General features: G+C 41.0%; 10 protein-coding genes, 3 long non-coding RNA genes, 2 other non-coding genes and 2 pseudogenes across 17 annotated transcripts; 9 read left to right on the plus strand and 8 right to left on the minus strand.

The window, feature by feature from the left end:
* Positions 1-3559: 3559 nt before the first annotated feature.
* LOC123471329 lies at positions 3560-4400 on the plus strand (annotated as a pseudogene).
* LOC116920669 lies at positions 4378-5430 on the plus strand. The gene is made up of 3 exons (XM_045172032.1): positions 4378-4447; positions 4541-4744; positions 4916-5430. Exons 1-3 carry the CDS (start codon positions 4378-4380, stop codon positions 5428-5430), a joined length of 789 nt encoding a protein of 262 aa, XP_045027967.1.
* Positions 5431-31790: 26360 nt separating this feature from the next.
* LOC116926749 lies at positions 31791-32606 on the plus strand. The gene is made up of 4 exons (XM_032933682.2): positions 31791-31820; positions 31887-32039; positions 32118-32215; positions 32278-32606. Exons 2-4 carry the CDS (start codon positions 31892-31894, stop codon positions 32596-32598), a joined length of 567 nt encoding a protein of 188 aa, XP_032789573.2. The 5' UTR covers positions 31791-31820; positions 31887-31891; the 3' UTR covers positions 32599-32606.
* A 1314-nt stretch (positions 32607-33920) lies between these two features.
* On the plus strand, positions 33921-37915 carry LOC123471119. The gene is made up of 6 exons (XM_045172034.1): positions 33921-33996; positions 34166-34362; positions 34464-35289; positions 35608-35719; positions 36179-36327; positions 36510-37915. Exons 1-6 carry the CDS (start codon positions 33921-33923, stop codon positions 37913-37915), a joined length of 2766 nt encoding a protein of 921 aa, XP_045027969.1.
* Positions 37916-38801: 886 nt separating this feature from the next.
* LOC123471026 (acyl-coenzyme A diphosphatase FITM2-like) lies at positions 38802-40484 on the minus strand. The gene is given in 5 exon segments (XM_045171845.1): positions 38802-39456; positions 39526-39886; positions 39955-40009; positions 40012-40110; positions 40185-40484. Coding segments are annotated over 5 exon segments (1128 nt in total). The 5' UTR covers positions 40477-40484; the 3' UTR covers positions 38802-39135.
* Positions 40467-44949, minus strand: LOC123471025 (DNA polymerase subunit gamma-1-like). The gene is made up of 8 exons (XM_045171844.1): positions 44241-44949; positions 43594-44169; positions 43091-43509; positions 42644-43010; positions 42285-42588; positions 41999-42207; positions 41136-41911; positions 40467-41059 (listed from the first exon to the last, which is right to left on the minus strand). The coding sequence occupies exons 1-8, from the start codon at positions 44709-44711 to the stop codon at positions 40723-40725; spliced, it is 3459 nt and encodes a 1152-aa protein (XP_045027779.1). The 5' UTR covers positions 44712-44949; the 3' UTR covers positions 40467-40722.
* Positions 44950-49570: 4621 nt separating this feature from the next.
* LOC116920584 (ras-like GTP-binding protein YPT1) lies at positions 49571-50504 on the plus strand. The gene is made up of 3 exons (XM_032926729.2): positions 49571-49853; positions 49927-50168; positions 50236-50504. The coding sequence occupies exons 1-3, from the start codon at positions 49674-49676 to the stop codon at positions 50438-50440; spliced, it is 627 nt and encodes a 208-aa protein (XP_032782620.1). The 5' UTR covers positions 49571-49673; the 3' UTR covers positions 50441-50504.
* Positions 50505-50579: 75 nt separating this feature from the next.
* On the minus strand, positions 50580-51595 carry LOC123471134. The gene is made up of 5 exons (XM_045172053.1): positions 51434-51595; positions 51283-51367; positions 51057-51230; positions 50866-50984; positions 50580-50794 (listed from the first exon to the last, which is right to left on the minus strand). The coding sequence occupies exons 1-5, from the start codon at positions 51524-51526 to the stop codon at positions 50717-50719; spliced, it is 549 nt and encodes a 182-aa protein (XP_045027988.1). The 5' UTR covers positions 51527-51595; the 3' UTR covers positions 50580-50716.
* Positions 51596-52436: 841 nt separating this feature from the next.
* Positions 52437-53550, plus strand: LOC123471085. The gene is made up of 2 exons (XR_006645034.1): positions 52437-53189; positions 53267-53550. It is a non-coding gene; the product is annotated as an uncharacterized LOC123471085 (long non-coding RNA).
* Positions 53551-67973: 14423 nt separating this feature from the next.
* On the minus strand, positions 67974-68426 carry LOC123471248. Its single transcript, XR_006645527.1, has 3 exons — positions 68364-68426; positions 68134-68295; positions 67974-68066 (listed from the first exon to the last, which is right to left on the minus strand). It is a non-coding gene; the product is annotated as an uncharacterized LOC123471248 (long non-coding RNA).
* Positions 68427-78229: 9803 nt separating this feature from the next.
* LOC123471120 (zinc finger BED domain-containing protein 4-like) lies at positions 78230-79334 on the minus strand. Its single transcript, XM_045172035.1, has 3 exons — positions 78986-79334; positions 78760-78873; positions 78230-78696 (listed from the first exon to the last, which is right to left on the minus strand). The coding sequence occupies exons 1-3, from the start codon at positions 79332-79334 to the stop codon at positions 78230-78232; spliced, it is 930 nt and encodes a 309-aa protein (XP_045027970.1).
* Positions 79335-95899: 16565 nt separating this feature from the next.
* Positions 95900-97369, plus strand: LOC116920672 (annotated as a pseudogene).
* A 3198-nt stretch (positions 97370-100567) lies between these two features.
* Positions 100568-103353, plus strand: LOC116920575 (equilibrative nucleoside transporter 1). Of its 2 annotated transcripts, XM_032926719.2 has the most exons (13): positions 100568-100764; positions 100823-101006; positions 101083-101164; positions 101227-101381; positions 101467-101561; positions 101649-101699; positions 101768-101860; positions 101948-102087; positions 102154-102297; positions 102366-102480; positions 102563-102648; positions 102724-102923; positions 102992-103353. In XM_032926719.2, exons 2-13 carry the CDS (start codon positions 100828-100830, stop codon positions 103101-103103), a joined length of 1452 nt encoding a protein of 483 aa, XP_032782610.2. In that variant the 5' UTR covers positions 100568-100764; positions 100823-100827; the 3' UTR covers positions 103104-103353. The 2 variants fall into 2 exon arrangements, with proteins under 2 accessions (XP_032782610.2, XP_032782609.2); XM_032926718.2 differs by having other exon boundaries at positions 100569-101006.
* A 1066-nt stretch (positions 103354-104419) lies between these two features.
* Positions 104420-110072, plus strand: LOC123471128. 2 transcript variants are annotated; one of them, XM_045172048.1, is made up of 5 exons: positions 104420-104684; positions 107830-107894; positions 107965-108230; positions 108304-108406; positions 108495-110072. In XM_045172048.1, exons 2-5 carry the CDS (start codon positions 107875-107877, stop codon positions 109351-109353), a joined length of 1248 nt encoding a protein of 415 aa, XP_045027983.1. In that variant the 5' UTR covers positions 104420-104684; positions 107830-107874; the 3' UTR covers positions 109354-110072. The 2 variants fall into 2 exon arrangements, with proteins under 2 accessions (XP_045027983.1, XP_045027984.1); XM_045172049.1 differs by lacking the exon at positions 107830-107894 and having other exon boundaries at positions 104427-104684.
* A 15288-nt stretch (positions 110073-125360) lies between these two features.
* On the minus strand, positions 125361-126225 carry LOC123471284. Its single transcript, XR_006645681.1, has 3 exons — positions 126025-126225; positions 125892-125960; positions 125361-125828 (listed from the first exon to the last, which is right to left on the minus strand). It is a non-coding gene; the product is annotated as an uncharacterized LOC123471284 (long non-coding RNA).
* A 14144-nt stretch (positions 126226-140369) lies between these two features.
* On the minus strand, positions 140370-140442 carry Trnar-ucg. The gene has a single exon. It is a non-coding gene; the product is annotated as a tRNA-Arg (tRNA).
* Positions 140443-140543: 101 nt separating this feature from the next.
* Positions 140544-140625, minus strand: Trnal-aag. The gene has a single exon. It is a non-coding gene; the product is annotated as a tRNA-Leu (tRNA).
* Positions 140626-142111: the final 1486 nt, after the last annotated feature.

Raw genomic sequence — 142111 nt, forward strand, 5'->3', positions numbered from 1 at the left:
ACCTCAATTCAGCCCCAAATGCCATTTTTTGATGCAGGACGGTTAACCAAATTAGAGCTAATCGGGTCCGATCGCTAAGTTTCATTATTCATTGTTAAAATTTATTTTGTTCCAAAAGGAGGGGGGAGGGGGCTTAATCGTGTTAAAATTTTACTACGGAAAATATTAAAAAATAAAGGGGTAGTAGGTAGTTATCTATTGGCAGAGATGGTTTATTTTCAAATTTCTTACAAAATAATGAATAAAATATATGTTAGTCGTGAGTTTGTTTGCGCAGGCTTGTCGTTTAGCTTACGGAACCAAGCTATTGGAAATAAACTTAACCTATTAAATAATGAAGCAAAGAAAATATATATTATTTTGAAATTAATAACATTCGAAGCAAGCATACTTATGAAAGGATTTTAATTCCAAATAATGAAAAACTACTTCAAACTTAATAAATCAGGCTGAAGTTTAAAATTTAAAAAATATTTAGCATAACTTGTTCAATTGCTATTTATACACTTCTGGTTAACCTGAATAAGTTCGACATTATCTTGACTTTTAAAAAATCCTGTTCGTGATATGATTTGAAGTGATTTACAACTATTCAATTGGATTTTTCGAAAATGATTGATCTGATATATATATGTTGGCGCATTTGAATAAGATTCGACTGTGGTACGGTAGACCCGAGTTTGAATCTAGACACAGCCTCATATTTTTTTTCAAGATTAGAAATCCAGCACATGTTATATTTATAGCCTAATGAAAGCCCATTTGGATATCCTTAGAATGTCCGACGGCATTATTTAGGGCGGTGAGAACCACTAACAACTACATCCGTCGAACATCCAAATCGGATGTCAGCAATCGATGTTGCAATATTTTCGATGTTCAGGCCACCCGTTCCGAACCAATGACAGCACTGCCTGCAGGGTCGAATCCGTTGAGATCGCTGCAACGAATTTTTCTTGAGAAGTCGGAGCTAAGACCACTGACAAGGCCAACATGTTAACCCTTTCATCACTAAATTGTGAGCTGTCTTCCAAAAACTGACGACTTTCCGGGGCTCTACTAAGACCATCAGCGATGTGTAACTCCTTTCTGGGTTTGTAGACCAGCTGAAACTCATATGTTTGTAATAATAACCACATCCGCTGGATTCGTGGAATGCAAAAGGCAATTGGCTTATTAAGTATGCATGGCAGAGGCTTGTGATCCGTTTCGACTACTGCTTTTTGTCCATACACATAATGATGGAAACGCTGTAGACCGAATAGCACTGCTGAAAGGTCTTTCTCAATTTGAGCATACCGACGTTGAGTATCAGTTAGTGTTTGCGATGCAAACTCAAGAGGTTGTCCACTTTGTAAAAGAACTTCTCCAACACCAGGGCTTCCACTTTTGGCTATATATAGCCAAATTGGCTATTTTTTCTATGTCGGGCTATGGCTATGGCTATGGCTATTTCAAGGATTTTAAGGGAAATTTCAAATTTAATTTACAAAAAAATTAGAGCAGCAGACACCGCTATGAATTTGTTTTCTTTTCTTAAACTGTCCAATTTAATTTAATAAATAAAAGTGTACATTTGGCAATGCCTCCAAGTGACGACTGGCTACTGCTACTCGCTAGTCGCTACTGCTACAGGCTCTGGCTGAGCTGAAGTGCTGAACGCCTGAAGTCTGAACTACTTTTACTGCTGGTGAAGCCTGAAATTTAAATTTTCGAAGTGCATCGTCGTGTCTTTTTGGAATGAAAAATGGCCAAGCAACGGGAAACAAAAAGGGTATTCATTTTGGGGATTTAATTCTGCATTTAAATATCTTGTGTATATGTAGAATGGCTCTATCACAGATTTGATGTAACACTAACAGGGTTTTGTTGTTAACAGAGTATCCATGTTAAAGATAACATTTGATACAATTAACTAGGCAATTAGTCCGTTCACGTATAAAAGGAATCAAAAGCACTGGGAAATTTCTTTTGAAGCTTTAAAAGTGATGATTATCTATTTATTTTTGTTACAGAAAACCAGCTCTAGTCGAAGTTTTCAAGTAGAATGGCTGAAAGAAAAAGATTTTAAAGGATGACTTATCAAGAAGATGATTAATCCTGCCGACAAATCTTATCATCCATATTGCAGTGCCTGTTCTGTATTCCTTCAAAATAAAAAACATAATATCACAGTGCATATGGAATCTTCTAGTCATCAGAAGGCAATGGATGTGTTTCTATCCAAACAAAGGCAACAAAACAGTCTCGCAACATTCATAGAAAATCCATAAAAATGTAACTTCACTGGAATTGAGATTATGTTGGTTTGTTGCCGAACACAACTTGGCCCTCTCTTCGGCTGAACATATCCTTCAAATTTTTAAAACTGAATTGCCCGACAATCCTATTCTTGCTCGTGCAACCATCGGAAAAACGAAGACTTCAAACTATGTGCGAGAAGGTACGATATCATAGTCCGTATTCATTTACTTTGTATTAATAAATTTCCATTTCCCAATTTTTAATTATAGCTATTGGGAAATTTGTGACGGATCACTTGGCTGATAGAGCAAGACGTACAGTATCCTGCACAAAAATCCGAACACCGATTTAATTTTTTAAAGCCACCTATTGGCGGGGTAGCGGGTTTTTTGTTTTTTTTTGTAAAGGGGGAGGGTAGACGGGGTGATGGACACAACAGGGCAGGGTTGGGTAAGTCTAGACCTAAAAAAATGCCTTAAGGTATTACGCTTTAAGGCAAGTCACAGGTCAGGACATTTTTGCAACCCCCAGGGTGGTGTGTTTTTTTTTACGACAGTTGGAAATTTCGGGCTTGGGCTTGGTAATGTTGCTTACCGAAACAATTTACATTATGTTCCAGCTGCCTTTGAATATTTATGTCGTTGTCTATGGCGTAGGTGAAGCGTTTCTGAATGTGATGCTGTAGAACGATGTTCGATTCCAGATGAGGTGATGAATTCTTGTGGTTTGCTTACGAGAAATTCTCGTTCATATATAAAACAAGTTTTCATTGAGCAATATGTGCATTTTTTGTTTATTAAATAACTTAAAAAATAATAATTCACTTCGTTCTAAAAAAATTAATATTCCCAGCATATTCGAATGAAAATATTATAAAGATACGAAATGTTTCGCAATTCCTTATCGGGAATCGAACGCTGATCTAAGGCATCGCAATCAGATGCTCTACGCATATGCCATCGGTATCGATATGATTGTGCACAGACAGCTCTCTAATTTATTTTGGGTAAGGAATATTACACAGCCAAAATTCAACATTTCCAACTGTCGTTTTTAAAAAACACATCACCCTGGGGGTTGCATAAATGTCCCGACCTGTTACTTGCCTTAAAGCGTAATACCTTAAGGCATAAAAACAAAATTTCTATACTTACCCAACCCTGCCCTATGTGTCCATCACCCCGTCTACCCTCCCTCTTAAAGAAAAACAAACCAAAACCCTTTACCCCGCCAATAGGTGGCTTTAAAAAATTTAATCGGTGTTTGGATTTTTGTGCAGGATACTGTACTTTATTTTCCGTCATCATAGATGAAAGCACAGGTTTTTTTTAAATTACTGACACGTATGTTTCAATTATTAACTGAGATATTCCTTATAACTGATATCTCCGTGAAGAATAAGATGGCGTTAGTCATCTCATTCTGTGACGGTAAAATGAACTCACAACTGCTACAATTGGCACGATGCAAAGATGCAACAGCCGAAGGTCTTACTACTGCCTTGCTCGATATACTGAAGGAATCAAATATTCCCAAGACTCAAATGGTTGGATTCTCTACAGATACCTGCAACACGATGTTTGGAGAAAACAATTCGGTCTCTCAACGATTAAAACAAGAAATTCCTCATCTCATGACCGTGAAATGTACATGTCACAGCAGTCATTTAAGTTGTTCCATGGCATTTGCGATGCTTCCATAAATTTTTGAAGAATTTGTTCGAGAGGTTCCAAGCCATTTCAGTGCCTACAAGAAGAAGGAGACTTTGATTGAATTTCAACAGTTTTGTCAAGTGGAAATCCATTCTATACTTAAACCCGGATCGACTCACTGGTTAACTTTACAGCCATGTGCAGCACGAATTCTAGAACAATTAAATCCTCTTATTCTATTCTTTGCTGACGCTGTCGCTTCGAAGCCGAATGAAAATAACGGAAAGATACTGAAGCTTTTGAAAGACCCATTCACGAAATGCTATCTCGAGTTTCTTGTTATGGTTTTGGACAAATTCAATAAGTTCAATGCTTCTTATAAGGCAACAAGCCTTTATTGTTCGAGTAAGAAGACTACGTCAACAAACTCGTTCTTGATCTCGCACGCTGTTACCTCGAAGGGTCCTACGTAAATAGTCAGATGTCACGCGCTCTTCTTCTCAATCCAAGTAATGACGAGGTTTTTCTTCCTCTCAGAAGCATTTATATTGGTAATTTCTATATATATTTTCCAATAATTTCTTTGAAGCGTTAAGTACTATTTGAAAAAAATCAATAGTAAAATGTGTTTTGTCTCATATCAGGAGGCGAAAAGGCAGACGAGGCTCTTGACTACGCTCGGCAACCTAGAAGCGCAAGTGATCCGGCCAAAAAACAGTTTTTTACTATGTTTTTCCCCAAAGAAAGAGCCACTGCCGAGGAGAAAGCTAGGAAGTATGCACTTGCGTACCTCAGTAAACATCAAATTCAGCTTCCTGCTAAAAATGCTCCTTCAAGTGATCCGATTCGTATGAATTACGATCGAACCTTTCAACTCGCGTTCCGTGAGGAATTTGAACGTTCTTTCACCCCGATTAATTATTTTTTTTCGTCCGTCCAGAAATTCTTTATAACTTCCATTTCTGAAATTCAGAAACGCTTTAGTTTTAAGGACCATGTGTTCCAAATTCTTCCGCTAGTGAAACCGAAAAATGTTCGTAATCTTTGTCCTGCATCCTTGTCTTCACTATTCAAACGTTTTCCTTTGCTTAGTGACCATTGCAATGTTGTTGAGGCAGAAAAAGAATGGAGATCTCATGTCAATATGCCCATTGATTACTTTGAAATTGATTCTAGTCAATCTACTTTTGAATTTTACAATATGGATGTCGAATTTTATTGGAATCGTGTATTTGCTGCAAAACCTCCCAGTACGGAGCCACAATTCCCCAACTTGAAAGTCTGTATTTCTCTCCTACTTTCTTTGCCGTTTAGCAATGCCTCTGCGGAGAGATTTTTTAGTTCCATGAAACTCACAAAAACTCCCGTACGCAACGCCTTACATGACAAATCTGTAAGTGCGTTGTTGAAGGCTAATAATTGGTTGAAAAATGAAGGAACAACTGCTGGGAAAGTGGAAATACCGGATAATCTAATAAATTTAGCCAAAAAGGTTATAACCAATGCAGCAATCCAAGATTCACAATCGGATTGAGTGATAATGTGATATGTTTAAAATGTTTGTTATAATTCGTTTGAAACTAAGAAACAAAGAAAGCCAAACAAGTTGATTAAAATAAGAAATCTGTGATCAGTCAATGTTTTTGTGTATTTTCTTGGCTATCGTTTTGGCTATTTTCTTGGCTATTTGGAATAGCAGGTTTGGCTATGACAGGCTATATCTGGCATCGTTGGAGGCTACAAGACAATTTTCTTAGTGGAAGCCCTGTCCAACACCCATATACTGACAAGAGTACTGGAAGTGCTGGATCGAATAAAAGCAACAGTGGAAGGTTAGCCATAACGTTTTTCACTTTTAAAAAATTTGATCTGAATTCGCGTCCCACTGACACTCAACCTTGGACTTTAATAGCAATCGTAAGTGAGCCACTATTTTGGACAAGCTGCTACAGAACTTAGCCAGATATTTTACCATGATGAGAAAGCGTTGAATGTCATGTTAACACTCAAGACGTTTAAACGACATAATCGCTGAAATCTTTTCCGGATCCGATTTAAGAGTTTAATTCCATAATGATAATTAATGATGATTAATAATAATGATTTGTCCAATATATCTTAGTTCCGGCTGAAAGACCTTGCACTTGTTCTTGTTGAGTCTTAAATTCACTTTAATACAGTGCTTAAAAAAGCTTCCCATCGTGAGTTATATTCTTCAATGGTTTCACCCCACTCAAAGAAATCGTCGAAATAAACTTCCACGCCGAGAAAATCACCAAACAAAACGACCATAGTTTGTTGATAGGCTTCGGGACTTGACGGCAATCAAAACGGCAGCCGTAGAAACTTTTACCATTAAAACGGTTTAGCCATTGAAGTCAGTGATGTTGATTCGGTAGCTAAGGGAACTTGAAGAAATCCTGCCGTTGGATCCAAGATCAAAAAGTATTTTACCTTTACAATTTGGGCGAAAATTTCTTGTGCAGATGGACCCTGATAATTTTGTCGCTTGATTGCAACATTGAGATCCGCTGGATCTAGAGAAATTCTGATGTCACCGTTAGACTTCCTTGCCACGACCATAGGACTGACCCAGTCGGTAGGGTCGCTTACTTTCACAATTAAACCAAGTTGTTCCATTTCACTTAACTCGTTTAAAACTGGTCCTATAAGTTTGAATGGTACCCAACGAGCTGGGCGCACTACCGGAACAGCGGATTGTTTAATTTGAATGCGATGTTCAACCGGAAGTCTGCGAATTCCTTTGAAACTACGTACAAAACTACGTATTTGTTAACTAAATTAGTCACTGATGTTCCTTGGTGAGTAAAAGGTTCACTTTTCACCTTAATTCCTTTTAACTTAATTCCTTTGAAACTGACTCGTATTTGTTAACTAAATTAGTCACTGATGTTCCTTGATGAGTAAAAGGTTCACTTTTCGCTTTCGTGGTTTCTAATGAATCCATTAACTTGACTACATAGAGGACCTTACACGAAGGAAGTCTCAATACCAGAACATCAACGTCATCAGTAACGACACAACTGATATTATAGGAAATATTGTTAAACCCTACATCAAGTTGTTGTCCCACCACGTTTACTGGCTGCCTATTGTATGCGGTAACTCTTGGACCTGGTTTCAACTGATTAATCCTTACTATTTTGCCAAAAACTTGCTTTGGTAATACGTTACACTTTGCTCCTGTGTTCACTTAAACTTCACTGAGGTGCCGTCTATGTAAACAATCACAAACCACGAATCGTCCGAATTCGCGTCACTAATTGAGGATATAGTGAATTCTTGAACGTCTACCTCTGAATCGGTTAGTAGCGAAGCACAGTTTTTTTTATTGAGATGTCTGCTGCTGCTGAGTGTTCTTAGCCTGCTTATCAAAACGTTTTGACATTCCTTGATGAGTCTGCTGCTGTGTCGGCTGCTCACAATCTTTAGCAAAATGATTAACCCTACCGCACTTAGCAGACGATTTCCCATATGCAAGACCCTTTCCACGGGGATTCTGGCCACCACAATAACGACAAGGACCTATCTGTCCCCTATCTCTGTTGGTTTGCGACTTCAGTGAACTTGAAGAATTCTTGTTTGCATTTAACAAATTGACCAGCACTTGTGTTGTGTGTCCCAGACTGCATCTGAACAGCATGTTTCCGGGCCGACTAACGAGCGTGACAAATTTCCGCCGCCTTCTTCAAGTCTAGCGTTGACTGAGAGAGCAATTGTTCACGGGTGTCATTATCAACAATGCCTACAACTATCTGATCCCTCAACAACGAATAACGTTGAATATCATACTTACACGAAGAAATTAATCCTTTAAGAGCCAATAAATATTCATCAAAAGTCTCATCAACAGCCTGTCTACGTGACACAAATTTGAATCCATCAAAAGTTTCACTTTTTTGGTCTAAAATGACAATCAAATTCACGTATCAACGGCTGAATTTTTAACTTGTCAGCTTGATCTGCAAACACAAACGAGTCGTAGATTCTCGCGCCTTCAATCCCCAAACATGTGATGAGCACCCTGACTTGCACCACTTCATCCTCCTTGCCCTTTTTGGTTGCCTTAAAAACCAATAAAACTGGTTCTTCCAAGCATCCAACTGTGATACTGGATCACCATCTTCAAATTGAAATGCTGTCTTAGGTCTGCTGCCAAATGTTGCCATGATTACACAGATTTTTAAAATTTACTTCTGACACCATGTTGTAAAGGAGTCTATCAAGTATGGACGCCGGGTTGAGACTGCTGTATTTATCTTGATCTCGTCTGTCTTTCACCAGCCACTTAGTGCCACCTAGTGAGGATTACATTACAACACCTCCGAAAGCCGGGCCCACCGCACAAGTATCTTTCCTCCCAGACAGGGGCTGAATGCCACCCGACGAACGACTTTGTTCAAAAGGTTGGCGGGATGGTGGCCCTCCCCCCTCCCGCATCTCCAGAGACGGTTGTATAGGTCTCTGAACCTCAACGATGGGACTTTCCTTGCTACGCTAGACGGGCATGCTTACGATCACAAAGTACGGACAGTAGAGGTAACGATTCACGTATTACGATACGAGATTTGAAGCAGGTCGTACTCTGGAAAGCCAATAAGCATGTTGCCTAGTGGTTACTCGCATGCCCGGCTAAATAACGTAGTCACCCAGGCCAGAAAGCCTATGTTTCTTTCCAAATCTTATAGCCCGGGTGCTGCCCGTCACTAAAACAGTCGCTGCATTAAGCCCGAACCCGTCAAGGGAACAAAGTGCGAAGGACCTGAATCAACTTATAGGTGAATTCCCGGTCATATTTTTTGGCCGATGCCGACCCATGGATGGACCCCTATGTCATTTCGAGTTAAAAATTCGGTGCCACACTAGTCACAAGCCATAGTCGGTGCCACACACACGTCAGAGGATCGTGTCTTGTGGCAGTACCGTTGATGCCTAATAAGCTACGTAAAGAACTCGAATGAATGTATTTCCGAAAGTGATATTTCATAACATTCCATTGTTTTAAAATTAAATAGCTTAAACCTATAAATATCACACTAACCGTTGTTTCTTGTCTGTTTGCAGGATTTAAATCATAAACCTTCCAATCCGTAGGTATCTATCTTACCACTGGGCCACTTCAGTTATATCCTGTTATCACACAATCATAGCCGTAATCTACGTCCCATGATGTCTGATAGAATATTTTCGAGGACAATTTTTAAATTTTTGAAATATTTCGTTTAATGTTTAAAAATGTAGTTCTTATTATGGCGCGAGAACGGTTCCTTCTATTGTTGCAGGTGAAACGGGAGATTGGGTATCTCCGCGCAGAGATGAGTCACACGCTCTTTGGACAACGCTGCGATCGTGGCCAAGAAATTATCAGGAGAAGTCCGCTCTAAGGAAAATACGCAGATATGCAGTCCAAAAAGGGAGTAATTCGTGCGACGGTATAAAACGCTGCCCCGAATCTGCGTTAGATGAGTCTCCATCGGGGTGAGCTCCCGTGGAGCTGGGCTCCGTTAGGAAAGTTCCTTTGTTTTTCCTAGAGGTCTTCGGAAGCTTCACCAACTTTTGGTAAATGGTTATCCCCATTTCGTTTAAGTAAAACCATCGTTTAGATTTAAGTCATCAGTTGTTGTATTCATTTGTGCTTGTTTAAATATAACTCGTTTGACAATATTTATTCCAACCATCATAATTATAAATATAGCCATCTCAAACGAATTAGTTATAATAATATTCGCCAATTCTTAACGTTAAGTTACATATTTTTATTAAGTGGGGAAAACAAAAATTTAAAATAATAGGTCTTTAAATTAGGTTTTGATGCAAAACTATTCATTTACAGATTTCAGACCATTTTTTATCTATTAATCCAAAAACTTTAAAGTCTAAATAAATTTTGATTTATTACTTTAACGCAATAATTTGCTAAACCAAAGACCTAATTGCAGTGGCCTTGAAGTTCTTGGGATAGAAGTTAGAAAATGGAAGGGTGATTTCTTTTAGTATTGAGCAGTCGCATGATGGTGGCTCTTGTCTGCGAAACGTGAGACAAGATAAAGCGTTTTTTTTTTTATTTTCCTCTGAGCGCAATTGAATTTACCTTCAGAGGGATTGCATGTAAATCGCTCGACCTTAACTGAATGTATTGACACTTTGATATTGTAGCCGTTTCAACGCAAAAAAAAAATAACGAGTCCGCCTCAGGACTCCAACGCCCCTATATCCTCAGACACTTTTAGGCTCTTACGAAGCGCAGTCATGCCGTCGAGCAGTCCTAATTCAAGTTTGACAGGTAATTCTTCAGGGAGCGAGACTTTGGTCTCTCGTTTTTCCCGTCGCTCTAATCGTGATCGTCACCCAGCCCGGGATCCTAGTGATCGTTCTCACACCCCACTTCGGTGCGATCGTTCTCGAAGTCCTCTTCGGTACGATCGTCGCAGCAGATCTCGAGTTACGGACGGGTCAGAACACGAGAGGGTAGAACGAGAACGAAGAGAGCAGTCAAGGGAGAGGTTGGAGCAAATCGTGCAACAGGATCGCGAAAGGATTGAGCAACTAGTAGATAGATTGCCACCGGGAGGTCTAGAAGAACCAACAAAGAAGCAGTTAAAATTCACGGTAGCCAGGAGGAGGATGAAGGTCTTTAGGGAGTGGATGAAGTCATCTTTAAGCGCCCTTGAAGCAAGAATCCTTCGAGATAGCTTCATACCAAGTTTCTCTAACACCCGATTTGATTTAGTTTGTCCCCAGGTAGATTCTTTGTTTTGTCGTCGATTCAAAGACATAAAAACTCCGGAGATGTCTAAAGCAGAGGCCACGGAAAGGGCCCTGAAAGCCGAGCAGTACAAGATCTTAGATGTAGCTCGTCCTCTGTTGTTTTTTAGAGAGAAAATTGCGGCATCGGCGGATTTGAAAGACTCTTCGTTAGCAGAGGCAGCGGAGACGGCACTACGTCTTTGGGGTCACATGTTTCACAACGTGACCGTTAGCCGACGAGAAAACTTCCTGAAAGTTTTGGACTTAAAATTTATATTTTTTTTAAGGAGCCCAAACGTTTTAAGCCTCGAGTGCGCTTCGCTCTTTGGTCGCCACTTCACCAAGAGTATGTTGAAAGAGGCTTAAGCCGACCAAACCTCGAGAAGAATTAGCCGTAGTGGTGGCAGCCATGACTCTTTTTCAAGATCAAGAGCAGGTGGCAGCAGTTATCGTGGTACCTCAAGCTCCCGTCGCGGAGGAGAATTTGGGCACGGAAGTTATAACGGTGGTGGTTATGGAGGATCAACTAGCACCTTCAACATGAGTAGGGGTATTGTCACTATAATATACAGAGTCCCCATGTTTTCTACTTTAACATTTGATAAAACAAATTCGGGTTAAACTACGACATTTACACAACCGCATTCGGGCTGGGCTGGTCTTGATCCTCTTCTATTGGCTCTCGCACCTCCACAAGACGAGCTAACAGTAGGGTGTCCACGTGACTACTCAGCCTCCGATACTCGATCTACAGGTACACCAACAGTGGCACGGGGAACAGGCATCCGATCACCCATTCAAAAGGATAATGCTTGGCGTTCACCTCTTCTTTCCATTGGTGTCGCGTTCAACCGCTTTCAGATGTTGAGCTCAACCCCTCTAGGACTATACGCGTAGGCTTTCGAAGGGCGGCCGGTGCTTCCTCCATGATGGGGTTTTTTATCACCGGTTGCAATTGCTCCACTTCCGGTGCTAATAGGACGCTCAGCATCCCTGCAGCTTCCTCGTCGACGACACTCGTTCACTGGCAGCATCTGTCAGAAGCTAGCTTGCAGAACCCATTCTTCCGAGGTTGCCGAACACAAACTTGGGATTTTTTTACCCCCGCTGCTGGTAGCACTTGCTGTAGGCCAATTCCGCCGATCCTTTTTCCTTTTTCCGTTGGATTACTATGGCTAGATTGTCTTTGCCAGCGTAGAAAAGTTCAATGCCGGTCCACTTCTTACTGTCCATGCAACAGTTCCTCTGGATTCTTTCCTGCTCCTGCAGAAAGACCGCTGCCGTGCAGATTTTCATCCTTCCTTTTCGGTCAATCGGCTTTCAGAATGGGCACACACTGCCCATGTAGGGGGCGCATTTCCGGGCTTCGTCCACGTTGAACTCGACGAACAGTTTCCGATCTGGCGATACCCCCAGGTATGGAGGCAAATTCCACGTACGAATGGGATATCGACTCCTCTTTGCTGGCGGCTACCGGCATAGGAAACACGCTGTAAGTCTGCAAGACATAATTAAACTCAAATACCCGCAGATAAATGAACAATCAAACGTTGCAATTCGCCAGCGAGGCCTCCACCCAGGCCTTCTGATACGCTCTCCAGCCATTTCCTCCTTGCAATGCTGGTGTCATTCTCCAGCTTGGGGGCAAGGCTCCACGAACCGAATCCAGCGCTTTAGCCAGTACATTTGGAGGGCAAAGGAGGGGTGACAGTCTCCCTATAGCTACATCTGCTAAGCCGGTTTGCAAGCCGTGCAAGACGTCAGCCGTCCAATCCAGTGCTCTATTTGCCTTCTCCACAGACCTCGTTACCTTCTTTAGGAAGAGTAATTCTCTGGCAAGGTGGGTCCAGCTGTCATTGAAGAATTTCGTCAGCTATGCCTGCTCTCGCCGCGTCTGACCTGCCACCGACATGAGTGCGCTGATTTCGGACTCATGCTCCACCAGGTGCCCCATGATCACATTTAACAGGGTCGCCTGCTCCTGGAGAAGGTGTACCACCTCCAGACCTTTCTTGTCAAATGACTCGAGCCTCGATTGCACTGATTCCAGGTCCTTTGTCATAGTGGTCCCAAAGAGCCAGTTAAGCAGCTGCCCAACTCCGTCGAACAGCCAGTGCTTCCGCCTGGTTCCGTCGTATTTCAGATCTCGTTTCTACTCCCGACCTGCCTCCGGCGCTCCGCTCTTGCCTTGATTGAGCCAAGTCACGCAACGGACCTTCCAAAAATGGGGTGACTTCCATGGGGAAATTCCCCGTGCTTGCTTTGTCAAACGCACGCGCCATATCGTCTACCCAAGTGGCGACAAGTTTAATTACTTGTTCATCTCGCTTAGTGGGCACGTCATAGATGACTACCCATTCTGAGTCACCCAGGGCCAAAGTACCTTCGGGGTGAAACACCGCTCCTTCGGTCGCGACGTACTTCCCTCTTATTTCATTTGCTTGAACCATTTGGCCTACGACACAGACCACTAAGAAGAACAGAATATTCTTCACCCAAACGGGTACTCGTTTCTTCCTGATCGGACGAGCCGCCGGTGATTCCACTACTGCTGGGATCGCGGAATCCTTTCCGTCTTGTAGACCTTCGTCCATTTCGGCTATCAGCTCCAATGGCCGGCACCTCATTCTCCCCTTTTCTCTCCTTGCTGGCGGCTCCACACCTGCTGCAGCAGTGTTGGTGTCGGGTGTCACCCCAGTGTCGGCTTCAGGCGTCTCACCCGTTTCGGTTTCGGCACACGCCATACACGCTTCAGTTTTGACACGTGCTTCTTCTGAGCCGGTGTCGGCACGCTCGACATCCAAGTCGGTGTCAGTACGTTCGACATCCAAGTCAGTGTCGGCACGCTCTAGTTTCTCATCTCCTTCTTCGCTATCAGATTTCTCGTCCAATTCCACAACAAACTTCTTCATTTGTGACACATGCACCACAAGAGTTTTTTTCCCACCTGATTTCCGAAGTTCGAAGTTCAACTCAGTGACCTGCCTGATCACTTTCTTGGCCCCACGTATTGATGCAGTAACTTCTCCGCAAGCCCATTCTTCCGCTGCGGGCGAAAGATTAACACTAGGTCTCCTGGTTCGTACACTGGTGCCGCACTGACTCTGGCATCGTACTGCGTCTTCTGACGTTGCTGTACCATGGTCAGCCGGTCCCTTACGTCTTCTCTAAGCTCCATCATTGCTTTTATTAGGTCTTCTGCACCGACGAGCTTCGGCTGGCTTGGCCCCGTCGCCGCCACCACATCCATTGGAATCACTGCTTTCCTTCCATACACCATCATGAAAGATGTGTGGTTGGTACTTTCTTGCCACGAGGTGTTGTAGGCAGTCCTCGTTGCTCTCATCCACGTACATCGCTAACATTGTTGCTAGCTTCTTGTTCTGTCTTTTAACAACGCCGTTCGCTTGTTGATGGTAAGGCACCTTCATGCGATGTGACAGTCGGCCAAGAGCAGGGCCAACACTTCATGGGTGACTTCAGCCGTAAAACACTTCCCCTGGTCCGAGGTCAACTCCCGTGGAAATCCATGTCGTACCACTACGTCCTCGACGAAGAATTTTGCGAATTGTCGGGCCGTGGCATCCGGCAAGGCCCTGTCTTCTACTCATTTCGTAAGGTAGTCCACCGCCACAACGATGTTTGTGTTCCCGTTGCGTGATCGCGGGAACGGGCCAAGGACATCAATGCCGATACACTCGAAGGGTCCCCCGCCTGCATTATCTCCATCAGCCTCTTCTTCTTCCCTGGATCCGGCTTCCGGGTCTGGCAACTCTTGCAGCTTTTAACGTAACAGGTAACCACCCTGTCCATTTTAGGCCAATAAAATCTCTGTCTAGCTCTCTCCAGAGTCTTTGCTTGTCCCAGGTGCCCAGCCGTGGGTTCATCATGAACCCATGACAATGCCTCCTTCCGACGTTCCGGTGGCACACAAAGCCGATCAAACTCCTGCCCGAACCTGATTGTTCTCAGGTACAGCAAGCCCTCCTTCAGCATGAAGTTTCCGTACTGCGTGGAGCCATTTTTGATCATTACTTGCTTGATCTATCACCACTGTTTCACCCGGTCTTGATCATCCGCCGAAGACCACGTATCCAAGCCTTTGGCCGCGACTGGGATGGCCACCGCCTGCTCTTCCTCTCCCCTTTCTTGTATAGGGTAACGCGATAGGGCATCTGCGTCCTCGTCCAAGCTTCCTTTCTTGTAGCGGATGGAAATGTTGTACTCTTGCAAAGACAGACTCCATCTCTCAAGCCGGCCGCTTACCTCCTGCTTGGTCATCAGCCAACATAAGGCATGATAATCGGTTTTTACCACAATTTTTGTACCCCCAAATGTATGGCCAAAACATCTTTACAGCACATACAATGGCCAGGTACTCTTTTTCTGTTATCGTGTAATTCCTCTTTGACTTGTTGAACACTCTGCTGATGAAAAAAATTGGCATGGGGTGTCCGTTTCTTTCTTGCATCAGCGCCGCCCCTATGCCTTTATCACAGGCATCAGGATGCACTTCGAAATTCTTGGAATAATCCCGATGAGCAAGCTGCTTTCAGCAGTGCAACCTTCAGCTCGGCGAAACCATTCCGTTCCGGTTCTCCCCAACGTAAAAAAACCTTTAACTTCCATTACCGTAAGAGGATGCGCCACCTGAGGGAAGTTCAGAACAAGCTTGCGGTAAAATGAGCAAAGGCCTACAAAGCTCTTCACCCACTTCCTCTTTGCCTTTTCATTGGCATTAAGGTTTGGCCCCGGGAACATTTCTATAGCCTTACAATGCTCCGGATCAGGTTCGATTCCGGCTTTGCTTACCACATGACCCAGCATCCGCACACGCTCGTTCCCGAAGGCATATTTTTCCATCTTCAGCTTTAAATTAGCCTTTCGGAAGCACAGCAAGACTTTTCCTAGTCCGTTCAAATGCTCCTTGGCATCTTTTCCAAAGATGACCACGTTTTCCATTTAGACCAAGCAATCGGTCCCCTTCAATCCTGCCAACACCATATCCATTAGCCTATACGGCATTACCCGGAACTGGTTCAGGCCATTTGGTGTAACAAATGCTGTCTTCGGCTTATCAGCTCCGCGACTGGCACCCGCCAATACCCGAAGGTTTACAACACTAAACAGGGCCGCTCCTTCCAATTCGGACAGTGCATCGTCTATGCGCGGGAGTGGGTAAACATCTTTCGTTGTCACTTCATTCAGCCCGCCTATAGTCAATGCAGAATCACCAATTCCCGTCCTTTTTCTTCACCATGACGATGGACGATGAACACGGGCTTTGAGCAGGCCCTATAAACCCCTGCTTAAGCATCTTGTTGACCTCATCCTTAATCAATTTCCGCTCCCTCCATGAACGTCTCCTTGGAAGTTGTTTAATCGGTGCTGGCCCTCCCGTTGGGATAGAATGTCCCAAGCAATCACCGCTGTCAGCAAATACATCATGGAACTCTATAAGCAGCTCAATTAGATCGTTTCGATCTTGCGCCGCTAAGGTCGACGCCACACATTGATCGAATGCCGCTGGCTCCCGCGGTTTTCCCGACCGGCCCTTCAGCTCCCCAGCTGCATCCCTCCCAGGGTTGGGTCCGGGACTTTAAAAAACTACCGCTACCGCGGTAGCGGTAGTCCATTATTTTCAGAAATCTACCGCGGTAGCGGTAGTACCGCACAGTTTTTTTTCGGGTAACGCGGTAGCGGTACTTCCTGCGGTACTATACTTCTATCCCCAATAAAAACCTTCGCATACTACTCACACCAACATTTCCACATCCTTTTCAACGAGAAGAGCAAAATGATAAGCCACACTCACATTGAATCTTTCGATGAGTTCTGTTTACTTTCAAAAAAAGCATTTTTTCAAAAGTTTCGTCTGACATTAGACTTCTACAAGGCTGAAAAATTTTCCCAGCTACGCTAAATAAACGCTCCACTGATGCTGACGAGGGCAAAGCAGTGTTATACTTGCGGAACATTTTTTTAAGGATTGGGTATTTCAAGAGAGACAACACATCGGTGCTGTCATCAGCCAGAAAAAGATCCAATTCATTTGTGTCGCTTTTGTTTTGGGATGTAGATAGTGCTCGAAAAAAAATCTTTTTTTGGTTTTCTTCTTGGACTAAAATGAAAGTCACTGTCCGTGCTGTTATCTTCTCCTAAATTCATGTTTGCAGACCCGGTCTCGTTACTAATTTGAATAATAAAAACACATTAACAAAATGCAGTTGGGTAAGATGGCTTTTTAAGGAAAGAAAAATATTGAACCATACCTAGCAGTTTTTTCAGTCGCTTCCCGTTCTTTGAAATCATTATAAACGGTCAGTAACTTGATCTTCTTTCAACTCGATTGTAAAAGTCAGTAACTCGATATTTTCACATTTTTCGTTCTCCGACTACCAAGAAGTTTTAAATTTGGGATGGATTAAAGCAGCAATAATAAGTTCTTCGTCTTTAAAACAAAGCTCAAATCTCTTGTTAATCGAATCCATGATTGTAGTTATCATTGACTTGCAGTATTTGATATCGGGTTTGGTTTTTAAACTCTCAAGCTTTTTCATAGGAATAGATAATGTCGGAAGCAGGTATCCAACAGACATCTTCTTGTCCGCCTGAAGAATATCAAGAGCCTCTGTTACTGGCAACATGATCTTAACGTATTCTTTAATGAAGTCTTCTTCGGGTGGTCGCCAATAGATCTGCTTAAAATGCTCGAAAACTGTCTTGAGATCGTCCCTTCTTTTCACAATGAAATACTTCACCCTTTCCAGGGCATCGAAATACGAATTCCATCTTGTTTTGTTGTGAATAACAAAAAGCATTTTTAGACTGTCGAAGATAGCATCGGACGCTTTCGAGCTTTTCCTTTGTTTTTTCCAGATGGCCCCAATCTTTTGGTCGGTTTTTGTCATCAAGTTCTTCAGACCTGGCTGCATTTGTTTCACAACATCTTCTTTAGCAACCAAGTTCAGGGTGTGACATGCACACCTTCTGTGTGTTGGTAAACTAAAATACTCTGCAGACGTATTTTTGTTATTCAGAACTTTAGTCAGTGGAATGAACGAAACCCCTTGCGGTTGTTCTTCAGATATAGTATCTGGTGCTTCATTAGTGGAAGCTTCTTCTTGTTCATCGTCTTCGCTAAAGTCGCTGCTCTCGTAGTCCGATTCAAGTTCTTCAAGCATGGCTGCTATTGCTCCATCAGATCCGTCGTATCTTGTTGGTTTCGAATCATTCCCTCTGCATTCGATTCTTGAGATGTCGAAGGAGGAGTAAAACTATAACAATCTTCATCCATTCCATTATCAGCAACATTCGGTCGATTCGGATTTGTCGTAGTCACAGGAGGTATCTTGGTGTTTTTCTCTCGCAATTCCCGAACTTCAACTTGGTGAGGTTGTAGTTCAAAAACCTTGAAAGCTTTTACAAAATTGCTCCCGTTATCCGTTATTGTTGCTGTTAGTTTTCTTGTAATATCGAACTCATCATGGATATCTTCAAAGATTTTGGCAATCACGTCATACGTCACCATCCCACGAATTCGTTTGCCAGCCAAACAAGCTGTTCTTCTGGTCAAATCATCAGCAAACCAATGAGCTGTAACGTCCAAGTAACTCTTTCTTCTCGTGGACCAGGCGTCAGCCGTTGTACAAACCCAATCCACAGTTTTCAGCTCATTCTTAAGCATAACTTTCTGCCTTAAAAAGGCTGAATTTATCTTTTTTCGGTAAAACTTTCTGTGTCTCATGTGCAGTTTTGGACACAATCTCTTCATGAAGTTTCGAAATTCAATTCTGTCAGTGTGGTATAATGGAAGAACTGCGTCGCAAATATATTCCTATGGAGAATGAATGATAAGTTGCAAGATCAGGATTCAGGAAAGTTCAAATTGGTTTCTCAGACTTACCACAACATAATTGTCGAAGCTATCTTGTGTCAAAACTCTAGGATAGCCGTCGAACGATATTTTTTGTTGGGAGGTTTTCTTGCCTGAGTAAGACTCGGTTTCACCTTTAAGTGGTAACACGTTAAAACTTAGTCCTGATTCCATCTTCTTCTTGTGATCCAGTTCTTTGCATAAATCCATGATACTTGGGGATAATATCTTTGTGTCTGCTCTATAAAAAGTTAAAGTAAAAGTGAACTAAATTAATATTGAAACGAATTGAAAACGTACTTTAAGGTGCTTCATGATGTTGCCTCCGCTGTTCCAATACACTCCTAAGGTATTGTTATGCCTTTTGCAATCACCAATTTGGCACTTAATGACGAATGATCCGTTGCCAATGAATTTTAACATTTCCGGTGGAAACGAAATGCAAACCAATTTTAACTCTGTAAATTAAAACACAATGAAGTAATTTAGTAAACATTTGAATTTCAAAAGGCTAAGAAGCGATACCATCTTGGGTTGTGGGTGTGGCTTTAGTTATGTCTTTACAGCCCTTAGGTTCCTTGTCCTTAGTTTTGTTGGTTTTTTTGTTTTCCTTGATCGTTGGATCAGAAACTTGACTAAGTAGGCTAACATCAGTTCTTAGCTCGGTTACTGATTTGTCACTGTCTTCATGGCTAGATACATCAACATCACTGCTGGAACCATGATCAGCGTAATCTCCTTCACCTAGAGCAAGAAAATAGATAGTTAAGTTTGGAATAGTCTAAGAACAGTCCATCTATAAGGTACATCTTAGCTGAGCAGCGGTTTGAGCGTGGTTCACTGAAACTGGTCTTCGTACAGTTGGAGTTTCCTCCGGTGAATTTAAAGTACTGCAAGTAGTCTGTCTAAGAGACTTCGCTTGTTGTTGTTCCACCTCAGTTGTTGGAGGTGGTTGCAATTCGTGTTGGGCTGCAACTGTTGATTGTTGATGTTCAAGACTCTCAATCGTAACTGTAGTTGAAGATTATTGAATGGCAACCAGAATTTTTTATTTCTTAGCACACTTACTGGCTTTTCCAGGGGGCCTTCCTCTCCTAGAAACATTACAAATTTACACTTCAGTTTTAACCTTTTCAAAATCATAATGTTTCCACTTACTTGTTTGTCATTGTTCTCTAATCAAGGTTCACTGAAATGCTTTGAATTTGAAGCACACGATACTGTTTACTGTCACACAGCAAAAGGACTCAAATGTCAAGCCACGTGAGAAATTGCCAAAACCCAGTATGAAGTTTAAAAAACTACCAAGAGATGGCGTCGAGTCCGAGTGAAAATACCGCTACCGTGAGCTACGAAATTTTGTACCGTGGTAGCGGTAGCGGTAGTGTAAAACAAAACTAACGCGATACGGTACCGCGGTACTACCGGTACTACCGCGATACCACGTTACATACCGCGTTACAATTTGGAACGCGGTAGGCCAACCCTGATCCCTCCCTTCACCAACTTCCATAGAGAGATTGCTGGTCTGGTCCATGGGCACCAGGTGACCGATGGATGTTCCCTCTACGATCACATGATCAGGTGAACCACGGTATCCGTCTTCGAGCAGTCGATCAGCACGTGACCCGCCGACAGTCCACTATTCTGCAGCAGTTTCTTCGACGGTCTGAGCAACATAATCGTGTCATTTCCTCCCGACTCAGGAATTGACACTTTCACTGGAATCGCACTTCTTATCGGCACCGTCACCTGTACCATTGCTTTTGCTCACTGTTTCGTTCCCACTGCTCGCTTCCATATGGATGGCACCGAGTTCTACTATTGGCGGATCGCTAAAACAAATTTTTAGCTCTCAAAACAGCTTTTTTCTCCCTATGATAAATTCTGGTCCAAACGTCTTTAGGACCAAGGCTTCACCCTCCACGGACGCGTTTTTATTCGTGACCGTTAGGGAAACCTTTCCTCTCGGATTCATCGGTTGTCCATCAACCATCACGACCATCGGTCCTTCCTACGGGACTATTTTCAACTTCAATTTACTCGCCAATGCTGGCGAAATAACTGAAATTATTGCTCCCGTGTCAACCGACCCATCCACCGGTTGTCCACCAATCCAAATTTCTTCGGTCGGCTGACGATCGCCATTGCTCATTCCCGTAGTATGATCCCCGCCCAATCACAGCGCAGGCCGCCTTAGGATCCTTCTTTCTGGCAGCTTCTCGCAATGTGTCCTTGTTCATTGCATTAAAACAGTGAATCAGATTTTTCTTTTTCTGCGTATTGTTCTATTCGCTTTTTTCCCCTTCTTTCTCCTTCCTCTTTCAAGGATCTCCTGCCCGGGCTAGCTCATCCCTCACTTCTTAAATCTGACGCTTTAGGTCTTGCACCTTGTCAAGGTCTACTGCCCCGACTGCAGGCTTCTCGCACTCTCTACGTGCATCCTCGTACCCCCTCTCATAGGCTGTTTTTACGGCATCTACGTGAAGACTCGCCTCCTCCAGGAATTCCTCACACGATCTGATGTCTAACATGTAAAGCCTCTCGTAGAGGGTTGGGCTCAGCCCCCTGAAAAGATGATCTATGCGCACCTCTTCATCCATGTCTGGCTGAACAATGCGCCGCATATTCATAACATCATGGAGTATTCCGTGATATCTTCCTCCTTCCCTTGGACCCGCATGCGCAGCTTCCTTTTCGTCTGCCCCTTCAGGTTTACCGCCACGAACTGCATCAGGAAGAGCGTCTTGAGCCCACGCACCTCTCTGTAGTGCGCTGGCTCGTCGTCGGTCTCGGCTACTTGAACCATCTGGTCCTCCCAGTGCTCCGGGTGGGCGTTTCTCGCCTCAAGGCCTATAAACCATTTGTGGGCAGCACCCTCGAGCGACACATCAATAGCCCTTGCAAGATCGTTATTGGACCAACGATTATGGCGACCAATCCTTTCGAATCGGTCTATCCACTCAATCGCGTTTTCCTCTGGCGTGCCCCGGAAGTTTTCCGGCTCCTTGTAGTGGAACATCGGGCGTTCCGCCATATCTTCCTCTTCTTCCAAAAACGGGTCCTACTCGAGTTCAGGGTCCTCCAGAGACTGTCGGCTTGGCGATCCTTCGACGTTGAATCCGCCGCGTCCCTGTCTCACCGTTGCCGCTTCCTGAAAAGTACTAAACACTCTAGGCCTTAGGCCTTCACGTGGGTTTCTTCTTTCCAAGCCCACCCCTCACTCCTCGTCGTCCCTCGCTTCCGACGGCCGTCTGCTGTCGGTACCCGACGATCGGTTAATGACCCCAGTGGTATCGGATTCCACGCTAGCCGTGCGTCTTCCGTCGAAAGCGAATACCGCCCGCGACGACCCCTGCCGCACCTCCCGGGTTCCGGTCATCGACCCCTGCCTTCCGAGTGAATTTGGATCGTACGACTTCCTCCGCTGCAACTGCGATACCCGATCGCCTCCGACCGTCTTCGCTTCCACTGAGACGTCCTGTGCGTCGATCCTTTCCTGGACACTGGAGACTGGCACCTGTGGAATAAGCGACTCGCGGTCGTCGAACTCTGCCTGACGCGGGTGCCATCCCTGATCGCGATCGACGACCCGTACAACCTGCCACTTCCCGTCACCCTCTCCGGTACGTGCGTTCACCCCTCCTTCGTTCCCTACCTCACGAGCCCCCTCGTACTATTTTTGTGCAGTTACCGGCTCGTATGCCCCTTCCGTCACAGCACTCCCTGCCTTCGGATTCGGAGAATTCTGGTAGCTCTGTGCGTCCTCGAATTCCTCGCCCTGTGGCTCGGAATCAGAAAGGAATTGTGATGGATCTGGAACCTTCCGTGGTAGGGACACTTCACTGGCCAGCCACGTACCTTTCTGTACCAAAGTGAGGTCGCTCACTTCTCCAGGAGGGCCTCTTGAACGGCCCTTTGACCGATCTGAAACTGCGTTTGCTGCCTGCAATCCTGTTGAAGGTCATGCCAGTGGTGTAACCACGCTCAAACCCGAGTAATAGGTCTGAGTCTCCTTGGTGGCCTTCTCTGCTGCTCGTCTACGGCTCGTTTCTCCAGCGTCTATTATCACACCTCTCCCGTGTAACATTCACACGAGGATCTGCTGCGATCCCACTGTAAAATACACGCTCTCACAGACCGTTGCTGTGGCCTTGTGCCCGGCACTAAATTGCCGAGTTCGTTTTCCAGAAACCCCTCACAGCCAACGCCTACCCGAGTTAAAACGTGAAACTGATCAGTGAAAAACGCAGGAGCATCTCTACCATGTAACAGATTCACTGGGTTAAGGGATGTATTTAGTCATAAACAGCTTACACAACACACACACACAGCATTACACAGTAACAGCACTAACAACTAGTCTGAATAACTAAATTGGACTGCCCCTCTGGCCGAACATGACAAAGTATACAGGGTTTTGGGACACGGGGACGGTTTTGACTTATATGGAGTCTCAGGGCCCCGACGGTAATCTCAGCCTAGCTATTTATCAAAGAAATAAGTAATCCTATAAGCTCTCACTTCTTTGATTAGAGTTTCTGAAATCGCATCTATATATGTTTCGTCAATGGTCTTCTTGGAGTCGGCAGCTAAGTTCTCCTTGTCAAAACTGGGATAAACCACAGAGGCCTAGCTCAGCAGGAGCGGTTTTCTCTTTAAAGAAACGAGTGGTCTTGTCAAACGTCTGCCTGGTCTATTGTCTAGAGTATTATTGTAAATAAACTCTCAAGTTTAGAGTTAATATTTGCTCAAAACTTATTTTAAGAATGAAATGCCCCCCCCCCCCGCTCCGATAGGCGCATCATCTGTGGCCAGATAAATAAAAGATTTTCTAGGCAACACAGGAGTCAATAGGTTGAGGTACTCGGCACATTCTACTCGCAGCGCGGCAGCGTCTAAGACGGTGGCGGCGGGTTTATATATTGAATCTATTTTACGCTCGAGCAACTGGTCTTCCGAAAGTCTATTCGCCAAGCACTACAATTGGCTAGAGAGCGTGGCTAGTCTAGTGTTAGGGGACTGCCAATGACTTTTCGGGTTACGGGGCTTTAAAATCTCATTAAGTTAAGCTCGAGCGATTTATATGCAATTGGTAAATTGCTCGAGGTCACGAAGCGTCCGTAGAGCAGTTGAGATTGCGTGTAATAATTTAAGACATTAACTTAGGTTAAGGTATCCCCCACAACCCACTTCTACCCATTTACCCATATTTTTCAGAATAATATGTAAAGAAAACGCGCTAGACAAATTTTGTCTAACGTTTTCTAGACATCCCTGTTTAGAGAGTCTGGAAGAGCAGGGTATTATAAAAAAGGGACTTGCTCAGCCATCTGGTTCCACCCTTTCATTTCAGTAGCAACGAAAGACGGCGGAAAAAGGATCTGCGTGAATTTTAAAAACATCAAATAATGCACTATTCGTCGTCGTTTTGATGCGGCAACGCTTTTTAAGGCAGTAGAGAGCATAGTAAAGGGTATGCGGTTCTTCACCGTGGCACGAGACAATACGTATTCCGTGTTACTGCTGATATCACGTCTTTACATTTTTGACAACATCCCATCCTTTTGGTTTAAAAAACCAAATTTCCTCCCTCCTAATCCAGCATCAGGTTGTTGAGCTCTTTTCAACGCTTCTGTAAATTCCTCCTATCTGAAATGTCTTTCTTTCTTTATCCAATTGCTGCTTAGTTTTCTATTTCTCCCCCGATCCTTGGCTGCAACTACTCGCCGCACGCAATTACTCGCCGCACTCCTTATCTGTTCTCGCAATCACCCATTATTACTCAATGCTTCCCTATCCTATCATGCCATTCACACTGGCTACTAAACCTCCCCTACGCTACTATTCTTTCTTGTGGGGTACCCCTCTTGCCTCTCGGCACAGTCACTGTTTTTATGTCTTACAGCTTTCTGTATCAATGACCACACAGGTTTCTGTGTAGTCGCTATTCACGCTTCCGGTATAGTTAAGTTCACTAGCACATCAGCCCACCTCACAACGCTTCGTCAACTCCGGTTCTATCTGTAAATCTTTGGACATTATCTCAACACTTAGCGCCCACTACAAATCGTTCTCGATTCTCGCTCTAGCTAAGTCGTTTTTTATTTTCGATTTTCCCAATGTGTGCTTGTTCAAGCTGGAAATTGAAAATCTTATCTCTCTGGCATCCATAGGTTCGATTACCAAGGGTTGTTAACGATACTTTGAAAAGTTATCGCTGATTTCGTTACCGTTACCCAGAAATTTTTTTATCGGCGATTCCCATTACGATACATTCTTTGGCCAGTATCGGCATCGCCGATACCGATACTTTTACTGATCCAAAAAAAATTAAATTTCATAGCAATTCAACGGCAGCACTTGATGGCAACCCGTGTGAAGCTGAACAAACAGCCTTCGTAGATAGGGAAACGAATCTAAAGATCGCAAATCCTTACACGACTTGTTTTTAAAGATTCTGCCGATCTCATCCTCACCCGGGAAAAATTTGTTTTGCGGGTTTGAAACAGGTTTTAGGGATGAAAAAAAAAATCTTCAGGGCTAATCGGTGTATAATATGATATCTATAGGGCTTACTTCATCCCCTACATCAGCTTGGACCATTACTTATTTTTTTTTTTTAGTTCAGCCATCATTACTGTTTTTACGCCATAAATTTCTTCGAAAAAACCATCTTACAACCAATTGAATTTAAATCTATGGTGCATTGCGGAAGCAAAACGCAGTTAATCACAGAGAAAAAAGTTACTAAACGTCTTTTCAACGCCATCGAGTAAAGCCGCAGCCAAAGGTTCACAGACTATAAGGTTCCCAGAATTTGTAAGGTCATCAATTTTTCTCTTGATCACGACAATGGAAAGTAACATATGCCCAACTGTAACTTGATTACCTGTTTCCCCTTGGAAACTTTTTAAAGCAATGGCAATGGGTTTCATAAGCATAACGTATTGTTTCATAAACGATATTTCCTGTGACTTAAAATCTGCAATGCCATTATGGTCACACAGAGAAACAATACAGACTTCGTTAACAGACGAAGTATCGCTATCGATTATCGATCGGTACCGGATCGATACCGTACCGATACCTATTTTTTTAAGTAGCGCTGATACTGTCCTGATACTGGGTATCGCTATCGCCGATACTATCGGTATCGAAGCAGATATCGATAGCCCAATCCCGCGGCTATACTCTGTCCTTGATCTGATCCAAAACTCCTGTTTTCCTCACTGTATGGGCTGATGCGACCCCGAAAAGCCACACCATTTTCCTTGTGAAGTCTTATCTTCACTCAATCATCATCATTCCCCAATTCATTGTTTCCCAAACGCCCACACAAAAACGTTTTGGCTTTACTCCATCGGTTGCCTGCCAATGTGATTCACTTCTTGAACTCATTCAACACTTTCTTCTTTTTTGCCCTATTCACGACCACCTTTTCACCCGTTTTATAGCAGTAGCCCTCAACAAGAGATTGACGTGGTCACCAACCTTGATTTTTCTTCCTTTTAACCTCCCATTATGGAAAGCCTTGATCTAGTTTTTCAAAAAGACGAAAAGGCTATCTTTACCTCAATCCTAACGGTTACAAGTTTCTTCCAGAGACAGGGAACCGTTCCTGTCCCATTCAAGATTCGTCCTCCAAAGGCCTCTACTTCCTCCCAGAGATAGTTTTTGCGCTACCCCTAGGACAAGATATTGCCTCTCCTGCGTCCTTACGCTCTACGCCATGTGCACTTTATTTCAGATGATTTTTCACATCTCGTTGTCCTATATTTTCTCGCTTACCCTTTCCCCTTCTTATTCCCACCTCAACTTGTAAGTAGACTTCCATGATCGAGGCTGGGAAATTGCACTGACGACACGCGCGCTTGACCGTTGTTTGTTTGTTTTGAGATGTTTAAGGTGCCACCAGATCAGGGTTGCCCTGACAGTTACGGGTCTTCTGTTGAACACCACAAAAAGGACCGGCGAAAGAAAAAAAGGGGAAAGAACCGTAGTTCTAGTTTTCCGGGTGTGTTTTTCCTTTGCTTGTTTTTTTTTTAAATATTCACTTGTGGATTCCGGACTTCCACAGGAACTCGAGAACAGCGTCTCGTGTGGCGAAGTTAGTACTGTAGTCGTCCGCTGAAGGGTTTAGTAGAGAATGAAGATTGAAAGTGATGTTGTATTTAGAGCAGTGTTGCCTAATGGTCACACGATGAACTTGGTAGTGGTGGCAGGCAACGAGGACATGTTCAACTGTTTTGATCGCGGTGCACCCATGTGTAAAACGTGGTGATATAGAAGGGTCAAATTTGGCTAGGCGCGAGTTTAAAAGGGTGCGATTTCCGCGCAATCTGTGGAGGATGCTGTTTTTCCGGTGATGAGAGTGAGTAAGCCATGCATCTGGTTTGAGAGAAGTTCGCGGCTGATTTTCAAAAAAATTATGCTGACTTGAGAGGTAAGCGGCCAGAATCGAATTCCAGTTTTGTCTATATATTTTCTTTGCTTCTGTGAGAGAAACGGGTGGGGTTATTTTTTCGCATTGGGATGATCTTGCTGAATTAGCTAGCTGGTCAACGGTGTCGTTTTCTATGATTCCGATGTGGATTGGAATCCAGTGTAGTTCGATCCTGATGTTGGCAGAGAGAGCGTCCGCAACAATGTTACGGATGTGGATGATGTAATCGTTGGATGGTTGGAAACCGTTTACGGCTTCAATTGCGCTGCGCGAGTCAGAAAAAATTCGAACGAGTGTTGGAGAGCCGACACAGGCGCATTTGATGGCTTTAGTTTTCTTGCTAGTAGTTCTGCCGTGTAGATATCTGTAGCGTCCGCAAGTTCCCATCCCTTTGAAATTTGTAGTATTGGGCAATAGATGGCGCATGCTGCAGTGTTGTCACTCGGGTTGAAAGAGCCATTAGAAAAAAAATGGTAGTTGTGTCATTTTCGTCTGCGCCGCCATTGTTTGTATACATCAGTCTGAATAGGATTCTCTCGCGTGTTTGATTTGTTGTTGAGATGGTTTTGCTGAGCGGGAAGAAAAAAGTTGAAATTTTCTGCATTAACCATGTGGATTTCTAAGTTCTTTTTTTCCCCAGGGAGACTGAAAAAGGCGAACGCCATATGCTGATAGTTGTGATTGGCTGACCAAAATGTTTGGGATGCTACGAGGTTTCCAGAAGGTAAGACTATTGTAAGTTTGTGAGGTGTTTTTATAAAAAGGATTTTTTGATTTGAAATTCAATTTCATTAGGTAGTGGCAAGCCAAAAATTCACATCTTCAACAGATGGGGCATATGCCTTTGTCAAGCCAAAGGTGAGCCCGAGGAGTAGAGCAAGGAGCTTGTAAAATTGAACGAAGAATGGTATTCTGGATGGTGTCAAGTTTGTTCATCAACGATAACATTAATTGGAGGATAACAGGATATGAGTAGTCAATGATGGTTTTCACTAAGGCCAGGTAAAGGTTTATAAGCAGTTTTGGTTTGAGGTCTATGCTTCTTCTAACAAGAATTTTGAACAAATTATGCCTCTGTACTATTTTACCAGTTAGTTCAAGTAAATGGGATCTCCAAGTAAGTTTTTTATCGAAGATGATCCCAAGGAATTTACCTTCATTAACACCAGGAATTGTTTCTCCCAGGGCTGTTAACTGTAAGGGGGCATCGCAATTTCTTCGCCTGCTAAAGGAGATTGTAAAGGACTTCGACAAGGAAATGGTGAATCTCCACAGCTTGCACCATCTGGTAAACCATGTCAGGGACCTCTGGAGAGCCAGTCGTGCTTTTATTCTGTGGTGATGAGTAAATGAGGCAGATATGTCATCTTCGTACATTCGTAGGGAAACCCCTAGAGAGTTTTGGGAGTTGTTTGCTAATGGAAAATCCCGTGTCATCACAGTGAAGAGAAGCGGGCTGAGTACAGCACCCTGTGGAACGCCAACTGATGTAACTTTTGTTTTGGAAAAGGTGCCATTTAAGCTGACGCGGACCCGTCGCCGGGTGAGAAAATCTTTTAGCCAACCAAGGATGTAGCCTGAAACCCTTGCTCTACAAAGCTTAAAAAGTAAACCAGTTATCCACACGTTATCATACGCTTTGGAAATGTCCATGAACAGACAATGGACTTCTTTGTTAGAATTGAATCCTGATTTGATAATATTCTCTTGGTCCCAGATAAGGTCGTGAGTGGAGCATCCTTGCCGAAAGCCAGCTTGCGAAGCCGGGAAGAGGTTGTAGTGGTCTAGGTGCCATGTGAGCCTGGCTTTTATGATTCGTTCGAAGCATTTACATAAACAGGAAGTGATGGAGATGGGCCGGTAAGAGTCGATTAACTTGCTATCTTTACCTTGTTTAATCAAGGGTAGTATGTTGGCGAGTTTCCAGTCCTCGGGACAGAAGCCGTTTCTCAGCAGTAGGTTAAAGAGACACGAGCAGAAACCTTTGGTTACAAAGGTAAAGATTTGACAACATTTGATAATAAATGAAGTCGGGACCCATAGCGTTGCTTTTTGGGACCTTCAGTGCTACTGCTAGCTCGGCCAATGTGATTGGTTCGTTCAAGGGACTTCTTGTATCGTTAATGGCTTCTTCAATACGATTTAGTAGAGATGATTCAAGCGGGTCGTGGTTTACTAGGGAGTGCGGGGCGTGTGCAGTAAAGAGGTCAATGAGATCATTAACTATTCTGACGTTCTTCTCGGAGAGGCTCGTGTTTTCGACTGAAGGAATGTTTGTCCATGCATTGAAATTGGAAGTTTTACTTCCAAGCAGGCTTAGTGAAGCTCCAAATTCTTTTATCGTTTTTGGACTTGTTCAGGTCTTCAATTAGTTTATCCCAAGATTGCTTTCGGGCAGTCGTCATTGTTCGTTTTTTCAGGGCTTCTGCTCTGTTGAGGGCTTTTTTATTGATAGATGTGGGTAAAACTTTCCATTTTCCATAAGCACGCCGTGACTCGGCGACTAACTTGCTACAGTCCGCGTTCCACCACGGTCTGTTTTTTTCTTTTGGGGCTGATGAGTCACTTCGGGGTGTGAAAATTTTTTTACTCGCTAGGAGTAGAGTGGATTTTGCCATTTCGTAAGATCTTGATGGGTCAGTTATAAGATCAAAGTCCGAAGTTGTTAGTATATGATAAACTTCTTTGTTCCAGGCATCCCATTTAGATTTTCTGAGGAACCAGATTCGTGGCGAGATTGATTTGCCGTGTGATCCCATTAGGGTGACGAAGATGGGAATGTGGTCACTGCTCCAAAAGGGCCCAATGAATATACTGTGTGGTAAGCCAAGGTCTGTCGTAAGGAAGATAAGATCAATGGTAGCGCCGATACCAGACTGAGGGCACCTTCTCGTGACTAAATCTTTAGGGGTGGCCACATCATCCACTCTGGTGTATCGTTTAAAAATCCGAGATCGCTTTGCCACCTTGATTCTCTTTGCGTGTAGATGACCATTGGCTATGATGTGCGTTAAAATCTCCTGCGATAATGGTGGGACCGGTAGATTGGGAAAAAAGCCGTGTTATGAAATCACGGTCGTAAGCGTTGCCTTTTGGACAATAAACAGAAAACACGGTTAGTTCTTTTGCAAGGAGGTTTTAAATTTTAATGCCAATTGCTTGAATATTGTTTGTGAATTGTACAGTTGGAACAAGGCTGAAACTTAAATGCTTTTTTAGAAGGATAGCGACGCCTCTGAAACCGTCTGGGCGATTTTGATGCACAATGATATACGATCTCATCTTGCGGGTCATAAAATGACGTCAAGATTATTCCAGTGGGTCTCACTGAGGATGACTATTTGTGGGTTAATGGTTGCAAGCTGTTGAAGGAATACTTCTCTTTTGTGGCCTTTGAGTCCGTTTGCGTTCCACTGTATGATGTCAATGTTGGAGTTCATGGAAAGTACTTGGTTTTTTCGGAAGCGTAGTTACATGTTGGTTTGAGTCAGAGGCGTCGGTCGAGAGTAATGCAGGTGAGATGGTCGTAGATTCCTGTTGTTGGCGAACGATTCTGCAGATTTCTTCAATGTAGGGGATATTTGGGGTCTGTCTTATCATTGCAGGGACAATCGAGTCCAAGGAAGTTTTCAGTTTCACGTACAGCTTCTTAGTCGAAGAAATATTTTCTAGCAACTTAGTAGTGTCGTCTAACGGTGTATATTTGACTAACTGATTTTTGAAGGAGTTTACTTCGCTCTGTAACTTGAACACTTCCAGCCGAAGGGCTTCGATCTGGGGGTCGGTGGGATCGGGCGGAGATGCGTTGATGGGAGAGGCGCATTGAGTGGAGAGGAGTGGTTGAGTGGACCATGATGTGCTGGGCTCAGGATCTTGTAAGTGTTTTTTTTTTTTGAAAAAACGTCTTTAGCTTGATGGAAAGACAAGTTCTCTGCTTGAGTTAAGAATTCGTAGTTTGTGGCGGTTGGCTGGGCACGACCAGTCGTCCGATGTGTCCCTGTCGCTGTTGCAATTACACTGTAAAAAAAGACCCCCAAATTTAGGTATATCGAAGTCCCAACTTAAAAAAAAAAAACCCTAGATTTGTAGCAGTTAACTATTTTATGTACTATTACCTAAGATTGGTAGTTTGTCCCACATATGGGTAATTTAAAATTACCTATTTTAAACCTTTTCCCATTTCAGGATATCTATTGCCTAAAACAGATAAATACTATACTTTTGGGTAATTAAAATTACATATTAGTATATTACGCACTATCTAGTCACATATCTGGCTTTTTAGCAGCTTAAAGCAGACTCTGTGACGAAATCTGTACTCCCACATGAAGGATAGAAACATTGTGCGAGAAACTCAGGGTCACCCCTGTGCACTGTTCTATAGTGAGATAACAGTTCCATATGGGACAGAAATCTGGCAGTACAACGTAAAATGGTGCACGCAATGAATCCTAAAAAATGAAATGTACATTACCGAGGTGAACTAATTCACATAAGATAATTACAACTCACCAGATCTATCCATAGTGGGAAGTGGAAAGAAAACGTCACCGAAACTCTAGAGTCTTGTCAAAATAATAGTCTAAGCCTTGTAGCGAACGATTTTGGCAATTACGTGTGTTGTTAACGTGTGAACTAAGCAAAACTTAAACAATCGATCATTCATTAATTGCCTGACACACTGGCAATTTGGAATTTTTCTTTTTGTTCGCATCATAAATAATTGGATATAAGAGAAATGTGGCATCGTCGCATGACGAATCACTCTTATTATAGGATGCCCCTATTTAGTCTATATTAGTTGCAATACTTGTCGTTCACCCTACCTCGTTAGGTATTTCCCTCCAAACTTTTAATCGTTTTTCATGTATTTTTTAAGCCATTTAAGAAGTATTTTTAGTAGAAATGGCTTGCGCTGAACAAGGGCATGTAAAGAGCGTGTTTGTAGAAGTGGAAGTCACAGAAATATTAGCCGTGGCAAAGAAGAGCCATAAACCAGAAGTGCATAATGTGTTGGTGCACTACAAACACATAGAAAAGAACCATGAATTCGGTAAATACTCTGGATTTACTGTAATTAGTAAATATACTTTATTCTAACTTTGTTCATTTAATTACTTTTTCTTTAAAGAAACTAAGTCTAGGGTTGCAATGAAACTTCTTCCGATACTCATCACACCCAGGAAAAAAGACAAACATGCACACAGGCACTTTTTTGACCAACGAGAAGTAAAAATTTATGTTACTATTTCATTTTCATTCATTTCATCTATTTTTTTTGTCTTTTATAGGAATCTGCCTCAACGCAGAGCTCGATCGATGAAATTAAACGGCCAGCTCCATTTATTCTCGCCATCGGGGCTGAGCTGTATGTTGTGACAGCTGGGCAAGTTTTTTTTAAATTTGGATCCCAAAGTAGTACCGAGGCCATTCTAGCCCTACTTGCCGCATACTACATATTTGATCTCGAGTACAGCAAGTACGTCAAGTCAGCTCTATTTTTCCTCCAAAGTTATTGCCTGAAGGAGCCCGATCGTGTCACAAACTCTTGTTCGGCACTGAATGTGTTCTTGAGTCTCATCGAATGCTACAAAGATCGAAGTAGTCAGTAAGTATACAGTCATCGTTTATGGCCATAAGAATACAGACCTTGTTGCATACATTTGTGGTTCATTTTTATTTTATATATTAATGGATTGCCAAAATAAGTAATGAGTGGGTATCAATATTATTAATATTATTATTATTAAAATAAGGGTTTACTACTTTTTACATGATTTTTTAAATAGTTAAATCAAGGTCAATTATTATCTAGAATTGGTATGTCTTAAAAACAGTTTTAGGTAGCTGTTTTCTAAAATCAAATTAGATACTTCGTAATTACCTAATCGGCGGAATAGAAAATAGGTAATTTTTCTTTCCCATTTCTGGGGCACTTTTTTTTACAGTGTACGGTAGCACTTCGAGGCGAGGCATGTGTCGATGTCATTTTGTACGTGCGGTTTGGCACAGGTACGGCAGCGCTTTTGTTGGTGACATCTAGGGGCAGTGTGGCCTAAAAGTCAGCAATTTTAGCATAAGAGGGGACGTTGACGAAGATCGTGAGTGCGAAAGAACTCATTTGCAATATGGACTTTAGATGGCGTGGCGCAGCAGAACCAGAGAATCACCGCGTCTGTTGCAACATGGGTGTCATCGATGCGCTTTCTTAGACGAAGGGCTTTAGTAACTCCAAGGTGATTGAGTTCAGATACAATTTCCTCCTCAGCATTTTCCCTGGAGACTCCGAAGATAAAGATTTGTACATCGCCTAGTTGGGACTGCTGCAGCAATAAATCTCGGGAAGACAGATCTTGGGCATGGACTAGGAGATCCCCTTTTGCACCCAAACGAGTGGTCGCAAGGGGAAGAATATTCATTATGGCGGACAAAATGGATTTTCGATCCTTGAGCGTTAGCTGTTTGAAACACTTATCCAGGGTCGGGAAAGTGATGATGATGGGTAGGAGGAGAGTTGAAATTAGGGCCTGACATGAATCTGAGCTGCTAGAGGAGGAAGTATTATGGCTTTTAAATCTTTTATACGGACCAGTGTGCTTTGCTTTGCTGTTTTTTGAGGTATCCATTGTGAAATACAAGTGATGGGGGCGTAGCACTTGACTGTGAGAAAAGAAACGAGGAGGGAGGGAGCGGAGAGAAAAGACAAAGGAATTTATTTTTTATTTAATTTTTTTTTTAGACTTTGTATGGGAGCAGATTGAGTACGACTATACGCTAGCGAGATTACACTCCCAATACAATACTCACTTTAACGGTGTGGAACACTGTATTTAGCTCCTCCCAAGAAGCGATAGCAGCGCCATCGCCCGCATACGGGGGAATACCCGTCACTACCTCAGAAATCTTTTAGCCCCTTCTGAGTGACGACATAAAAATGTCTGCTGCTTCGATTGAATCTAGCGCTTCAGTTCTACGCCAACGTGCTCTTTTTTCTTCGGTGAATCCTCCACGTGGGAATTCACCTATCGATTCGCGAGTATCTGTTCCTGATCAAGATATTTTATCTATTTTGCCTAATAGTGTTCGTAGCAACTCACGCGATCGAGATAGTCGTCCACGCGATGGCCATGCTCGTAACAACTCAACTCAGTGCGATCGGGATAATCGTCCTCGTGATAGCCATGCTCGTAGCAACTCAACTCAGCGCGATCAAGATAATCGTCCACGTGGTAGCCCGTCCCGATCACGATCTCGTTCCATCCCGCGTTCGCGTACACGCTCAGCTTCCAGGATTCGGTCTTGCAGCCGTTCGCCAAACGTGGTTGCTGCCGCTGAAAAAACGTTTAACATTTCTGCCTCTAAATCCCGTCAGGTTCGTAAGTGGCTAGTTCAAGGCTTACCTAACAGCGAGGCCAAGGCATTGCGTCTTAACTTCAAGCCAGTCTTCAACAGTTCATTTGATTTGTTTTGCCCTAAGCTGGATGAGTCCATGGAAAGAAAGTGGCTGAGAGCCAAGAACCTGCCTAAATTGAAAGACTTTCAAGAGACTATGTTGAAGTCAATTCAATATCAGATGATGGACTCAATGCGGCCAATGCTGCATGCCTGGAACCAGATGAGAGTGGACGATCCGTTATTGAACAGTGTAGAATCATCTCTCCGTTTAATGGGCTCTGCGTTTGCAAATGTTTCCAAATTGCGACGTGAAAATGTGATTCGCCATGTAGCCCTGTCCATGAAACCATTGCTGAAGGACCCACGGGCATTCTCTTCTCGTGAGTGTGAGCGTTTGTTTGGCTCAAAATTCATAGACGTCATGGTAAAAGAAGTTGATGACGACGCCAAGTTGACGAAAATCGGACGCGATGGCGGTCCCTCGCACAGCCAGAATGGTGGCAATTCCAATCGGCGCAATGGCGGCCGCATTCAAAGCTCGTACGTCAGCCGTAAAAACCAGAGTAGTGGTTTCAACAAAGGCGGGAAGAGCGACAAGGGGAACCCCTACTTCAGGCAGATGGCCCAGGGCGCCAACAACAGGTATGTCTGTTCTTCTCATGGTTTCACACCCCCTATTTTTCTGAAAATGTCTCCCATTCAGTCACATGTTGGGGGTCGTTTGAGAAAATGCGCAGACGCATGGCTCTCTCTTTCTGATGATCAATGGATCTTGTCTACAGTCAATCACGGTTATGCCATTGACTTTGTTAAACCCCCCGTCCAACATTTCACCCCTTCAGGGTGTATTATGTCTATAGAGATGGAAATTGTCTGCGACCAGGAAATCACATCTTTACTGGCAAAAGGTGCAATTAGGCATGTTAATTCTAACTCTTCCGACAGTTTCATTTCCAACATGTTTGCCGTTCCAAAGAAATCGGGGGGTTGGCGGCCTATCATTAATTTAAAATGTCTGAATGCATTCATCTCTTACCAGCATTTTAAAATGGAAGGTCTGGATTGCGTCAAATACCTTCTTCAACATAGTGATTGGATGGTAAAACTTGATTTACAGGATGCTTATCTTTTAGTGCCCCTGTCACCCGAGCACTTTAAGTTTCTCCGTTTCTTTTGGAAAGGCAACCTCTATGAGTATCTCTGTCTCGCTTTTGGCCTCTGTTCAGCCCCGCGAGTCTTTACGAAACTTTTAAAACCTGTTGTGGCCTATTTACGCGAGCGTGGAATCCGGTTAATCATTTACCTTGACGATTTGCTTATCTTAAACCAATCTAGGGATGGTCTTCTCGCTGACCTCGAGTTCATTATCAGCCTATTAGAATCACTGGGTTTCATAATCAATTTAAAAAAATCGGTTATTGTGCCTCAACAAATCATTGAGTATCTGGGCATGATGGTTAACTCTCTTAGCCTATCTTTCTCATTGCCCCCGGATAAAGTAAAATCTATTGTAAAACTTTGCAACGACATTATGTCGGATAAGGCTGGGCGAGTAAAATTGCGGGACCTGGCCAAGGTCATGGGGAATTTTTCGTGGGCTATCACCTCAGTCCCCTTTGCTCAAGGCCATTTTAGGAAATTACAAAATTTCTATCTGTCGCAAGCCCATGGGGATTTAAACAAAATGGTTTTTCTCACTGAACCCGCCAAGGCCGATTTGGTTTGGTGGGCATCTCATCTCAAACTTTGTAATGGCAAATCCTTTTTTCCTGATAATCCTGATTTGATTATTTTTTCTGACGCTTCCCTTACCGGCTGGGGTGCAGTTTGCGATGGCTCTCGGTCTCGGGGACCTTGGACAAAGGCCGATGCAGATCGGCATATTAACGAATTGGAGCTTTTAGCTGCATATTTTTCGTTACAAGCATTTGCATACGCCTCAGAAAGCATTTCTATTCAGTTATTCTTAGATAACTCCACAGCAGTCGCTTATATTAATAAGTGTGGGGGTACGCATTCAAGAGCTCTTTCTATCATCGCGGCTCAGATCATTCAATTGTGTGAAGCTCGCAATATTCGCATTTTGGCCTCGCATTTACCGGGAAATTCTAACGTTATTGCAGACGAGGAGTCGAGGACGGCGCCCGACTCGAGCGATTGGATGCTGCTGCAAGACAGGTTCAAACAACTATCGAACATTTAGACTGTACAAATCGACCTCTTTGCGTCGGCCTGGAACGCTCAGCTTCCCAATTTCGTGAGTTGGCTACCGCAACCCAAAGCTTCGGCGATCAACGCATTCGCATTGAATTGGCGGAAGTTCCTCGGCTACGCCTTTCCCCCATTTGCTCTCATCCCACGCTGCTTGTCCAAGATAAAGAAAGAGAAGGCGGATCTTGTTCTCGTGGGCCCTCTTTGGCCCTCTCAGCCTTGGTTCCCCCTTCTATTGCAAATGTCGATCGAATTTCCTCGAATTCTAACCCCGCATCGACTCTTGTTACACTCGCCAATGCTAGAGCCACACCCGTTAATTCAGTCAAAGAAATTCCTTCTAGTCGCGTGGTAATTGTCAGGCGACGTTTTGAAAGTAAAGGATTTTCAAAAGAGACTGTCGACCTTCTCATGGAATGTGTCCGTGAGTCCACAACAGCTAGTTACGAGTCCGCCTGGAAGAATTGGGTTAATTGGAACCACGAACAGGGTTCGGATCCCTTGTCTTCTTCTTTGATAACCATTCTGCAATTTCTGACAGATTTGGCTAATTCTAATTCCTCATACAGTTCCGTCAATACATCTCGTTCAATGCTTTCCTCCACTCTCGACCCCATTGACGGATACAAAATAGGGGAACACCCTACTGTTGTGCAATTGCTAAAAGGCTGTTTTAATCGTAAGCCTCCTAAAGCCAGATATAATTCCCTTTGGGATCCAGAGATTGTCTTAATTTATTTGGACTCCTTGCCCAATAATTCCGATCTCGGTGCCGCTGTCTTATCTAAAAAATTAGCCACTTTATTGGCTCTAGCCACTATCTCTCGTGTATCTGAAATTATGTCTATTTCCTTTCATTCATTAAGATTTTCCCCAACAGCAGCCAGTTTCTCCCTCACCCGACCGAAGAAAGCGCAGCACTCGGGTCCACTTAAATCATTCGTGCTACCTCGTTTTAAAGGCAAATGTTGCCCGGTGGAGTGCCTTGTGTCTTATGTTGCTATCTCTAGAGAATGGAGAGATCCAGACTCGTCTGCTCTCTTTTTGTCAATTAGAAGACCTCACAAACCAGTCGGTTCGTCTACATTGGGTCGCTGGATCAAGACGTGTTTATCCGACGCTGGTCTAGACCCGTCATCGTTTTCTGCTCACTCTACCCGCGATGCTGCTGCCTCTAAAGCTGTAAAGCAAGGTATCCCGGTGGATACCGTCCTTAAAACAGCTAACTGGTCGAGAGAATCGACATTTCAAAAATTTTATCATCGCGAGTTAGTTGGTACCACGGTAACGGAAGCAGTGTTAACTCAAATAAGTTCCGAGTGATTGATCTTTGAAGTCACCGTTAAAGTGAGTATTGTATTGGGAGTGTAATTGTTAATTCCACGAGGTCGCGAAGCGACCGAAGTGTAATTTTAATTAGAGGACTAATTAAAATACGAGACTTTAACGGTCTCTATTTCCCACCCAGCAGCCATTTAATTAATCATTGAAAAAAAAAAAAAAAAAAATCATTTTTTGTTTTCCTTTCAGAGGTGGCAACAAAAACTTCAAGAACAACCAACGCAGCTAATCACCGGGTTGTCTTGTTCCAGAGGTCAAGAACTCTTCAGAAATCATTCATTTGTTTTGTTTATTTATGTTCTAACCTCTTACACCCCTCGAACTTATTTGTGTTTTATATGTAAAGAGTTCTGAGGTAGTGACGGGTATTCTCCCGTATGCGGGCGATGGCGCTGCTATCGCTTCTTGGGAGGAGCTAAATACAGTGTTCCACACCGTTAAAGTCTCGTATTTTAATTAGTCCTCTAATTAAAATTCCACTTCGGTCACTTCGCGACCTCGTGGAATTAACAATTCGAGGCGAACTGACGTGCGCTTGACCGTGGCTATACCAACACCAATCGGCTGATGGGCTCGAAGGTCTTACCAAACCAGCCAGGTACATAAGGTTTTTCGTGACGTTTCCGCTCATTTGCATGCTCCTGTGCCGCCGATTGACTCAGTTTCCCAGGCTTTGTTTCCAAGGATTTCAGTTTACGCTGTACTCCCTCGCAATCTCGCATTACACCTCTGAATTCAACGTCTCTATAAACAGGGAAATACTCAAATTGGGTGCACCCTTTTTACAAAAAAACATAACAATCGAAAACGAAAATAAAACAAAAATCTACATTGAATTTCGGAAGTTAAGATAACGAAGAGCCATAAATATTGACGAGCAATCTTACTCATTCATATTTATTTCAATTTCATCTGCTACCTCACTCAGAGGGGAAAAGTTACGTCCGAAAATAAATTCTGAACGAATTTGCTATTTCTACGACACTTAAGCATGCAAATTATTTATTGTAAAGGAACACGAGGGCTTATCAATCTAAATCTCAACTGCTTCTTACTTATGACAGAAAATCAATTTCTTTTTTTTTTTCCATTTAGAAAACACAAAAATAACACTTTTGTTAATGCAAGAGAGTAATGGCCAGTACATGGCTAATAATACAGGCTTGAACCTTTTAAGATCTCGGGGTCGTTCTGAATATTGTTTAACGAGGAGCTGCTCGTGAGGTTTCAAGAAAAGAAGCAGATTTAACAGTACTGACATCTACTCCCACTTTTGGGGTGCTAAGTGGCATGCCCATGAAGCTTGAAGTTTTTTCAGATTTTGTAATCAATGACGTTCGCCGCGCGTACAACATCTGTAGAGGTTGAGTGGGATTCATGTAGCGAAATGTCCCTTCACCTGGAAGAGGTACTCCCAACAACCGACGATTGAAAAGAAAGCGATAGCTGAAGAACCATAATAGGACTGCAATTACACTCGCGACAAATTTTTCTGGAGTTGAATGGAAGTAGATGATCGTTGCCTGAATATTTGTAGAAAATAAAAATAATAGCTTTATCTCTTATATATTAAGTTTTAAAGCAATACGAACCATAAGCATGATGTCCCAAAGTAATGCCAACATGGCCATTGCGATAAACGACAATCTAATATACGGAGTAAACTTTTCATACTTGTTCCGAACAAATAGAAGTTGTTCGGCACTCAGACAATCCAATGGGGTTGCAGATCCGCTTTCCTCGCTACTTCTGTTGTGATCTTCATTTCGCAAATGATCTTTGATGGACTCCCAACTAACTAATGCCTTTGCTTCTTCCATAATAATCAGGGCACAGTAAATTAAAATGAATGTATGCCCTGATAGGGAAAAACTGTTCCATGAAAGACCCTTTGAAAGGCATTGTTTACGGCTATTAGACGACCGGACAATAGGTTTACTGCAATAACCATAGCTTGAAATTTAAAATACAATAAATTATTCAAACCACTCATATGAACACTTGTTAAAACTTTAAGTTACCTTTCTTCAAGTGTTACAAATAATTTGGTCCAAAAGAACCACATAAATGTTGCAAAAGTAATCGTAGCATATGTTTTCGAATTTTAGTTTTATCACCACATGAGTACACAGAACTTGTCAGGTACACAAAGGAACCAACACATGCCATTGTCCAACCTAAAAAAAACAAAAGAATGTCAAAAAAATTCAGCAGGGCTCCATATTTTAAACTTCTAATACTGTATACATACCCCAGCTTAACTTTACAAAATAAATGTTGAAAATGTTATCTTTCCGGGAAAAATAAGAATTAGGAATAGGTAAGATATCACCCAATATACTTCCAAAAAAAACAAGCATAATATATATTCCAACTTTGATATTGGGATCGATAAACAAAATCTTCCGACACAAGTGTACTACCATTAACAACAATACTTGTTGAATCGACGTCGGGTCAGGAAGAGGTTTTGTTCCCTTTTTTTCGCCTGTTTTGGATTCGACAGCAGGGCGGAAATTTAGGGCAGAACTACTTTTAACCATTTTTTGCGTTTATTTTGTTGCTCTACTTAGAAAGAAACGATTCCCTTACTGGGACAGAAGAGAATCCTTAAAAACCTAGCTCTAGTGAAATATTTATGTCAGGAATCAGTGACTCTCTTTAGGCTTAGCAGACGACAACAAATTTGTTTTTATACACAATTTGAGTGATACATTCAAAAGTGGATTTATCGCAACCTTCTGGATCCTGAGAAGCCACACGCACCATTTAAATATTAAAATGAAATTTTAGCGATTCAAATCAAGAGAACCACCAGTCTTTTCCAAAATTTGGTAAATGTCATAGCTACAGCCGAAGTCTATTCGGTATCCTTGTTTGAGGCCGTAAGGATTTGAAGGTGTCTGGCAGTCCATATTTGTCTCTTTGCGCAACACTGTGTCTATATCCACAGACGAAAAGAATGCAACAGCCTGCGGCAGATCATATAGATTCATTTGGTATGAAAACATGCATCTAGTCCAAAGATTTGCAATTTGTAGCGCCAATGCTGCACGAAATTTATCATCTTCCTTTATGATGTATCGCACTTCGTCATGAATGCTAATCGAAAAGCGACCCTCAATTCTAAAAAGAAAAATTGCAGCACAGAAAAAAAAAAGTAAGAATCGGTTTAAGGAACACATGAAAGAACGGGACTCACTTGTACACGTCAAGAAGGTATCGCATTGCCACTATCATTAAATGAAGGTAGTCAACGGCGGAACTCTGGACGACCCAGTTGACGCGGCTCGTCATAAATTCATTGCCGACGTTGCAGGGTTCCAGGGCCCGACTAATGCGACAATGCAACACCGGTGTTTCTGGCGCCTTTGATTGAGCGATTTCTTCCAGTTTGTTGAACATGTGTGACTCGGTTCCGCCGGACCACATCCGACGATCAATTAAATCTTCGGTTGGCAATCTAGCCAAGTATGCAAATTTATTATCTTTTTTCGCGTTTTTTCTTATGTTATTTAATTGCTCTAGCGTGACTGTTTCGTCTGATGCGTGTCCCAGAGCAAAAGCCAATTGCCGTCCGCGACTATTTAGTTTAAATACTGAATTTCCCTTTGTAATCGAGTACATTTTGCGGGCCTTTTCTGCAGCCTCTTTTTCTGTCAAGCGATGGTTAAACTGCATCAACAAGGTTTTCGCGAACCTTTCGCCAGCGCCATATATCCTGCCGTAATTTAATACTTTTGCTTGATCTCGTGTAATGTCGACGGCTAAAGCTGTTCGGCTATGCATATCTGTCCCGTCACTTTTTTTCCCTTGTAGGGTCATCCAGCCGAAAGCCGTTGATCCGTGCTGACCAGCAAAATGCGAATCTCCAATGATTGAGGCTATCCAAAGCTCTTGAGAATCAACATCTGCACCAACAAAATTAAAACCGGGAGGACACTGTATCATAGCCTTTAACTCTGATCCTAACCGATCCTAAAAATAACGAAGTTCTTTAAGCAACTTAACATATTCGACCTATAGGTTGATAAATGAATTACCTCAGATCAATAACTAAGTTACCTTATACGCGTTCGAAGCAGTTAACCACGTGGATTCAACTGCCCTTCTCGTGAGTGTACCAGAGGTAATGACCTGCGGTAATATGGCTCCATACCTATTTGACGGATCAAAATTATCCGAATTCGTTACGCTCCGCGGAAGTTGAGACTGTCGAAGCCACACGACCATTTGAGAGATAATGCGATCACGAGCATTTCTCCAGTAGATGACTGTGGAAAAAATAGGTAAATGAAAATAACATATTATACTTACGAATCTCAACAAAATAGATCATTTAGTCAAGTACTATTGCGATTCAGTTTTAAAATATGTTCAGCGATGGAACTTGATGTAGCTTTAAGGGTTCCGTCTTCAATTTTATTCAAGTAGTCTTTCGCTAACGGATTTCCAACGTTGTTATCAACGCCAGATTTATGAGGAAGGCGAAAAAACCAACAGCCCGGGATACCAACGTCATATGGCCCTATTCCCAGGTGCCAAGCAGGCCGATCTGAAGTCAAATAATGACTGTGCTTCTTTTGAGATTGATCACCTACTGGGAATACATCTTTCTCATGTTCCATATTATTATTTAAACCACGTCGTATAGCCTGCAGATTGTAAACATAACAGGAGAGGATAGGCAGCTTTACAATTTAATCATACCTGCCAATGAACAGCCAATTCAAGAGGATCAGCTGACAGATCCGTCATTTGACCGAGCTGCATAAGTGCTTCTTCAGCCGTGATAATTCCTTGAGTTGATAAATTTTGTTCTGCAATTCGGGGGGGGGAAAGAGAAAATGCCTCCTTCAAGGGAAAAGGTATTACATTTTCATCTTGGCGAGACAAATCGAGAGGCCTTCCCGGAACTAGATAGCCCCAGCCCAGTGCGCGGCTGTGAAACAGTGGGTATCCGTCCCATGTCAATTTGAGCAGCTTTGGTACTACTTGTGCTGATGTTGAAACTTCCGACGGACCAACCAAGCCATCCTGAACACGGTCGCATAATAAGCAATACCAATTTGGATAACTAATTTTAGGGCAAAATATATAACATGGATAGTTTTTTAGATACGACAAAAGCTTGATGTAAGACAAGATATGTCGTACCCGGGCAAGAAGGAATTACGTTTGAACAAATGGTTTTTAGTATCAAACAATTCTTGAAATTGCTGCTTTAGTCTCTTAATTTCATGTAGACCAGCTTCATCTTCATTTAATTGATCTTCTCCTTCTCCGTCAACGATTATGGAAGGAACAACATTCTCCGTTTTTTTTTTCTTTTTCACGAGAGTTGCGGCTTTTTTCACTTTCAGTGGTTTAGTCGACCAATCAAGATTCCAAAGCCAAGGGTCCCCTTTATACGCTTTATCTGTAATCATATGGGCTGCTCGGTCAGCTTCTCTTTTTAAACTCTGGGTTAGTTCATTCTCTAGATCACGGTATGTATCTTCGGAATCTTGTAAATATCGTTGCCAGTTGCGATTTACCGGTAAATAGGCTGTACTCATTTCCAACATTCCAGCCAACTTAGAGAATGAAATTAAAATTTTGACTACAGATTTGAGGAATGCTAAAAAAAAAAAATAAGTAGTATAAAAAGAAAAACTTACAGTGACTGGATGAGGAAAACGTTTTTGATACTCAGGAATGAGAACACACAATACTTCGTATGTGGCTTGGCAATCCCTTGCACAATACGTAGCTAACTGTTGAAAATCTTCTGTTATATCTGACAGCGTACCAGTCACGAAGACGTCCCGCTTCTCTTTATCTAAGCCCAATCCGCCGCAATAAAGTTTATGCACATCGCTTAAACCGTTAAATGAGCATATATTCTGCCATTCCAGAATATCTTCTGTCTTGCCTGACTTGCTACGATATTGCTGATTTTTCAGCGTCTTATCATTTGTGCCAGATTTTGCGGCGATAAGCATATTTCTTTGAAAACTAGTAATACCACTTATTGCTATGTGCAAAGACATAGTGTCAAGAAATCGAACCTTGGTTCCTTCAATGAAATACTGCTCTTTTAAGCGTGAACGGTCATAACTAACGTTATGTCCAACAATAATACGCTCTTTTTGATCCTTGAGAATCAAACGATCTTGTTCTCTTTTTGACTCCAAATTGATTAAGTCTTTTAGTTCGTAAATGTTTCCCATAGTCTTCAGAATAGAATCTTTCACCTATAATAGAAGCAAAAGAAAAGAGCAAAAAATGTTGAACAGTAAAATGATTCATAAAACTAAAAAGTAACCTTTTTCTCCTCAAAGAGCTGATTGCTGCACCAAGAGTACCAAAAATTTTTAGAAACTGCTGTAGCTAATGTTGGTAAATGACCCTCTTTAACACAGACTTCCACATCAAAGACATATGCTTCTTCATCTGGGAAATCAACCTGATCTGTTTCACCACTAATGCTATATTTTGTCCAACCAGGAGAAAAGTTCCAAACTTTTGGAATGTCTGGAATTCCATGTGATGCCAAATCTAACAATTTCTTAATGTAATTTCCACACTGTTTCTCAGCAATTTTTTTGAAGTGTTCGGCAATATTTTGGCCTTGTAACACTGGAAGCTTCAAATCAATGTCAGGAAGACTACTCACTGATTTACCATATAGTTTATGATTGGACAAATGTTCTTGAATCTTCATGACCGATTCACGAGATATTGTACTAGTGCTGTCCTTTAAGAATATCTGGCGATGAATTGATCTAGGTAGCATCTGTATACCACATGGATTAATAATACTTTTGTTTGACAACGGCGATTCCAAAGAGGATTCATCAGTTACATAGTAATTTTTACTTGAGAAATCTTGTCCATTATTTTTTGGATAACTAACCTTGATACCTTCCAACAGAGTTTACGAGAGTAGTTATGCTTAATTTGCCATGCTTGAAACGACAACATGTTGTGAAAAAGAATTTCTAAATCTCTATATATTTTTTCGTCTACTTTTCCTAATTTCCTTCAAGGCCTACTTAATGCTTAAGGCCTGTAAACTCGAATACCTCCTATGGCGGTGACTCGTTACCTGGCAACAACTAATCAGAGGAAAAACAAGGTTTACGACGACACCATCTGGCGCTTGTTACTGCTACTGCTTCGAAAACCTATATACAAGATTAAAAAAAAAACCAAAAAAAAAACAGGGTTTCCTTGTATTTTTTTTTAGGAGTATCTTAGAATCATTAACTTTTAGTTAAAGAATTCCAGTAAGTGTAAAAAATCACCTCTTTGAAAAAGATTTGTGTCCACTAAGTAATATTTTCATCATTACATTTCACCATTATAATCAAATTTGCATTGCTATTGAGATGGTGGATAAGGACCCCGTCTGGAGACTTATGGTTATGAGCATGACGGTTCATGTCTATTTTATGTCATGTTATCAATGTGAGTAAAATTTTTTATTTTACCTCTTAGTGAAAATGTTTAATCCGTTTAAAGATTTTTTGTCTAAATGATTAATTTTACAACTACAAGAACAAGAAGAAAATTTTTCAATAATATAATAATAAAACTTATATTTTTTAACATACTACTTTTTTCTTATTAACAACTTAATTGCTATATTGCTGTCAAACTAGCACACTTTTCATTTCAAAAACTTGGTTTCCTTTTGTTTTATCTTTATTTATGTATTTATGTAACTATAGAGCAGTAAAATATCCTCCGTTGCGCGTTTTCCACAAATGCGAAAATCTCATTTGTGTCCAAGTTGGTCTGCTGCGGCTGCAGCTCTTATGGAGAAACCATCTTCTTCACGTTAATAAGGCCACTGGGTGTCCGCCTTTGAGATTTAGTTGGGCATACGTCAATGGCTGAACCGGGCTGAATGGTGAAGTGGCACGCTATTGCGCAATTATTCAATTAAAAAAACAGCAACGGGATAGCCTAGTTTGAAACCAAGTACCGGTTAGATTGATCAATAATAAAATAATAATATAAAAATAAAAATAATAATATAAAAATAATAAAAGGCCCGCGATGGCTAAAATAAGTAAAATAGTTGTAGTGCCGAAACGCTACGGTAGGTTAGGTTAGGTTAGGATCGCACATTTCGTCGTTGCCTTTGCCACTAGATGGCACCACACGAATGACTGATTGTACAAGCAGTTTTCACGGCTGACTTCATTGTTCTTAAAATGCTAATAAAACAAATGACAAACGACAGCCGCGTACGATATTTGTAAACAAACAGTCAAACACAAAATACAAGTTATAAAATGAACACAAACACCAACAGATTTGAAATTCTGCTCAGACACGTAGTTTAATACGGCGAATCGAGTAAGAAATAAATGAAAACGAAAAGTTCTCCAGTTTACACGCGATAATTCCCCCCAATTTTGCAGCCAATCACAAACCGGCTGGAACCTCAAAAATTTGAATTTCGACCGAATAAATAAATATATAAAATGAACACAAACAACAACAGATTTGAAATTCTGCTCAGACACGTAGTTTAATACGGCGAATCGAATAAGAAATAAATGAAAACGAAAAGTTCCCCTGTTTACACGCGATAATTCCCCCCAATTTTGCAGCCAATCACAAACCGGCGGGAACCTCAAAAATTTGAATTTCGACCGAATAAATAAATATATAAAATGAAGAAAAACACCAACACACTTGAAAATTTACTCAGACACGTAGTTTAATACGGCGAATCGAATAAAAATAAATAAAAACGAAAAGTTTCCCAGTTTACACGCGATAATTCCCTCCAATTGACAACCAATCAAAACCCGGCTGGAACCCCTTTTTGTTTGTAAGTTGCTCGTCTCTTTTGGCCGAAGAATTTCGTTTGCCCAGAAATTCGTCTGCTACAAGGAGATGAACAACAAACCATTCACAAACAATAGGTAAATAAAAATAAACCAGATAGAACTAGGGCTAGAAAAAAAATCACATAAATAATAATCATTCATTTATTATTAGGTCTCAACTTCCCAAGCCTTTAGTGAGAGCCCACACAAACCAATGGATTATTATTATTACTTAAATGAAAAAATATAGATGGCGTTTTACCGTGTCAAGTAGCCATCAGCAGATAATCTTGAATGTAAATATCATCCTATAATCATTATTTAAGAAAAATTTGATAGAGATGGTTGTTTAAATTTCTTTTATAAAATCGTAATAAATTCGATCTAAATATTAAAATTACACTTCAGCAAAAATTTCGCTAATAATAATGCTAAGATTTAAAAACAATTTTTCTCAAGAGGTCCTTATGGGACTAAAACACCAGATGGGATTAGGCTGAATTGCGAGATGGTGCAACTCAGCATTCGCTGAAGGTCTTCTTGATTTTATAGTTAATAAATACTTTTTTTAATATTTTTATTCTTGTTTCCTTTCTCTTTAGCATTATTTAGTATCTCAGACGGGTTGACATTATTAATCGATGCCATTTTTCATAATATGCTAACTTTCGTCTGATACTGTTGCCGGGAGACAATAATAGTTGGCTCTTAATTAGTAAGTGTCAGTTAGACCAGACTATGGCTTTTTTCCCTCTCAAAAAAGGGTACCCTCTTGCGGGGAATACTATAGGGGAGACTGGAGTATGCCGGGACACCGGGTCAAGAGGGACAGTAGGGGGAAAAATAGTAGATTTTAATAAAATTAAAAAAATTTTTACTATGTTATTTAGATACATACAATCTACTTTGGCATGAAATTTGGTTGAGTTTTGTCAATAACTGTATTAGTTATTAACAAAACAAAAAAAACGGTGTTTTTTAGTTAATTTTGTCTCCGCCATTTAATGTTTATAGAAAAAAATAATCGCAAATGGCATGTAAATTTAATATGGAAATGAAGCTTAATCATTTCTTTATTGTTAAAAACAAAAATTATAATTTTCGGTCAATTACTGTAGATAATATTAACGTTTTAAAAAAATACTCTTTATCGGGAAATCGGGACAGCTGTTTTTGACTAAAATGGGACATTAGTGGGCGGGTTTGGCCTTCAAGCCCATGAATCATCACCGAGCTCATGACGCCAACGATGATCACAAGCAATCGATTATTCAGCATATTAATCGATTACAATAAGCCCAAACCCCACCTATCTTGTAATAAGAGTTTTTTATCATATAAGAAAAAATTTTTATTAACACAATAATCAAATTGAAACATTTATTAATTTATAGAGTCTATGCAGTGGGACGCTATTTCAATTTTTACAATTTTTTTTAATGAATTTTAAGGCGTAAACGGAGGACGTCCCTCACCACCCACCCTAGTGTCCTCACTTACTCCTCAAAATAGGCTCCTCCCACAAATCTAAGAAAACTTTAAAGGTCTTATATGGGAAAATGGTTTATTATTAAATTATATAAAAAATATGGGGGGTACATTACCGTATGGAATACATAAAAACAAAATAATAAATTAATTTAATGATTAGTTTGGGAGATATAGGGGGGAAACGAAAACCGTCCCGGCTTACTCCAGTCTCCCCTACACAAAAAAAAACGAGGATTTTGGGTCGGGGCATGGTCGGGGCATGGTCAAGGCGTAAGAGTGATTTTCCGCCTGGTGGAAGTACCATTTTGCTACAAATGAGTTTCTGAGTGGAGTGAAACAACACACCCGCAAGAGGCTCTCCCACGGGTGGAAAATCACTCTTACCGACCGCCCGACCCAAAGCCCTCCAAGTTTTTTTTAATAGTATTCTCCGCAAGAGGGTACCCCTTTTCTGAGAGGGAAAATAGTCATAGTGGAGGAACCAGGGGTCTATGACTTCGGCTAGACAACAACTATCAGCTGGAAGATTAATCTCAGCTAGACGTAGCGCTCGCCCCCACGCCAATCGGGGAGCTTTTTAGTTCAACCGGTCCGGGGATAATATTTTTCGGTGCGGTGATTTCGGTGCTTGGTGCCATCCCCGATTATCAATGAAAGGCCATTCCCGATTTCAATCCCCGATTAGACCCTTATGGCACACCTATCTATCATCCCTATTTTTTTCAACGAATTTTTCCTGCTGAAGAATTTAGTTTTTCCTTATTCTAAGAGTACTATGACCATTTACCAATTATCCAAAACATCAATACTAAAAATGTATTGCACAATATATATATATATTTGTTATATACTACGTTATTAACATTATTTTATTATTATATTATTCAGTTAGTTTATATTTAAATAAATTTTAAGGGTATAATGAAATACTGCAAAGTATATTTTATTCTCGTAAAAAATTATTGGGGGGGCCATTTCAAAATAGTGATCTAAATTTGCAGTTGCCCTACGGCCAACAAGAACAAAATGTGACCCTAGTCACGTGATTCTCGTTGGCCTATCAGAAGGCAAGGTCACTGATAAGACCACCCCCCTATGGCTGAGGCGGTGCTATCGATGCAGCACCGGTCCTAGCACCGTATCACACGGGAAAAAAAAATCCTGCACCGAACGTCCCCGATTCATTTTTATCGGTGAGGGTTTACGGTGTCCCCGATTAGAATGTGAACGGGGCCGATCCCTAGCTAGACGATAACTGTCTATAAGTATACGCGGCCCTATAAGAAAAAGTACCGGTCGGTGCAGCTATGCCATAAGCATCATCTGGCTGAGCGCGACCAACCCGAGATGTCGTGGTAATAGACAGTTTTGGCCGTCATGCAACGACAGGCTATCTTGGCAATAGATTTAACCTTTTTATTATGACAACACTTAAAGTACCTGAGCAAAAAGTAATTCTGTGTGGAGAATATGGAGTCGGGAAAAGTTCTCTGTTCAGAAGGTTTACTTCTAACACTTACACTACTTCAACTGATCGTCAATCGACTTTAGGTTTGGATCATTATAGTAAACGCTACCATGTAGCTGGAAAAGACATAAAGGTTTGTCAAGATTTTAAAGTTTGAGTAGTCGAAAGACATGGGCCTAATTTTTCTAACATTCTTTTACATAAAGCTTCAACTATGGGACACAGGAGGAATGGAACGAGTCGCTTCAATAACCTCTAGTTATTATAAGTTTGCGGATGCCGCAATACTTGTGTTTTCTTTAGATTCACCTGAATCATTCAACATGGTGTCACAGCATTTGCTTGATATTGTTTCATATGCTGAAAATGCAAAAATATATCTTTGTGGCAATAAATCAGATCTTAAATCTCTGATTCAAATAACAGACAGTGACATGGAAGCTTTCTGGTGTGTAAACTAGTTTCAAAAGTTACTTGTTGTATTGCCTAATTCCTAAATCTTAAATTAATTCAAGTGAGCAGTGCCATACACTTGTAGCTGGGACATTCAAATTATCCTGTAAAACTGGTGAAGGAGTCGATGAAATGTTCTCCAGCATTGCACTACAACTGGCTGAGAGTAACCGATCAAAATTTGAACTGGAAAAATTGACAGAGAACAATGGGCTACAACTGACAGATCTAGAGGACAATGAAAATCTAAACAAATGTTCCTGTTGAAGGAATCAGTGACTGTGGTATAGTGTATTGGAATAATATACTAAATATACTTTTTAACAAACCAGGTGTGATTATTTTGATTTACATATTTGCTTAGATTTGGAAAAATGCCTTTCATAGCCAATGATGGTTTCTTGTATGTTGTTTACATTTTTATTTTGCTCATCTTGTTATTTAGCAACCATAAAATATTTTAAGAGAGGAAGGATAAATTTGTTGTGTTATGGGCAAAATTCCATCAAAGAACAGATGAAATTCTACAGAAGGAATTATATTTCACTGCTTCACTGACTGCTCTTCTATGCTGCAAACCAATTTCTCAATCTCAGCCAATTTCTGTGAAACATCATTAACCTATAAACAATGATTTTACTTGCTCAAATGGTGATTCAAAAAGATCAGAAAATATAAGAAAATTAACTTACAAAATTGCTGTAGTATTTTATTAGTGCATATGTATCATTAGAAAGGCCCAATACTTTCTTTTCTTGGATTTCTTGGTGAAATGAAATTTTATTAATTTCACCTTCTAGGTGAGGAACATCTATTTTGATGAATAAAAAAAGGCTTCACTTTATAATTCGGCAATTAATTTTTTTTTTTTTTTTCAGAGCACCTTTAATTGCCTGGCTGTCAAGAACTGATTTAATTATGTTTAATTTCTGGAGGTGCCCAAGGGCATCTTTTATTTCTCCTTCTTTGGAGTAAAGAAGTTGAAGCTTGACATTTTCAGAAATCAACCCATCAGATTCAGCAAATAGAGGATCAGCATACTTTTTTACTTCATCCGCTGAAAACAATATGTGTGGTTAGAATTTTAAAAGATGAATGTTGTCTTTTACCTCTTTTCAACGCAGAGGAAACTTTCTCATTTTTGGAAACCACACTGGCCAATTTTTCGGAGACTCCCAAGAGTGTGTCTATTAGCTGTATGGTTAACAATCTTCTTCATAAATTTCATGAAAATATGACAAATATTTAGCAGGTACTAACCTTCTCTTCAGCATGCTCATTGGCACCCTGTCCTAAAACAAATTTTTCTAATCGTTTGATTCTTTCTTCAACTAAATCTAGTTCAGTACTCATTGCTATGTCCGTTCTTCTCGAGTTTCCGACTGACGGGTGGGGGTGTCCCTAAAACGAGAAAGCAAAACGCGAAACGAACAGCGACTAAAACGCGAAACTCGATGCGGAGCCAAGATCATTGTTTCGCGGTTTAGACAAAAAGGTCTCTGAGACGCATAGCCTACTACAATCACAACTTGGTCTCCGCGTTAGTTTAACGTTGTCTTCCGTTAAACCGCTACATCCCAGTGGGACTATCCCGGCCCTCTGATTGGCTCCCTCAAACCTTATACCCTTCCATGTATTTCTGCTTTCCGCTCCCACATTTTCCTGATACACACAGCGTGGTTTTCCGTGGGAGTGGAGTTCGCGCTTTGATTTGTTTGTTTCTTTGTGTATTTATATTATTTACATTTATTGTTTGCTGTTTGTTAAGTTTTACAAATACAACATTTTTACTTATATCAATTGTTTTTTTTTCATTTTATATAATAGACTGAATTAAGTACCGGTGTGTTTTCTTAAATTAGTGTAAATTGGGCCATAGGCACTTGGGCTGGCGGTTCCAAAACCCGAACAGGTAATGATAGGGAAAACCATAATTCTAAAAATTTAAAAAATGATAGGAATGGATATATCTATATAAGATCTGTCCATTTTTGCAAAAATGATGCTTTTAAAAATACTTATTGGAAGAGTTACCCGATTTGCCGTTTTTCAGGTAGGTCGGTGCGGTTTAGCGGGTATCCGGTTACCCCCCAATAATAAGTAAAATTTCAATAATTTATTGCGGGAAAACTATAAGACCAAAATTAATAAATTTTTCAGAAATGGATAGCTCTTGACAAGGGCTATCCACTTCTGTATAATTTATTTAAAAATATTTATACAAAAAAAGTTTTAAAAACAATAAAAATTGTTCCTTAAGTCTATAGGATCGAGTATAGGGCTGTTCGACATCTTTTTTGACATTTGTTGTCATCGCGGCAACGCAGCAGTCGTTGGTAGATTTTATCTGCTATGACTGTTTTTTTGTATTGTGCGAAATGTGAATAAATTTGAATGTTACAGTCGAACAATTAGTGTTTAGTGTCGTTATTTTCTTTTTTTAAAATCTGATTACTACTATACAGTTAAAACTAAATTAAACTTTTACTTTTCTACTGAAAAGAGCACAATTGACTACCGATCACAATTCTGTCGTACCAGATGAAATCTACTAACGACTGCTGCGTTGCCGTGATTGATACAAATGTGAAAAAAGATGTCGAACAGCCCTATATCTCTAGAGCGCAAAAACTACAAAAAACGTCTTGTTGCAAAATTTTTTTGTTTATCAAAATTATCTGAATTATTTTACAGAAATGGACAGAGTTGAAACGAGCTTTACGAGAGCTTGAGCTTTAGCTCAAAAGCTCACTCATTTTGTGAGCTTTGAGCTTGAGCTTCGCTCTTTTTGAAAAAGTGTGAGCTTGAGCTTGAGCTTTTGCCTCATGAGCGGAAGCTCACGCTTGTGGCGCCATCTAGCGGCCAAAATTGAAAGTGGTTGCCGAAATGAGACAAATCTCCGCGTTTGGAGGTGGAAAGCTGTCTGTGCTACTTGCTAATAGCCTAGCCTATACTAGTTGCTTATGCTTACAGTTACAGCTTAGTGATTGAACTGAACAAATAAAAACATAAACTTGTGAGTTGTGTCTTAAATATTGGTTTTCTGTAGTTAATTGCTTAATTCACACTAATTTTTGTTCAAATTAAAACCAGGAAATCTGAAACTGAAAGTCTTAAACTCTTTAGAGAGTAGCGACTAATGAGAAATGGCGTCAAAAAAGCGAACAGCTTCTACAAGTTTACAAAGTCAAAGTCATGTGGGTGCTGTAGGTGGTGATCAAGTTGATTGTGAAACTGTAAATGTAGAGAATAATGATTCTGGCAGCGATGGGCATGATTCTGGCAGATTTGTCATTCTCATTCAATGTTAGACCATTGAGCATTGACCGCTTTCTCATGAAAGCAAATCTGAAAAAAATACACTGTTTTGATTGTCAGTTGTCAAAGGTAATCTATTAATAAAATGAACTTGGAAATGAGCTTGAGCGAACGTGAGCTTGAGCGAAGCTCAACTTTTTTTGTGTGAGCTTGAGCTTGAGCTCCGCTCACTTTTAGGCCGTGAGCGGAGAGCTTGAGCTAAGCTCACGTTTCGGTGAGCTAGTTTCAACTCTGGAAATGGATAGCCCTTGTCAAGAGCTATCCATTTCTGTAAAATTTATTAATTTTCGTCTTATAATTTTCCCGCAAAAAATTATTTAAATTTCACGTATTATTCGGGGGTGGGGATTACCGGATACCCGCTTAACCGCACCGACCTACCTTAAAAATGGAAAATTGGTTTACTCTTCCAACAAGTAATTTTTAAGCAATATTTTTTCAGAAATGGATAGATCTTATCAAGATATATCGATTCTTATAATTGTTAAAACTTTTGGACTTATAGTTTTCCCGATTCTCCCAAAATCGGGTTTTGAAACAGTTTTTCTCCGGCCCGCACCAACCCACTTGCCCATGGGTGATAATTCACAATAAATCTAATTGAAACATACCGATGTTTAATTCATTCTTGTTTAATAAATTGAATAGCGATTTAATAAAGGTATAAATAGTGTATTAGAATAAATTACAAACAATAAAAGTAAACATAAATAGTATAAATAAACACACCAAAAATAAACAAATGAAGGCGACAGCCTGACGAAAAACTCCACACACACCCCACTCACACCACACACCACTAGCAGAAGGGGTGGAGGGGCTTTAGGGTGAGGAGAAGGAGAGAGCCAATCAGAGGGCCGGAATAGTCCCACTGGGATGTAGCGGTGACGGTATCGACCCTTCGAGACCGTCTCGTGGAGACCAAGTTGACTACAATCACGGTCACTCAACGCGCTATCTCGCCTGCGCCAGGTAGCCCCGACTGTCCAGATCACGTGCTCGATTCTGATTGTTGGCCCCCCTCATGTTACTCCGCCTATTTCGTCGGTTTCCAAAGGGTTGATTTCATTTTCCGCAGCTTTTTTCCATGTTTTTTTTGTTTGTTTTTTTTTAAATCAATTTTAAGGTCTTCATCCTGATCCAGCCAAGCAAGCAGCCGTGAGGGCTTTTCCACGACCATCTGACACACGAAAACTTAGGGAATTTCTTGGCCTTACGAGCTATTATCGCCGGTTTGTAGCAGGATTCGCCTCAATTGCCCGGCCACTCCCTGATTTATTTTAAAAATCTCACGTGTGGAGTCGACAGAGTTGGAGCGACACTGAGGAAGAGGCATTTCAAAAACTTAAAGCAGCATTGACATCCGCGCCTGTGCTCATGCCGTTCCGCGATGACCTTCCATGTGAAATTCGGACGGACGCCAGTAGGGATGGTATTGGAGCGGTCCTGATTCAAACGGATGGAACGATTGAACATACAGTGGCGTTCATCAGCCGCCGCCTCAACCTTTCGGAACAAAATTATGACGGCAACGAATTGGAGACGCTCGCTGTTGTTTGGGCATTGGAAAAGTGGCGACATTATGTTTATGGCCGCGCTGGTGACCTAACGGTAGTGACTGATAATTCTGCTGTTGCTTGGATGCAAAAGAAAGCCCAGGTTGGAAACAAATTTAGTCGCTAGGTAGCCATCATTGCTGAGTATGGGGCCACTTTCAAACATCGCCGTGGTGTGACAAATCAAGTAGCAGACGCGTTGTCACGACAAACAAACAAAATGTTTTGCACCGGGCCCGTTCCGTGCCCATCGATCAAAATATTGTCAAAAAATGGGAAGAGATCGATTTTTAAAGCTTCGATCTCGAAACTAATAATGAACACAACCATTTATTAACCATTAAGAATAATTTTTAAAACTATAATTTATTAAATTTTTTTAATATTTTTATAAAACCCAATAAAAATAGACTCAAAACTTGCTCCAAAAATTAAGTCCCAAACTTACCACTCAAAAATTTAATCCCAAAGTTCTAAATTCAAAAAATTGGAAAAATCAATTGAAAGAAACAAATCGATCTTTTGGTTCAACGATAATTTGGGAATTTTCATTGCGGGGACATTCCACGCCAAAAAAACCAATCGATGGCGCGTCAAAATTTAGATTATGATAAAAATTGAAGTGTGTATTGGAAAATACACCAACAATTTATTGTCCAATTTTTGGATTTTTCATTTAATTAGTTTAAGAGTTATTGCGATGTAAAAATCGCATTTTTTCATTTTGCCGTGAAGGCAGAAAAAATTTTTCTTTTTCTTTTCTCTTATTCTTGCCTCTACTTTTCACTCGATGGCGATTTTAAAAATGTCAATCGATTCCTTATTACTTTCTTTATATAGCTCATAAATAAATTTTCTTTTTAATAAAAAAATTAAATGTATAGTTAAAAGAATAAAAAAAATTTCTGCCAACTTCAAAATTCTGTGTAACAGAATGCTTGTCGATTGCAAAATTTTAATTTTTACCACATGAAAGAAGAACTATCATTTATCATTAAATAAAAAAACCACGTGACCTTTTTTCTTTATAGTTGATAATTAATTTAATCTATAAAGGGCTCTTTTTGCATTTTCCCCTTTTTGGAGCGATTCCCCCCTTCATATCGTAAGGTAGACCTTACGATAGACCCTCCCAAAATGGCCGACGTTCATGGGGGGAGAATGCTCAGTGCTAAAAAAACGTCTTGAAATGCAAAAAGTGCGATTTTTACATCGCAATAATTCTTAAACTAATCAAATGAAAAATCCAAAAATTGGACAATAAATTGTTGGTGTATTTTCCAATACACACTCCAATTTTTATCAAAATCTAAATTTTGACGCGCCATCGATTGGTTTTTTGGCGTGGAATGTCCTTGCGGCAGATGTTAACAATCGTATCGATCAAGACAATTGACGCTTTCCACTCACCGCCCAGGAAACACGCCTCTTTTTCGTCTTTTTTTCAAAACGCGTATTCTTTCCGGGCAAAAAAAAATTTTGATAAATTATTTAGATAGAGATTTGATAGGCGGTCATCACCTGGGAGGCACGGTCACGGTTTTTTTCAGCCGTTTGGACGGTATCGTCCCGAATACTAAAAAAAAGACTCGCCAAGCTCCGCCCCTTTCACACATAAACTACTCCCGTGAACGCTATTTATGGATTTTTAAAATGGCAAAAAAAAATAATCTTTTAAGGATTTGAACGCCCACCTTTCCCTGTTTACGGTGTGAATTTATATCAAGTATTTCAGACGTAAATTGCAACTTAAAAAAAACGAAAAACGGAAAAGGATATTTGGAAATAAAGGGTGTCTAGACCCTCTTGGTAAACCAAGTGAGAATAAGGAAAAACTTGATTCGTTTTGTAAACGAATACGAATAACGAATAAACAAGAAAAAGGACGTTTTATTCGCGAATACGAATAATATTCGAATAACGAATAACGAATATATTTTCGATTGAAATATCCAAAGTAATGGACCCCTGGTTGCTCCACTATGGCTTTTTTCCCTTTCAGAAAAGGGGTACCCTCTTGCGAGGAACATTATACAAAAAAACGAGGATTTTAGGGCGGAGCGTAAGAGTAATTTTCTGCCTGGTGCGAGCGCCATCTGGCTACAAATGAGTCTCTGCGTGGAGTGAACACCTCTGCATTGGTTTGACCAGTTATTCTTATCACCATTATTGCTTTTATTGGCCATATTACATCAAAAACACGTATAACCCGAAATAATAGGTCGTAGGTCGTGTTACCATTAACAAGAATAGAAACCAACTAAAAGAGCAAACATTCTAAAAACAATGTTGCGTGTATTAATAAGACGACTCCTTCTGGTGCCCTTAGCATGGTCTAACATTGGAGGTCCCCGAACTGTCGGCTGCTCGGCCTGTTTTGGGCTGTTCGTCTGCTATTTCCGCGGAAAAATTTTGGGGAACTCGCTAGGGGTCAGTCATAACATTTCCCTACAAAAAATTGTCAACAATGGGGAAATTATTCGCTTGTGACTGTTTTCCGCGCTGTTTTCTTTTGGATTAAAAATTAAAAAAAAATACTACAAAAAAAAGGAAACCTGAATCAGTTCCTCTTTGTATTACACACCTTAATATACATTAATACACATTATTTGACCATCTTCGACAGTTTGCGCAGCTTATGCTGCTCTTCTTTTAATTTTTGACTAAACTCATTTTTTAAACGCTTCGCTTCCATATGATATCGGATTTCTATATATTCAAACATAAAAAAGGGACCATTTTCATGCGATGTTCGTCGCAACAAATCTTTGGCAAAACAAGGCCGTCGCAGCAACATCACGGATGACTTGGTGGAGGAATCTCTCATGTAAGCTTTTTCAGAAAGAAAATGATTTTGAACAATTTTCTCAACTTTGGCAAATGTAAAAAACATGCAAAGAGAGGCAAAACGCAGGAAGCCTTTGCTTTTCAGACTAGTTATATGGGAAGCGTAGAAGTAGCTAATCTTAATTAACGCTAATTAGTCTGAATTAACATTAAAATTTAGCTGTTTTCTAGAACTAAATACCCATGATTTTAAAATTAAAATGTAGCTCGTTCACTTACCTTTGGCGCAAAATTATTGCTAGTATCCTTCGGTAAATTGTAAATGTTTCACAAATATTTTTTCGCGATCCCCTTTTTTCCTTAGGGGAATTCCTCAGAGGAAAAACGGACTCGCAAGAAACATGGCGGAATCCGCAAGAGTGCGTTCGCAAACAGGGGGGGTACGCGTCAGTCACTTCCTTTATTAAGGTTCTAATTTTAAATAATAATAAAAAAAACTTTCTGCTGTTAAAATAATTTTTTTTTTGCAGTTTGAACTTTGGAGTTGAACAAGAGTCATAGACTACCTGGTTAAGAACTCCACGTAAAATGCCTGTAAAAAAGCCGTGCCCCACGCCACTTTTCGCAAACCTCGCTCCCTCTCCAAGTCTTGCACCAAGCCGATTTTGCCTGGGAAAGGATACTCTTTTGTATTGTAGTGCATCAGGTCGCATGGTTGCAGCACTGTCGGAGGAAGCGAGCGTATGCTCACCGTGTAAAAAGTCGGGTTCACGAAAACTGACGCGGGCGACCGAAGTAGTTTGACCATCTCCTCTTAGACCATGGTTGAACTACAACAATCAATTCTACTTTTAACAAATTATTTGGAAATTGTTAAAAAATTGTCTGAAAATTACTTGCAAATAATTAACAAACAATGATGAAAAACTGTTCGAACATTAATTGACAATTGTTTGATTAATTGCCAATTTATAAAACAATCGTTGTTTGTGCAGACCTCTGCCTGAAACAAATATAGTAACCATGAATCATCTGCTGTAGCTGATGCTGTAGGTGGCCTAATTCAAAAAATTTTCAAAAAACCCGACTAATCGTATTCTGTTGTAGACGATAGATGCTGAGCAGGTGTATTAAACTAGTCATGAGTCACATTTTCAAATATGATTTTGATTTATGATTTAAATTCCGATTTAAATCGATTATAGAAAATGATTTGATTTGATTTAAGATTTAGATTTTAGCAATTTTGGCGAAATGATATGATTTAGATTTAAATCTTTTTTCATTTGATTTTGACAATTCGAAAGTTATTCCTTCGATTTGATTGGTAATGCATTTCTTGAATCGGAGGAAGGAAGTCATCTCATGTCTAGCCCAGCTCAACGAAGATCTTCTGTGCTTGTTGAGCCCTCTTTTCAGCATAACACTGAAGTATTCAACACCTCATGTCATTGCAACTTATTTGGATCGGAGGTAATACAAAAGTGTGTTAAGAGTAACTGGTATCAAAGTGTAATCATTGTAACTTTTCTATAGATTCAAGAAGCTCACTCTACACTTTCCAAAGGATGTTTTGGAAGAAGCTGAGAGCCGTACGAAGGTCCAAATTGATTTTATTACAGAAAAATTATTCTTCCGGTAGAAGTACAGTATCCTGCACAAAAATCCGAACACAGATTTAAATGTTGAAAGCCATCTATTGGTGGGCTTACGGGTATTTTGGTGTTGTTTGTTTAATAGGTAGGGTAGACGGGGTGAGGACACGACAGGGCAAGGTTGGGAAAGTCTACACCTTACTTTTTTTCTTCATGGCAAGTAACAGGTCAGGTCATTTTTGAAACCCTCAGGGGTGTGTTTTTTTAAGCGACAGTTGGAAATATTGAACTAAGGCTTTAAAACAATCCTAACTAAACAAATTTAGCTTCTTCCATCTGTGTTTTAAATTTCGATAGAAAATAGAAAACAGTAAATGTAAAACCTTGAAATTATCAACAATTACGACTGTCATATCACTATTTTCTCAGACTAATTAGAAATTAAAAAATGTAGGTTTTTGGGATCGAACACGGAACCTTATTTTCTTGAGCATAATCTTAAATCACTATTCCGCACAAGTTTGTTATTATTACGTAAGCTGAAAAGAATTCTCTATTTTTTTTTAGGTGTCACTGGCCATGGCTGGTTGCCACTGGTAACAGTTTACGGGTCGCCATTGTCGGGGCCCTTACACACCATTTTGTTTATTTGTGTTTAGATTTTACATGAGTTTTGTTACAAAGGAAATAGGGGGGGGGGGATTCGTATTTAGAAAATATTTAGGGGACAAATTTAAATTCTTTTGATGATTTCAGTGGTTGTGATGAAATTTATGAGTGTTTTGGCGATTTTTTCTTGGGTGTGTTTAGGGAGGGAGAAGTTGACGCCGGTTATAGTTGGTACATCAATAGGAAGTTTGAGTTTCTCGATCACTTTCAGTTCTCTCCTGACGTCGGAGTAGTGAGGGCAGTGGAGTACATATTCCTGGAGTCCTTGGTCTCCAGGAATGTGGCTGCGGTGAGTGCTTTATTCTTCACAGCTGTTTTCTTGTTTGTCGTAAAGGATCCTGTGGTTATCTGGAACAGCTGCCATGGTGCTAGTGGTTCTGTGTATGGCTGGTAGGCTGGTTCTTGTAGAGTGATGAGGCTGCTTCCTCCGTCTAATTCTGTGAGGTATTTTGACATTGCTGGTGTGCTCCTGGGTTTGCATATTTTCTGTGTTTTTGCAATTTCGTACAGTGGTAGTCGAGATAGCCGAGTACAGAGCCGTTAGATAGCCTGTTGCCAGCATGTCCCATCTATCTTTAATGGGCGATATTCCTGTTTCGATTTGGATAAGTGGGATCGGCGTTGATTTGAAGCAGCCTAGGATACCTCTCAGTATTTGGTTCTGAGTTGTTTCTAGTTTCTTCAATTTGGTTTTTGGCATCGTTGTTAGGATGAGGGCACCATAGTCTAGCTTACTGCGGATCATGGCTGTGTATATTCGTGCTAGGAGTTTTAATTGGAGTGGCGTCTTTCCGTGTGTGAAGGTTCTGATGCAGTTTTCTCGGTGGTGCAGGCTTGCGTTGATGTATTCGATGTGGTTATCCCTGGTTAGTCTTGAGTCAAATATGATTCCAAGGAAATTGAAGTTGTTTCTTTCGGTGATGCGGCTGTTGTTTAGGATTAGGTTGAAATCGCGTTCTTTTTTTTTTTCTTCTTGAGAACGTAACTGCTATGCATTTCGGGACTGAGAATGACAGTTTCCATTGTTTCGCCCATTCTTTAGTTTTTTTGAGGTATTTCTGCAGGTTTCTTTCCGTTTCCCATTTGGTCGTTGCGGTTGAGTAAATTTCGATGTCGTCTGCAAATAGTGATATTTCACATCCGTCGTCTGGGTTTGGGAAGTCGGACATTATTATGTTGAATAGTAGTGGGCTCATTACACATCCTTGGGATACTCCTCTTTTGAGTTTTCTGTCTGTTGATATATTCTTGTCCACTCGTACGGCGTTGTTTCTTTCTGTTATGAAGTTCTTTATCCAGCGTAGTATTGGGCCATGGATTTTGAGTTTCGTTATTTTGTAGAGGAGTCCAGTAATCCAGGTGCTATCATAGGCTTTTGCGAGATCTAGGAATATTGCCGATGTTGTTTTCTTGTTGTCAAATCCTATGTTGATTGCGGTTTCTAGTAGTAGAAGATTATCTTTCATGGTACATCCGTTTCTGAATCCTGTTTGGAATATTGATAGGAGTCTGTTTTTTTCAATATACCATTTTAGTCTGTTGTTGATTATTCTTTCCATCAGTTTACCTAGGCATGACGTGAGGGATATTGGTCTGTAGGACTCTAGGAGGTTTGCTGTTTGTTTGGTTTGAGTATGGGGACTACAATTGCGTTTTTCCAGGTCGGGGGTAGATATCCAGTGTTGAGTGAAATGTTCAGCAGTTTCAGTAGTGTGGTGCGATTGTTTTGGTTCAGGTTTTAAGCATTTCGTTGTGTATCCTGTCTCTACCCATTGCTTTGTTAGGTAGTCCTGTGAGGTTGGTCTCTAGTTCCGTGATTCATATTGGGGTGTTGAGTGGGTGGCCTTTTTTATTTCGCATTGCGTCTTGGATTTTCTGTTTGCACAGTTTGGTGTGGTCGTCTTTTCTGTCTTCTCGTTCAGTCGGGCAAAATTGTTCAAGTAGGATTTTTGCTTTTTCTGATGGGTTCGTTGTCTTGTCTCCGTTTGGTTTTGTTATTGGTGCGGTTGTTCAGGGTGTTGATGGTTTGTTCATCACCAACATTTGTTTGGCAAATCTCCAAAATGCTGTGGTGTTCTTGTCCATTGATGCGATGTGTTTGCTCCACACCTGGTTTTTTGCTGCCATGATTGTTCTTTTTTTATTGCTTCTAATTTGTGAAGGTTGGTTTTGTCTGATGGAAGGAGGGTGGAGCGCCATAACTTGTAGGCCTTTCTTGCTTCTTTTGTAGTTTTCTTGCAGAGGGGAGTCCACCATGGTTTTTTAGGTTCTTTATTTATTCTTTTTGGTTTGAAGAGGTTGTTCGAGGCTTCGATGATGGCGCTGTAGAATGACTGGTATGCTTCATTGGGAGTTTTTGCTGCTGTTAGGATTCCGGGTGTGGTTTTGCTCTCGATGTCTTCGTTCCATTCTTCCCATCGGTCCCGGTTGAATTTCCAGTGTTCGTTGGGTGTTTTGATTGGGGAGGAGCCGATGCTAAGACTGGTGATGACAAGGAGGTGGTCGCTTCCCCAGTATGGTCCTACGTGGGTGATGATTATATTTGCTAGGTCTGAGGAGCTGAAGGTTAGGTCTATGGTTGAGCTCTCTTTTCCGTTTGGGTTTGGGCACGTCCCGAGGTTTTTTGGAGTGCATAGGGTAATTCTTGTGTCGTCTAGAAGTATTTTTTGCTATCTGTTTCCCGCAACGGTTTTGTTGGTGGTCATCTTCCCATATTGCAGAGTGGGCGTTCAGGTCACCTCCGATCACGTAGCTGTTGGTTGTGGTGTTGAGGATGTCTGTGATGTTTTGTTTGGTGTTCGCGTTCCCGTCTGGGCAGTATACTGATATGATGTCAATTGATTTGTTGTTTTTTAATTTTATAGTTGTTCCTACTGCTTCTACGTTTGGTGTCTGGGGGAGTATCATCGGGGCTGCTTGGATGGATTTCTTCACAAGGATCGCTACTCCTCCACCGTGGGTCTTTCGGTTTAGGTAAAAGGTGTTGAATGCGTTAAATTTTGGTATGTATTCGTCTCTCCAAAATGTTTCACTTAGTAGTACAATGTGTGGATTCAATCATCTGATATTTAAATTCTTAGAGTTTACTTTTGTAGAGACTGCGGGCGTTCCATTGGATGATTTTAAGTGGTTTCGTCATTTTCGGGCCTTTTCAGTGGTGTTGGTGGTTGACATATGAGGGGGTCTGTATGGGGGTCATATGGGGGTGGTGTACTAAGATGGCTTCAATTTGTGATCTCAGTTTCGCGACTTCCTTCTTTAGGCCATCCATTTCTTGGTCGGGGTTTGCGGTGGAGTACATTTTGGGTAGTTGGGATGGTCTCACTGGTTCAGGGTTGCTTAGTAGTTTGCTCGCTTCTGCAATTGGAATTCTGTTTTCGTATGCGAATTTGATTATTTTTTGTCTGTTGCTGTACTTTGGCAATCAAGGGTTCCAGCTGCATGTCCAGGTTTGGCGCATGTAGGACATTTTGGTGGGGTTTTGCAGGGGTCTGATGGTGGGTGGATTTGTGAGCATTGCTTGCAGATGGGGGGGGGGGGTTGTGCAGGTTTCTTCTGGGTGTCCAAATGTCCAGCATTTACGGCACAGTGCTGGTCTTGGGATGAACTGTTTGACGGGGAACATTTTGTGGGCCATGATGACTTCTCTGGGGCTTTGCGAGGTTTTGAAGAAGAGCATGACTGTATTCGGTGGGGTTCTACTGCCATCTGGTGCTGGGGCTGTGAACCGTTGTACCTTCGTGAATCCTTGATCAGCCAGTAGGCATAAGATGTCTTCTTCTGAATCTTGGGTGGGGACGTTTCGGATCACTCCTCTGAGCGAGGCTTCGGACATGGCGAGGTTGCATTTGATTTCAAATTCTTTCAGTACCTTAAGTTCCATGAGTTTCCTTTTTTGCGATGATGATGTTGGATACACGTTAAGGTATCCTTGATGTGTCCACTTTGTGCCCGCTTTGACTTGACCGATGGTGTCTGTTAGGACGTTCATGAAGGCCAGTTTTTCGATGATGCCTAGTAGTAGGAAGGATTTTGGCCTGCTGATGAGGTGGATGACGATCGGTGCACCGCTGCATGGCTGGTCGAAGAGGTCTGAGTATCGGGAATGTCCGGGTCGTGGGCTGTGGTTGTCCTTGTTGTTCTTGCGTTTCACGGATGGTTCTTCAAAATCCATTTGTGTAGTAATGTCGATGGCACTTGATGTTTCTGATTCACGCACTGGGTTGATTGGATTCATGATATAGTGTTAAGCGTGGTCGGTTTGGGGGTTGGGGTAGGTGGTATAAGATAAGGGTATGGAACGAGCCTGAGGCGAATTGTTTTGCGCACTATTTTAGTCCCTATGTAGGGGCTAGGCCCTACATAAGGCCTAGTGGTGGCAACCTAGTTTTTTTAAAACTAGGTATTATTATTACTAAATACCTAGTATTTAAGCAAAAATAGGTATTAATAGGTAACTTTACCTAGTAATAAAAAAAATTCAACGAGGTTTCGAAAAAAAAACTAGGTTTTTATTATTACTAGGTAACTAGATAAAGTACCTAGTTTCAAAAATTACCTAGTTACTTAGCTACCTAGTTTGGACATTTCTCTGTTTATACTTCCAAATCACATAAACAAGACAAATACAACAAGTTGCAACTGAATTTTTTCTTTTTATTACAATTTTAGTCCCGCTTAGATTAATGTTAGGATAGAAGCGACTGAGCGATAAGAACGTAAATGGAAAATAAGAGACTGAGAATTCAAAAGTCAAATTTTTGTTGAATCGGCAAAGTGTTTGCGATTCTAATAAGACAGAGGAGACATTAGTTTTCTTGCCTTAGCAAGAAAGACCACTACACGAAATGGGACGCTCTGCAGAGGCAGAAGTTGCTGGCATGGCCAGATACTGCAAAGCAATTGGAGACAAATTAGGAAATCTCCCGGTCTTTTCTCTCCAGAAAACGAAGGGGTCCACTTCTTCATGAAAATCTCTTTTGTTCAAGATTTCAATGTACTCCTCTACCTCCCTTTTCAATTCAGCAATAATAGAATCTTCTTTTACAGCGGAAGAGGAAGTGTTGACGATTCTTTTACGCTTGAACAGTTCAGTATGCGGATCTGAAATAAAAAGACAAAATTGAAAATTTGAAGTTGAATTTTGAATATACAGTCATGCTTGCAAGTTTCTTTAGCAGGCAAATGGATCTATATCCTTTCATTTTGTTTGGACGGAAGGGATACTATGGTGCCTACCATACCCTCGTTTTCTTTCCATTCTTCTCTTCCTCTACGTTTCAGTTAATTTTCCTACATTTAATGTTGCACCTTTTTCGCGGGTTGCAAAGAAAGAGAAATAGGAATAGCATAAAGGGGTACGGTAGGCACCAAAGTATCCCCTCCATCAAAAAGAAATAGAAGGATATAGACCGATTAGCCTGCTAAAGAAACTTCCAAGCATGACTGTATACTAAGAAGAAATTCAAGGACTAAAAAATTTAAATCTAGAAAAATCACCTTTAGATTGCGGATGAGTCTCAGTAGTAAGATAAGGAGTTACTTCAATCTGCTTTGCTTCGGGAACTATGATAAGGCAATTTCCCTCAGCTATTTCCTGTTTTTTTGAATCCAAAAGTCTGCGCTTCCCTTCTTGAAACCCTTCTCCGGTAAATTCTAAAGTTTTATTTGGATGGAGTAAAGAACAAATCAAATAAATTTGATCAAATTCGTCATGTTTTACATCCATAAAGCTTCCAAATCGCATTTTAATCTTCGTAATCCCTACTTCGCATAATAGCCTCATACTTGCATCACGCTCCTTTTCTTTCGTGATTTGAAATGCTCTTCTAGGGACAAGATGGAGGGAATTACCGAAGCTGTAGTTGGATAAAGGTCTCCTTCGAGATAGGTGGTGGCCATGGCTAATGGTTTTAAGAAGAGAAAAATTTTTTTAACGTCGGACCTATCAAAATCAATTCCTCAAACGCGTTCTCGGCAAACAGATATAATGGCAGATTTCAACAAGAGTGCACGCTGAAGGACAAAAAAGAAACTATACCATCTTGTTTTTGCTATTTTCAGTAGCTTTTTTCCTGCAACTCTCTTCTGCTCTTGATTCGCGGCCCCAGAAGTATTTATCTTTTTGAACAATTTCAAGACTTTTTTTCGAAGTTTGCTTAGGCAGGACTTCCTTACATCCAAAATTTTGGATGCGTTTCCGGTCAAGTTGGACCGGAAGCTAATTTTTTATCATGGTTATGAGGTTATAGGTACAGTATCCTGAACAAAAAGGTAAACTATTAATATTTTCTACCCACAGATGGCTTTTTCAAAATAAATCGGTGTTCACCTTTTTACTTATACTTTTTTGTGTTTTCTGGAATTTTTTATAAATGAAAGAAAATACAAACCCAAGCAATACCACTTTACTGGTCAATTAACTCTTCCAAGAAGGCATCCATATCATCGAAGTAACGGAACCCCGGAATTTCTTCCGGGACCATCCATTCACGAACCTCAGGTTCTATATCCAATGGTTGGAGGAGTGGGGTCGGCATCACCGCCTCCACCCAAGCACCAAATCCTTCAATACCTTCCCAGTTGGGGACCGGGGCATCTAACTCCGGCAACCCTTCATTATCCAATTCTTGGGTTTGGTCCTGGAGACCATGAAACCCGTTGATATCCAATTGGGCTGGCATAATGTCCGCATCCGGGGCCAACCCACCAATAACGGCGACCAAATCCTGGTCTTGAATTACTGGCATTGCATCCTCCAATTCGAAAACCTCCGGGTCAAACCCAGCAACTGGCTCGGGTGCTTAAACACCCACACCGAATTGCTCCCGTTGATTAGGCAAAGCCATGCGGGCCTCTCTCCTGCCTTGGGCAGCTTGAAGCCTCTCATGCACGCCCCGGCAACTCACGGTCAGCCCATAAAACCGTATGTTGCCAAATCCGCTCCGTGCGTGCACAGGTGGTCGCCATATCCTTCATACTACGCATTACCCCCCGTGGTGTCCACGGCAAATTATATAAATCAATCAATTCGCCGAAATAGGCTGTGAGGCCAATCACTGAGTGACCTTCAACACAAAAAATACGAGCTAGGTACCGTGCCTTCCAGTACCGCACCTCGGCAGCAAATGGATCCCGATGATTGTGGTTGCCTCCGGGGGCCATATCACAATCACCTACCAAATGGCAGCAATTTGCGCCCCGAAGGACATTAAAACTACGGCAGGTCAGAGAACCCCTTAGGGTTTCCCAGGCTCCCTACGAATAGCAATTTAAATCCATACGGTCGACCCAGATGGGCGAGCCGAACGTATCTCGTGATTCTACTAGAATCCGCCCCTCATAGATCAAATAAGGCATGTTCTCATCGGACGTTGATATATCCATAATTAAAACAAATTAAAACAAAAAAAGCGAACAAGGTGTAGAAACCATTGATGAAGAAGCAAATGGAAACTTAGTTGAAATAGTTGTAAGCTCTATAAATTACGTTTCTCAGAGTCACTCTTGATGACATCAATCAAGTCTGCCATGTCTGAAAAGTAGAAAAATGATATTTGGTGATGGAATTTTTTTACAATAAAAAAACTCACGTTGTATAAGAACATTAGGAAGAATTTGATCATTGTACAATCTCTCGAGGCTTTCAGTTAGCCCTGATACTTCAGTATCTTTTCGTTTGCAAACTTGCTCGGTTGCATATAATTGTTCATCGAGTTCTGTTATTTGTCCTTTCAGTATATATTTTTCGTCCTCTTTTTTCCTTTTCAAGACGAGCAACTTTCCATTTTAGATCCTCATTTTCCTATGGCCAAAGAAATATAAGTAAAGAGGACAAAATACATGACTCAATCAGCAATAGCTACCTGTTGCAACCGACGTTTAACGCTAACATCGTCCTCCGTTTGTAATGAAGAGGGGTTGGCACTTTGTTCGCCCTCAAGGTCTCCCATTGTAGCTGCTGTACTGCTACACATATTTTCAGCGTTATTGAAATCAATTTGTCTACGACTCTGACGACTCTTTTTATGATCACCCTCTCGTCCTTTGACAGACACAGCCCTTGTTTTGGTTGCAATAGGTGGTGTTGCAGTATTTCCTTTCGTTCGCTTTACTTTATTTGCCTGATGCTGGACATTCGTTGGACCAGTTGTCTTCTTAAACTGATTTAGATTTTTCCTAAGAAAATCTTTGTCTTCTACAAAACATTGAACACGTGATTAAGTTTCAAACAAATCATGAAAATAAGAAAAACTTTAAGTATACCTGACATCATGACTACTCGACCAAGTCTTAGTCCATCTTCAGACCCCTCAGCTGGATCATTGCTGTAAATCTTGTCATTCCAGTTATTTTTGCTTTTTTTTTGGGCCACCTTAACAGAAAATAGGAAATACAAAAATGTTGTTGTATCGTAACTCTTCAGTAAAAGTTATTTGATGCTTACCTAATGGTGAGTTGTTCATTCGATAAAATCCAAGAATGCAACAGAAGTATGCTTTCACTCACACTATCTGGAAGTGGAGGTTTAATAAAGGAACCAAGTGTTCCAATACCAGCCATACAATCATTTTCGGCGAATTAAAACAAGAGAAGTGGAAGAGAAACATTTTCGGAAGTCTTTTCCATATCTGATAAGAAAGTAAAATATAACACAAAGTATTTTTTTACAATTTGATCGACGACTTGATGAATTACCTTTCTGAATCAGAAGAACAATTTTTAAGATTAATGAAAATACTAATGATCTACTTGAATAAGCACCAGCTAGCTTTTAACAGTATCTCAAGTAAAGTCTACCAGAAATGTTCTCGGCTTAGAATCTTTTGGCGCCATTAACAGCTGCCACAAGGTTGCATTTATATCTGAGAAGCATCGAAGCATGCATAAATTTCCAAACACTAATTTTTAGAAAAAGCGAATAAAGCAATATTGTTTCTTTGAAATAGCCATTAAAGAAAAAAAAGGAAACGATAGAAATTATTTTAGTAATATTTGTCTAAACTCTCAAGTGATCTCTGTGCATTAGTTGAAAAGGGAGACTTTATTGCTATTGATAGCATAGTTTATCTTCCATCGATTTCCATGACATTCATTATCGAAAAAAAAATATGGCTCAGAATTAAAACAAACGTTTTTGCCTCCCCCTTTAAACGGTATCAATTTCAGTCCAACTCACGGACAAACAACATGTCTTGTGGGGAAATCAGGACATCAGTACGCTTATGATACTTTAAGCCTCACTTACACTAGGTTTTTTTCTAAAGTTCTTAGTTTCTTAATTTCTTAATTTCTTAAGAAATTAAGCCCAGTTATTAATTTTACAACTTACACTTAACCCATGAACAAAATTTTTTAATGACAAAAGAAGGCGGTAGTTATTAAGGAGGCGTGAATTTCTGCAAGCAGACGAAATGCGCACCGAGATGAGCAGCAAAATTGTCAAAATTGCCAAAATGGATGACTACAATTTTGAAATGTCAGTATACGAGTGGAAAAGTAAATGTGTAGCTACAATTATTAGGCAATCCTTTGGCATTAGAATCATTTGCACGGACATGCACAGTAACATCTTTGTAATCAGCAAAAGTAATGTCAAATAGCAGTGCTATTTATAGCACTGGGTACTGTGAAACACTCTGGATGAGTAATTGAATTGTTTCTTCATTCCATGAATATGTTGAAACCCTAGAACAACACACAATAAAGAAAAGTTTTTGTTAATATGAAGTAAATCAAATTTAAAGTAACCTTTTCTTGACTGAATAACTAGGACCACTTGATTTTGATGGACCGTTTAGGGGAGACTGGAGTAAGCCTTTTTTCGTTTTCCCCCTATATCTCCCAAACTAATCATTAAATTAATTTATTATTTTGTTTTTATGTATTCCATATGGTAATGTACCCCCCATATTTTTTATATAATTTAATAATAAACCATTTTCCCATATGAGACCTTTAAAGTTTTCTTAGATTTGTGGGAGGAGCCTATTTTGAGGGGTGAGGAGGTGAGGACACTAGGGTGGGTGGTGAGGGACGTCCTCCGTTTTCGCCTTAAAATTCATTAAAAAAATTTGTAAAAATTGAAATAGCGTCCCACTGCATAGACTCTATAAGTTAATAAATGTTTCAATTTGATTATTGTGTTAATAAAAATTGTTTCTTATATGATTAAAAACCCTTATTACAAGATAGGTGGGGGTTGGGCTTATTGTAATCGATTAATATGCTGAATAATCGATTGCTTGTGATCATTGTAAGGAACAGTAATGGTGTCAATAGCTCGGTGATGATTGATGGGCTTGAAGGCCAAACCCGCCCACTAATGTCCCATTTTAGTCAAAAACAGCTGTCCCGATTTCCCGATAAAGACTATTATTTTAAAACGTTAATATTATCTACAGTAATTGATCGAAAATTATAATTTTTGTTTTTAACAATAAAGAAATGATTAAGCTTTATTTCCATATTAAATTTACATGCCATTTGCGATTATTTTTTTCTAGAAACATTAAATGGCGGAGACCAAATTAACTAAAAAAACCGTTTTTTTTTGTTTTGTTAATAACTGATACAGTTATTGACTGATAACTTAAAACGGAACTTAATCTTTCACTTTCTGGAAGTAAATAAATAAAAAATTTCATTTGCATTACTGAAACGTCTTGTGTTTTTTGTCGATTCGTTGTCAGCGGGTCGCGAAAAAGCATTTGTATTTAAAGTGCAGCCGAACAAGTAAATTTTATGTGTAAAACATGGTACTCGTATAGTTTCCCCGATAATAAATATTTTAATTTCATATATGACTGGGAGGAGGGGATTACCCACTACCCGTTAAACCGCACCGACCTGCCCTAAAAATGGATAACCGGTTTACCATTCGAGTAATTACTTTTTAAACAACATTTTTACAGAAATGGATAAAAATTATCAAGAGATATCCATTTCATCAATTTTAAAAAAATTTTTACTAATTGTTCTCCCGAGTAAGACTTTTATTGGGGCAGGAAATTCCCTGAGACCCGACAAACCACACCGACCTACACAAAAAATAGCCAATCGGTTTACTACTCAAGTAGATCCTTTTAAAGCGATAATTTAACAGAAATGGATACGTATTGATGAGGGTATCCATTTCTGTAAAATTTGTCTGTTCCATATTTATAATTTAACGGATAACGTTAAGTTATTAATACATATTATACGTAGTATATAGGATATATAGGATGTAAATATATAGGGATATATATAATATATAGCACGTAATAAATAGGAATAATACGTATTATATATTTTAAAGTAATAATACGTAGTAACATAAACTGTATACGGATTAAATGTGAAGTATAAGTTGGTTAGATGGTGAAGTATTGAATCGTTAAAAGACTGGAAAAGAATCGATTCTTTGGAAGGCCCTATCCTTTAGCATTGGTGTATTTATCGTCTGCACGTTAAGACGCCGTCTCAGAGACCTTGTTGATGAATTTTCTCAAATTATCGTTGAACGCAAAAGATCGATTTGTTTAAAGTGTTTTCAATCGATCTTTTCCCATTTTTTGAACTTAAAACTTTAGGTCTTAATTTTTTAGTGGTAAGTTTGGGACTTAATTTGTGGAGCAAGTTTTGAGTCTATTTTTATTAGGTTTTAAAAATATTTTAAAAATAATTTTTAATGGTTAATAAATGGTTGTGTCCATTATTAGTTTTGAGATCGAATGTTTAGAAATCGATCTCTTCCATTTTTTTTAATATTTTGATTTCAGTTCGCCAAACCAAGTGGGACCTGCAGCTGGCTGCACCTTTATTTCTGTACTGATTAAGCCTCGCTTACACTAGAGGTTTTTCTTAGGCTTTTAGGTTCTTAATCTTTTAAGTAATTAAGAAGTTAAGCTAAGTTTTTAGTTTTCAACTTATATTGCCAGAGATTTTTTTGTTTTTTTATCCAAAAGAAGACGGAGTTATTTTTATATGTAATTAAATACAAGCAGACGAAATACTAGAGACCTTAAGCGGATGCTGAGTTGCACCATCTCGTAATTCAGCCCTATCGCATCTGGTGTTTTAGTCCCAATGTCCCATAAGGCTAGCGCTCGGCCCCGCGTCAATCGGGGAACTTTTTATTCGATTCGGTACGGGGATGATCTTTATCAGTGCGGTGATTTCGGTTCTCGGTATGGTGATTTCGGCTCTTGGTGCCTTCCCCGATTTTTAATGAATACTGATCTTTATTGGCAGTTGCCCTGCGACCAACAAGAACAAAATGTGACCCTAGTCACGTGATTCTCGTTGGCCTATTCAGAACGCAAGATCACTGGTAAGACTAACCCCCTATGGCTGAAGCGGTGCTATCGGTGCAGTTCCACACCGTACTTCCCCGATTCATTTTTATCGGTGAAGGTTAGCGGCGTCCCCGATTAGAATATTATCGGGGCTCCCCTTTTGTAGGGGCTAAGCCCTACATAAGGCCTAGTGGTGGCAACCTAGTTTTTTTTAAAACTAGGTATTACTATTACTAAATACCTAATCTTCTGTCTGTTGATATGTTGTTGTCCACTCGTACGGCGATGTTTCTTTCTGTTATGAATTGTTTTATCCAGCGTAGTATTGGGCCATGGATTTTGAGTTTCGTTATTTTGTAGAGGAGTCCAGTAATCCAGGTGCTATCATAGGCTTTTGCGAGATCTAGGAATATTGCCGATGTTGTTTTCTTTTTCTAAAATCCTATGTTGATTGCGGTTTCTAGTCGTAGAAGATTATCTTTCATGGTACATCCGTTTCTGAATCCTGTTTGGAATATTGGTAGGAGTCTGTTTTTTTTCAATATACCATTTTAGTCTGTTGTTGATTATTCTTCAGTCTACTTTCACTGAGGGTCCGATATACTTGTGTTTGTCTTTCTCTTACACATCTATAATAAATCTGGTAATTACAATCCTTCGTTAAATATTCCTTGTCTAAAGTCAACAGGTTATGGGCCCAGAGTACTAATTCTTCCCTACGCCTAACAGATATAGACAAGATGCCTTCGTTCAGTGCGAAAGATTTAAGCCACATAAGCAAATTCAATGGCGTTAATTTTGCATTTTGGAAGCTTAATATTCGAACCGTGTTTGAAAGACACCGGTTGTATGGCATAGACAATGGCGACATTCCGTGCCCTTTGATCAACATTGAGAATGACAATGCCAGAGACATCAGGAGTTGGAGTGACAAGGATTCTATTGCCAGACTCACTCTTCTTAGCACACTCGAAACCAAAATTGCAATGACTTTGCAGCATTGCGAAACGGGTGCCGAAATGTGGACAAGATTGGTCATCCAATATGAGCAGGCCGCCATTGAATCAAAAAGCATTCTCTTTAACAAATTTGGTCATTACGAGTACGTCGTCGGCCACACGACGATGCAACATATTTCTGCACTAGAAGGTATCTTCGTGCAGCTACAGGCACTTAACTGCCTCGTTGGTGGGCCAGATTTTAATGACTCTTCCTGAGGAATTTGATGGTTTTCTCCTGACATGGAACGTACTACCCGAAATCGATAAAACGATTGCTACTCTAACGACCAAGTTGCTACTGCACGAATCCATGCTTGCCGCCCAAAATGAACGACGAGAGAAATGAGACCGGAATGAATCCGCTCTGCTGAGCTCTCATGTTGACTGTCAGAACTGCAGCAAATTGAACCACAAATCCGACGATTGCCGATATCAAAGAGGAGGGACCTGTCATGTCTGCGGTTTTTCCAATCACACGACCGCCGATTGCCGCAAAAGAAAGGTGGCCAATGCTGGATCAAATCGCCGACGACCTTTTAAACGTGTCAAGCTCACTTGCACTTACTGTGGCTTTAATAATCATGAGGCTAAGGACTGTTTTAAACGACTACGAGCTGAACGGGAGCAGTCTGGTGGATATCGCGAAGAAAGACAGTCAAACGCTAACAAAGCCAATGGAAGCCAGACATTTGATGATCCTATGTATGCTTTCCCAACAGCAGCCATTTCTCGCCCATTATCGAATAACAGCTGGATCCTTGATTCGGGCACCAGTCAACACATGACTGATCGTCGAGAGTTTTTCAACACTTTTGCCCTCGTCACCTCTTACTGGCCTGTTAAAGGCATCGCCGACAGTTTATGCCAGGTAAAAGGCATTGGTGATATTCAAATTCGAACCAGAATTGGTGGGGAATGGAACGATGAAAAACTCAACGGCGTTATGTATGTTCCCGGTCTGCAAACAAACCTCATTTCAGTTGGCGCAGCTGCGGATCGCGGAGGTATTTCAACTTTCCACCATGACCAGGTATCACTCTCACGTAATAATCGGATCATTGGAGTTGGACAGAGGATGGGAAAAGATCTGTATCTTCTTGATATTGAAGCCGTTCCGTCCCACGACCACGCCAACTTTTCCTCGTCCGTCCCGCTGTCTCTCACTGCTTGGCACCAACGTTTGGGACACGTTTATACTGGAGCTATAAAAAACTGGCTCAGGGCCACCATGTCATTGGACTCAACATCGCAGCTGATCAGGACACAGTTATTGCTCCGTGTACTGGCTGTGCTAAGGGCAAAAGTCACCGGCTGCCTTTTCCTGTTGGTGGTCGTACCCGGGCAACGGAAATCAGAAAGCTGATCCACTCTTATGTTGAAGGCCCTCTTCGCGCAACTTCCGTGTCCAACTTCCGTGTTCTTCAAAGACGATTTTTCTGGTTTTCGAGTCATCTGCCCTATGAAGCAAAAATCTGAAGTCTATGACTTATTTAAACAGTTTGTCGCCCGCTTGTTTCGTGAAACTGGGAAAAGTGTCACCGTTTTCCGTTCTGACGGAAGTGGCGAATTCACCAGTGGAGAATTTGAACTTTATCTTGCCAACCAGGGCATCCGCCACGAAACGAGCGCGCCTCACACTCCCCAGCAAAATGGAGTGTCTGAGGGGGAGAATTGCACCATAATGGAGGCCACCAGGAGCATGCTGCACGGGAGTGGTTTGCCGCTTTACCTTTGGAAAGAATGCGTGACCTGTGCAGCTTACATTCTCAACCGTGTTCTCAGCCGAAGCACCGTCACTTCAGTCCCTCCATACGAAGCATGGTATGGTACCAAGCCCAATGTGTCTCACTTTCGTCCTTTTGGATGCGCAGCTGATGTTCATATTCCTCAAGCCGATCGCAAGAAACTAGACGCGAAAAGCGAACTTTGCTATTTTGTATCTTATTGTGAAAAGCAAAAAGCCTATCGTTTCTGGTCTAAATCCTCACGCAAATTCATTGTTAGCCGAGATGCGACTTTCCATGAATTTCAGCAAGCACCACCAGACCCCAGTGTTCCTGCAACCAAAGATGTTGGAGAGATATCCGACGAGCTCGCCGCCCGGTCCCCGCTCACCGAGCTTCCTTTTCTCCCGCGTGTGCGAAAACAGGCTAAGCCAAGAAGCGCGCTTCTTTCCGAGTTACCTCTTGCTGCTGATTCAACTCTTGTCGACGACGAGCCGGCTCAATATGCGGATGCGATTGCCTTGGAGGATTCCGCCCTCTGGCGTACGGCGATGGAAATCGAAATGGCAGGCCTACACTCAAACAACACCTGGAGGCTGATGGAACTCCCAAAAGGCCGCACGGCCATTCGCTGTCGCTGGACATACAAAATCATGGTAAATGATTTAAATATTTTAAAGACCTAGCTTTTTCTGTACCAAATTACATTAGAAGAAATAACGAAATGCTGACGGTTCCATTGACCGCCGCAAAGGGCGTCTTGTGGCCAAAGGTTTCGAACAGAAACCGGGAATCGATTATTTAAAGAACTTTTCGCCCGTAGTTAAATACGACTCTTTGCGCTGCATTTTGGCCATAGCGGCAGCCGCGGATCTTGACCTGCTACAGATGGATGTGGCCACCGCTTTCCTCAGCGGTGAACTGGAAGAAGAGCTGTACTTGGAACTGCCACAAGGTTTCATTGTCCCGGGCAAGGAAGATTGGGTTTATCTTCTTTTCAAATGCCTTTACGGGCTCAAGCAGTCTTCCCGCACATGGAACAAAAAGTTCGACATGTTCCTTCAGGAGTTCGGCCTTGTCGCCAGTCAGGCTGATCCCTGCGTTTACTATCTTCGTCGCGCCACTGACATCATCATCGTCGCTTTATGGGTCGATGAAGGTCTTCTAGCTTGAAGTAGCATGGTGCTGCTTACGGCCATCGTGGACTACCTTCAACGTCATTTTGACATCACCTCTCGTCCGGCTGACATGTTCGTTGGTCTTCACATCACGTGGCACCGCCGGCAACGACAACTTCACATCTCCGAGCCAACCTACATCAATCGGATGCTCACTCGATTCCGCATGCTGGACTGTCATCCTCGTTTGACTCAGGCTGACCCGGGTATTCGACTTGTTCCGGCTCTGGGGCCTTTGGTCGCAGCGGGAGTGGCTTTCCCGTTCAAGGAAGCCGTCGGTAGTTTAATGTATGCTGCTAATACCACTCGCCCCGATATTAAGTACGCTGTTGGCCAGGTTGCGAAGTTTGCTCAGAATCCCACTGCGGAGTACTGGTCTGCTGTGAAGCATATCCTTGCTTATCTTAAGGGCACTTTCGACTTTGGGATCTGCTTCAGCGGGAGTTCTAGCACCGGCATTCTGTCAACCTTCTCCGACGCTGACTATGCTGGATGCCTCCAAACTCGTCGCTCTACAACCCGCTATGTCCTTATTTTGAACGGAGGTCCAGTTGCCTGGACCAGTCGCCGGCAGCAAGGCGTTGCCACTTCTACCGCCGAATCCGAGTATACGGCCGCATTTGAGGCAACTAAAGAGACTGTGTGGGTACGCAATTTGCTACGCCACATTGGTATGGAACAACAGCTCCCAACTACACTTTTTTGCGATAACCAAAGCGCAATCAAAATGGTTCACAATCCCGAGTTTCACTCTAGAACCAAACATATCGATGTACATCTCCATTTCGTTCGTGAAAAGCAGGACGACAAGACAATCTCCATTCAGTATGTTTCAACTCACGATCAATTAGCTGACATCCTTACGAAGCCTCTTCACCGGGTAGCCTTCGAGAAACTGCGCAATGCGATCTCTGTCTCACGTCAAATTGATTCAACGCATCCAATCGATCGTCCAGTCCTTGGTTCATTCACTGAAGAAAAATGATGTGCTCAACTTTAATCCCAGACATCATAGCAGAGAACAAAGTTCGGGCCAATTGCCAGTATCGTTCGCCTAGCTGCTATTTCTCAACTCACATTCAACTCGAAAAAGAAATTCAGAAAATTCAATTTTATAAGTTCATTAGTTTTAGCGGGAGTGTTGTTTCCTAGTAAAACCTAATGCTTCCCCCCTTTTGGTTTCTCAGTATCTTATGTACGTTCTTAGTTCTCAGTATCTTATGTACGTTCTTAGACCGACGACTGATGTTCGTACGGTCATCTTCTCTATCTTTTTCTCTGACTCAGTCTACTTTCACTGAGGGTCCGATATACTTGTGTTTGTCTTTCTCTTACACATCTATAATAAATCTGGTAATTACAATCCTTCGTTAAATATCCCTTGTCTAAAGTCAACACATCTTACCATATTGCAGAGTGGGCGTTCAGGTCACCTCCGATCACGTAGCTGTTGGTTGTGGTTGTGGTGTTTCGGATTTTCTAAATTTGCCGGATTTGACTCAAATCCAAATCATTGCGTGTGTTTTGAAATCCGTTCCAAATCCTAAGCTCGAAAAAATTAGCAAAATCCAATCCAAATCAAATCCAAATCCAAATCCAAATCATTTTAAATTTGAGAAAATCCGATCCAAATCCGATTCAAATCCGATCCAAATCCAATCCAATTCACAATCCATTGTTTATTTTATGATTGCAACATGTAACACATAGTTACATACAAGTTCTTCTACATATTTCTGTGTCAAGGTAAAAATTTTTAAGATTTCCTTTTAATTTTTTTTACTTTAATCCCTAATTTAATATCAAATTAAAACCCAAGACTTAATTGGATTAGTTTACTTTTTAATAGAAGTTTTGCTAAAAAGTCTGTTGGATTAAATCTTTTTATTTCTGAGTATTCTGACTGACAATGGTGAAAAGAGCAACAAAAAAAGAGTTAGCCACAATTCATCATTTGTGTTTGACAGGAGTCACAGGACTCATAAGTTTCATGTTTCGCTTTATGAAAAGCATTTTCGCGAAGAGAGGAGGCTTAATGCGATTTCTTTTAGCCGATGCAATGTTCGTGGCGGTGCTAAAGACCCGTTGGATCTCTCCTCCCGAAGCGGACACCCCGAAGAGCTCCCTTGCTATCAAACCCAACAACGGGAATCGATGGGCGTTTACTTTCCAATAACCCAAGGGACTAAAGCGCAAGTCAGAAGTACAATCATTGTCAGGAGAATCTGGACCACTTGACTGGTACACTGGTTCTGAGAGGTAGAATTCAAATTCATCAAGGACCTTTGATGCGCTAGCAGATTGAGCCCTTTTCTGGATGACCGTTGAAAATAGAGCCCGAGTCAAGGTTTGGCGCTTAGACGGAGGTGAATTCATTGCCCTACCTGCTGTGCCCTCTTGAATTTCTTGGGAGTCTCCTAAATTATAAAAACCAAATGTTTACTATTATGATTCGTTTTTCGGTTAAAAATGGTCCGTACGCAAATGTTTGTATCGGTATTCCAGTTCGGATCTAATGGACTGCAAGATATCGTTCTCGACAAGACCAGATGACTGAATCCACTTCGATTTGAATCTTGGGTCCAACGTGGCCCCTAGAGTAGATAATCCATATAAAGATGAAAATTATGTCAGCGACAAAGCCATTAGAAAATTAGGGTTTCTACCTAGAACAAAGAAATTGTCCTTGAGACAACCATTACATACACTCGACGATAGAAGTTTTCAATGCTTCGGCAACCTTCTTGCATTCTTTCGAGGTGATGGAACTGCAATCTGGATTGAGCTTCGGATCTAGAGTTACTCTATTTGACACATCCAAATAGGCGGGGATGACAAGTCCGATGGTCTCATTGGCTTTCTGGAAAGCATCAGTGGCTTGTTTGATTGGTCCAAGAAGAAGTAGAAGCTCTTTAAGCATCTTAATCTGACTCTGGGACAAACTGCCGTGCTTCTTGCAGGCGTTCAACTTTTCTTGGAGTGAGGGGCAGATTTCGATGGCTTGCATAAGCTTTTCGATGAGATGATATTGAGAGTTCCACCTGGTGTTATTCATCATGGGAAGCCAAAAGTGGACAAGCTTGTCAAGTGTTTCGCAGTCCAGAACGCTCTTTCGAACAGAACTCACTATCTTACAGGCCAGTTTTAAGGCTGAAGAAATTGATGTTCCCTGAATTAAATAAAAAAATTGGCAACATATTTTCCAGAAAAATATTAAACTAATAGGTCTTACATTTGAGGCTTTTAAACCATCTTTAACACTTAGTTGAATAGTGTGTGCAACACATGACGAACGGAATCGCGAAACCAGGGACGGTCGATTTTCGGAAGTCGTAAAGTATTCTGTTGTTTTGTATTTGTCCAAACATTATATTCCTTGTTGCGGAACCTCATGTGGTTGCCGAAACCCAGACCAACCCTACTCCTGTCTTCTTGTCAGACAGAAAAGTTGTCTGCTAGCACTTGATTCTCTGTGACTGACAAGTGTGATTGTGAATATCTTCTTCTCAATTCAGTAAGGTATTAACCCTGTTATTTGATCTATTACTTGAGATTACATCTAAAGGTAATACAATTACTCTGATAAAACAATACCCCATTTCATGTTACATTTACTTTGCAAATTACACTCGACAGGTTATGGGCCCAGGTTCACGTGTTCTGTAACGACACGAAATGGCTAACCAAATGATTGAAAATCACCTGAAGGATGTTAATCATGTGCCCAAGTTTGACGGCACAAACTTTCGTGAATGGAGTTATGAACTTAGACTTATACTCCAACAGTTGGGTCTACTTGGACTCGTTGAAGCAAGAGTTGGACACACTCTGCCCGATGAGGTAAAATAATTCTCATACCACTACATGTTCAAGTCACATTCATTCAATATGTATTCCGTAATGACTTGTGACACACACGTACAGTTTTCTTTTGTACGATTCACACACATGCTCACATGTACGAATCTAACTCATGCACGATTCACACACATGCTCACATGTATGAATCTAATTCATGTACGATTCACACATATGCTCACATGTACGAATCTAACGTATGTCCTCATACACATGCCCACATTAATGAGATACCATTTCTCGCATGCCATTTATACACACATGACTAAAGATCTATCTCTCTTACAGATAAGAGACAATCCAGATGATCCTGAACTTATCACGAATGCTGCTCAAATTGATACGTGGATCTTGAGAGATGTCACATGCAGAAATTATATTTTTGCCACTCTCACGAAACCAATGAAGGAAGGTCTCTACTCCTGTGATACGGCAGCAGCCATGTGGACGAAATTGGATTCACAGTATCGACTTAGAGCCGCAGAGAACTTACATCTCCTGTGGCAAGAATTTTATGACTTCAGTCATCAACCTGGTATGCTCAACTTCATAATGCATAACTAAAGAACTAGAACTCATTCTCATTCACCCACTTATAGAGGATGACATGACAACTCACATCCGAAAACTTTCATACATTGCCGATAAACTAAGAGAGCTTGGACAACCTCTCCAAGAGATGCAACTCGTGACTAAAGCCCTGGCCACTCTTCCCGAAAAATTCAGAATTGTCAGATCTGTATGGGCCAACGTTCCACTTGATGAACGAACTATGGACAATCTTTTGCAACGTCTACGGTCAGAAGAGAATGTACTCAAGTCCTATGAAAGACCTGATGACTCCAGCCAAGCCTTTGCAGCCCGAGGTCATACACGAGGAAAAGGTCGTGGAAATAGACGAGGTAGCAGAATCTACCATGGAGTCAGCAACGGTTTTGTAAACCAACACTCATCACGTGACGACGTCAAATGCGGTTACTGCCCACACTATGGCCACAAAACTCAAGACTGCCGAAAGAAGAAAAGAGATGAGGCAGAAGAGAAAGCAAACCAAGATCGAGCACTACTCTCATCTTCATCTTTTGACCCAAACAGTGCATTTGCCTTCTTCGCTGACTCACGGGCCACCCAGCATATGTCGGACCAGAAAATTTTATTCGAAGACTTCACGCAAATTCAAACTGGAACCTGGTCAATCTCTGGCATTGGGGACACGCAACTTCAAGTACTGGGAAAAGGCCACATCACAGTCACTGCCCAAGTGAACAACCAATCATCCACCAGAGTTATCAAAGATGTCCTTTACGTGCCTGGCCTTGGTACCAACCTCTTTTCAATTGCTGCTGCTACCAACTCTGGATTGGAAGCTCGCTTCTCCAACGATATGGTCTCTATTCATCGTGGTGATGAACTCGTGCTGACAGGAAAACGTTCCGGCAACACTCTCTATCTACTAGATCTCAAACCTCACACAGCTTCAATCACCCCAACGCGGCGTATCGACTCAGCATACAGAGCCGGTCTACGAGCTTCACTACTAGTCTGGCACCAACGATTAGGACACATGAATCATCAAACCATTTTAAAGATGGTCTCCGAAGAGCTCGTATCGGGTTTACATCTGACAAATGAAAAAATCCCGAAAACACTGTGTGCTGCATGTGAACTTGGGAAGTTCCATCGACAACCTTTGAAGATCGGAAGAACCAGAGCCACTCGCATTGGTGAATTAGTCCATTCAGATGTTGAAGGACCGATGCCATCTCCAAGTATTGGCCAAGCGCGCTACTATGTCCTGTTCACAGATGATTTTTCTGGTTGGAGAGTTATCTACTTTATGAAATGCAAATCGGAGGTACCTGTATGTTTTTCGTCTCTTCATAGCCTCGCTTCTAAGTGAAACAGGAAAAACCATCCGCACGCTACGCTCTGACAATGGAGGTGAATACAGTGGAAACGACTTCAAGAAATTTTTAACTGAGAAGGGCATCCGCCATGAAACCAGCGCTGCAAACACACCAGCTCAGAATGGTGTTGCAGAAAGATCGAATAGGACACTACTGGACGCAGCCCGCAGCATACTTCTTGCAAGCAATCTACCTTCTACACTCTGGGCCGAAGCCGTCGGTTATGTGGTTTACATCCGGAACCGTGTATTATCCAGCACCATAAAGATGACCCCGTTCGAAGCGTGGAATGGAAGAAAGCCAGATGTGTCCAACATCCGAACATTTGGATCAAGAGCGTTTGTACGATGCCCAAAAGTCAAGAAGCTGGATGCAAGATGTCTAGAAGGGGCATTCGTCGGGATAAGCAACACGCAAAAGGCCTTCAGGATCTACATATCTTCCCCACCAAAAATCATCGTCAGCCATGATGTTAAAATTGATGAGACCGTCATGTACAAGATGCAGAAGGACAATACTGCACTTAAGTGGATAGAAACTACCAAAGAGATACCAACACCGATTGCTGATTCCATGGATGACACTACGACTAATCTCACTCCAGAAGCCGATCCAGCTGATGATCCTGTCGATGCTGATGCTGATGATGCTGTCGACCTTCCCATTTCTACCCTCGACCTGGCCCCAGCATCGAGTCTTTCCACAGAAGCCCCGGACCGTGAAAAGGAACAGGAAGTCATTGTAATGGAAAACAACGAAAATAATTCCGAAGTCCCTATCGAAGTAGACGATCCAGCTGAATCAACAATTGGCATCCGCAGATCATCACGCCTACCCTGCTACTCCAAGAAATACCTAGCGTTCAGACAATCACTAGGACTTCCAGCTGTATCTTTTGAAAAATCTGAAGAATCCAAGATGTGCCCTGCGGAACCATCCAGCTATGTTGAAGCAACTTCGGGTCCGGATGCTGACCATTGGATTCCGGCGATATTCGACGAACATGAATCCCTCATCAAAAATTCCACATGGACCGTGTGTGAACTTCCACCTGACAGAAAGCCGATAGAAGGAAAATGGATCTTCACGTTCAAACCTGGCTACAAAGAAGTAGCGCCAAGGTTCAAAGCCCGATTTGTGGCTAAAGGTTACTCCCAAATTTACGGTCTTGACTATGTTGATACTTTTTCGCCAGTAGTAAAACCCTATTCACTTCGAACAATACTTGCTATTGCTGCAGCCAAAGACCTGGAGATGGTTCAGCTAGACATCAAGACGGCATTCCTAAATGGCGACCTTCAGGAAGAAATTTACATGAAACAGCCAGAAGGGTTTGTCATCGCCGGGAAGGAGAACCAGGTGTGCAGATTATTGAAAAGCTTGTATGGATTGAAGCAGGCGTCTCGAGCCTGGAATCAAAAATTTCATGCATTTATTATGAAATTTGGATTAACCCAAAGCCAAGCTGACCCGTGTGTATATTTCCAACATCAACGAGAAGGGGAGATAGATGAGGTGCTGATTATACTCATCATTTACGTTGATGATGGAATCATCCTGAGCAACCGCAAACAAACTCTTACAGACATTCTGGATCATCTGAAAATGGCATTTGAAATTCGCTCTCTACCTGCCCACCGATTCATTGGCGTTGACATCATTCGAGATCGTCCCAAGCGAATGGTATACATCTCTCAACCAGAATACGTCGTCAAAATAGCTGAAAAATTCAACATGTCCACCTGTACACCACTCACCATCCCTGCTGATCCATGCTGTAGACTCTCACCTGAGATGTCGCCTCAAAACAAGGAAGAAGAAGATGAAATGAAAGCTGTGCCCTATCGAGAAGCGGTCGGATCACTTATGCATATCATGGTTATGACTAGACCTGATATTGCATATGCCGTAGGACAAGTAGCCCAATACGCTCAGAAACCAGGAAAACAGCATTGGCGAGCAGTCAAACGAATTCTGGCGTATCTCATCAAAACAAAAAACTTTGGGTTACATTTTGGAAACACTAGTACTTCACTTATTGGTTTTTGTGATGCAGACTATGCCGGTGACTTGCAGACACGTCGCTCCACTTCCGGATTTGTGTTCCTTCATCTTGGAGGTCCTGTCTCTTGGGCCAGCCGGCGCCAACCATGTGTGGCACTCTCGACAACTGAAGCCGAATTCGTTGCTGCTGCAGATGCGACAAAAGAAGCCGTTTGGTTTCAACAATTACTGTCAGAGCTCGGAATTGATGCGCGTTCGACTACCATATATTGTGATAACCAAAGCGCAATTGCCCTTGTAAATAACCCTACTTTTCACCAGAGAACCAAGCATATCGATGTTCGTCTTTTCTATATCAGAGAGTTGCAAGAAAGTAAAAAGGTCAACATAGTCTACCTAAACACGGAACAACAGATTGCAGATATTCTGACTAAGCCTCTTGCAGCTCCAAGATTCGAAAAGCTTCGAGATGCTTTGGGAGTAATTTTGGTACCTGTTTAGAAATTAATGTTTGAGGGAAAGTGTTGTTTTGTATTTGTCCAAACATTATATTCCTTGTTGCGGAACCTCATGTGGTTGCCGAAACCCAGACCAACCCTACCCCTGTCTTCTTGTCAGACAGAAAAGTTGTCTGCTAGCACTTGATTCTCTGTGACTGACAAGTGTGATTGTGAATATCTTCTTCTCAATTCAGTAAGGTATTAACCCTGTTATTTGATCTATTACTTGAGATTACATCTAAAGGTAATACAATTACTCTGATAAAACAATACCCCATTTCATGTTACATTTACTTTGCAAATTACACTCGACATATTCATCAAAGACTTTTTCAAGATCAAACTTCAGTTGAATGTATTCTTGATCCTCGCCATCTACCGGAACTACTCCCCACAACTCGGTTTCCTCGTCGATCTCCAATTCCAAGTCAACCCATCCGTCAACATCGTCGTCATCGTCGTCATCATCGTCACACTCGTCAGTGTCGTCGGTCATAGGCATTCCACCGCGAGATGGTGCAGCCTCCCAGCTGGGTAGACTGGTAGAGAAAGCAGACTTCATGTTCGATGTGTTACTTGTCATGACACGGATGACCTAAGTTTAAAAAAAGAAATCATGTAATAAAAATATTTAAAAAAAAAATATATATATATATATATATCTTCCAAATGCTGTTCGTTTTTATCGTTAAATAGGGGAACATGTATTTACCTTGTTGGTTAATTTCCATTCTTTCACAACCGACTCATACTCGGCATAAAATTGCTGCACTGGTATGCCTGCCTTGCATAGGCCGTAGACTTAAGAAAGCGTTGAACGGCTCCTAATCCTCGATCACGCCCGTGCAGGAAATGCCTAGGTACCCCCGCATAGTTTTCGAAGACCACAAGTCCATTATAATGGAGGTGGAATTGACACGTTCCAGCTTGTCCCTTAATGCAGCCTTCATTTCTTCAAAAAGCTCATCGATAAGCTTTCGGAGTTTTTCTGGGGACGGTATTTTGTAATCAGGGTACAAAGCCTACAATAAAATAAATAATGTATAAACACAGGTCATAGAAAAGTAATTTTGAGTATGAGGTTTAGTTTTACTTACCGAAATTAACGATCGGAAGCCTTGCCTCCTGACAATATTGAGCGGAAGATTGTCCGTAATCACCATCTGGCACAGAAGCCTATCCAGCTGCACCTTCCTTCCACGGCTGGGAACTCGATGGGAGACAAATGACCTGATTGATGGTTGCTTCGACTCCTTAGAGGACTCAAAAGAATCCCATTCTTCTTTGTGGAATCTTTGGAGGTGTCGAATAAAGTTGGAAAATGATCTCTTGATGCCCATGTGGTACTTGTTGTCAAGGCAGAGGTTGCACTTTGCATAGACTCGCTCCTTAGTCTTTCTCCAGTTTGAATAGAAGTGGCAGCGATAAGCTGGCCACTTCACACACTGGCTATCTGGCATGGCCACCGAGTCTTTTGGAGTCTGAGGTGCAGCTTCAGATACAGTTTCAGACTCAGGTTCATCTTATTATAAAAATAATTGTAGTTAATATTAAACGTGTCATAATAAAGATGGTTGTAAATACCTAATAAAGCTTCATCGAGTGTTTCACAATCATCTTCTTCATTATCAGCTCTAGGTTCTGGCATCGAACTCGAGCTAGCCCTGTTGGTAAGGCTTGCCCCTTTATGGGCACGGGATCGTCGTTGCATTTAGATGCAAGTAATAAAACTAACAAAAAATCCAAAAAAGATTAGAAATGTAAGTACAAGAGCCACAATAACTATTTTTTAGTGACCACAAAATAAAGATATGGCTGCCTAGTGCCTAGTGGAATAAACGGCTAACTGGTAGCATTCCTTACCTTCTAATAGTTTTAATAAACGATGACGAAATCACGAAATTTTTCAATCTAATAAAACGGTAAAAAGTATATGTCTGGTCTTACACACGATGGAGGTAAGAGGATCAAGTGCAGAGTCTGCAGACGACAAGAAAGGTAAATACTAAACAGTGGCTGGGTGGTACAGGAAAAAAATTCTAAATTGGAAAAAAATCCGAAACAAATCTTTATAAAGGATTTGGATTTGATTTGAAAAAATCCGTGTTTTTTTTGTGGGGATCAAATACGATCCAAATCCAAGCCATTGAAAAATAGGCCAAATCCCTCAAAAATCCGGGAGGATTTGGATTTGATTGGATTTGGATTTGATTTGAAAAAAAAAAATCCGAAAAACTGGTTGTGGTGTTGAGGATGTCTATGATGTTTTGTTTCGTGTTCGCGTTCCCGTCTGGGCAGTATACCGATATGATGTCAATTGATTTGTTGTTTTTTAATTTTATAGTTGTTTCTACTGCTTCTACGTTTGGTGTCTGGGGGAGTATCATCGGGGCTGCTTGGATGGATTTCTTCACAAGGATCGCTACTCCTCCACCGTGGGTCTTTCGGTTTAGGTAAAAGGTGTTGAATGCGTTAAATTTTGGTATGTATTCGTCTCTCCAAAATGTTTCACTTAGTAGTACAATGTGTGGATTCAAGCATCTGATATTTAAATTCTTAGAGTTTACTTTTGTAGAGACTGCGGGCGTTCCATTGGAGGATTTTAAGTGGTTTCGTCATTTTCGGGCCTTTTCAGTGGTGTTGGTGGTTGACATATTAGGGGGTCTGGCTAGAGGTCGGTTGGCTAGCAGTAGGGCTGTGATTGTGGCTAGTTGTTTGTGATTTGACTCGAATCCTGTAGCCATGTCCTTCTTAATTTTTTCGATTGTTTGTGGCAGCTCTACGAGGGGGGCTATTATCTTTTGAATGCCCTGGATGGTGGTTTCCAGGATTTCGAGTCTAGCGGTAGTTTGGGGGTGGTGTACTGAGATAGCTTCAATTTGTAATCTCAGTTTCGCGACTTCCTTCTTTGTGTCATCCTTTTCTTGGTCGGGGTTTGCGGTGGAGTACATTTTGGGTAGTTGGGGTGGTCTCGCTGGTTCAGGGCTGCTTAGTAGTTTGCTCGCTTCTGCAATTGGGATTCTGTTTTCGTATGTGAATTTGATTATTTGTTGTCTGTTGCTGTACTTTGGGCAATCAAGGGTTCCAGCTGCATGTCCAGGTTTGGCGCATGTAGGACATTTTGGTGGGGTTTTGCATGGGTCTGATGGTGGGTGGATTTGTGAGCATTGCTTGCAGATGGGGGGGGGGTCGTGCAGGTTTCTTCTGGGTGTCCAAATGTCCAGCATTTACGGCACAGTGCTGGTCTTGGGATGAACTGTTTGACGGGGAAGATTTCGTGGGCCATGATGACTTCTCTGGGGCTCTGCAAGGTTTTGAAGAAGAGCATGACTGTTTTCAGTGGGGTTTTACTGCCATCTGGTGCTGAGGCTGTGAACCATTGTACCTTCGTGAATCCTTGATCAGCCAGTAGGCATAAGATGTCTTCTTCTGAATCTTTGGTGGGGACGTTTCGGATCACTCCTCTGAGCGAGGCTTCAGACATGGCGAGGTTGCATTTAATTTCAAATTCTTTCAGTACCTTAAGTTCCATGAGTTTCCTTTTTTGCGATGATGATGTTGGATACACAATAAGGTATCCTTGATGTATCCACTTTGTTCCCGCTTTGACTTGACCGATGGTGTCTGTTAGGACGTTCATGAAGGCCAGTTTTTCGATGATGCCTAGTAGTAGGAAGGATTTTGGCCTGTTGATGAGGTGGATGACGATCGGTGCACCGCTGCATGGCTGGTCGAAGAGGTCTGAGTATCGGGAATGTCCGGGTCGTGGGCTGTGGTTGTCCTTGTTGTTCTTGCGTTTCACGGATGGTTCTTCAAAATCCATTTGTGTAGTAATGTCGATGGCACTTGATGTTTCTGATTCACGCACTGGGTTGATTGGATTCATGATATAGTGTTTAGCGTGGTCGGTTTGGGGGTTGGGGTAGGTGGTATAAGATAAGGGTATGGAACGAGCCTGAGGCGAATTGTTTTGCGCACTATTTTAGTCCCTATGTAGGGGCTAGGCCCTACATAAGGCCTAGTGGTGGCAACCTAGTTTTTTTAAAACTAGGTATTATTATTACTAAATACCTAGTATTTTAGAAAAAATAGGTATTACTAGGTTACTTAACCTAGTAATAAAAAAAATTCATCTAGGTTTCGAAAAAAACTAGGTTTTTACTATTACTAGGTAACTAGATAAAGTACCTAGTTTCAAAAATTACCTAGTTACTTAGTTACCTAGTTTGGACATTTCTCTGTTTATACTTCCAAATCACATAAACAAGAAAAATACAACAAGTTGCAACTGAATTTTTTCTTTTTATTAAAATTTTAGTCCCGCTTAGATCAACCCAGATAGGAATTTCTGTCCCAATCGAGTCCCAAAGACGTACCAATGGGACGTCTGAAAAAGGCTCAAGTATAAGACATCTCAAATCGGTCCATTCTAAACAAAAATAAAGTCATTTGCATCGTTACGCGATAAATTCTCACAGTCCCTTGTGGATGTACCTTATCCGTACCATTTATTAAATTGTGGCTCCAACAAAACACTTATAGGAAATGTTTACACTAATCGAGTCCTTTGTTTTTACTCGGATAAATTTTTCATACTCATCGTTTTTGACGTCATGCTCACTAGATGGCTTCAGCTTCAGCATTCAATAGTTTTTTCACAACTTATCTATTAAAATTCTCGTCAACGTCGTTCTTTAAATTTCTCCATATTCAAAATTTATAATCAGAGACAGTATAGGTCTATACGCATAATTTTTTCAAATATTTCAATTTCTTTGGTCATAGAAAGCTATGATATGGCAACGCTTCTCTTCTTTACTGTTCCACTTCAGTTGTCGTCTGCTTGCAACGTCATGTGAGCAATGTAAAGCTTATGGAATCGTCGACGAAACAATTTGATTATTTTACGTCATCTCCTTGACTTGTGATCGTTATGACTGCTATAGGTTTAACTGGACGGCAAAAAAGAAGAAAACTCCAGAATCATCTGTCTTTAACTAAAGGGTTGTATGATAACGACGTATTTGTTGAAACAACTCTATTTCTCTGGTTAATGTGTGGGAAAATAGAGATGTGGTTCCCGAGAGTGACTTTAGTGACCATTCAAATATTGACGTAAACTCTGACAAATCAGAAAGAGAAAGTGGAATTAATGGAAGTGATTTTCATCCATTGAGTGAAAGCGACGGAGAATTCTATGTGGAAGAAAATGTCGAAGTAATAGACATCTTTTATGATTGTGAATTTCAAGATGATAGGGATGTTTTTTTTAACTGTGCTGTAAATGTTGTTGTCCCGTGTTAATCAAATTATTGGAAAAAGAAGAAGCCTTATCTCTGTTAATTTAAACCTTTTGGTCATTTAACTTGAAACTGATCTCAAAACAAGAAGTTTGTTTATTTGAGATTTCGGGAAAATATACAAAATTGATTTGTTTACAAATATCCTCTTGTTATAGTTATTACTGTCTTACTAAAGATGAAAAAATAAGCCAAAAATATATAGTCACATTACTGAAATTTATTTAGGAAAATCATTTATATTATACATATCCCATATGCATACCATGATTGAAAAACTGGTGTAAAGTTCGTACGGCCCCCGTCCAAGAGTCGTCCCATAGGCTGTACTAGGAACAGGAATTGGATGCTGGCAAGGCGGACATTGCCACATCCAAAACCAGTCCCAAACACAAGAACGTTAAATAACGGGGAGTCCATGGGACGTCGCAATCGTACCAACATGACATCTATGGGACGTCTTTGGCTCAGGTGTGTGTTATATGGGAATGTTAGGATAGAAGGGACTAAGCGATAAGAACGTAAATGGAAAATTAGAGACTGAGAATTCAAAAGTCAAAGGTTTTGTTGAATCAGCAAAGTGTTTGCGATTCTAATAAGACAGAGCAGACATTAGTTTTCTTGCCTTAGCAAGAGAGACCACTACACGAAAAGAGACGCTCTGCAGAGGCAGAAGTTGCTGGCATGGCCAGATACTGCAAAGCAATCGGAGACAAATTAGGAAATCTCCCGGACTTTTCTCTCCAGAAAACTTAGGGGTCCACTTCTTCATGAAAATCTCCTTTGTTCAAGATTTCAATGTACTCCTCTACCTCCCTTTTCAATTCAGCAATATTAGAATCTTCTTTTACAGCGGAAGATGAAGTGTTGACGATTCTTCTACGCTTGAACAGTTGAGTATGCGTATCTGAAATAGAAAGACAATATTGAAAATTTGAAGTTGAATTTTGAATATATACTAAGAAGAAATTCAAGGACTAAAAAATTTAAATCTAGAAAAATCACCTTTAGATTCCGGATGAGTCTCAGTAGTAAGATAAGGAGTTACTTCAATCTGCTTTGCTTCGGGAACTATGATAAGGCAATTTCCCTCAGCTATTTCCTGTTTTTTTGAATCCAAAAGTCTGCGCTTCCCTTCTTGAAACCCTTCTCCGGTAAATTCTAAAGTTTTATTTGGATGGAGTAAAGAACAAATCAAATAAATTTGATCAAATTCGTCATGTTTTACATCCATAAAGCTTCCAAATCGCATTTTAATCTTCGTAATCCCTACTTCGCATAATAGCCTCATACTTGCATCACGCTCCTTTTCTTTCGTGATTTGAAATGCTCTTCTAGGGACAAGATGGAGGGAATTACCGAAGCTGTAGTTGGATAAAGGTCTCCTTCGAGATAGGTGGTGGCCATGGCTAATGGTTTTAAGAAGAGAAAAATTTTTTTAACGTCGGACCAATCAAAATCAATTCCCCAAACGCGTTCTCGGCAAACAGATATAATGGCAGATTTCAACAAGAGTGCACGCTGAAGGACCAAAAAGAAACTATATCATCTTGTTTATGCTATTTTCAATAGCTTTTTTCCTGCTCTTGATCAAGAGCTTTTTCAGCTCTTGATTCACGACCCCAGAAGTATTTATCTTTTTGAACAATTTCAAGACTTTTTTTCGAAGTTTGCTTAGGCAGGACTTGCTTACATCCAAAATTTTGGATGCGTTTCCGGTCAAGTTGGACCGGAAGCTAATTTTTTATCATGGCCATGAAGTTATAGGTACAGTATCCTGCACAAAAAGTTAAACTATTAATATTTTTTTTACCCACAGAATACCTACTTTCTACTTTTTCAAAATAAATCGGTGTTCACCTTTTTACTTATACTTTTTTTGTGTTTTCTGGAATTTTTTATAAATGAAAGAAAATACAAACCCAAGCAATACCACTTTACTGGTCAATTAACTCTGCCAAGAAGGCATCCATATCATCGAAGTAACGGAATCATGGATTTTCTTCCGGGACCATCCATTCACGAACCTCAGGTTCTATATCCAATGGTTGGGGGAGTGGGGTCGGCATCACCGCCTCCACCCACGCACCAAATCCTTCAATACCTTCCAGGTTGGGGACCGGGGCATCTAACTCCGGCAACTCTTCATTATCCAATTCTGGGGTTTGGTCCTGGAGACCATGAAACCCGTTGATATCCAATTGGGCTGGCATAATGTCCCCATCCGGGGCCAACCCACCAATAACGGCAACCAAATCCTGGTCTTGAATTACTGGCATTGCAAAACCTCCAACGCGAAAACCTCCGGGTCAAACCCAGCAACTGGCTCGGGTGCTTGACCACCCTCACCGAATTCCTCCCGTTGATTAGGCAAAGCCATGCGGGCCTCTCTCCTGCCTTGGGCAGCTTGAAGCCGCTCATAATGAAGAGCACGCTCCGGCAACTCACGGTCAGCCCATAAAACAGTATGTGGCCAAATCCGCTCAGTGCGTGCACAGGTGGTCGTCATATCCTTCATACTACGCATTACATCCCGTGGTGTCCACGGAAAATTATATAAATTAATCAATTCGCCGAGATAGGCTGTGAGGCCAATCACTGAGCGACCTTCAACACAAAAAATACGAGCTAGGTACCGTCCCTTCCAGTTCCGCAACTCGGCAGCAAATGGATCCCGATGATTGTGGTTCCCGCCGGGGGCCACATCACAATCACCTACCAAATGGCAGCAATTTGCGCCCCGAAGGACATTAAAACTACGGCAGGTCAGAGAACCACTTGGGGTTTCCCGGGCTCCCTACGAATAGCAATTTAAATCCATACGGTCGACCCAGATGGGAGAGCCGAACGTATCTCGTGATTCTACTAGAACCCGCCCCTCATAGATCAAATGAGGCATCTCCTCATCGGACGTTGATATATCCATAATTAAAACAAATTAAAACAAAAAAAGCGAACAAGGTGTAGAAACCATTGATGAAGAAGCAAAATGAAACTTAGTCATTCTTGATGACATCAATCAAGTCTGCCATATCTGAAAAGTAGGAAAATGATATTTGGTGATGGAACTTTTTTACAATAAAAAAAATTCGAATTGTATAAGAACATTAAGAAAAATTTGATCATTGTACAATCTCTCGAGGCTTTTTCCTTTTCAAGACGAGCAACTTTCCATTTTAGATCATCATTTTCCTATGGCCAAAGAAATATAAGTAAAGAGGACAAAATACATGACTCAATCAGCAATAGCTACCTGTTACAAGCGACGTTTAACGCTAACATCTTCCTCCGTTTGTAATGAAGAGGGGTTGGCACTTTGTTCGCCCTCAAGGTCTCCCATTGTAGCTGCTGTACTGCTACACATATTTTCAGCGTTATTGAAATAAATTTGTCTACGACTCTGACGACTCTTTTTAAGATCACCCTCTCGTCCTTTGACAGACACAGCCCTTGTTTTGGTTGCAATAGGTGGTGTTGCAGTATTTCCTTTCGTTCGCTTTACTTTATTTGCCTGATGCTGGACATTCGTTGGACCAGTTGTCTTCTTAAACTGATTTAGGTTTTTCCTAAGAAAATCTTTGTCTTCTACAAAACATTGAACACGTGATTAAGTTTCAAACAAATCATGAAAATAAGAAAACCTTAAGTATACCTGACATCATGACTACTCGACCAAGTCTTTGTCCATCTTCAGACCCCTCAGCTGGATCATTGCTGTAAATCTTGTCATTCCAGTTATTTTTGGTTTTTTTTGTGCCACCTTAACAGAAAATAGAAAAAAAAAAGTTGTTGTATCGTAACTCTTCAGTAAAAGTTAATTGATGTTTACCTAATGGTGAGTTGTTCATTCGATAAAATCCAAGAATGCAACAGAAGTATGCTTTCACTCACACTATCTGGAAGTGGAGGTTTAATAATGGAACCAAGTGTTCCAACTGATGGAATTTTGGATTGATTAGATTTCACAGTAATTATTGTTGTCAAGAAGATCTGTAGTGAGAAAGGCACAAATGCCAGAGTCTCTTTTGGATTTTCAAGTTTCTGGAAGATATCATATAGTTCTGAATTTGTACTAATTTTTTTCAGGTCTTGTATGATTAGTTTTGCTGCTTCAACAATAGTTCGTAGTTTTTTTTTCTTCGGCCGAATCCAATCTTTTTTTTTCTGTTTTTGAATGAAATTCATGTACTATCCTTTCTGCAGATGCTGGCAAACAAATTAGAACATCAATTCCGTTGCGACTAAAAAAGGTTACATCACATCCAAAATGGTCAAGCAACTTTGACTTAATGCGTTTAGTAGAGTATGGCTCACAACCATACGAACCCATTAACTTGCTGAAATCTTTAATGGTGAATAACTCTTCGTCTTTCTCTTCTAAATATTTTACTGCTTGAAGAAAAGCCAAATTTCTCTCGTTGTCAGTGGTTTGACCAGGAACATGTTGTTCACTCTTTCTTTTCACTCCTCTCTGTTTAAAATCGTTCAAGTTAGAAGGAATTGCACTATTCGGATCAATAGCACTGGGTTTATTTTTCCCATTCACAAAACGCTGATAACAAGAAATATGATAACACGTCTTGTGTGTAAACAAACCACCAATGGCCATGACATCAGCCAACACTTCATTTGCCCAGCTGTCATTTCTAGAGTTGCACTTTTTTACAATTGTTTGTTCGAAATGTAAAGTTTGCACATAATAGATGTTCTCTTTATCATTTGGTTTTGGAATTATTTCGCAAAATATGCAGGCTGTGTTAAAAATATGAAGATTATTCCTCATTCCTATTTGTCTTGTTTCTTTGTCATTAGCACAATTATTTGACAGCACTTGTTTTGTAGCATAATCAATGTTTCTCTTGGACACATATTTTTTGCGACACTCTTCATGAACATAAAAATGTTCAACGAAATTTTTAAATTTAGAATTAGGTAGTCTTAAAACTGCAGATTCTTTTAAAGTTTTCAAACCTTTACTTGTTACACAAATTAAAAGGTTTTTTTCTTCAAAACCTTCACAAATAACACAACACTTCACTATTTCACTGTCTTCCATGATTGTTTTTATCACTATTACTTTACACTTCACAAATAAAACAAATTAATCACTCGCGGTTATACAAGACGCAATCAATAACAATAACAAAACGTAGGACTTTTAGTCTAGTAAAAATTGCAGTGGCCACCCAAAAAATGTCACCCTGGCGGGTGTATTGTAAAACGTTTGGGAATTTTGAAAAAGGGTAGTTTTTTCTAATTTAAATTACTTTTCTGCTGTGTTATTCTCATAAAATCTAATAAATGCAAAGTAAACTAGGTTATATGGGCTAAAAACTAGAGTATTTTGGGATTTTAATGTTATTTCGTTTATATGCAGCATCAATTTTAAGATGACTCGTACCGCCATAAGCGCCGTGTTAAACACGGCGAAAAAATTTATACGCGGAAACCGATTTGAGTAACTCTTAAATTCACAAAAAAATAGTAAATCTACATAAAAACATTGAAATTTGAAACACACGTTTATTAACATATAAAGTTTGATTACATGTACTCAAAACAATAAAATATTTACAATTAGACCCCCATTTCCGATTTTCAAATTTTCAATTGCAATTGCAAATTTATATGTGATCCCACAGTACGATTTTGTACGGGTTTTTTACACTTCCTTAAAAAGTAAGTATAAATAGTGCTCATTTAAAAAATTTCAAATTACTAATTGTCCTAGGTATACCCCCCTTTTTCAGCTAAAATGACCATACTATTAGGTCCATCGCAAAACAAGATTTTCCCTGTCAGATTGAGATACCCACAGCGAGTTGAGTCTAGTGATAGATGCATAAATTGTTTAGTCATTCAACGATACAGTAATGATAGCTTATTTATGCATTTACAAATAGTAGACTTATGTTCAATAATATATTTTGCAGATGCCTTGCAATTATATACGCAAAACTGTAAAAGATGAACATCAAGAGGAGAAACTAGAAATTGCAATCTGTGAAGTGTTGTCAGGAAGATCCTCAATAAGAAAAGCAGCTGAAAGATATGGCTTGGCCAAGTCGACAATTGGATCTTACTCAAAACTACACCACGCGTGTGGTTTGATACCTCCTGTAAATATCAAACGACCACAACACGCAACTCAAATCATTGCTGCAGCACTTGAGACGGAATTATCGGAATATTTGAAGGAATGTTCCCTCATAAGCCACGGCTTAAGTGTAGAAGACACACGGGGCATTTTATATTCATTCGCAGTTGCAAACCAGATCAGCATTCCGGATAATTGGAAGAAACATGAAAGGGCGTCTAAAGATTGGTTATCCAATTTTTTTAAATGAAACAAATCACTTTCTATTCGAAAACCAGAAGCCACAAGCCAAGCGAGGGCTGCAGGTTGTAATAAACCTGTCGCCATGCAGTTTTTCGATAATTTGTCCGCACTCATGGCAAAACATCATTTCAAGCCTAATGAAATATGGAATTGTGAAGAAACTAATGACAGCACAGTTAACCAACCTCCAAAAATGAAAACGAACGAAACAAGTAAGTTCATAAGTTGTCTTATTACGTCTCACATATACTAAACTTGTTTTATATGCAAAGGTGCAGCAGACAGTTTCAGCGGAACGGGGTGTGAATGTCACAATGCTTGCGTTCATAAATGCTGCCGGAGGCTCTGTTCCCCCTGTATTTGTTTTCCCTAGAAAATTTTTTTTCCAACTATGTTTGAAGAAGGGCCACTTGGCTGCCTGGGATTAGCACATGAATCTGGATGGATGACTGGCCAAAATTTTCACGCATCCCTCGTACATTTTCACACCTTCGTGAAGTCATGCAAGACAAGGCCGGTGTTGCTAATCATGGACAACCATAGCAGCCATCTGGACTTTCAAGCTGTTAACTTCGCAAAGAATAATGGAATCGTTCTCTTAACACTACCCCCTCATTGCTCTCATGTGCTGCAGCCACTTGATGTGACGGTGTTTGGCCCATTTAAGAAGGCAATTGGTGAGTGCCAAAATGATTGGCTTTTTCAAAATCCTGGTGGCAGGATTTCAATCAAGGAAATTGATGCCTTCTCCAGACGACCGTACCAACAGACATTCACGCCGGACAAAATAATAAAAGATTTCGTGACAACGGGCATATGCCCATTTAGTAGATTCGCTATTCATGATGCTCGCTATGCTCCTTCGTTGGTCACTAACCGTCCAGGTAATATGACATATACAATTTATTTTGTCTTCATGATCTCCAACGAGCTGTTTTCATATTTCAGCTCCAACCGATGACGCTGTATCCAGTACACCAGCTCCCGTATCAGCAATAGCTTTGCCAATTGATTCCGGGACAGAAGCTATACCAGTTGATGCGGGGACTACTGCGGTTCTTCCAATTAATGCGGTGACAGCAGCTCTACCAATTGAAATGGTTGCCCCAGCACCTAGACGGCACAAAACATGCCTTAGGAGCTCCTATGGAGTATTTTGTGGGAGGGATGGGACATACTAGGGAATGCCTATAAGCTGTCTGAAACGAATCTCCTGATGCTCCTGGTGTCACTCCTCACAAGCTCCAACGGATCTCCCGCTTCCTAAAGACTACCTTATAACCTCCTAGGTGTATCCCATTTGTATCTACACATTTTTATATACTTAATTCCCAGTAAGTTTGTACCCTTATTTTAAAATTAGAAAACATAAACATTTGCAAAGATTTCTGTATTTGTACATTTCTTTGTTTTACATAAAAAGAAAAATGACTTGGAAACTTGAAAATTGACTTAGGACCTTATTGATCCATAGGATCTTCGTAAGTAGCTGGAGATATTCCTTTTCGGTCCTGGAGATATTCCTTTTTTTGAATGATTACGTTATAGGTGGACAAAGTTTGTTCGTAGTCCTGCACCTGACCTTCCACAACTGCAACGGGGGGATGAGCCCAGTACAAAACGTTGTTCGTAGTCCTGCACCTGACCTGCCACAACTGTAAAGAGCTAGGTGATGAGCCCAGTACAAAAGTTGTTCGAAGAAGTCCAGTCAGTGGCTGCTAATATACCAATATCATAACATGAAATAGTACTTAAGTAATTGAATTTAAGTAAAACAATTTACCTACTGGTAGCTGCAATTTACAATCGACGACTTGGGAGAACAAGAATTCTCACAGACACTCCCGAAAAAGATCTCATCGAACAGGAACACAAGAACATGGAAGAAAAGAAAAGGAAAGTTGGTGAAAGTAAAATATAAAGAAAGGCTTGGAGAATGGAAAGAAGAAAGTAATTCGTGAATTGCTACCTAAAAAGAAACGAGTGGCTACGCAGAAGATTTCGAATGAAGACATTTCAGAGAATGATGATTATTTGGAAGCACCAGTCCCCCCATCTTTAAGCCAACGAGTTAGTAAAACCGGCCGAGTGATAATTCGGGAGATTGATTGTATTGAGTGAGATTTTTTGTACCCCAAATAAATGCTTTTGCCAAAATGTTAACATAGAAGCCGTCGTGATCTTGATTAGTCATGTGTGTTTGTATTACGGGAAACCGCGTCAAATGTTACAAAATGTCTTACAAATAAATTGTCAGTTCGTTTCTGTTTATTGTTATTTGTGTATCACATTTATTCCAGAAGTCAAATAAACAAGGTTTTTCACGAAAATTACCCCTTTGTTTTATTCATCCTGCATTACTAGTTTTATTGGGAAAAAGGTATAATCATACATCGTATAAATAAGGTATAATCAGTATTTGTTCAGGATCTGGCGTTTACGTATTAAATTTGGCGCTTTTATTTGGCCCCGCCCAAGCTCCGTCTCCTTCCTTTCTTGTCCAATATTACCACGAAAATTGTCCAGAGTGACCTCAGACCTCCACCCTCCACTATAAAACCAATTGCGGATAAACTATAGGATGCAAAATTTTTTTTTGACTACTTATTTTATGAGAATGACGCAGCTACAACATGGTGTACACAAAATAATTATATCTTATCTAATTACGACACAGTGAGAAATTAAGCGGTAAAAAACTTTCCAACTTTTTTCCGTGTTTTTTTATTTCGTGAATAACTCCAAAATAAATACACGGACGTTTATAAAACTAACTGACCATCAAGATAATACACATAACATACATTAAATTCAGCACATTACAGTGATTTATACTATTTATTATTTCACTGTCCAACATGGCCCGGTGTCCCAAGTGGGTCCGGTCTCCCCAAGATGAATGTGTCTGGGGGAGAAATTTTGGGAACAATTGGGCAACAATCTAATCCTTGTTTCCACGTAGAATTGGGAATTGAATAGGGACACTCACTATTTAACAATTTTAACTTATCTAAGTAACGAGTTTTCGCATCACTTAGGCCTACGAGTCCATTTGCATAGTCGGAACACGACAAAGTTTTACACTCAAACAAAAAACAAAACGGTGAATAACGTGAAACGAAACACTAACTTTTTCAACGAAACTTTTAAATTTATTCATATTTCGCACAACAAAATACAGTCATAGCAGACAGAATCGGCCGTCGAATGCTGCGTTGTGCGATAAAATTAAATGCAAAAAAAGATGTCGAACAGTAGGGCTCGGCCCCGATCACATTCTAATCGGGGACACCGCTACGCTTCCCCGATTAAAATGAATCGGGGAAGCTCGGTGCGGGGATTTCTTTTTTTGGTGCGGAACGGTGCTATAATCGGTGCTGCACCGATAGCATCACTTCAGCCATAGGGGGTTAGTCTTTTACCAGTGACCTTGCGTTCTGATAGGCCAACGAGAATCACGTGACTAGGGTCACATTTTGTTCTTGTTGGTCGCAGGGCAACTGCCAATTTAGATTATTCATTGATAATCGGGGAAGGCACCAATCACCGATATCACCGCACCGAGCACCGAAATCACTTCCCCGATTAAGATTATCCCCGCACCAGATCGACTAAAAAGCTCCCCGATTGGCGCGGGGCCGAGCACTAGTACCTGGTAGCTGGTACACGGTACGCGTACCACGATTTACCGCGTCCCCGAGTTTACAGGCCTTTTAAGCATTAAGTAGGCCCATGGACTACTCTAACTAAAGGACGGGACTCTTCGACAATTCCTATGTCGGCCATGTATTTTTTTTTTATTAAATTTAAATTTAAAAAATAATTATTGACTTTCCAAATGTCCCTATATAGAACATTAACCCTTCTTCTTAAATGATACGTTTTATAAAGAAAAAAATTTGGCGGTTAGAATCGCCTTTTAAAGCTGCATTTAGTGCTATATTTTTTATTTTTTTTTCGTGAAAATAGCCTACCCGACACCCTTTAACAAGGCGAGATAGGGAAAGAATCCCGTCCTTTAGTTATAGTAGTCCTGTAGTCCATTTTTAGTGGTTGGGTAACCTACGTTCATAAAATGTTTTATTTTTCCCCATTTCCCGAGACAAAAATTTTTTTTTTTTCGAATTTTCGAGACAGGGAAAATGGGGAAAAATAAAACATTTTAAGAACGTAGGTTACCCAACCACTAAAAATATGAAATAATTCACACGATATGCTGAATTTTTTTGCTTAATTTGCATGTGCATACCAAAGTGATACCGTGCATGATTTCATTAAAAATTACGGTGTGTGAAGCATTGGATCAGTAGGGAAACCCAAAATTATTATCTTAGCGGACTCAGCGCCACCATGCGGCATGTCACGCGCATCGTTACCTCCCGTCCTCTCAGCCTTATGGCCCCCTTCGTGGTCTTCCACTTCGTTGTCTATGCTATAGCTCTGGTAATATGTCATGGAAATAATCGTGGAAATGGAAGGAGTGTCATCGCAATAGACTTTATTTCAGATTAGAGCAGTCTATTTGCTTGAAAGTGTCTTGTAAATTTAGAACCCATGGAGTGTTAAAAAAATCCATGTAAACCAAGTCTTAGATTTTACACAACGATTTTCATCCTTATTCTTGGAGTTATAAGCTGCCATGCCCAAAAACAAAAGCTGTGTAAATGGGGCACACCAGGAAGATGCAGATCTTCTAGTTGATACCGATTTTATTCAAAATTCTTTGAATAACGATGGAAGGATAGTGATTTCATCAACTGGTTCGATTCAAGACGAGCAAAATGATGTCCTTATCAACCATAGTGAACCTGTGGACAGGTCTTCATTATACATGTTTTAATGTTTAGGAAAAATGTTTTAAAATAAATTTCGTCTATTTCCTTTGAGATTGCAGATATTTTGGTGTTTACATTTTGTTCTATTTCCTTGGAATGGCAACTTTGTTGCCATGGAACTTCTTTATTACAGCAAACGGGGTAAATTTTGGTTCTAAAGTATCCCAATCTCCACTGATTAATACTGTTTGCTTTAATAACAGTATTGGATGTATAAACTTAGAGATTTAAACACAACTTCTTCCGGGAACGCATCTCATCTCTCTCCACTGCAACTAGGATTTACCTCCTACTTATGTGTTACCTCACTGGTCCCTAGTACAGTGGTTCTAGTTCTAAATGCTTTCGTGGGACATAAGTAAACAAATAACAGTTCTTCCCAAAACTTATAACTAAGCAGCAACATTAAAATATTGGCTTGTACAAATACCCAATGTTTTCAGATTTTCTTTCAAACTCCGAATTGCTGGTGGTCTGTTTGGTGTAGTTTTGTTGTTTACTTTTACAACAGCCCTTGTTGAATTGGATACAGATCCATGTAAGTGAATACTTTTTTTTAATCCCCTTATTTTCTAAATAAATGTTTATGGTTGTTCTATAATAAATTCACAACTTTGTCTTACAGGGCAGATGTACTTCTACTTCATTACTTTAGTAAGCGCCTTCTTCATTAACGGTAAAATACTCAAATACTATCATTGCTTTGTCTCAATATTTGGTTATTCTTAAATGGTTTATTTGTAGTTGTCAGTTCCATATTTCAAGGTGGCGTATGTGGTCTTGCTGGGAAGTTCCCCATCGGTTATGTTAATGCAGTCATTAGCGGTCAAGCTCTAGGTGGGTCCAAATATAAAATTATGCAATTTAAAATTCAGTTACTACAAAAGCATTCAACTAATGCACGAATCAAAATTTATTTCATAGGTGGTATATTTGCTTCACTCGCTAATATAGTGTCTATCGCCGTCGGTGCATCTCCTACTCAGAGTGCGTTCTTATACTTCATGGCAGCGGATTTTACCCTTGTTTTATCATTCTGCTTGTACATGGCTCTTTCATCGACAGTAAGCAAGCTTTGCTGTTTGTTTTTTGACGGTTTCTGCAACTCCTTTTAAAAATTTTCTCAATAGAAATTCTTTGTCTTTTACTCACATTGTGAAAGAACACCTTCCAATCAAAGTGATTCGTTGAAAGAAAGTGATCTCGTGGAAGACCAGGAAGACGAAGTGCTCATCATTAACACAGGAATTTCTTATCGTAGGATTATTGTACAGGTGAATTATTAGCTCCATTGTTTCCTTCCATTTCTTACATCTTGCGCTAACCTGTAAATTTATGTCAGATTTGGCCGTATCTCTTCTCAATTATGTTAGTGTACGTCGTTACGTTGTCACTATTTCCTGCCGTAAGCGTATTAATACGATCTTCAAGTTATGGCCAGGGATTTCTTTGGAATGGTATGTATATCACGTGATGCAATAGAAAGAAAACGCTTCTTGAAATCTACCGATTAATCGAGCATGTTTTGGGGATTGATAGACATTTACTTTACTCCCGTCGCGTGTTTCCTACTCATGAGTATTGGTGATTACATTGGACGTACGTCAGCAGGAATTATACCAATGGTATTTCATAGTACTAGAAATAATGAAACGAAGCCGTCATAAAAAATTTTTAATTAATTTTTTCCATCACCATAGCCATCGAACGTTAAAATGTGGACGTGCATACTCTCTGTTATGCGATTGGCATTCATCCCACTGATGATAATGTGCAATGCCCAACCTCGATTCCATTTGCCTGTATTAATTCCAAACGATGCTGGATTTGTACTTGTTATGGCTCTTTTTGCGTTTTCGAATGGTTACTTGAGTGTGATTCCGTTTGCGCAGGCACCAAGGTATCGGCCGTTTAAATAACTGCGATAATCCAGTTACTCGTTTACTAATGCTATAATTGATTTTACAGGTGTGTAGAAAAAGAAGAGCAAGAAACTGCCTCTTCCCTCATGGCAGCCGGACTCGGTATTGGTTTGGCAGTTGGCGGGGCTCTCAGCAGTGTTATTGTTCGGATTCTGTGATGTTACATTCGTTGTCTAGTATCCTGTGGCCGTTGGTGGACATTATGATCAGTCCATTAAATGTAGCCTACGGCAAAGCACGGGCATCATAGCCAGAGCCTGCTACGTCTAATTATGACATTATGGCTCTCCCTCCTTTTTTTTTTCTTTTTTTTTTCTTTGTGTATGTGTTTGGGTTCTCTCGTTCCTTCTGTATGAAGTCTGTTCTCTTTTTTTCTTTTCCGTCGGTAATAATAGCCCAACTACCAGACTGGCCTCCATTCTTTCTATATTTTTCCCCCTCGCTCTTTCTCTTTTCTTGAGACACACAGAAAGAAAGAGAGGGGAAGGGGATACGAATAGCAGGGAGCAGGTAACACGAATGGTAAAACAGAACAAGGTTTGAAATTAAGCCTCTGGCAAAATGAGAGAGATCAAAGAGACAAAGGCTTTGCGCGAGACGGATGCCAGCTAGATGAATGTTAGAGGAATACCCAAACCAAGAATGGCGAAGTACACATGCCTAATGCCAAGTTACGTCACTAAGTAAATCCACTATACCACGAGTAATGTTCAATGCTGAGCTGGCGGCGTTTTAAAGAAACACGACTGTGGCAACAACCAAGATACGCAGCCTGCGGTCAGGAAAATCATCAAGAAATTTGCTTATTCCTGATACACCTAGGTCGTCAGCGGTACGCACCTGGAGCTATACGAAGTCATGCAACTGGAACATCTGAAAGATTTTTCTATAGCAACTGTAAAGAATCTGCTTGCATGAATGTATTTCGCTCAGAAGGTTATTAGACAATAAGTTAGAAATACAGTACATAACTCGAACAAAAAATATTGCGCAACTGTCGCATTAAGTTCTTGATTACATCTTAACCTCGAATAAACAACTTTACTTTAGAAAAAGCGCCAACAGAAGGCAGTAGACGTTCGATCAATACCATACGGTCGTACCCTTACCTTATTGTACAAAAAACGGTGTCGTGAGCATGCTGGATCAATACAATCCAAATGAGAAGAAACTTCCATGCAGATCTGGCCTCTGATTTGATACGACGAAAGCAAGATCATTGGATTTTTACAGTAAAAATTTCTATTCAAAGTTTGAAATAAAAAGGTGCAGATAGATAATTGAGATGTTTTACGATTGCTGCATAAAGATTGGGGAGAAATACGTCTTAAAAAGAGGAGGGTACCTCGTATCCGCGCTATTCTCCTAAGTATCGATCTTTTGGGGGAATCGGAGAAGCGGGCTATCGTCCAAACAAGTCGTAAAAGAAGAAACCCACGACCAGCGAACAAACCTGAGCGCTTCTCGAGGGCAAAGGGGCGCATGCCGATCTCTTCATTCTTTCGTAGATGTTCATAGAGTGGTGACGTGTGCAGCAAGGCAGGTCGTTGAGGTAGACAAGGTGGCCAAACAATTCACCTGCTTCACTCCTTCGATCACGGATTCCTATTGCAAGAAAAAAATCGAATTGAAGTTTTACATGGCTCGTCTTTTGTGGCCAGAATCCTAAACTGAGCGTCAGTCTCTTGCCATCTTAAGCTGCTGTAAGGAGTTACGGAGGATTTCTGCTTGGAAAATTGGTAAGTAACCCTGTACATTGGTAGAAAATGATTAAGACAAGTAACATTGCCTGATTCCTTTTCGTGGTATTATGAGTATTGGGCACTCATTTGTTGATTCAAGCTATTTTTACTGGGACGCAAGTAAGATGTCCAGATGTTACAGAAATGACGAGCCTTTAAATTAGAATGTGTGTTTTTGACAATGTAGTTTTTCGTGTTCAATGTACCCGTGTTCTTTTGGATTTTTTTTATTCATTTACGTTTCCGCACTAATATTTAGATGTGTTTTCTTTTAGACTATATATTTTTTAAAATTATATTTTGATTTCGAATTGTAAATTTAAAAACGTATCTTTTGGTATTCATAAGTAAAATTCAAATGGATTAGGGCTTGGCTAATTTCACTATGAATGCAAATTCGATTATAAAGGGTCGCCTTCAACGAAAGGGTCGCCTTCAACGAAAGGGTCGTTTGACATTGATGTCTTGATAAACCTACCACTCAGTTATTTCCAACAGTTAAAAAAAGAATTCTCTCAACACAAAAGTAGGTGGGGTAGCGAGTCCTAGAGGGAAAGTTTCACCGTGGGTGGTAGTTGCTGGTCTTGAACAGTCAGCTGCCGCCTTCTACACTATCTCGACTATAATGTATGTATTCTGTCGATGCGCTTGAAGTTTACATGCTAAGATTAAATTGCCTATCCTTTCAATTTTTTTTCTTCCCTCATTGGGTACACATTTAGTGGAATAAAGTATAAGAAAAGGATCGTTAAAATGACAAAATTTTGACCATTCATCAGCAGTGATCTTTATCCTTTCATGTCGAAGAATTTCTACCTGGGAAATAAAGCAATGGGAGCAAAAGATGCCGCTAACTGATGGGGTTTTGTCGTAGATCATGAGCGTCGCATGTTCCGCAAAATACTGTCTAGATCTCAATTTGGTCAGCACGTTAGCCACAGGAAGACCATGGAGACTTGATCCTTTGAAGACCCTGTCTTTCTTTTTTTTTTCCTTTTTTTTTACAAATGATAAAATGGGTGACAGAAAGAAACTACCACGATAACGGGACATGTACGGCACCAGCTGCGCATGTGTACTTAGCCCCCTATCTCAATTTATAATTAATGGCCGAACGCTAGCTGAACGAGAATCTGCTTTTGGCTGAAAGTGTTGCCAAAGTTAAGATGAATTGAACTGTTGCCTACCCCACTAACTTCTTTCTAACAGCTGGCATTTCCCTAAAGTCTCTTTATCAAATTTTCGAACTGCATTTGCTTACTCCTCTAGTGGAAAAATAATGAATGATGTATATATTTTTGAATTTTCGGTTGATGCTGGTATCATCTCACCCACCCAAGAGTGGGAAATTTCCGTTGCCTAGGAGGTACCGTTATCGTCTTCTATCCCAGATCCAATATCAGGAGTTAACTTCTAATGAATTCTTTCGTAAGCAATCTGGTGAAAGTGATAGAAAGATTCTCGATCAATACTTTACGGCACCTATTGCGGGTGAAATACAATCGGTTAGTAGAGCTTCGCATACGGCCCCGAATAGTTTTGCTGGATTCCTTTATACTTTGCTTAGCTCCCAGCCCCTACATCTCCTCGAGCTCTTATTGCGATCGATAAAAGAGATGTTCCGAAATATCTTCTGAAAAATATACCGCGTAGACTGTCTAAAGCTAAAAAAGATGCTTTTAGTTGGATAAATATCAAGGCTATTATTCCGGTGGGGTTTATTTATATCAAAACTGAAGAAAAAGCATCGTGATCAACGGCAGTTTCCATTCCGTGTGCGTCGTTGTGCAAATGGGATGGCTCAAGCCGACGAGTAGTTGCATGTCTGAGAGAAATTTGGAATTCTACAATAAAGGAAGACAAGATGGCGCGCGTTTGGGTCGTCGGTTTGGTTTGTACATAATCGACCACCCAGGAAGAATTATGAACATAGGTTACCCATCCGTGGTGGAGGAACACGATAGGGCGGAAGTCCAGCCGACTCTATTTGTTCTTGCCCTAACAGTAGGAGAATTTCCTGAATATACAAGGCGTGGGGCAGGAAAGAGTTGACCACTTCAACGGTTAAAGGAAATATAACGTAAAGCCGCAAGTCGTTCCCCTTCTAGGTACAGTTTCCGAATCCCATATAGCTGTCAAAATCCGGCTTCAACATCTTTATTATTTATCTCTGCAGGTATTTAGTATTTCGAAGATGTATTCATCTGCTGCAGAATGTTCATCTAATTAACAGATAGAAAAATTAGCCTTTAAATGACTCCATAACTTGATGAAATTCCGTGTGGTTTCAAAACCAGACCCCCCCAATACAAACTCATGAAAATAAAATAAAAAATGGTTAGTTTGGTCAATTTCAACGATAGAGTTTCCTTGCCGCCCACCTCAAGCTATTAAACAATCATCTGCAACATTGTAGAAAATTTCTTCTGCCTAACATTGTGTTCGTGAGTTTGGAATTTAAAAGGTGGACGCCTCCGCGCCTCCACATGCAAAAATAAACATCAAAGTATGCGTTAGCTTTGAGCTTATATATGGCGAGTAGTTTTCACGTAATAGTGCCTAACATGCTTACTTTCAGCCTTGCTAACTGGTTATGACTTACCAATGCATGATACTTAAGTATAGCATCGATTTCCTTTTTGCTCTTTCAAACCCAACAGAATCGAATAGTATGTCCGTGTTTGAGTGACCCTCCCCTTCCCTGTTTCATTATTTCTCTATCGAAGGTTCAAGGCGATGGGCATAAAAGGGTGGCTCATTCCGGCTCTTGACTGCAGCGCAGGTGTTTAAGCCATTTAAGAAAAGCACGAAGAAAAAAAAAAAAGGAAAAAGAAAAAATGGAATAAAGTAAAATAATGGAATAGATAAGAATGAAAGACGAGGGAAGGAAAAGAAACGATAAAAAGCTACTAGCGACCCTTGTATCCACCCGACGTCTACACTACAGGTCATCATAAAAATGATGATCGCCTTGCGTGTCAGACCACTTCCTTTACCTTTTTACCTTTTTCTCTCTCTCTCTCTTTCTCCTTTCTTCTTTGTCCCATTTTTCTATCTAACATGTAAAAAATAAAGTATTTCATGCTTCCTCGACCATTTAAGTTAATACAAGTCGTGCTTACAGCATACTATGATTTCACAGCACAGCGGATAATTTTGTTGCTGATGCAAATTGCTGCGGTCTTGCATGAGCATTAGGCTTACATGGTGACATAAAAATATTCTGGTCCATCTTTCAAGACCATCATGTTTATTTTTTCATCTGCTTATTACTAAGTCAGGTGATGCTGATGGAAACGATGGACACTGTAGGCTGTGATTGGCTACTCAACGACTTGGGACCTCCCCCAGATGCCATTTTGCGAATCCCTCCACCTCCTCTTCCGCATTTCATCGACAGAGCTTATCTTCACGAGATGGCTTTAGCCGCGGCCGGTGATATCAACAGAGAGAATGATACGGTATTAGCAGCTCCGTGTCATTGGTGTCATTGGGCTCGACGGTTTGACCTGGTCGGCTCAGTTAGCGTAACATCGGGCACAGGTACATTATCATATGACGTACAGTATACAGTCAATGCTTTATTCGTTAGCGTTATTTTTATTTTTGAAAGCAGAAATGGCCCTTGAAGATACATGGTTTTTCGTCATTTTAGCATCGTGTTTGATGCTTACGCTTGGGGCGCTGCTTTCGGCTTTAATCTACTTGAGACTAAATGGGTAAGACATCAATTAACAAGGATAGGTGGCGTGGTGCCAGCCTTATAAACGTTCGATTATTTCAAGAAATTTTCATAAACATACGTAGGAAAATGTTGAAAGGTGCTTGGGATTTTGGAAGTTTTTTGACGGAGAACGGCTCCATTCTGATTGGCGGCAACGATAATGGTGTATCCCATATCGGAAGCGAGCGTCACCACAACACTGGAGCGATGATGACAGTAAGAACAGTCGCCGACCACCAGACAGATAATAGCAAACTGGATTGCCAGGCAATCAGCTCCTCTGGCGATAGGGAAGAAGACTTCCGCCGCAACTGCAGCAGAGGTTCAGTTGCGCCTGCTGTTCAGCGACCCGTCACAACACCTTCGTCCTTTCCACCTTTGACACGCGCTTTGTGGGCTGCAGTCAAAACCTGCGAGGGCAATCATTACATTATAACGCACGCGCAACCTTTTGACCAGAAGCAGCAACGTTCATCGCTCCCCCTGACGGCTGGTCGTGATCTAGAACAACCAGATGAAGATTCCGCTGGTTATACCACTCTTCACCTCGGCGCCAGCACATCTTCAATGGCTGTTTCTAATGCTGAAAACCAAATGTATTACTGTTGCACAGACTTGATGATGATGCAGCAAACGCCTGCATTCAACGGAATGCAGCAGGTTACCTCCCTAGACGATTCTGCCAACGAACTTGGCTGCGAGAGCGCCCAGAATCCGCTCTATGTTAATATGTCTCCATTGCATCCTTTATCTAGCCCCAAAATGAATTATCCCCTTATCAACCCTATTTATCCATCTCCGTGTCGATTGCAACAGATGTCAACTCATTTGAGTAAACCATCAGCCGAGGAGAACACCATCAGAAATAACCACTTGACACATCAAGCGTACGATGCTTCAAATTGTTCCGTCAATGTCACAAGCCAATGTTCTCAGTCGTAGGTGTGGTTCTGTGTTACATTAACGCGTATCCACAAAGCGTGGTATGTTTGTTGTGTACGTTTCTCATATCGTTGCGTGGTCCTGTACATACACCTGTTTTGCAGACAAACCTATACCCAGCAGAAATACCATTGTGGTACACATATTTTCAAATAACGGACTTTCTTTAACATGTAAAATATATTTATTTATTGGTCGCACATGTATAATAACCTAGCCTTCTACCTGAATGAGATGCCCATGCAGAGCCGATAAAGGCGGCGTTTTAGTCTTCGTTGTACAATAATGAAAGGGCTGATGGCATATTTACGTATGTTATTAAATTATTGTATTTGAATGTGAGCTGTACAATGGATACTTTGATGTTTCCCTCGTTTTTTTGAATATTACTATTATTTTTCCATTGATAAATTTTCTTTTCAGGACCTCAATTTACAAATTAGTGTTAGCCAATTGAATACTATGAATATATAATGCTAGAACACTTTCAAATAGTGTATCAGATACATAGATAGATAGTGTTAGACTAGATTTAACTCATATGGGATGTAGTCATTACTATTGTTAAGTTTCAAAGTTCGTTCTATCTGCCCTCACTATTTTTATAAGGAAGCTCTTGTTTTGGGATCCGACGTAGTTCTCTACCGCTGTACTACACACAAGAAATTTGTCGAAAAAAAAACGCGAAAACATTGAATAAAATACACTTTTAAATTTTACGCTACACACTTTCACAATAGTAAAGATAAGAGTCATCCTAGTGGATAAAACGCTTGCAACGCTTAATTATAGCGTTAGAAGTGATTAGAGTCGTCCCCGGTTAGCCTTAACCCGGATTACCCACGGATCGCCACGGGTAGTTCCGGGTAGTCTCGGGTAATCCCCATCTCCTACTCCTAGTAATACAGAGAATTTAAATAATTTCGTTGCGGGAAAACTATAAGTCCGAAACAAATTCATTTTACAGAAATGGAAAGGTCTAATGAAAAGCTATCCATTTCAGTAAAATGTCTGAAAAAAATGTTCTAAGACAACATTTTTTGGAAAAGAATGATATTTTTTACTTCCTTTTTTCTATTGGGATGAGTATATCTGTACAGCGCAAAAACTCCAAATAGCTTGTTGTTCTAAAATTTTTTGTTTATGAAAATTTATTTGTTTTGGACTTTTCCACAAAAATTGTTTAAATTTTACGTATTTCAGGGAGATGGGGATTACCTGATACCCGTCGAACCGAACCGACCAACACAAAAAATTGTGAAACGGGTTACTACTCGAGTAACTATTTTTAAAGCAATAATTTTGAAAAAATTGACAGATCTTTTCAAGAGCTATTCATTCCCGTTATTTATTTACATTTAGAACTTATAGTTTACCGATTAAAATTAATTTAATATCACGACCCGTCAAACCACACCGACAAAATATATCCTATCGGTTTACTACTCAAATAGGTCCTTTTTAAGCAAAAATTAAAGAGATTTAAATAGCAGGATAGCCTTCATCGTGGGACATCCATTTCTGTAAAATTTGTTTATTTTCGGACTAATATGTTTACCGATCAACATGATCTCAACTGCTCAATGGAAATTGGTTAGTTGTGCCCGCCACCGCCAACTGTAAAGTTTTGAAAATGTCAGATGAAGATGAGGTGAGAATGTGTGTTTAAGAATTAGGGAAGTAGTGCGACGGAAAAGAGAGGCTGAAACGTGCAAGAAATGTTGGTAGAGCTAAAAAAGTAGGTGTAAGTTTATTATCGGTTTTAGCACAGACTACGAAGTAAAAGACCGCGATGGGCGCCATAAGGCTGAGAGGCAGTCGGTTCGTGTTTGTTTTCCTGTTTTCCCTACTGAACCAATGTTTCACACACCAGCTTTTTCAGGTGTAATTTTATTTTTATTACCTATATTTATGCATATTAATTATTTTTTCCCCTTTTTTAGTTCCTGTGAATTATTTAAATTTTTTTGTTTTAAGCCTGGTCCTCCCTAAAAAAATGCTTTATTCCCACCCCCCTTTTTGTATTTTTGAGAACCATTAAAACAAATCGTGCAGCACAGCATAGTCTACGCGTAATTGTTTACATTACAAGAGTTTACTACAGGACACTACCATGAGTTCGGCCCATTCCTTGGTATAGGCCAGACGTGTTCTCTGCAGCTCCTACTGCTCCCCGCGACTGTGTTAAATTTAATTCATTACCCAATTATCTCGCCCACCCCCAACGGAACTCCGCGCAATAATCCCTCGCCCTCTCATATAGGGCTCGGCCCCGATCACATTCTAATCGGGGTTACCACTAAGCTTCCCCGATTAAAATAAATCGGGGAAGTTCGGTGCGGGGATTTCTTTTTTCGGTGCGGAACGGTGCTATAATCGGTGCTGCACCAATAGCACCGCTTCAGCCAAAGGGGGTTAGTCTTACAAGTGACCTTGAGTTCTGATAGGCCAACGAGAATCACGTGACTAGGGTCACATTTTGTTCTTGTTGGCCGCAGGGCAGCTGCCAATTTTGATCACTATTCATTGATAATCGGGGAAGGCAACGATCACCGATATCACCGCACCGAGCACCGAAATCGCTTCCCCGATTAAGATTATCCCCGCACCGGATCGACTAAAAAGCTCCCCGATTGGCGCGGGGCCGAGCGCTACTCTCATACAACAAAACCTCATTGTGTGTCCAGTGCCGCGCATAGTAACCACGGAACAATTTATAGGGCCACCCCTCCCCCCTCGAAAACACTCCGCAACCCGGAGGCCAACATGACACCGGTAATACTGAAATTATGTGACAATGGTCCCAACTTCAAACAAATGGCGATAGCAGAACGCGAAGCCATGCAAATGGAAATCCTCAACAGCTACGGAGATCCAAAAGACAGTATGGTGCTTACAGGAGGCGATCTGTCAATATCCCCCATACAACTTATCTCAACAAACTGCTCTACTAGGGATAAAAGCTCTCGGCGGCAAACCTATCAAAGGCACCCACCCCAACAGCTCGGCGGCCATAACAAATGGCGTCATATTTGTAGTCACAATTAATGACAAGGAGGAAGACATTTTAAAGGCCCTAGCAGGACAAGACGTAACCAACGGGAAGCGCCTTCCAATAAGAGGTAGCCTAGACAACTGGTCTGAAACGGTCATCCTAACCTTCTCGACTACCATACCAGAGAGGGTCAAAATAGCCTCTATGAGCTCCCCCGGGCACATATCAATCCCCACCCCATTCAGATGCAGAAACTGCTTCCGCCTAGGCCACACTATCACCAGGTGCAGCAATAAATCCCACAGCTGTCAAAAATGCGGAAAATCCCACCTGCCTGTCGAAGAGTGCCACACTCAGTGCATAAACTGCGGAAGCAATTCCCACGACTCAACTAGCTACATCTGCCCAGCATACCTGGAGATGAAAAAGATCATAAAAATGGTTTTCTTAGAAGGCATTACAATTAAGGAAGCCAGGGACAGACAAAGCTCCCTGTACAGCTCGGCCACAAAAAGATCTCCAAGTGTCCCTTCACTCCAGATACCAGCGCAGCCCCTAGAGATGGCAGCACTTCAGGAACAGATCAAAATCCTGCAAAAAGAAATGAAAGAATTAAAGGAAGCCTCCTTACCCCATATACAGAAGCAAATAAATACCATCTCAGCCGATCTAATATTAACTAACAAGAAGATCTAGAACATTGATCAAAAACTCGACACCATTCACAAAAAGCAAACCAAGTCCACTCAACACCAGGTGGCCAGATTTGACAAGATTGAAGTTCTGCTAAATAACTTGGCGACGTGCATTAATCAACCGCTAAGCCGCCAGCTCACCCGCCAACACATTAACCTCAACTCAACAGCTCACCCCTTAGTTGAATTAAACGATCAATGGACAGACTCACACCCGGCCAGCTCACCCTTCAACACCGAACTAGGTTTCGACCTGGAACGACGATTCAATGGACTTCACGAGCCTGCCAAATACCCAATAACCACAATATCAACGCTAACTAAAAAAACTTAAGGTGCATCCAGTGGAACGCCAGGGGCCTTTCTAAAGCCAATCTCGAGGAATTCCGGCAATACATCACAGTGGTCAAACCCGACATAGCCCTCCTTTCTGAAACACACTGGAAACCATCTTTCAACGCTAAATTCAAGTCCTACCATGTCCTCAAGAAGGACCGCCTTAACAGACCAGTAGTAGGCGGTGCGGTCCTAGTACACAAAAACCTAAGATTCTCCCCTTTAATCCTACCCAACTCAGACTCCATGGAAACGATCGGCGTCACCATCATGTCCTCATCTAACACACCAACCGACTTCATCTCCCTATATGTCCCAAAAGGAGACTGCGAAGTAGCCGACATCAATTTTTTTTTTCAATTGACTCAACCCGATGTTGATTGGAGGGGATTTCAATGGCCACCACACCATGTGGGAAAATAGGGCACAAATAAACAAAGATGGAAGATCCCTCTACGAAGCACTACTAAACAGCCAATCTATGTACAGTATCCTGCACAAAAATACGAACACCAATTAAATTTTTTAAAGCCACCTATTGGCGGGGTAAAGGTTTTTTTTGTATGTTTTTCTTAAAGAGGGAGGGTAGACGGGGTGATGGACGCATAGGGCAGGGTTGGGTAAGTCTAACCATTTACCCTTAACCGTCACGCTAAACAGCACACCCGCACGTAATACCAGCCATCAAGATCGCTGGATCATCAATGAGAAAGAATGGGGGAAATAGAACAAAAGCCTCTACGAATCACTAAAAGAAGATAACTTCCTCACCATATGAGATCCGGTGGCCGCAATTACGATCTTCACCAAAGGACTGCAAAAATCCAACAGCCTACACTTAAAAAACCCGGAACCTCCAACCGATAGGCATGGGGAACTAAGCCGTCCATGGTGGGACGAAGAATGCACCAGAATGGTTATCGCTCGAAAAGCCTTTAGAAGGTGGCGCAACTCTCCCCTTTCAACCAACCTAAGGGTGGAGTGGAGCAAAGCGTTTGCCGTAAAAAAGAAATACATTATAAAAGAAAAAAGAAAACCTGGACATCTTTCCTCTCCAACCTCGGCCCTCAGGACCAACCAAGACTCTGATCTTTCGTTAAATGCATGGCAGGAAAAGGCATTAATAGCTCCCCAGATGGCGTGACAATAAAACTAAATGGTAACGCCATTAACTCCCTGACCGAAAAAACAGAATTATTCTTACAACAATTCAGCTGCGCAAACCCATCAAACATCCTGCTCAATGCGCATTTCGAGGCCACTATAAACGAAAGGATCTCCTCACCAACCCCTAACATACATAACGACCCCATATCGGCAGAAGAAATCACAAAATGCCTGCCAAAATCAAAAAGCAAGGCAGTGGGCATGGACCTGGTTGACAACCGGATGGTAAAAAATCTCTCAGCGGAAAACCAAGACTGCTTCAGACACCTGTTTGACACGCTCCTTAAAAATGCTTTCGTCCCAACAGAATGGAAGCAAGCTACCGTAATCCCTCTCCTAAAACCCGGTAAACCAGCGGAGGATCCCACCTCCTACCGACCTATCTCAATCACCTCGTGCCTTTGCAAAGCTATGAAACGAATCCTCGCCAAACGCATCCATTGGTTCCTGGAATCAAAAGGACTTTTGAACAGAGAGCAAGTCAGTTTTAGAAGAGACTGTAGTACCTTGGACCACATAATACAACTAGAGACGGACATCAAACAGAGTTAAAGCATAAAGCAATCAACGGTAGCCGCGTTCCTAGACATATCTAAGGCCTATGACTCGGTGTGGACCCAAGGCCTTCTGTACAAAACAACCAAACTTGGTATCCCAGGTCCCATCCTAGCATGGCTTAGAAACTTCCTTTTAAATCGTATAATGCGTGTCAGAATTGGAAACCTACTTTCTCCACCGAAATCGATGGAAAATGACGTACCAGAAGGAGCGGTCCTTAGCCCTCTCCTCTTCAACGTAATGTTCCCCTCGCTCCCCTCCCCCACCAAAACACTCCTCTATGCCGACGACATCACCATCTACGCTACCACTCCATGCCCAGCAGACGCGGAAGAAATCTTACAGCCTGCCCTAAACAAGATATACAGCTGGAGCAGAAAGTGGAAATTTAAATTTGCTCCGGATAAATCGGTCATAGTAGTGTTCACCAGATCTTACAAATCCGGCGCGGACCCCTTACTATTCATGAACAGACACCGCATCCCTTCCCAACCGATATTCAAATTCCTTGGTGTTTGGTTCGATCAGAAACTCCAATGGAAGGCCCACATAGATCACGTCCACAAACAGTGCCTCAACCTCAACGAATGTTCTCCGTCATAGCGAATGCTAAGTACGGGCCACCAATCGAGACGCTGACCCTCCTTTTCAAAAGCCTTGCAGCAGTATGGTGCTGATTATTGGTTAATTTAATTAATTTCTTATCACTCAACGAATTTGATGTAGGTTTAATAAAAGGCCCAAACGTCTTACAGTGCGATTTCAGTAAAAGTTTTAAATTTCCATTCAGTGTTTCTGCTGCGTTTTCCATCCACGATTGAAATTACATTGAGGAAAAAGGAAAAAATTCCCAATGAAACACATTAAAAAAATTTAATCGGTCTAAAACGCGCTAAAAAAGTGTATTCTAGTTAAAAATATACACACAATTTTTTAAAAATATCACCAACGCAAATAAAACTTGCGTAAAAACAAAATTCACATTTAAACAACATTTATGAAATAAACATTAAAGAAAAAAATAAAAAACATCAACAAGCTAAAGTTTATTGTAATGCAATTATTTTTAAGACAACAATCAACATTTCAATTTTTGTTAATCTACAGAAAACCACTACTTTTTATAATTTCACGGAAGTTTAGGTGCAAGTTTGTAAGTATATTCTTAGTATATTTTCTTAATTTCAACACAGAACAGATATTTATCGTCTTCATTTTTGTAGCTTTTTCTTTTTCATTGTGCCGTGAGCTTCAGTGCGTTTTTTCTACTATCCCAATAAATATTTTTTCCCAAAACAATGGAAACGTATTTTCACACATTAGGGACTTAAAGTGAATTGGACAACAAATCAAAGGCAGTTTCTTGGAAGCAATAATAACAAGTATTGACTCAAAAGCATCACGCATAAATTTTCCTTCACATTTTACTAAAGTTAAAAATGCTCGTTCTACATCACAAATCAAGTTAAACATGTTACAGGAATTGAAAATGAGCTTTCCTCGTTTCTTGATTTCCGTTAACGTTTTAGCACTGAAATCAGGTGGAATATCAATCGGACTTATGTCGACCGTAGCTATAGACAAGCTGGACCAAAAGATGAATTCTTACGTTTACCTTTTTCCCTAAGAGAATGCACCATATATCCACATATATAGTATATTATGTCACAGTCTAGCACGTCAATCGTGATGTGATCAGATCCCCTTGGTATGGCGATTGGGTCGCAAATGTTTTCATTTACCAACTCGCGTTCAATACCTGTTAACAGGATATCCCGAAGATGTTCTTTCCGTTTCCTCACCAATGTTTGATTTTCATTGAAGCGAGATTTCATCCACGCACTGCTGTAAGAAGTTAGAACAACATTCTTTTCTTAATTATCACAGTTGGCCACACGCAATATCTTCTTGGTAGGGTAATACAGCGTTAACAAACGGAAAAGTTGAAGAAAAGGTGTAACAGTTGGCTTGTTGCAACAGCGGCCACTTATACGTATGATTTCAAAGAATCTCTTTTTTTAAACTTTTCTCTTCTTTAAACGACATAAGAAAAAAAAAATAAATACTGTACCTCTATGCAGTTCTGGTTAAATTTTCCAATTAGGACATACCCATAACCTTCGTCCAGCAAATAATTAGTCACTTTAATGGTACTGAGTATGGTAACTCTCAATCCGTTCAAAGTACAATACCTACCAGAACTCTTTGGAAGCCTGAGAGAACTTTATGCAAAAACGCTGTTTTTGCGGTTCTCTCAGTGCTACAATTTTCACCCAAATGATACTATTTTTTGTGTGTACGTTCTCATAAACAGTGAGAACGTCCCAAATTTTTTCCAGAATTTTTTTTTATGGGAAGAATGGGTAAAAATTCGATGAAAAAAGTCTTTAGATAGTCGAGAAGACCTCATGCAAATGAGGTCACTTTGGCCTTTTTTTTTAAACAAACAGCTAGGGCTACGAAGACGCAAAAGGGCTTAAAAAAGAGCTATGTTACTTCTACCTGTAGCCCAATTTTCAGATTTATTCTTTTTATTCGACGATTTTAGAGTAGTTAAAAAACGAAATTATGGAAATCCCTTTTTTGCAGTATCAACCATTGTTGCCGAATTCTTAGAAACCCTTTGTTTTTTTTCCTTCAGTTTTACCAGAGTAAAAGAATACTATATATATAATAGAATACTATATACATATACCATACTAATATATTATACATAGTATTCTATTACTCTGGTAAAACTGTAGGCAACAATCTAATCTGTGTTTCCACATAGAATTGGGAGTTGAATAGGGACACTCACTATTTAACAATTTTAACTTATCTAAGTAATGAGTTTTCGCATCACCTACGAGTTCATTTGCATAGTTGAAACACGACATACAGTAGGTGCCAAACGTATCCGAACACTTCGCGTTGTCGGACCATTTTTGCATGGGTTCAAATGACTGAGCGCGCTTAGCGCGATTGAGAAAAAGAGGGTTAAAAAATCCACCTAAGTCGATGAAAATAATTTTGTGGCCTAATAATAGATAAGGGTATCTAAACAAATTTTTTTTAAAATTTTTATGACTTGTAGCCGCTGGCTGGCATATCAGTGCACAAGTATCCGAACGCGAGTTTTTCCGCCGTGCTTTCTTATGGCACTACGTGTCTTCTTCATTATTTTTTAAAATACACCAAATATAAGACTATGAAAGGCTAACTAAGCTTTTTATGTGTACAAATACGTAATCTACTCCTTCCGGCCACTTGTTATGCTTAAACTTTAATCCATTTTGGTAATAAATTTTTCCGTGGCAGGCTATGTATCATTTTCTGATATTTTCCTGTCAGAAAAATAGTTATGCATGCGGCAACTAGGGGCGCGCAAATTAAATTAAAAATATAAATAAAATACTTCAAAACATCCTTAAATTATTTTTTTTATGCCAAACGATGCATTTTTCTTTACTCTATTAGAATATAGTGCATGTTTTTGAATTATTTGAACTAAAAAAATGCTTCCCTATACCCCAAAGTTGTTACACTGAAATGTTTTGCAGAGAAAATTATGATTTTTGCTTGCGCCACCAGGGGCGCTGGGATCAATTTCAAGTGCTCCTATTTTTTTCTTTAAACACAGCTAGATTTTTCGTATTGAAAAAATAAAATAAAAAGGGAAATAAAAGGATGTTTTGAAGTATTTGATTTATATTTTTGGAAACGCCGGTATTAACATGGCGTTTATGGGGAGAAAAGTGGTGTACCTAATCATGTGAACGATACTTTAGTGCCCTGGGTGTAACTCCTACAATTTTTTCATGTCAAGACAACTTTTAGAGAACTTTCTCTTCTGATAGAGGAAAAAAGAAAACAAATTTAGTCCTGACCAGTAAAAAGATATTTAAGTTTTCCTGAGACCCGTAACGCCATAAGAATGCACTAAAAAAACGGGTGTGTACCTAATCGTTTGATGGGTACTGTTTCATCCCAAAATTAATAAATTTTGCGGAAATGGATAGCTCTTGGTGAGGGCTATCCAGTTCTGTATAAGCTATGAAAAAATATTCATAAACAAAAAAGTTTGAAAAAGAATGAAATTTGAAACAGATGGATGGATCTTATAACAAGGCCGTCGCATGCAACATCATGGATGACTTGGTGGAACGAATCTCTCATGTAAGTTTTTTCAGAAAAAAAAATAATTTTGAACAATTTTTCGCAACTTTGGCAAATGTAAAAAACATGCCAAGAGAGGCAGTCTCTTTGCGTTTTGCCTCTCTTGGCATGTTGTCTAAGTTGAGAAAATTGTTCAAAATCATTTTTGAACGGCCTTGTTTTGCAAAAAATTTGTTGCGACGAACATCGCATGGAAATGGTCCCTTTTTCAATGCTTGAATATATAGAAATCCGATATCATATGGAAGCGAAACGTTTAAAAAATTAGGTTAGCCAGAAATTAAAATAAGAGCAGCATAAGCTGCGCAAACTGTCTAATATGGTCAATTAATGTGTATTAACGTATATTAAGGTGTGTAATACGAAGAAGAATTGATTCAGGTATTATTTTTTTTGTAGTAACTATTATTATTTTTTTTTATCCAGAAGAAAACAGCGCGGAAAACAGTCACAAGCGACTACTTCCCCCGTTGTTGACAACGTTTTGGAGGGAATGTTATGACTGATCCGGGTACCCTTACGAAAAAAAATAGCTAGTCGGCGGTGTCAGCTGACTAGCGAAAAACGTTGAAACGTTTAGCATAAATAAAACCAGCTAGTCAGTAAGGGTAAACTAGCAAATTGAGTTTTAATCAATAGTGTAATAAGTTAGGACTAGTTGGCGGGTAGCTTGAATAAAAAAAACCTTTCATATTTTTACTCGTCGAAAGGTTGTGTATCGACACCGCCTGCATAACATTCAGAAAACCATCATGTTATGCCAATTGAATTTACAATCTCGCACATTTAAGCTGCTCAAATGGTTGTTGTGGACACGTTTTTGAACAGCATTCATATTGTACACATGCTGGACGCATTAAATTTTATTGATTTTACATTTTAGCTAATAAAACGTTTTTTTATTACAAGTATTTGAAGAACATTAGTACGAGTACCATGTTTTACACATAAAATTTACTTGTTAGGCTGCACTTTAAATACAAATGCTTTTTTGCGACCCGCTGACGACGAATCGACAAAAAACACAACACGTTCCAGTAATGCAAATGAAATTTTTTATTTTTTTACTTCCAGAAAGTGAAACATGAAACGAAACATACAGAAAAAAAATAGTAGTTTAAGCTCCGTATTACACTAATCAGTTTCAAAATTATTTACCAGTGCGGTAATTAGAAAAGTAATTGTTAAATCATTATTCATCGCCAAAACGCACTTTTTCTTAATTTCTAAAGGATCATAAGCGTACTGATGTCCTGATTTCCTCACAAGAAGTGATGTTTGTCCGTGAGTTGGACTGAAGTTGATACCGTTTAAATTATCGTTTAATCGTTATATCTCGGCTTTTACTTAAGATATCTGAAATATTTCTGTTGTCAGCGATAGACAACTGTGTTTTCTAGCTCCAGAATTTTATTTTTTTTTTATTTCTTTGTTTAAAATTGGGGGAGATAAAAAAATTATAGTGTAAACCCCCATTCTTGGAAAACCCGAAAATAGTGGGGTTGAATGGACCCTCGTTTGTTTTGAATAAAATAATCTGTCGTTCTTGAAGTGCGGTTTCAACCGCGCCAGTGATCGGATGTGTTCTAAAGTACTCTCAAGATTACATTACCACACCTCTACTAAAGTGAAGTTACCTTGCCCATAGCGCAAGCGGTAGACCCCGGCCTTAGGCCCCCCTCCCACAATAGTGATGCCGCACATGGATAAAAAACCGATACCTGTCTTCATAAAGCGTAATGGCCTCAGCACCTTCAAACAAATGAAATCTGAGGAAATCTCAGCAATCATACAAGAGCTTGAACGGAAATTAGGCCCATTCGAGAAAGGAGGCGTCTCAATAGCAGCAGGAGGCGACCTACTAATTCGACCAACCTCGTGTGAACAGCAAAATCAACTATTGGATACTCATAAAGTGCTCAATGGAGAAATTGAGGTAAACTGCTCTCTTCCAAATAGCCACACCTCCCAAAGGATCATCATCCGTCAAGTACCAACTGGAGACACGAACGAGGAGATTCGCCAAGCCCTCGAACGATACGGATACAAAATCAATAACGTCCATCGTTTTACGATCCATAAAAGTACTTCAAGGATCCCCTCCACTACGGTAGCTATAGAGTTTAATGGCCAGTACCCCAAAGAAATCCTCCTAAATGGCCTAGTCTTCATACCCGAAAAGCAACTGCCATCGCCACTCCGGTGCAAAAAATGCCAGAGACTTGGCCACACGGAGAGATTCTGCAACTCCCCCCATGCTTGTTCCATATGCGGAATAACCCACGAAGATACCGCTAACTGTAGATCATCACCCAATTGTATCAATTGCAAGGGTGATCATCCAGCCAGCTCCCCAACCTGCCCGAAGTATCTGCAAATGAGGGCTTCTGCCCGAGCGGAGGCCGAAAAGGGTACCCCCCAGCAAGAGACTCGATTACAGCCCTATAGCGTGATCGCTAAAAAAAATTCAACGACAGCCCCTGAACCAGAAACTGAGATTCTAAAAAGTCAAGTGCAAGCCCTGCAAACAGAAATGACCAGAATGCGAACGGAAATCGGCAAGATCAAATCTCTAGAAAAGAGAGTAGAAAACTTAGATAAAACGGTGAGTCAAATTCATATCTCGCTGGACACCCTAGAAGCAGGTCAAGCATCGACCAATGCAAAGCTAGATATGCTGGTGAGTCTTTTCCAAAGAAACTTCCCGAACATAGATCAGGTCAAAATGGAAGTTGAGGCTTATGAAGGAGGCCAATTAACAAGACCCCCTCAAGTGGATCACGCAGCAGGCAGAGCACCCCTACCCCTCAAAGCCTCAGAAAGTAAAGGTGGCTCCGAAAACAAAATCAAAAGGCTAAGCAACGCGTCGAAGGGGAGAGAGCTCAATTGGAAATGATGTCCATTATTCAGTTAAATTCAAGAAGCCTAACAAAAGCAAATTTAGTTCAATTTAAAGCACACTTGCACAAATACAAACCATTAATAGCAATCATTTCGGAAACTTTTTGGAAAGACTCATTCACTGTTAAGTTCAAAAGCTACAATGTAATCAACAAAAACCGCCAGAACCAAAATGGAGGAGGAGTGGCAATCCTTATCCATAAATCCCTCCAGTTCTTCCAACTCTCACTCCCAGCAACCCAGACAATCGAAGCAGTCGGCGCATCAATAGCTGTTAAAAACAATAATACAGACGAATTTATAGACATAATTTCAGCTTACATCCCTAACGGTAATCAATGCAACGAAGACGAACTCAAGCTACTAACCCAAGCGAGAAGAAGCAGCTTTATCCTTTGCGGGGACTTCAATGCCCACCATGGACGCTGGGAGACATCATGCAACCACCACAACCAGAGCGGACGCGCTATAGCCAACCTGCTGGAAAACAACGAAGAGCTTGAGCTAGCAACACCACCAGACCTTGGTACAAGGCAAAATCCAACCACACTAACATACTCAACAATTGATCTCGCACTCATGTCCCCTCACCTGGCATTAACAGCTGAAGTCACGAAGGGGCCGCACATAGGCAGCGATCATCTTCCAGTTCATATCAAGATAAATGCAAAGCCGATACTGACACTAGGCCGAGCTCCCAGCTGGGATTTTAAGAATGCCAACTGGACAACCTGGAACGTCAAAGTTAATGAAGCAGTCAATTCAAGTGAGTTCTATTCTACAGCCAACCCAGAAACAAAATACCTCACTTTTCACGAAGCCCTAATGTCAGCAACGAAGGCCAGTAATATCTTTCTTGCTAAACCATCGAAGAAAATCCGTGCTGAACCCGCACAACCATGGTGGAATGAAGACTGCAGAAAAGCAGTGGCCATGGCAAGGAAAGCCAGAAATGCTTGCAACCCAAGAAGAGGAGGAATCATTTGCGCTTCAAACATCATAGCCTGGAAAGAAAAGGAAAATTCAAAAAATAGAATCATCTTAAAAGCAAAGAAAATAGCCATTAAGGATCACATCAACAGTCTGAGCCCCAAAAGCTCCCCAGCAAAAACATGGGCGTTCGTAAAAGCATGGACAAAGGGAATTAGAGCACCCGACCTCTGTTCCTCACCAATTAAGGACCCGGAGACACAAAACCTAGTCACGCTCCCTGAAAAAAAGCCAGAATCTTTGCCCTACAGTATGACCATCAAAAAGTGGACATCCCCGACAGGCCAGAATTCGAACACGCCATCAGGTCGAAAATCAATTCCTCGGAACCCAACCCACTCAACTCAGTAATAACTCAGCAAGAACTAAGATACGGCATGAGCAATATTAAAAGTAAAGCAATGGGACGGGACCTCATACACAACCAGATGCTCAAAAACATGTCTGAAGACAATAAAAAGCATCTTCTCAATCTCTTCAACGCCATGCTGACTTCATCCTATATTCCGGATGAGTGGAAACTAGCCACAATTATCCCAATTCGAAAACCAGACAAACCGGCCGAAAACCCAGAATCATACCGCCCTATCTCGCTGACATCATGCCTTGGCAAAACAATGGAGAAAATCGTCAACCAAAGACTAACGTGGTTTTTTTAGAAGAACGGATTGCGAAAACAAACACAGTCAGGATTTCGGAAAGGAAGGGGAACCATGGACAACATAGTTGGCCTGGAACACTACATCAGGGAGGGATTCAATAAAAGGAAGCCAATCAATACATACGCTGTGTTCCTAGATGTGGCTAAAGCATTTGATACCGCATGGATCCAAGGGCTTCTCTTCAAACTCAGTAAGAAGGGAGTAAATGGCCGCATCATAGGGTGGCTCAACAACATGCTCCGAAACCGAACATACTGCGTCCGTATAGGCAACCGCCACTCTGAAGACTACCCCTTGAAAGTTGGAGTACCACAAGGCTCGCCACTAAGCCCCTTCCTATTCTCCGTCATGATGGACGACTTTCCAACCTTCCCCACACCAGGACAAACCCTCATGTTTGCGAATGATATAGAATTTCATATTCACGCAGAGAACGGACAAGAAGCGGAAGAATTAATCTCACCCTACCTAGAATCCATAAGTAAATGGAGCAAGAAATGGCGCGTCAAGTTCTCGGCTGCAAAATCCAACCTGGTCAACTTCACCAGACAAAAACGTCCTCAGTCTCAACCATTGCTATTCCTATCAGGCACCAGGATACCTGAAACAAAAGAAATAAAACATTTAGGAATACACTTAGACAAGGGCCTACGCTGGGCTAAACAAACGGAAGTTGCAATAAGCAAATCGGTCAAACTAAGAAATCTATTCAAAATTCTTTCCCAAGCCAAGCAAGGACCGGACATGGATTCACTTTGCATCCTGTACAAGGCATTAGTCCGGAGCAGGATCGAATACGGGATCATAGCATATGGCTCAACGTGCAAAACAAGGCAAATGAAACTGGAGGTCATACAGAACAACATCCTACGAATTATTTCCGGTGCCCTAGCTACCACCCCAATCAAGGAAATGCAGTGCGAATTGGGCATCGAACCCCTCTCAATAAGACAGACTTGGCTGTCGGGGCGTTACCTATTTAGAATTGAAAAAGACCCGGACCACCCCCTGTACCAAAGCTGCTTCAACTTAAAAAGACAGCCCAAAACATGGAAGAACCAAAACATACCATCCCTCAAGCTTGCAACAGGACACACAATCCTGGCTGACATCGAATTATTCCGGGAACAGCCCAGGAGCAGACAACAACAACTAGGCCCAGCGCCATGGATAGGTCTCCCAATCACAGTAGGATATTTCCCAATCTCCAAAACTGCAGCAATAAACAACTCAGCTGAAGCCCGAGCCCTATTCAACTGCCTAAATCACAGCCAACTCTGCGCCTCCACAACAGCCTACACAGATGGCTCACTAAATGAGGCAACGGGGAAAACGACCTGCACGCTCTATCTCCCTACCCTGGGAATAGAGGAAACATACACGCTAAGCAAAGGATCGTCAATCTTCACAGCAGAAGCCTACGGCATACACAAGGCAATGGAGGCAGCTTATCACCACGAAGGACAAATAAGCGAACTCACCATAATCACAGACTCCAGATCAGTCCTTCAAACCATTGAAAACCCTGGAAGAGAAAAACATGATATTATTAATACTATCCTTAGCACAGCTGAAACACTAAAAAGTGCAGGTACCAAAGTCAATCTCTACTGGGTGCCAAGCCATATTGGAATAGCAGGAAACGAAAAGGCAGATAAGCTAGCATCAGAAGAAAGCTCAAGACCAGACATCGGCAGACTCATCAGTAACCAACTATCTGCCACAGAACAAAGCTCCATCTTCAGGGCATACCTAAACAAAATAAGCATGACTGAACTGCAAAAAGACAACGAGAAAGATAACTTACAGAGGAGGAACAGAACTGGCCCACTTAAATGGCACGCACACAAATCCAGATACATCTCCAGGGTACTGTACAGGCTAAGAACAGGCCACAACAGGCTCAAAGCAAACCTAGCCCGTTTTAATAACCATATCCACCCAACGTGCAGAAACTGTGAAGAGGAGAATGAAACAACAATGCATGTCCTGCTGAAATGCTCCACTCTTGAGCTAGAAAGAATGGAAATAAGTTGCTACCTTACAGCAAATAATCTTGAACACAACTTAACTAACCTACTGGGTCTCAACCTCGAAATCCACAGCAACCAACAGTACGAGATCCAAAGGCTACTTGTTCGTTACCTAAAAGAAACAAGATTAGTTGACATGATTTGAACAACTAGCAAGAATATTCCCCACTACTTACCTTCATAACAAACCTGAGGCTAACACAAAGAAACAAACAAACAAAAACCTCATGACTCTATAGCCAAGAGCCCAAAACCTCCAAATTCACCAACGACGCTAAGACTCCATCAAGCGACAACGAAGGTTGGGGCTAAAGGGCCTACCTACGCCCATCAACTGAAGATAAAATCTGGCCACCAGAGGGATTCTTCAGCGCCCCTAAAAAAAAAAAAAAAAAAATCTGTCGTTCTTTTAATATACAATTTATAAAAATCATGTTTTGTATTTTAGTACTAAATTCTAAATAAAAATATCACTTTATGTGTAAAAAGTTACATAAATCTGCTTTCTTGTTAAATTATCGTAATGGGGCTGATTGGTTGATGGAGGATGGTTCTATTAATTATTGATTACTTTAAAAAATAGATTGATTTCTAAGAACCTCTCATTTAAAAAAAATCCAGGAGCAATCTGCATTCTGAACATGGCCTTCGTGAAAAACGGCATTCCAATTGTTTAAAAAAAATTTCACCCCTTTGTTTATCAATTAATTCATTTTATTTTCAACCAAACGTCTATTCAGCTCCTCCCACAACCCCTCCCCTTAAGTTCAGCGAACACTGCCAAACAACCCCGTACGTGTCTGGGCCAACTTACCCCAAATTTCTTTGCAAATAAACTTAAAGTTTCTAGAGGAATAGGACACTCAGTAGAATTAAGATTAGTGTAGAAAAATGCAGAATAAAATGTTCTAAGAATAAATGTTATAAAGTGTTTCTATTTTTAATTTTTTCTTCTTACTAACACTAAAAAACTATCTTAAAAATAAAAATACAAAATTTAACAATTTCAGATACCTGTTTTTAAATTTTGTTCTCACTAAGCAACAAAGGCGTTTTAACTAAGGAAAATTTATCCCCCCAAGTTTTTTGGAATTTGCAATCAGCAAGTGCAAAAAAAAAATTTTTTAAACAACTGGTTTTTGATTAACATCGAAAAAAAGAGTGATTAACAGATAGTGTGAGTAAAAGCATACTTCTGTTGCATTCTTGGATTTTATTGAATGAACAACTCAACATTAGGTAAACATCAATTAACTTTTACTGAAGAGTTACGATACAACAACCTTTTTGTATTTCCTACTTTCTGTTAAGGTGGCACAAAAAAAACCAAAAATAACTGGAATGACAAGATTTACGGCAATGATCCAGCTGAGGGGTCTGAAGATGAACTAAGAGTTGGTCGAGTAGTCATGATGTCAGGTATACTAAAAGTTTTTCTTATTTTCATGATTTGTTTGAAACTTAATCACGTGTTCAATGTTTTGTAGAAGACAAAAATTTTCTTAGGAAAAATTTAAATCGGTTTAAGAAGACGACTGGTCCAACGAATGTCCAGCATCAGGCAAATAAAGTAAAGCGAACGAAAGGAAATACTACAACACCACCTATTGCAACCAAAACAAGGGCTGTGTCTGTCAAAGGACGAGAGGGTGATCCTAAAAAGAGTCGTCAGATTCGTAGACAAATTATTTTAATAACGCTGAAAATATGTCTAGCAGTACAGCAGCTACAATGGGAGACCTTGAGAGCGAACAAAGTGCCAACCCCTCTTCATTACAAACGGAGGACGATGTTAGCGTTAAACATCGGTTGCAACAGGTAGCTATTGCTGATTGAGTCATGTATTTTGTCCTCTTTACTTATATTTCTTTGGCCATAGGAAAATGATGATCTAAAAAGGAAAGTTGCTCGTCTTGAAAAGGAAAAAGAAGGCGAAAAATATATACTGAATGGACAAATAACAGAACTCGAAGAACAATTATATGCAACCGAGCAAGTTTCCAAACAAACAGAGACTGAGGTATCAGGGCTAACTGAAAGCCTCGAGAGATTGTACTACTATCTACTATCTACTACTACTACTACTATCTTAAACAACGCGAGTTTTTTTAATTGTAAAAAAATTACATCACCAAATATCATTTTTCTACTTTTCAGATATGACAGACTTGATTGATGATACGTTCGGCTCGCCCATCTGGGTCGACCGTATAAGTTTAAATTGCTATTCGTTGGGAGCCGGGAAACCCCAAGGAGTTCCCTTACCTGCCGTAGTTTTAATGTCCTTCGGGGCGCAAATTGCTGCTATTTGGTAGGTGATTGTGATGTGGCTCTCGGAGGAAACCACAATCATCGGGATCCATTTGCTGTCGAGGTGCGGTACTTGAAGGTACGGTACCTAGCTCGTTTTTTTGTGTTGAAGGTCGCTCAGTGATTGGCCTCATGGCCTATCTCGGCGAATTGATTGATTTATATAATTTGCCGTGGACACCACGGGAGGTAATGCGTAGTATGAAGGATATTGCGGCCACCTGTGCACGCACGGGGTGGATTTGGCCACATACTGTATTATGGGCTGATTGTGAGTCGCCGGAGCGTGCTCTTCATTATGAGCGGCTTCAAGCTGCCCAAGGCAGGAGAGAGGCCCGCATGGCTTTGCCTAATCAACGGGAGCAATTCGGTAGGGTGTTCAAGCACCCGAGCCAGTTGCTGGGTTTGACCCGGAGGTTTTCCTATTTGAGGATGCAATGCCAGTAATTCAAGACCAAGGTTTGGTTGCGGTTATTGGTGGGTTTGCTCCGGATGGGGACATTATGCCAGCCCAATTGGATATCAACGGGTTTCATGGTCTCCAGGACCAAACCCCAGAATTGGGTAATGAAGGGTTGCCGGAGTTAGATGCCCTGGTCCCCAACTTGGAAGGTATTGAAGGATTTGGTGCGCGGGTGGAGGCGGTGATGCTGACCCCACTCCCCTAACCATTGGATATAGAACCTGAGGTTCGTGAACGGATGGTCCCGGAAGAAAATCCGGGGTTCCATTACTTGGATGATATGGATGCCTTCTTGGCAGAGTTAATTGACCAGTAAAGTGGTCTTGCTTTGGTTTGTCTTTTCTTTCATTTATAACAAATTCCAGAAAAACACAAAAAAAGTAAAAAAATCTAAAATTACAAACAAACAGTTTATCCTCTTCCCTTTTTTTAAGGGTGGGTGGGAGGGTTCATTAACATCAGCCCATAAGGTCTATTTAGACCAAAGCATTATCTATACTTTTTAATGGGCCATTTTTTTGCCTGTTGTGGTGTATATGTGTTCATTTTAATTATGGCCATTAGGTTACAACTACCCCAGTTTGCAATATGTTATATATTTGGACCAAAGTAATTTCTATACTTTTGGTTTTTTTGGACCCTGTAGTGGTGTAGTAAGCAGTTTTCTGATACGGCCAAGAGGTTACGAGAACCCCCGCCTGTTAACGTGCATTATGTTTTTTCTATAATATCTATAATATCTATATTCTATATTCTATAATATCTATAATATTTTTCTATAATATCTATAAGCCAAGATAAGGTCTATACAAGCAAATTTTTCTGTTAAGGACTTGAGGTTATAGGTACCCCAGTCATACCAATTTTTTAGGGTCCAGTTGGACCGGAAGCCAATTTTTTGTCATGGCCATAAGGTTATAGGTACCTCGGCCTGTAAATGTTTTGAGGTCAGTCTAGACCAAAGTAATTTCAATATTTCTATGTGCCATGATCAGGCAGGTATGGTGCATATGAGCAAATTCATGGTCATGAAGTCACAGGTACCCCAATCCATAACTGTTCGGGTCCATATGGACCAAAGTGATTTCCATAATCTTATGGGCTATTTTGCTGCCCGTTGTGGTGCATATGAGCACTTTTTTAAAGAAATATGGCTATGAGGGTACGGATACCCCAGCTTGAGAAATGTTTTGAGGGTCAGTAAAGACCAAAGCAATATCTATAATTTTATGGGCCATTATTAAGCCAGTTGTGGTGCATATAAGCAAATTTTTGTCACGGCAATGAGGTAACTGGTACCTCAGCCGGCGAATGTTTAGTTAAAGGTTGGTTGTCCGGTTATCCGCCACCGTATGTTCGTAAGGTGAGAGAGATCGTGTCACTGCCTTTATGACCTCAGGTGTAACCCCCCTACGTCGCGCTCGGGGCTGTGGTAGACAAGGATTGTTTACCATCGATAGCGGAACGGTAGTTAGGTTTTTAGGTTTGGCTTGTACGGCACAGGATCCCGTAAGGGTTGGCTTTCAAGCACAGGGACTCATATTAAAATTAAATTATAATGGATTTTATTTGGGTTCAGGTCCGGGCTGGCTGAAGAATGGTGAAGGATATAACATAGTTGTGCGAATTGTGTGTATCCATATGCGATGGGTAATTCAAGGCCCCCAGTAACCCGATGGGATGCCGGTTGGATGGGCTAATATAGGAAAAATAAAAGTCCGCCACAACCCGGGGTGTATCCGATCAGGTCTTTAGGATTTGGTAGAGCCACAAGGGTCCCGCACAGGATTACGCTTCTACCACAACGGTGGTCTGTCTAGCTAGGCCGAGATCTGCCCCTGTTTAAGGTGATGCTGGTCAGTCAGGTTCCCGTATGGCCTCCGTTCCTGCCTTTTCGAACCAGACCAGAGTCACGGCGGGCGACTCTTGTTAGAATAAAAGTGTATTAGAAGGTCCCTACCCTTATTGATAAGCGTGCTCCGTAATGTTCAGCTCATTCGCTTGATTAAAAAATAGAGGGTGGGCCTCCGTTTCTGCCTTCTTTAAACCAGCCAGGGTCATGGTGGGCAATTTATTGTTTGGAGTAAAATGCCGAAATACCTATAATAACACAATGCATTTTTTTACAATGCTATTAATCTTGAATATTCAATACACTTGATGGAAAGCTCGCCTTTAGAGCGGACACTTGAGGCATCTCTAAGCAATGCCATTTCGTCGGCCCTGTCCCTCAGGTCATTAGAGATAGAATACAGGTAGCTCCTCATCTGTTTTTTAGTTTGTAAAATGCATTCCTCGTTTCTCTTTTACAGATTTCAGCAATTAATCAGTTTTAAATCCTCCTGAAACGAAACTAGAATAAAAAAAAATATCAATATAATTCCAATTCCATTTAAAAGAAAGATTCCTGTAGAACTGCACACCATTTAGCTTTGTTTGCAACATCCCAAGGGGAGACACCTTTGTTGAAATGTTGAGTCACGGGAGTCACCAATTCTTCACCTGGCAGCAACTTTTCGTTAATTTCTTTGACTAAATTTGTAGCCTTGCTTTCAAGCTTGCGTCTCTTACTAATTAATTTCTGCCTCCATTTTGATGACACTGTAAATAACAAACAATGGCAATTAGCTGAGTACTGAATGAAAGTAAAATAAAAATATTAACCTGCCACCGTTTGAACAATAAAAAAAAGGAATGTGATCGAAGCTCAGTTTCCTTTACTGGTGAAGATGACGGAGATTCAGTTTCCTCTAGAGCATGTGTGATGTTCCCTGAACTTTCTACGAAAATGGATTACTTAGTTACTAGTACGCTTATGTTGCTGTTCACTTGTTACCCTCGTTCATGAGTCATGTTTCATGAAGCTCAGCTTCCTGTGTAGGGATGGTAGCTGCAAGGGACGAATTAGATTTCCGAGTCCAATGTTTTCTTGAAACATTATGGGTACCACCCAAATTTCTATATGTCAAAAGTCCTACGGGATTTTTTCTTCTTTTTTCTTTCTTTCTGTCATATCTACCTTTATCCAATCTTTTTGACTTCTCTGCTTTTTCTTCCAAGGTAAGTTTGGTGTTGATTTTCTTTTCTTCTGGTACATCACTAAAGGCACTAATTAGTGAGTCGTTATCTAATGTCAAACGTGACATTTTTTTCCTTCACACGTTCACTGGGCGAAATTGTTAAAACAAAAAAAAAATACAAAAAAAATAAGTTAAAAATAGAGTTTGGCAGAGGGCGTTAGGTGTTACGGCAGTACCTGCTGTGTAGCGGCCGAAAAAGTGGGCAACGATAAACCCAACATGGTCTCCGTGGTAGACTCCGACCCTTTGGTGGGATCGCGTGCCAAGTTTTGCCCTATCTTACGAGTGTCGCCGCCGAACGGTCAGTGCCGCCGAATGGTCGGTGTCACCGCTGAACGGTTGGTGTCGCCACCGAATGGTCGGTGTCGCCGCCGATGGTTGGGGGAACAATTTGTCCTTTTTAAACAGACCATATCCTTTGGCCAACATGGAAGCGCACAAGAAGACGATGCTTATCCACAAGCTGCGCCGTCACTTTTGGCCCATAGGGTGCGACACTTATCGTCCAGACCACGCCTATCGTCTAGATCGTCCGAACGACACTTATTGTTATTAGATGTAGCCTCAGCTGACACAATGGACGCTTACAGCTGTCAAAAAAACAAAGTTGGGATGAGTTGCACCTTAGATGCGGAACCATACAGTCGTGTCGAATAGTGCGCGCTAATTAGCCCGAAGCAGTGAAAACTTACCTGTGTCTCAACCCCCCTCTTCCCCCCCCCCAACCCAAAACCACGCTATGGCTCAACATACCCCAGGAGACTTAACACTTGTATCCAGTGCCATCGACCAATCTATGGAAGTAGAGGAGTGTAATAACAAAAGGAAACAAATCTCGGATAACCCCAGTGCACGACGAGTCCACCCCAGATTCTCCGACCTTTTTGATCAACCCATCAGCGGAGCACCTGTCATCATTCATTTAACAAGCGAGCCCAAAGCATTCACCCTATTAAGCCTTACAGAGAAAAAACATTTCATAAATGCCCTGATAAACATCGTTGGGACCCATAGAGAAGGCACCAAATGGACACATCGGGGCGACCTGAATATCTACCCGACAACCAACGGAAAGAAAAAACAACTTTTAGAACTCAAATCAGTCAAAGAATTCCAAATCTATTGCACATTAGCTATGTCCGAATCCATCATCAGGGAGATCATTCGTAACGTACCAATCAACAACTCAGATGAAGAACTCGCGGAACTTCTGGCAGATCAGGGAGTCACCAAAACCCAAAGATTTTCATCCATGTCAGATGATGGGACCAAAGTACCATCCCAAACGGTTACACTCTTTTTCAACACACCATCTCTTCCGCGGAAAGTAGTAGTAGCCCACGAAATATTCCAGGTTAAACAATTTATCCCACGACCAGCCCTCTGCAGAAGATGCTGGAACTTTGGTCATCCTGAGGAATCCTGCAAAACAAAACAATCATGTAAATACTGCTCACTCAACCACCCACTTGATCCCACCTGCCTTAACCCATCTAAATGCCCCACTTGCGGAATACCTGGACATGCAGCTGGAACAACAGAATGCCCCATCTTCCAGAATAAACAAAAAATAATAAAGTTCGCCTAAGAAAACAAACTACTCATATGGGAAGCCAGCAAGCTTCTCAGCAAACCGCAAAGCATGAAATCGATCCACATCCCGAACATGACCCTAACCGCTAAAAACGACATCGATCTGGACAACATCAAACAAGAAATCAACCACCTAAGATCCCAAATCCTCCTCCTTAAAAACCACCAACCACCTGAACAGACAGAAGCAAGACTCACAACCCTTGAAACTACAGTCGAAACTATAAAGAAACAAATTGCTCCACTAGTTAACCTCCCAGAAAAAGTCAACAACCTACAAAAGAACATGGATTCCGGCTTTGAAGCCACACACAACCAATTAGAAACGCTGATGAATCTGGTGAAGGAGAGCCTGACACTAAACAACAATGATCGCCCACCACCAAAACCACCCCACACGATAGACCACCGAGCAACAACAACAACAAACAAGAAATGACTGGACCGTAAAAAATTATTCAATGGAACACAAGAAGCCTATATAAATCTAAACTGCAAGAATTCAAATACAACATTAAAATCACCAACCCGCACATTATCCTATTAAGTGAAACCTTTTGGAACGATAACTTCATACCGAAATTCTCAGCATACCAAGCTCATTACCTCAACCGCCAAAATCAAGGTGGTGGTGTCGCCATCCTAATTTAAAAGAACTTGCAGGCCACTCCCCTTACGTTACCAGCCCCCAGAGACATGGAAGCCATCGGGATAACTGTGAAACTAAAAAACCACAACTTAATTGATGTCATCTCTATATACTGTTCTGATGGAAACCAGTGCTCATACCAAGAATTTGAAGACATTATCAATTCATCCAACAATAGCCTAATATTAGGAGGAGACCTGAATGCGCATTCGCCCAGCTGGGATGATCACCACCCCCAAAAAAAGTGTGGACGCATCATAACTGACATCCTGCTAAATGAAGAAAAGGTCACCCTATGTACCCCCAAAAACCTAGGTACACGGCCCAACCCCAACGCAAACCGAAGCTCCACAATAGACCTCACATTTGCCTCACCTGACATTGCTCACCTATTATCCATCACAACTGGGGCCTACTGGGGTAGTGACCACACCCCCATTATCATCGAAGCACACATCAACTCACCACCCATAATCACAGCAAACAACTATTGGAGATTCTCAGACAAGAAATGGGAAGAGTGGAATAACGAATTAGAAAAGAAGTTAACAGAGAAAAACATAATGTCAACCCAAGAAACAGACGAGGCGTACAAAATCTTCTACTCGGCCATCATCGAAACTACTACCAAACACTTTTCCCCCAACACCAACATAAAAGAGTCTAACAAAATATGGTGGACACCACTCTGCAAAAAAGCCACCGCAGCAGCGCGTAAAGCTTATCACACTTGGCGGAAAACACTGCTCCTATCTGACAAACCCGCCCTCAATAAAATTGAAGCCATCAAAAAGAAAACCATCATGGCAGCCAAAAACCACTCATGGGACCAATACATAACAGCATTGAGCGAGCCAAGAAATAACCAAGCATTCTGGAGACTAACAAAAAACGTCATGAACTCCCCCCAAAATAGGTATTCCAGCAAACCACTCAAAGACGCAAATGGTGATCCCATTACTGACCCCACCGAAAAAGCAAATGCCCTACTAAATCAATTCTGTCGAAGGGAAAGAAGAGAGAGGAGTGACGAGCGTACAAAACTGTACAAGCCAATTATCCAGGATGTAATAAACGACCAGCAAACCTGCCCACTCAACTCAACTATCACGGAAGCGGAACTCAGAAGAAACTTAAAAAACCTAAAAAGCAAGGCCATGGGAAAAGATAGAATCCACAACAAAATGATCAGCAACCTGAATGACACTAATCTAAAAACCTTACTACACCCATTCAACAAATCAATTGTCAAAGGATACATACCCACCAACTTCCACCATTTGAAATTTTCTCTTGTTTCCCGTAAGTTATTTTAGCACACCTTTTAGATTTCCAATTTCCTATCTTCTTCCAAAACTCAAAAAATCTGCTATTTAGCGTGAGGATGGAAAAGGATCTATCGACTAGTTTATTGCAATAGGAGGCACTTTAGTTTGAAACAGAACAAAAGATATTTGCAGTCACAGTAATATAGGCAATCACTTCTTTGAAAACGCTGAATTATTTAGAGAATTTCATTCAATCAACAGTTTTATTTGGGGAGTAGATGTTTCCTCAGGCGGAAATAGCTAGTTTACCATTAGAAAATGAGAATCGATGTCGTAGATTGCTTAGCAACTTTGTTTGGTATTATCGTATGACCTGTAAATTCTTCGTCTTATCTAATGTCAGAAGGATTATCTAAATTTGAAATATATGTTGTTTTGAAATATATATATCTCCCAGAAGTTAAGCTGCGTCGGATGCAGACGTCTTTTTGTGTTCTCCCGTTTTTCCATCATTTTGTGAGTTTTTGTTATTTTTTATTACTTTTTGTTGTTATATTCGTGTTTTTGAGTGTTTATTTTGTATAGTTTAGCTGTTTTTGTTGTGTTTTGCCCCAAATTGTTTTATTTGTGTGTTTGTTTACGTGTGTGGGGACCTTCCCCTTCCCCCTTTTGGCAGTTTGTTTACATTGTCTAGGGGACAATGGCTGCCAAGTGGCTCAATAGTGTAGATATTGATTTTGGGGTTCAATTCCCGAGATTGAGTATGCGTACAGTTCATGGTTTCGTGCGTAGTTTGAAGGTTGAGCCACAGGATCTCTTAGGCCTAGTTGCTGTGCTAGATACGAGAAACCAGGTTGCTAGAATTACGTTTACATCAGAGGCATACACCTCAAGTTTTTTGTCCCAACACAGTGGTATCGTCAGGACCGAATTGGAGGGGAAAGAAGTTGGCGTAGTCATAAGGGATAGCAATATCCAAGAGAAATTTGTTCGAATTGCAGGGATTCCACAGAATCTAGACTTGGGAGTAGTTCAGACACGTCTAAAGAACTTTGGGAATGTAATTGAAGCTCGGTGGGAACGCTATCGGGTGGCAGAGGATGAAGTTTTATACCCTGTCCTTGCCACTTGGATGATCGTACGAATGACGGTGACGAAAAACATTCCGTCATACATTACAATTGGCAGTTATCGTGCCATGGTAAAGTATGACGGACAAAAGCCTACTTGCAGACTTTGTGACGATGAGACCCACTTTAGCTACAACTGCCCGACATTAAAACGAAACCAGGAACCCACCATTGTCCAAAAACCTGTTCCCAAAATGACTAAAAAGACAGAGACCATTAAACAGAATCCCGTAGTAATTCCCTTAGCTAAACATTCCATGGTTTCCAAGGTACCTTTGGAGGGTGAATTGCAAGATTCACCCTCAGGAGGGACTCAAAATTTGGAAACTGAAACCATGGAATGTAGCACTCTTACCAGTTCCTTGACTGTACCTTCTGAAGACAGCCCTTCGAAACCAATTATGAAATCCCAAATGACAGCCCCTGACACAGAGACACAAGACCAAGAACCAATGACAATTATCATGGAATCGATGGAACCCGACATGGGGGAAATTGAGACCATGGGACCTGACAAAACAAAGGACCCCCTGAGAATTCCCACGGTACCACGAAACAAACGCTTCAAACCTACTTTGACGGCCCAGAATTCTAAACCTTCCTCAGGCATTCCCCAACTCATAAAACCTAACAAATGACTTCAAGACTAAAAATCGCTTCTATCAACATTGGAGGTATTAGATCAGTCGAGCGACGTCAAATTCTTTTAAATTTCTGCAGGGACGGTAATCTAGATATCGTTGGACTTCAAGAGGTAGCCTTTCATTCTTGTCCAATTATTGAAAGCTGTTACCACTTGCTAGCAAATGTCGGTCCCAACAAAAACGGAACAGCCATTCTCATTAAGCATGGTCTGGAATATTCTCGATTGCTTCTTGAACCTGATGGAAGGCTTATCTCTATCGACGTAAAATGTTTTACGTTTATTAATATTTATGCCCCGTCAGGTAAACAGGCTAAGAACGAGAGAAACACTTTTCTTCGACAAACCGTTCCTGCCTACTCAGTTACCACTCGACTGCCCTTCGTGTTGATGGGCGATTTTAACTGCGTTGACGACATCCAAGATAGGGCAAATACCCAGTCTCTCCCTATCCCCAGTAGTGTCGTTAGCTATGCTTTAAAGGAGATGGTTACTGGTCTCGATCTGGTAGACATCTGGAAAAAGCTAAATCATAGTGAACCAGGTCACACTTTCCATTACCATTCGGGTTCTTCTAGGCTTGATAGGATTTATGTTAGTCGATCTTTTGCAGATAAATTTTTAAATATTTCTTTGCAGTCTTTATCGATTAGTGACCATCAGTCAGTTCAAACAACACTTACTTGCAATCTCGATAACAACTTTGATATTGTCAGAAGAAGGTTATCAGAAATATGTAACTAATTTCATTCAGGAATCTGCTAATCATCCTCTTAGGGAAAGCAATGTAGCAAATTGGTGGGAGAGTGTCCTGAAACCAGGTATCAAGCGCATTTCGGTAGATTATTCTAGGCAAAGAGCAAGACTGATAAGAGAAACTAAGTTTTTCTATCAGTCTTGCATTCAGGAGTTGGCCGAAGCAGACACCTTTGATTGGGTTGCCTTTCACCAGTTGAGGAAATTCTCGAAGTCTTGGGAGGAGAGCACACTTAAAGGGTATGGGATTCGTTCCCGCTGCTTCGAGGGCCCAGAGGTAGAAGAAGCAAGTATTTTTCATGTAAATAGAGACAGAATTAACTACCGTAAGTGTCGCATTGATAAAATCATTGCCTCTAATGGCACTTGCTTATCGACCAAAGAGGATATTTCAGCAGAGATTGTTTCACATTTTACAAAAATTTTTAAAAATCAACCTCCTCCTGACACACTGGCAGAGACTGAGTTCCTTGAGGGAGTAAGAGATTGCTTTAAGCCAACCCCAAACCTAACGGCACCGATTTCGCTTCTTGAGATTAGAGCTGCTCTAATAGCAATGAAGTCAAACAAGTCTCCTGGCACCGATGGCATTCCTTACGAGTTTTACGTAGAATTTTGGGACGTGATCGCCCCCCATTTCTTGGATATGTTTAATCATATCCTAGAAAGGGAATCTCTGACGTCTTCGCAGGGCCAAGCGGCGGTCAGGCTAATTCCCAAGTCTCCAGGACTTTGTGGAATTTCTAATTTTCGGCCAATTTCTCTTTTGAATTGTGACTACAAAGTCATGGCATCTGTCTTAGCGAGACGATTGAGGCAGACACTGTCATCTACCATAGGGCCTCATCAAAAAGGTGGGGTACCTGGTAGATTGATTTTTGATAACTTAAGTCTTTATAGAGATGTCATTCAATTCGTTGATGACCGGGGATGTCATGACTCTTCCAACTTTTCGATTCGGGGTATGGGCGCTGCCATTGTTGGAGTTGACTTTGAAAAGGCCTACGACCTGGTTAACAGGGAAGTCCTCTGGAGGATTCTGGATGTTATGGGTTACCCCACCACTTTCGTCCGTTGGTTACAGACTATGTATTCTGTAACAGGAATGTCAATCCTCAACGGATCAGAGGTGGCTGGGGTGATTTATGATATTCAGTCAATTCGCCAGGGATGCCCCCTATCTGTCCATCTCTTCGTTCTATACATTGAGCCATTACTTGTGCGTTTATCTCGAGTTCTCAAGGGTATATCATTGTTTAATGAAAAACTCACTGTCAGAGCCTTTGTTGATGACGTTACCATTTTCGTGTCATGTGACGAAGATTTTACCAGGCCAGGACAAGTCCTTGACTTGTTCTGTCAGTGGACAAAGGCAAGGATGAATAAGGAGAAAACAAAAGCCCTGGGACTCGGGACTTGGAGCTCTAGATTAATTTGGCCTCTTGAGTGGCTTGTGTCAGCACCAACATTGTCCCTGTTAGGAATTAAATTCTCTCACTCCATAGTCGAGACAGCTGGTAGGGTTTGGAATGATGCATTCGGCTCTCTAAATGGTATTCTGCGAGAGAATGCCTGTCGACGTTTTAATATTTACCAAAGGGTGATTTTCCTTAAGTCGAAGGCTCTCTCCAGAACTGTGTATATTGCACAGGTATTACCTTGTAATCCAAATAAGGGAATCCAGGTTGCAAGTCGTCCAAAGAAGATCTGATTCGTGGCCATTTTGGGCCAATTGGTAATCTCCGGCAAACATTTACTCTTCTGGCTGCCTACGTCTTCACCACCTGGAAGGCGAGGAATAACCAACGAATCCCATGCCAAGAAGAAGTAGAGAGTTTATGGAAAAGACTTTGTCCCCACTAGTGAGATCCTGCCATTCTTTTTCTTTTAAGTCGTAATTTTAGTTTAATTTTGTTTATTATTATTATTTGTATATATTTCCTGTTTAAGTATGTAAAACCTTTGTTTATATTTTGTTTATTGTATTCTATTTACCTATGTCAATTGCCTTTGTTTATTTTTGTTTATTTGTATTAACCCACCACAAGATCCTTCCCATTTGTTTGTTTTGGTTTGTCATTGCTGTGACGAGACCGACATTGCCAAATTTCCTTTTCCTTTCCCTAATAACGTCTGCATCCGAGGAAAACAAATATTTTGAAATTTTGTTTTGTTTAAATTTAAAGTCATGGCATGAATATTAAAAGAAAATAAAAGATGATTTTATAAAAAAAAAAAAAAAGATGGGCCCACAATCATTTCTTTAAACTGGTGGATTTACAAGTGATATTTTGGCTGTTTCTCTAAAGTTACTATAGCCAACCGAGATCACAGAAAATACTTAAGAACTACCTGTTCTTGTTTCAGCAGGATTAGGATGTGTTTAGTCGTTGCGTTTAGAAATCATCGTCGTGAGGTGCAAAGTTTACATGGAATGGTAAAGTATGCGTAATTCTCGCTCTCCGATGTACTTCTTTACCCCATACCTTGGTACGTCCTTGAGGCATCGCACACAACTAGGAGTAAAGGCAGGGAATGGGTCGGAAATAGTTCGTTGCTGTGAAATGTATTTCTGTTTTGCCATTAGAGCTGTATCTTCGGTGTGTTAAAATAGACTTTGAAACACAACTGATCGTAGCAGGACTCGAACCTGCAATCTTCGGATCCGAAGTCCGACGCCTTATCCATTAGGCCACACGACCATGTTAAATTCAAGACATTGAATGTTGATATAAAAATGATCATCCCTGTGTTGGGTAAAAGATAATCTTTCGAGAAAAATGTAAAATCAAAATGTAAGGAATGGCAGCGATGGGATTCGAACCCATGCCTCCGAAGAGACTGGTGCCTTAAACCAGCGCCTTAGACCGCTCGGCCACGCTACCCTATATGTTGTGGGGAGCAGATGTTTCCTCAGGCGGAAATAGCCAGTTTACCATTAGAAAATGAGAATCGATGTCGTAGATTGCTTAGCAACTTTGTTTGGTATTATCGTATGACCTGTAAATTCTTCGTCTTATCTAATGTCAGAAGGATTATCTAAATTGGGAATTATTCGAGGGTCGCGTAGCGACCCGAAGGATAATTGTAATTATATGAATTACGTAACGAAGACCTTAACGGTGTAGAACATCTTTATTTCAGCTCCTCCAAAGTAATACAAAAACTGGCAACGCCGATCGCTTCCTCTAGGCGCCCGATAGAGCTAGCCCCTCAGAACTTTTCAGAAAGACAAAATTATGCGAACACAAACAAATAGATCCAAATCCGAAAAATCTTCTTATTTCTGGATGGCACATGGGGGGGCCAAAAAAGATGAAAAACACGTGGAGAAGACATCAGTTGATATTGCCAAACTTGTTGAACGGCCGCTTTCCCCTGAAGAGAACATAAACAGAAAGAAACAAAAGACCAAAAAATTAAGTTGCATGCTTCGGGAGGAGAGGGCGGGATATTTGAGACCGTTAAGGTCTTCGTTACGTAATTCATATAATTACAATTATCCTTCGGGTCGCTACGCGACCCTCGAATAATTCCCAATTATATTCTTACTCCACTTCAACCTTAACGGTGACTTCAAAGCAGTCAATTTGTTTGTGTGAGAACCGTCTGGGCTACAATGTTAGTCGTGGAAGTACGTCGATAAAATCGATTGAATGTTGATTCAGCTGACCAACTGGCGGCCTTAAGAATCTGTCCAACAGGGACCCCCAGGTTTGCAGCCTTGGATGCAGCCGATCCCCTGGTGGAGTGGGCTGAAAAGGATTTGTCAATGCCAGCTAAGGATAAACAATTCTTTATCCACCTTCCTATGGACGAAGCTCCAACAGCTTTGTGAGGGCGCTTCAGGCCGATGAAAAGAGAGTCGGTCTCCGGATCACGTAGAGAAGTTGAGCGAGTCAAAAAACTAGATAGGCAGTCTACAGGGCATGTGCGACCCCCGATCCGCGGAAGGGAAAAAGACCGTAGAGGTCCTGAGACCTGGGTTTTACGGGGCAGCAAAATAGAAAAGTTGGCCGCCGAATTCGAGATTGAGATAGACGAGACCGAAATCGCCGCAATTTCCGAAACACGGAGAAGGCACGCTAGTGCAATTAACATAGCTAACTTGGAAGAAATGAGGGCAAAGGATAGGTCGTCATTGTCTGGCAAAGAGGTGAAATAATCCAAAACGACGGCCGGATCCCACATCGAGCTATAGCGAGCTCGGGGTGGCTTTGAGTTGAAACAACCCTTTAGGAGTTGTACAACTAGCGGGTGCTCACCGAGGTTACGACCGTCCACCGGCTCTAGAGTCATTGAGAGCATGGATCTGTGCAAGTTGATGGTCTGCGATGCTGAGCCGGACTTGAATAGATCTGTAAGATACTG

This window comes from Daphnia magna, linkage group LG4 (assembly GCF_020631705.1).
Source record: "Daphnia magna isolate NIES linkage group LG4, ASM2063170v1.1, whole genome shotgun sequence".
Lineage (NCBI taxonomy): Eukaryota > Metazoa > Arthropoda > Branchiopoda > Diplostraca > Daphniidae > Daphnia > Daphnia magna.

Bases quoted from the DNA above. Each gene is read 5' to 3' on its own strand.
- LOC116920584 (XM_032926729.2), top strand. From the start codon at position 49,674: ATGACAACACTTAAAGTACCTGAGCAAAAAGTAATTCTGTGTGGAGAA. The intron at 49,854-49,926 runs GTTTGTCAAGAT...TTTTACATAAAG, and splicing joins TAGCTGGAAAAGACATAAAG to CTTCAACTATGGGACACAGG. The intron at 50,169-50,235 runs GTGTGTAAACTA...AATTAATTCAAG, and splicing joins AGTGACATGGAAGCTTTCTG to TGAGCAGTGCCATACACTTG.
- LOC123471134 (XM_045172053.1), bottom strand. From the start codon at position 51,526: ATGAGTACTGAACTAGATTTAGTTGAAGAAAGAATCAAACGATTAGAA. The intron at 51,231-51,282 runs GTAAAAGACAAC...TATTGTTTTCAG, and splicing joins TTCCTCTGCGTTGAAAAGAG to CGGATGAAGTAAAAAAGTAT. The intron at 50,795-50,865 runs GTAAGTTAATTT...CATTGTTTATAG, and splicing joins TAAAATACTACAGCAATTTT to GTTAATGATGTTTCACAGAA.
- LOC116926749 (XM_032933682.2), top strand. From the start codon at position 31,892: ATGGCTTGCGCTGAACAAGGGCATGTAAAGAGCGTGTTTGTAGAAGTG. The intron at 32,040-32,117 runs GTAAATACTCTG...TTTTCTTTAAAG, and splicing joins AGAAAAGAACCATGAATTCG to AAACTAAGTCTAGGGTTGCA. The intron at 32,216-32,277 runs GTAAAAATTTAT...TGTCTTTTATAG, and splicing joins ACTTTTTTGACCAACGAGAA to GAATCTGCCTCAACGCAGAG.
- LOC123471120 (XM_045172035.1), bottom strand. From the start codon at position 79,334: ATGAATAACACCAGGTGGAACTCTCAATATCATCTCATCGAAAAGCTT. The intron at 78,874-78,985 runs GTATGTAATGGT...TATCTACTCTAG, and splicing joins GAAAACTTCTATCGTCGAGT to GGGCCACGTTGGACCCAAGA. The intron at 78,697-78,759 runs GTACGGACCATT...TTTATAATTTAG, and splicing joins ATACCGATACAAACATTTGC to GAGACTCCCAAGAAATTCAA.
- LOC123471119 (XM_045172034.1), top strand. From the start codon at position 33,921: ATGTCTGCTGCTTCGATTGAATCTAGCGCTTCAGTTCTACGCCAACGT. The intron at 33,997-34,165 runs GTGGGAATTCAC...TCCTCGTGATAG, and splicing joins TTCTTCGGTGAATCCTCCAC to CCATGCTCGTAGCAACTCAA. The intron at 36,328-36,509 runs GCATTTCTATTC...ATTGCAGACGAG, and splicing joins ATTTGCATACGCCTCAGAAA to GAGTCGAGGACGGCGCCCGA.
- LOC116920669 (XM_045172032.1), top strand. From the start codon at position 4,378: ATGTCACGCGCTCTTCTTCTCAATCCAAGTAATGACGAGGTTTTTCTT. The intron at 4,448-4,540 runs GTAATTTCTATA...GTCTCATATCAG, and splicing joins TCTCAGAAGCATTTATATTG to GAGGCGAAAAGGCAGACGAG. The intron at 4,745-4,915 runs GTATGAATTACG...TTCTTCCGCTAG, and splicing joins TCCTTCAAGTGATCCGATTC to TGAAACCGAAAAATGTTCGT.
- LOC123471128 (XM_045172048.1), top strand. From the start codon at position 107,875: ATGAGCATTAGGCTTACATG. The intron at 108,231-108,303 runs GTACATTATCAT...TTTTGAAAGCAG, and splicing joins TAGCGTAACATCGGGCACAG to AAATGGCCCTTGAAGATACA. The intron at 108,407-108,494 runs GTAAGACATCAA...AAACATACGTAG, and splicing joins ATCTACTTGAGACTAAATGG to GAAAATGTTGAAAGGTGCTT.
- LOC116920575 (XM_032926719.2), top strand. From the start codon at position 100,828: ATGCCCAAAAACAAAAGCTGTGTAAATGGGGCACACCAGGAAGATGCA. The intron at 101,562-101,648 runs GTAAGTGAATAC...TTTGTCTTACAG, and splicing joins TGAATTGGATACAGATCCAT to GGCAGATGTACTTCTACTTC. The intron at 102,298-102,365 runs GTGAATTATTAG...AATTTATGTCAG, and splicing joins ATCGTAGGATTATTGTACAG to ATTTGGCCGTATCTCTTCTC.
- LOC123471025 (XM_045171844.1), bottom strand. From the start codon at position 44,711: ATGCTACCTAGATCAATTCATCGCCAGATATTCTTAAAGGACAGCACT. The intron at 44,170-44,240 runs GTTACTTTTTAG...CTTCTATTATAG, and splicing joins AGCTCTTTGAGGAGAAAAAG to GTGAAAGATTCTATTCTGAA. The intron at 41,912-41,998 runs GTAACTTAGTTA...CGTTATTTTTAG, and splicing joins CTGCTTCGAACGCGTATAAG to GATCGGTTAGGATCAGAGTT.